The 144179-nt window shown below is 38.0% G+C and overlaps 5 protein-coding genes, 2 long non-coding RNA genes and 3 pseudogenes across 8 annotated transcripts; 8 read left to right on the forward strand and 2 right to left on the reverse strand.

Annotated features, from left to right (window-relative positions):
- Nucleotides 1–1844: 1844 nt before the first annotated feature.
- On the forward strand, nt 1845–2804 carry LOC144302837 (olfactory receptor 4K2-like). The gene has a single exon (XM_077880407.1). It carries the CDS (start codon nt 1845–1847, stop codon nt 2802–2804), a length of 960 nt encoding a protein of 319 aa, XP_077736533.1.
- A 3207-nt stretch (nt 2805–6011) lies between these two features.
- LOC144302838 (large ribosomal subunit protein eL43 pseudogene) lies at nt 6012–6317 on the reverse strand (annotated as a pseudogene).
- A 14565-nt stretch (nt 6318–20882) lies between these two features.
- On the forward strand, nt 20883–21833 carry LOC144303609 (olfactory receptor 4K2). Its single transcript, XM_077882066.1, has one exon. The coding sequence runs from the start codon at nt 20883–20885 to the stop codon at nt 21831–21833; it is 951 nt and encodes a 316-aa protein (XP_077738192.1).
- Nucleotides 21834–24193: 2360 nt separating this feature from the next.
- On the reverse strand, nt 24194–43998 carry LOC144302879 (uncharacterized). The gene is made up of 3 exons (XR_013369881.1): nt 43887–43998; nt 43575–43705; nt 24194–24328 (listed from the first exon to the last, which is right to left on the reverse strand). It is a non-coding gene; the product is annotated as an uncharacterized LOC144302879 (long non-coding RNA).
- A 7233-nt stretch (nt 43999–51231) lies between these two features.
- LOC144303610 (olfactory receptor 4K5) lies at nt 51232–52378 on the forward strand. Its single transcript, XM_077882067.1, has one exon. It carries the CDS (start codon nt 51234–51236, stop codon nt 52203–52205), a length of 972 nt encoding a protein of 323 aa, XP_077738193.1. The 5' UTR covers nt 51232–51233; the 3' UTR covers nt 52206–52378.
- Nucleotides 52379–62503: 10125 nt separating this feature from the next.
- LOC144303614 (uncharacterized) lies at nt 62504–65070 on the forward strand. Of its 2 annotated transcripts, none has more exons than XR_013370627.1 (3): nt 62504–62820; nt 63875–64034; nt 64746–65070. It is a non-coding gene; the product is annotated as an uncharacterized LOC144303614 (long non-coding RNA). The 2 variants fall into 2 exon arrangements; XR_013370629.1 differs by having other exon boundaries at nt 62504–62736.
- A 2463-nt stretch (nt 65071–67533) lies between these two features.
- On the forward strand, nt 67534–68468 carry LOC144303612 (olfactory receptor 4K1-like). The gene is given in 2 exon segments (XM_077882068.1): nt 67534–68104; nt 68107–68468. Coding segments are annotated over 2 exon segments (933 nt in total).
- A 3034-nt stretch (nt 68469–71502) lies between these two features.
- LOC144303613 (RNA-binding protein EWS-like) lies at nt 71503–73442 on the forward strand (annotated as a pseudogene).
- Nucleotides 73443–104075: 30633 nt separating this feature from the next.
- Nucleotides 104076–105129, forward strand: LOC144303615 (olfactory receptor 4K15). The gene has a single exon (XM_077882069.1). The coding sequence runs from the start codon at nt 104091–104093 to the stop codon at nt 105063–105065; it is 975 nt and encodes a 324-aa protein (XP_077738195.1). The 5' UTR covers nt 104076–104090; the 3' UTR covers nt 105066–105129.
- Nucleotides 105130–117479: 12350 nt separating this feature from the next.
- On the forward strand, nt 117480–118411 carry LOC144303616 (olfactory receptor 4F15-like; annotated as a pseudogene).
- Nucleotides 118412–144179: the final 25768 nt, after the last annotated feature.

A 144179-nucleotide genomic window follows, 5' to 3' on the forward strand; every position in this document is an offset into this window, starting at 1 on the left:
AAAAAATGTATATATAAAGATGTAAATATATATATATATATAAAGATATAAAGATGGATGGTTTTATTAAATAGATATTAGAGATGCCCTTCTGGACATCAAAGGAGAGAAACCTGACAACTGTTTATTCACTTACAATGAATACACAATATATTAATCATATATATATATATATATATATGCATATATATAAATTAAGTATAATACTTTGAGTTCTCATTTCTAACCACATTCTTAAGTTAGGAAAATAGAAGAGATATTCAAATAAACAAGGCTGAGAATTTTCACTGAAGGTAATATATCAAGATACTCATAATTTTCATTTGAAAAGATTTTAACTTCAAAAAGATGATATGGTTTTGTAAGCACATATCTTTTTCTAAAACCCTGAATTAAAACTAGGTTTGAATATTTTTACTATAATTATTATTATCGTTAATGAAATAAAACAAGCTGATTATGTATGAGCAGTATTCTTAAATTTGGATTTTGAAAGCTAGAGAATTCTTGAATGTGGCCCAAGAACTCTAAGTGCTTTATGCAGCTATCTGATTTAATTCTCACAGGTAAAGTCAACAAATCTTACAGAGCCTACTCAGGTACATTCGAGGTGACACAGGTTAAGGACACCATAATCCTTTTAATTACTTTGCCACAGTTCAGTTGTCAGATTGTTGGAATATTGTTCTCTGATAAATTTTACAAATATTTATCAATATTGAGAGAACAATTTGAGTATGTGCAAATAAATGAGGATGAAGCCAAATTTTTCTCTATGGGAAAGCAAGAGATTACCTAAGTGAAAAACATAATAGAAGGCATTTTAGTACTGGCAATGTGCTGAAAATAAAAAACTCAATTTTCCAAAATGAGTGTGAGTCCTTAAAGTGTCTTTTTCTTTTCCCAGTGGCTCCCATATCACTTTGAAATACTTCCACGTAAGTGGGTTTTTTGTTTGCATTGTTTTGCTTTGAGCATCTTATATTTTGGTGTTCCAAGATGCCCAACACTCATATTGTATATTTCTTGGCCCGGTCCTAGAATCTATTTTTGTTTTCCAATCTAAAAAAATAACTGTTGGAGTAGCATGAGATGTAAAAGAGGGATAGTCTCTCTTTTTAAAATGTTTCATTGAGATCATAAAATAAAATTGAGAATAACTCATATGTTACAAGTATATCTTTTAGTTAATAGTTTTATGGAATTAAGAAATTGTTTATATAGAACATATTAAAAATAATAACAATTATAAACAGTGACAAAACAAGTTGAGAATCTATTTGCAAGTGAAGTGAGAATGAAACCGGATTTTTCTGTAGCTGAGAAAACAGGAGACTACTAAAAAAATCATTTATTACTGACATAGGATACTGTATTGGTCTTCTGAAATTGTTATGTTGAACTGTTAATTACATCCAGCATTCAACGATAATGGATTTGACATAATTCTATTTTTTTTGTTGTTTACCAGAAAGTTTGGAGATTATAACCCTTATTTAAACTTTTATATACCTGATTTATTAGTGTAATCTTCCTCCATATAAATTATGTAACTCCTAAGTATACAGAATGGGAATATTATTGTGAGGGTACTTGATAAGTATAACACAAGATGTACTGAGGTTGTTCAAAACCAGGAAGTTCATTTGAAGTGATATCTGATAGCAATTGTTAAGTTTGTCCCAAAAGGAAAAGTCTTTACTGAGATAGTTATTAGTTGGCTTTTAGGTAATCAATGTTCTGGTGAATTATTAATTGATATCATAACTCTCTCATATTTAATTGTAAAAGTGTTACATTTTCTAGCTCTATAATTTTGTCATTACAGAGCAGTGTGCAGATCAATGGAGGAGTTCAACCATTCTAGAGTGTCTGAATTTGTGTTACTTGGACTTACGGATTCTCCTGAGCTCCAGATTTTTTTCTTTGTGATATTTTCTGTTTTCTATTTGATAACTATGTTGGGCAACTGTCTTATTTTGCTCACAGTTCTATCCACCCCACACCTTCACTCCCCTATGTATTTCCTCCTCAGCAACCTGTCTCTCATTGACATATGCCTGTCCTCCTTTGCCACTCCAAAGATGATCATGGACTTCTTTGCTAAACATAAGACCATCTCCTTTGAGGGCTGTATTTCTCAGATCTTCTTTTTGCACCTCTTCACTGGGACTGAGATTGTACTATTGATCTCCATGTCTTTTGACAGGTACATTGCCATATGTAAACCTCTCCATTATTCAACAATTATGAACCAAAGAGTGTGTGTTGGGCTTGTGGTAACTTCTTGGACAGTGGGCTTCCTGCATACAACAAGCCAGTTAGCTTTTACCCTCTATTTACCCTTCTGTGGTCCCAATGTTGTAGACAGTTTCTTCTGTGACCTTCCTTTGGTCATCCAGCTCGCTTGTATAGATATATATGTTCTTGGAATCTTCATGATCTCAACCAGTGGTGTGATTGCTCTTGTAAGTTTTCTGCTTTTGCTCACCTCCTATATCATTGTGCTTGTCACTATTAAGGACCGCTCCTTTACAGGAACATCTAAGGCTTTTTCTACCTGCACTGCACATTTCATAGTTGTGTTAATGTTCTTTGGGCCTTGTATCTTTATTTATGTGTGGCCTTTCACCAACTTCCTGATGGACAAAGTTCTGTCCGTTTTCTATACCATTTTCACCCCCTTTCTGAATCCACTTATCTATACTTTGAGAAATCAGGAAGTGAAGATAGCTGTGAAGAAGAAACTAACTAATCAAAGCTTAAATCTTGGGAAAACTAGTCCAAATTACCCAGTGCAGTGAAACTCCTTTCTGAAATTTTCATAATCGGTTTTGTTCTTTTTTTTTTTATAAATTTTATTTTATTTTTTATTTATTTATGATAGTCATACAGAATAGAGAGAGAGAGTCAGAGACACAGGCAGAGGGAGAAGCAGGCTCCATGCACCGGGAGCCTGATGTGGGATTCGATCCCGGGTCTCCAGGATCGCGCCCTGGGCCAAAGGCAGGCGCTAAACCGCTGCGCCACCCAGGGATCCCTGGTTTTGTTCTTTTGTTTTAAGATTTTATCTATTCATTCATGAGAGATACAGAGAGAAAGAGAGAGAGGAGACAGAGACACAGGCAGAGGGAAAAGTGGGCTCCATGCAGGGGGACCGATGCGGGACTTGATCCCAGGACTCCAGGATCCACGTCGTGGCCAAAGGCAGGCACTAAACCACTGAGCCACCCAGGGATCCCCCTAGTTTTATTCTTATAGTATAGAAAATTAAACTTGGAATTTTCATTTCAAGTCCTTTAGTCTAAATTCAGAAAAATAAGAAGCTGGGGTTGAGAGATGTGAGATATCTTTCCTAAAAGTTAGTGAGATGTTTGCAAGCCTTTTGAGATTATAGATGCATTTGAAAATCTGTTGAAATATATAGGTTATTTTCATGAAAAATGCATGTATAATCAAAACATAAGTTCAGGGCTTGACATATCTCTGAATCCTATCAATATACCTCAGTTAACTTAGAGAAGACTGAGATAAAATACTGTTCTTTTGTCTTCTAACCTAGACAATTCCTACTTGCTGGCAGCCTGGTGCACTCTGATGGTATCCACTTGCAGAACTTTGATTAAGAGTTCTGGGCATAAAAAGGTTTTTTTCCATAGAATTGGGAAAATGTTTGTGAGAAAATTCATATTGTGAAGAGATCCTTCTGAAAGTTGAACAATCCTGATTTATTATGTCCAACTGTTTGAGTTCTGAGTCAACCTTTAACGAAACAGAACAATTGGAGGATCTAAAATTTAACAATATGGTTTCTTTCTTAAGAAGTGTACAGATCACTACCACACTTGCTAATTAATATAGCAAATAACTGATTAAATGGCCATTTTTGAAATTTAAACCATAGAATGTATACCACTCAAGTCTAACTTTTAAAACCTGGCTGAATATCAAGGATATGATGAATTCATATCATATCTTGAATTTAACATCAAGACTAGGCGTTTGGAAAATTAACGATTTAACATTTGTCATTTCTAAAATAAAATATTCTAAAGTATTATTAGTTTTGTATGAGTTTTGTTTTTCATTTTCAATATAATGTAGTCTATAGGAAGAAAAGATGAAACTAACTTAGAAAATATATAGCACAAAAAAGTTATTTTTTATTAAGACAGTAATGAAAGTCAGCTGGATATCAGCTGACCAAGTCACTTCCCTAATAGCTGAAGGAGTCAAGATACACAGAATTCATAAACTGACTCAAGGGGCAGTCCGGGTGGCTCAGTGGTTTAGCTCTGCCTTCTGTCCAAAGCGTGATCCTGGAGTCTCAGGATTGAGTCCCGGGATTGAGTCCCACATCAGGCTCCCTGCATGAAGCCTGCTTCTCCCTCTGTTTATGTCTCTGCCTCTCTCTCTCTGTCTGTCTCTCATGAATAAATAAATAAAATCTTTTTTAAAAAGCTGTCTCAAGATGGAATCATTATAAGAGGCAAAAATCATTTCCCTAAATACACATAGATCTCAAAATTAAATTTTGGAACTTTCATTTCCTAGTTGTCTTATCCTAGGATATTCACTTTGTCTCTCTATTCTTTTAAATTTCTATTATGAAGATAATCAAAATAGATTGTGGACTATTTTATGGAAAACAGACAGAATATACTCTACAAATGTTATTTTCCCTTCCCACCTGCACAGACTCCTACCAAGAATGCATCTTATTTGTAAGTAATATGCCTTTGAAGAATAACTGCATTCAAGTGAAACCAGTAGGTCACAAAATTTAATATTCTAGTTTTAGGATATCTCTTTGTGGCTTATTAAGAGAAAAAGAATAGTTTCAATTTTTTCCATTGCTAACATGGAGGGTAGTTGGAAAAAATTAGATTGCCAGATACTTGTGATTTTTATGAACAACAATATATTGGTTGGCTATATCTCTTTGAACTGAGTGAAGTATATGTAAATAGTTTAGGAGAAAATCTGATAAGATGGATTTAGACAGTTTGACATTAATGGTATCAATAGTTTCTTATAGTCATTCTGGACTTTTAAGGTCATAACATGCTTCAACATAATCTCCAAGCCAAATATTTAATATCTGAAGTTAAATAATATGGCAGAAGTTTATGAAGAAATCTAGTTTGGAATTAGGCATAAAACCACATTCTAGTTCACTTTTAACCAAATTATAAATTCTTCCCTCTTGACTCAAAGTCAATCAGACAAATGAGAAAGTTAAGGTAAAAATGTTCTTTTGTCTCAACTTCATTCTTCAGCAAAAATTATCATCTTTGTTTTTATTTTAGATTTTATTTAAATTCAAGTTAATTAACATACAGTGAATTATTAGTTTCAGGGGTATAAGTTAGTGATTCATTAGTTGCATATAGTTGCATACCCAGTGCTCATTACATCACATGCCCTCCTTAATGCCTCACCCAATTACCTCATCACTCCAACCACCTCCCCTCCAGCAACCCTATTTGTTCCCTATTGTTAAAAGTCTCTTATTGTTTGACTCCCTCTCTGTTTTCATCTTATTTCATTTTTCCTTTCCTTTTCCCATATTCCTCAGTTTTGTGTCCTAAATTCTACATATGAGTGAAATCATGTGGTATTTGTCTTTCTCTGACTGATTTCACTTAGCATAATACACTACCTCCAACCATATCACTGCAAATAGTAAGATTTTACTTTTTTGATGGCTGAGTAATATTCCACCTGTGTGTCTGTGTGTGTGTGTGTGTGTGTGTTTGGTGTGCACGCACACCACATCTTCTATATCCATTCATCTATCAATGGACATCTGGGCTCTTCCCATATTTTGGCTATTGTGAACATTGCTGCTATAAACATTGGAATGCATGTGCCCTTTCAAATTGCTGTGTTTGTATTCTTTGAATAAATACCTAGTAGAACAATTGCTGGGTCATCAGGTAGTTCTATTTCTAACGTTTTTAAGAACCTCTGTATCTTTTTTTAAATTACATAATTAACCCAGTTAATGGCTAACCATGTTTCAAATGGTGGAACTTCTGCTGGTCTTTCAACTTGTTCAGTCTCCTGATGGCAGACTTTACTGTGATGGCAGAAGTGGTGCTGTTGGTCCAGGCACCACTGGCTATGGTTTTCATGCAGGAGCCACAACTCCAGATGCTCACAGCTCATCTTTTAATCTTGGTTTTTCCATAGAAGGAGCAAGTGCACTTGGTGTGCTGACTTATTTCGATCTTTTTCATCATTTTCCTGAGGGAGGCACCATAATGGGTCTTGTATTTACCCACAATTCTGACCTTCTTGGTGCATTTAGCCATGTTGCTGCAAACTAGGTCCAGGCCCAGAGAGGAAGAGACTCAGTGTGCCAGGAACATCCACATCTTTGTTTTTAAATATAAACCCTTTTTCTGAAAATTCTTTAGTTCAATAACTATTGGGCACCTACACTGTTACAAGTCTTTTCTGGGTGTTTGTGATACGTTAATGTACAAGATCTTTTTCTCTGTTTTAAAAGAACATATATCTAGCAATTAGATGGGACTCTTGTAGATGGAATTCCAGTCTCACCACTTTCTTGTTGTGCAGCTTTGAGCATGTATTCTTAATGTTTCTAAGACATTTTTTTTTACCTATAGTATGTGGACTTAATATTTAACTACTAGGAATGTTGTGAAAATTAAACAGAAAGACATGTAACATAATTAGCAGTACTTGACACTGTTTAAGGAATGCTAACTAATAATATTATTGTTATTGTTGCCATTGTGTTAGACATGCATAAATGACAGGATAAATGGGATGGAAATATGTGTGCTTACTTGAACTTAAAGAACATGGTTGTAATATTAACTAATGTTAAAATATTGGATCTGTGCTAATTATTAATCTTTGGTGTATTGATGTAGTTAATGCTGTCTTTTGTATGTTTGTGTTTTTCAAAGGAAGTATTATATTTTAGAAGTTTCTTAATCATTTTAAGTAGAAATAAATATCAAGATGACATGAAAGGGGAAAATAATAAATGTTCTATAAGTCAGTGTCTTGTCACAATGTTTTTAAGTAAAATTTATATGATTAAAAAGTGATAAAATATGTTCACCTGTTTTGACTCTATCTTTTACCCATTCAAAAGATAGTAGTAAAGTGCTTTAAATTCTTATATAGCTAGATTTATTACAAATATTAGCTGGGAAATGAATGACGACACTTAACTTTACACTTTATATTTAGCACATTAATACAATTACAACTATAGGCAGAGGGTTTTTGTCCAGATTCCTGAAAATATAAGGGAATAGTTTATTTGGAGACATGGTAGAAATATCCTTTAAGAAACTATTAAAATCGGAACCATTAAATTATAGCATCAAAAAAACCAAAAAAAAATTATAGCATCAAGTCAGATATTTCATCTGGCTAAGATACCCTTGAAGCCAGAGGATAAATACTTAATCTCTACCTTGGCATTTTTGTGGTAAAGCCCATTCCTGAGAAAATCAGTTAAGCTCTAAGCTGTCAACATTGCACATTTTTACAAGTATGTTTCAGTGTAATTGGTTTTCTTTATATGCCTATGTATTTCAGTTTGTGTGTTTGCAATATCATTCTAATGAGGAGGCTTTGAGCTTCACTGAACTTCCAGAGGGGTCTGTGGTACACACATGACTAAGAACTCTTGGAGTGGGGACTGTAAGTATCACCAGTGAAGCCAGGTTGTCTGATTTGAACTCAGCTCTATACCACTTACCTGAGGCCTACTTCTGGTTTGGGGCAAGTTTGTCAACTTCTATCCTGGTTTTCTCATCATTCTTGTAGCAGAGTTTGCAAGTCAACATCCTGCATTCCCAAGATGTTTTGTCTTTCCTTAAAGGTTTGTAAACAAATCAAACTAATTTAATACAATTAGAAAATGGGAGCTTTCAAAAGAAAATACAGCTTTGTAGATCTTCTTAAAAAAAACAAATAAAGAAAACAAACCTGCCAACACTGGGCCAGAATTCTAAACTATAGATGGAGTTTTTAGATTGGGCTAATACCTGAGATCTCTGTTTTTTCTTGCACTAGGAAAGTCCATTAATGTGTATTACCCCAGCAGTTTCTGATCTTTAAATTTTTTTTTAAAATTTATTTATGATAGTCACGGGGAGAGAGAGAGAGAGAGGCAGAGACACAGGCAGAGGGAGAAGCAGGCTCCATCCACCAGGAGCCTGATGTGGGATTCGATCCCAGGTCTCCAGGATCGCGCGCTGGGCCAAAGGCAGGCGCCAAACCGCTGCGCCACCCAGGGATCCCAGTTTCTGATCTTTAATAAAGAAATTAAGATGTATAATATAAATTTCCCATCACCACATCTATAACTTTTCTTGCAGCTCTAACCCTCACCTTGATACAATTTACTCTTGTCCCCAACTTTTGATGGTTCACTCTTAACAAACAGCATTCATTGGATCTCTCTGGAACACTGATATTCATACAAATTATCCTTATGTGATGATGTAAGTCAAACTGGGATATTAATAAGTGGGTTACACTTCTTTTCTTTTTAAATGCCTTTCTTTTCATAGTCTCTTTCAACTTCACTCTTTTCTGATTCTCTTTCAACTTCACTATAGTAGAAATCTACTTTTGGTCACCTGCATTTTATTCTACATTGAAGAACTACCTTAGCTCTTCCCAATGCATTATTACTTGTAGGAGGATAGGACTGGCCTCTTCTTGGAATAGGTAAATAGTTTAGTATTAGTCACTAAAGAGGAGATGACATTATCTTAAGTAGGATTTTCTGCCTTTGTCAAACAGTGCCGCCTCAATCTCTGCCCTCAGTATAGATATCCCCAGAACACTTTTTTTGTTTTTTGTTTTTTGTTTGTTTGTTTGACGGACTATGCTTTGTCCTCTGGAAACGCAATAAAACATTATCTCTACCCTTAAAGAGATTCTATCTAATATAAAGAAAAGTAATCACAATGCAGAGTCATAATGGCCACGATGTAAATTTGAATATGGTAATATGGAACTTAGGAAAAGGCATGTCAGATGCGCCTGCAGAATCAGAGAAAGCTACTCAGAGGTAATACTGAATCTGAGACTTGAAGGCAAAGTTGAGGGGAAAGTATGACACAGGAAAGGAACAGCATGGGCAAAAGCAGAGAAAAGCACAAATGCCTAGTGAACTCAGGAGTTGGATGTGGTTTACTATTTCTAGAGAACAAGTTAAGTTAGCAGTAGTATAAAGAGGCTGTACTGAAAGAAAGTGGCCAGAACCTTGGAAAGAATGAGGAAGCACTGAATAATTGAGGGCAGATTTTAAGCAATGGGCCAGCTTTTACCCAGTTCCTGTTGTAAGGATGTATTATAGCCTGCTCAGGTGATTTGACAAAAGTTTTGTCTTATTTATTTTTTCTTTGGTGGATAACAGGGTATTATACATGTAGTCTGCACTTTAAGACTATATTGGAGATACAGAACAGATGTTCTCCTGGTTCATCTTATCTCTTTTCAATGTCTCCTATATAATCTTGAATTTGCTTACTTAGCCAGTACACTCAATCTCAGGTTATAAGGTGAGCTGACTTGGAACTTGTTTGCCCAGTAGTTTCTAGAAATAGGGCTCCCTTTTATCTCTTCTCTTTTTGTCTCATCACCTTGCATCTTAAAGCTATGTCGCAGAATCTCTTCCACTCCCATACTCTGAAGTGATCTTACTAGCTTCCTGATGTCAGTTCTGAATGGCATGTTGGTATAGTTTCATTGGGGTGATGACATGCAAGTTGGTGGAAATCCTTACATTAAGTGACAGAGAATACTGGAGGGGAGCAGGAAGGATTATAGAAATGACTTGGACATCCCCAGTGAGACATATACTGCTCAGCATTCATCCCTCCAAGGGCAAAATATTCTGATTTGATGATGATTTTAACACTGCTCATTTCACTATTGATGAATATGATTTATGTATTTATTCTCAAATATTTATTACTAAAAACTTTAAATGTGACAGACTTTATTCTATGTATCACAGAAAAAAACACTAATGCGGTTGGGGAATATACAACCATGTATTATTACAATGTATAGTAGGACATGAATCATCTGACTTCTGCTTACTTCCTTAGCCCTATTTTGCATTTCTTTCCCCCTTAAACACTAATCTTCTTCTGCCATGTGCCACTCATGCTATTTTATATGCTTAAATTGTCACAACAAAACTACAAAGTATGTGTCGTGGCATAAAAGGGTAGTTTTTGTATGCAATTAAAGTTAAGTTTTTATCACCCTAAAAGACACTATTTTAAAAAAATATTTTATTTATTTATTCATGAGAGACACAGAGAGAGAGGCAGAGACATAGAGGGAAAAGCAGGTGCCTTGCAGGAAGCCCAATGCGGGACTTGATGCTGGGACTGCTGAGCCACCCAGGCGTCCCAAGATACTGTTAAAACAAGAAGGTTTTTGCAAGTCTCATGGTAACCACAAAGAAATAAACTTGTAGAATACAAGAAAAGGTAAAGAGAAAAGAATCAAAAGATACTATTACAAAGAAGCAGCAAATCAAAAATGAAGATGATGAGAGGAAGCAGAACAAAAGAAACTACAAGACAAAAAAAAAAAAACAAAATAGCAATAAGTAGTCCTTATCTATAAATAATTACTTCCAATGTAAATAGATGAAACTCACCAAACAAAAGACATAGGGCCACTGAAGGGATATAAAGCAAGATCCAACTATGTGCTGTCTATAGGGTATCTTCTTTAGATTTAAGGACACACACACACAGGCTCAAGGTGAAGGGATAGAAAAATATATTTCATTCAAATGGTAACCAAAGGTGGGAGGGGTATCTATGCTTGTGGCAGAAAAAAATAAACTTTAAGTCAAAAACTGTCACAAGAGCAAAGAAGGTCATATGTAATGCTAAAGAGCCAATTCAAAAGAAATACATAATAATTAGAAATATATATGCACACAAAATGTGAATGCCTAAATCTATTAAGCTAACACAGACAGACCTGAAGGAAGAAATAGATAGGAAACAATAAAGTAGACCTCAATACCTCAAATGAAAATGGACAGGTGCTGCAGACTAAATATCAGTAAGGAAACAGCAGGTAAGAACAACACTACAGACCAAATGGACCTAACACATACACAGAACATTTCACCCAATAGCAGCAGAATGTATATTCTTCTCAAGTACACGTGGAACACTCCCCAAAAGAGATCACATGCTAGATCACAAAACATGTCATTACAAATTTGAGAAGATTGAAATAATCTCAAGTATCTTTTCCAACCACACTGGTATGAAACTATAAATCAATACCAAAAGGAAATGAAAAAATTCACAAATATGTGAAAATCAGCATATTTCTGAACTACCATTGTATAAAAAAAGAAAAACAGATAGTAGAACATCTCAAGACAAATGAAAATGAAAACACAACATACCAAAATTTATGGGATGCACACCTTTCTGGGTCTCCAGGATTATTTGAAGGATATAAAACCAGAGTTCCTTTTCCTTTAGATTCTAATCTTCTCCATTTCTCTTGACTTTTAGGAAGTTTTATATTTGAACTACCACAGAATAAAATGAATTGACAATCAAAGGTCCTATGCATGATGATAGTGCTTGAAAAGACTTCATAGAAGATCTAATTAGATTAAAGTTTTGTAGAGGATCCCATAATTCATGGCAGAATTTGATGGGGGGCAGAATTTGGTAGGGGAAACTACTTAGCTCTGAAATTCTCTCTACCTCAATATTTCTATAATTACTATGATACAGTCAAATAATGGTGGAATAGTAACAAAGAAAACACAAAAGGACATTTAGAAAAACATAATTACTGGGAGGCCTGCATGTCTCAGCATTTGAGCATCTGCCTTCAGCTCAGGTCCTGATTCCAGGGTCCTGGGACCGAGTCCCACATAAGGCTCCCCGCAGAGAGTCTGCTTCTTCTCCTGCGGGTGTCTCTGCCTCTCTCTCTCTCTCTCTCTCTCATGAATAAATAAATAAAATCTTTTTTTTAAAAAGTTGTACCAAATCGCTATTTCTAACTGTGCTCTAAGTCAAATGTTATGACAGACACTGAAAACAAATTAGCAGACAAATAAATAATAACAAAAAAACCAAGCAAGGGCAAAGTTTCTGTTCTCAAAATGCTTATAGATTACAAGACATACACAGGAAATGGTTAGGCAACAATATAAAGCAATGTATAAAATTAATAATGCAGGAAATATTAGCTCTGAAAAAAGTAGAGAGAAGTTAATGAAAGAATTGAAAAAGCCTCATCTGAAGAAGTGAGGCTTAAGCTAAACCTTGAAGGGGGTGTTATAGAATCATACTATATCTTGGTTCTAATACCATTGCAATTTTTTGAAATGAAATTTTTTAAAAAAAATTTTATCTATTCATGACAGACACACACCCACACAGAGAGAGAGAGAGAGAGAAAGAGGCAGAGACACAGGCAGAGGGAGAAGCAGGCTCCATGCAGGGAGCCCGACGTGGGACTCAATCCTGGGTTTCCAGGATCACACCCCAGGGCTGAAGGTGGCACTAAACCGCTGGGCCATCGGGGCTGCCCTGAAATGAAAATTGTAACATCATCTTCTAAGTAGGTTTTCTGGAAGAAAAGGGGTTGGGGGATGCATGAAGTAATAACTGACCAGAAAAAAGCGGCCCATAAATCACTTTTTGTCAAGTTATTAATAATGAAGTGTCACAAATCCCCAGCTACATCATCAAATGAAAGGCTACTTTGCTGATTATCCTTGTGGCTCCTAGAATGATCAGGGAACAGTAGTTCTTTGAGTAGGAACAATGGATTATTTTTTTCTGGAAGAAAAACACATCTAAAGGGATTTTGGTACCAGAAAGCCAGTTTGGGGCTGATGGCTCACTGCTGAAGCTCGTCCAGTCTCAGACAAATATCAATTATTATTTTGTATGAGTACATTTAATTTTTGGACAATATTAAGTATTTTGATATCCCTATCAATCCACTTTGATATCCATATCAAAATGATATTTTTATTCCTGGTTTTGCTTATTAGACTGTAATTAAAAACCAACTCACAAAACAAGCGGAAATAATTTTCTTAATTTGAGTCTTCTCTCTCTTCTTTTTAATAAAGTTGGCTAATGGTTTATCTATCTTATTAATTCTTTCAAAGAACCAACTCCTGGTTCTGTTGATCTGTTCCACAGTCCTTCTGGTCTCGATTTTGTTGAGTTCTGCTCGAATCTTTATTAACTCCCTTCTTCTCCTGGGTGTAGGATCTATTTGCTGTTTTTTCTCTAGCTCCTTTATGTGTAAGGTTAGCTTTTGTATTTGAGTTCTTTCCAGTTTTTGAATGGATGCTTGTATTGCGATGTATTTCCCCCTTAGGACTGCTTTTGCTGCATCCCAAAGATTTTGAACGGTTGTATCTTCATTCTCATTAGTTTCCATGAATATTTTAATTCTTCCTTAATTTCCTGGTTGACCCTTTCATCTTTTAGCAGGATGGTCCTTAACCTCCACGCGTTTGAGGTCCTTCCAAACTTCTTGTTGTGATTTAGTTCTAATTTCAAGGCAGTATGGTCTGAGAATATGCAGGGGACGATCCCAATCTTTTGGTATCGGTTCAGACCCGATTTGTGACCCAGTATGTGGTCTATTCTGGAGAAAGTTCCATGTGCACTTGAGAAGAATGGGTATTCAGTTGAGTTTGGATGTAAAGTTCTCTAGATATCTGTGAAATCCATCTGGTCCAGTGTATCATTTAAAGCTCTCGTTTCTTTGGAGATGTTGTGCTTAGAAGACCTATCGAGTATAGAAAGAGCTAGATTGAAGTCACCAAGTATAAGTGTATTATTATCTAAGTATTTCTTCACTTTGGTTAATAATTGATTTATATATTTGGCAGCTCCCACATTCGGGGCATATATATTGAGGATTGTTAAGTCCTCTTGTTGAATAGATCCTTTAAGTATGATATAGTGTCCCTCTTCATCTCTCACTACAGTCTTCGGGGTAAATTTTAGTTTATCTGATATAAGGATGGCTATCCCTGCTTTCTTTTGAGGACCATTTGAATGGTACATGGTTCTCTCACCATTTATTTTCAGGCTGTCAGTGTCCTTAGGTCTAAAATGACTCTTGTTGATAGCAAATAGATGGGTCTTGCTTTTTTATCCAGCCCAATACCTTGCATGTTTTGATGAGGCCATTAAGCCCATTCACATTCAGAGTTACTATTGAAAGATATGAATTTAGTGTCATCATAATATCTATTCAGTCCCTGTTTTTGTGGATTGTTTCCTTGGTTTTCCTCTTTCTTTTACAGAGTCCCCCTTAGTATTTCTTGCAGAGCTGATTTGGTGGTCACATATTCTTTCAGTTTCTATCTTGGAAGCTCTTTATGTCTCCTTCTATTCTGAATGGGAGCCTTTCTGGATACAGAATTCTTGGCTGCAGGTTCTTCTCATTTAGGACCCTGAATATATCCTGCCAGCCCTTTCTGGCCTGCCAGCTCTCCGTGGAGAGGTCTGCTGTTAACCTAATACTTCTCCCCATAAGAGTTAGGGATTTCTTGTCTCTTGCATTTTAAGGATATTCTCTTTATCTTTGGAATTTGCAAGTTTCACTATTAAATGTTGAGGTGTTGAATGGTTTTTATTGATTTTACGGGGCATCTATTGCTGGATCTGAATGCCTGTTTCCCTTTTCAAGTTAGGGAAGGTCTCTGGTATTATTTGTTTAAGTACACTCTCTGGTCCTCTGTCCCTTTCAGCCCTCTGGAACCCCAATTAAATGTAGGTTTTTCCTTTTGAGGCTGTCATTTATTTCCCTTAACCTTCCCTCATGATCTTTTAATTGTTTTTCTCTTTTTTCCTCAGTTTCCTTCCTTGCCATCAACTTGTCTTCTATGTCACTCACTTGTTCTTCTACCTTGTTAGAACTCATTGTTAGGACCTCCAGCTTGGATTGCATCTCATTTAATTGATTTTTAATTTTGGTCTGATGACATCTAAATTCTGAAGTCATGAAGTCTCTTGAATCATTTATGCTTTTTTTCTAGAACCACAGTAGCTTTATAATTGTGCTCCTGAATTGGCTTTCTGATATTGAATTTTAATCCAAATTTTGTAACTCTGTTGGAGAGAGGACTGTTTCTTATTCTTTTGTGGTGAGTTTTTCCTTCTAGTTATTTTGCTCAGTGCAGAGTGGCCCAAAAGAAGTTGTACTGGAAAAAGGAGAAAAAGAGAGAGAGAAAAAAAGGTGGGAACTGAGAACAAAATACGCGAGTATCCTCTGATTCTATATACTGTAAATCCCTCGAGTTCCCCTGTTACTTTCCAGTGCTACTTGGTCAATAACTTGTTTTTCCCCTGTCCTTCCTGCTGGTCTTCTGGGGGAGGGGCCTGCTGTGCTGATTCTTAGATGTGTATACCTGGGGGAGCCGCCCAGCCTCCTGCCAGATGCATGGCTCAGTGAGAGTTGTTTATCTTGTGAGGCCCCTGCTCCCTGGCGGCCCTGCTCAGTCCCTGGACAAGGTAACACCAGGAGGAACAACAACAGTGGTGGCAGCCAGCCCTCCAGCTCTGGAGTCAGCTCCTGCAGTAACTACCACAGTCTCCCAGTGTGCAGGGGCCTGGATGCTCCAGGGGCTGGGGGCACTGATCTGCACAGCTTGGGGATGCCCGGTGGCAGTAGTGTCCTTGCTGTGTCCTCCCGGCCTCAGCCTGTCCCGGGGGAAGTTCCAGATCTTGGGCTGTGTCCCCCAGCGCACTGGGCTCCAGGTGCGCACCACTGGAATCTACTCCCGTGCCGTGCAGCCCGCTCCACATGGAGCCACCGCTTGAGCCGCCACCCGAGCTGCTCCCGGGGCAGTGCAGCCGCGTTTGCGTGGTATTGCCGCTAGAGCCGCTGCCGGAGCTGCTCCCAGGGCCCAGCCGTGCGCTCGCTGCAACCCTTTAGGGAGATCGGCCCAGGGGGTGTGGCGTGCTCTCCCCTGGGCAGCAGTTCCTCTGTTAGTGCCCCTGGGATCCTGATGGCATCCCTGCCCCTCCTGGGATCCTGCCCGAGTCCCCTGTGAGCACCTTTCTGTCCGGGAAGTTTGGTAAATTTTCTGCTTCTCCAGGACTGGGCTTTCCTGTCCTGGGGGCACTTGTGGGGCCCCTCCCCCTCGGATGCTTTTTTTCTTTATTTTTTTCCATCTTCCTACCTTGATAGAAGCATGAACTCTTCTCACTGTAGCATTCCAGCTGTTCTCTCTTTAAATCTCATGCCAAATTCGTAGGTTTTCAGGATGATTTGAAAGTTATCTACGTAAGTTGGTGGGGACAGGTGACTTGGGGACCCTATTCTTCTGCCATCTTGCCCTGCCTCCCCCTGATAGTTTCTCTTGTATGTAACTTCTTTATGTTCTCTTGCTGCTTTTAAGATTCTTTCTTTGTCACTACTTCTTACCATTTTAATCATTATGCTCCTTGGTGTGGAGCTCCTTGGGTTGATTTTGTACCTCTTGAATCTGGATGTCTGCTTTCTTCCCCAGATTAGGAAAATTTTCAGCTATTATTTCTTCAAATAAATTTTCTATCCCCTTTTCTCGCTCTTCTCCTCCTAAAATCCCTGTAATGTGAGTCTTATTTTGCTTGGTGATATTTCTGAGTTCCCTTGACCTACTGTCATTTTTTTATTATTCTTTTACTTTTTGCTGTTCTGCTTGGTTGCTTTCCATTACTCTACCAGATAGCTGATTCATTCTTCTGCTTCCTTTTGTCTACTACTTATTCCATCTAGTGTGCTTTTTAAAAAAATATTTATACATTTGAAAGAGAGAGAGCAGATGTATGAATTGGCAGGGGTGGGGGCAGAAGGAGAGGGGGATAGCGAATTCTCCAACATTCTCCCAGCTGAGTGCAAAACCCAATGTGGGACTCAATCCCAGGACCCTGAGATCATGATCTGAGTCAAAATCAAGAGCCAGCCATTTTAACTGACTGAGCCACCTTGGTGTTCCCCTGTCATGTATTTTTAATTCCAATTATTGAGTTCTTTATTGCTGATTGTTCTTATATATTCCTTTCTCTTTGCTGAAGATTTCTCTGAGATTCTCCACTCTTTACCAAAGTCCAGTGAAAATATTTATGACCATTATTTTGAAATCTTTATCAGACATACTGCTTATCTCCATTTGATTAAGCTATTTTACTGTGATTTTGTTCTGTTCTTTCACACCCACAAACTGACACATATATTAAAATACTTTTTTCACTGAGGATGTTTTTAAGATTCATCCATGCTATAATATGTATCACTCTTCATACTTCATTTCATTTTATGGCTAAACGGTAATCCATTGCATGGCTCTATCACATTTTGTTCATTCTCTTATCAGTTGATAGATGTTTACACCTGTTAGCTATTCCGAATAGTACTGCTATGAATACTTGTGTATAAGTTTTTGATACAAGAAGAGTGAAATAGAAGTGAAAAATACTGAAATACATATAAATATAAATTAAAAATATATCATGTTCCTGCCCACCATTCTTTCTGTGAGGTAATCAATTTTTAATAGCCTAGTTTGCTTTCTTATTGTTTGATTTTATAAAATCAAGATCATATAATACATATCATCAATTCACTTTTCACTTGAGGCTACTTTGTGGACATATTTTTTGCACTTGTATATTCAAATGAAGCTTTCCCTTTTTGGACAACTGCATTTTTTTTCTTTCAACCTGCTAACTGAATATCTTGCTTCTTTTTAAAAATATGTTATTTATTTATTCATGAGAGACACTGAGAGAGAGAGAGGCAGAGACACAGGTAGAGGGAGAAGCAGGCTCCATGCCAGGAGCCCAATGCGGGACTCGATCCCGGGACTCCAGGATCACGCCCCAGGCCGAAGGCAGGCACCAAATCACTGAGCGACCCAGGGATCCCCTGAATATTTTTCTTCTGAAAATAATTTTACTGTTTTATTCCCCACATGCATTAAAAAAATTTTTTTTATTGGAGTTCAATTTGCCAACACATAGCATAACACCCAATGTTCATCCCACCAAGTGCCCCCCTCATTGCCCATCACCCAGTCACCCCAACCCCCACCCACTTCCCCTTCCACAACCTCTTGTTTGTTTCCCAAAGTTAGGTGTCTCTCATGTTTTGTCACCCTTACTGATATTTTCACTCACTTTCTCTCCTTTCCCTTTGTTCCCTTTCACTAATTTTTATATTTCCCAAATGAATGAGACCATATAATGTTTGTCCTTTTCCAATTGACTTATTTCACTCAGTGTAATACCCTCCAGGTCCCTCCATGTCAAGTCAAATAGTGGGTATTTGTCATTTCTAATGGCTGAGTAATATTCCACTGTATACATATACCACATCTTCTTTATCCATTCATCTTTCGATGGACACTGAGGCTCCTTCCACAGTTTGGCTATTGTTGACATTGCTGCTATAAACATTGGAGTGCAGGTGCCCTGGAATTTCACTGTATCTGTATCTTTAGGGTAAATCCCCAGGAGTGCAATTGCTGGGTCATAGGACAGATCTATTTTTAAGTCTTTGAGGAACCTCCACACAGTTTTCCAGAGTGGCTGCTCCAGTTCACATTCCCACCAACAGTGCAAGAGGGTTCCCCTTTCTCCACATTCTCTCCAACATTAGCTGTTTCCTGTCTCTAATTTTCCCCATTCTCACTGGTGTGAGGTGGTATCTCATTACGGTTTTGAGTTGTAATTCCCTGATGGCCAGAGTTGTGGAGCATTTTCTCATGTGCTTGTTGGCCATTTCTATGCCTCCCTCTGTGAAATTTCTGTTCATGTCTTTTGCCCATTTCATGATTGGATTGTCTGTTTCTTTGCTGTTGAGTTTAATAAGTTCTTTATAGATCTTGGATACTAGCCCTTTATCTGATGTGTCATTTGCAAATATCTTCTCCCATTCTGTAGGTTGTCTTTTAGTTTTGTTGACTGTTTCTTTTGCTGCGCAGAAGCTTCTTATCTTGATGAAGTCCCAATAATTCATTTTTTCCCACATGCATTTTTAATATATTATCAATCAATATTTGTTTTCATTATAGGCTGAGTTCATGACCTGTCTTCTGCCAGAATACTCTCTTGATTGATTAAGCACATTAGGGGATTCTGGGTGGCTCAGTGGTTGAGTGTCTGCCTTTGCCTCAGGTCGTGATCTCAGGGTCCTTGGATGGAGTCTTCCATCAAGCTCCCCATGGCAAGCCTGCTTTTCCTTCTTCCTGTGTCTCTGCCTCTCTCTGTGTACCTCTCATGAATAAATAAATAAAATATTTTTAAAAATTAAGCACATTATAATTAAAATATTCAGTTATCTAAAATTCCATTCACTCATGGCATTTGAAAATTGCGTGAACATTAGATTTATTTGGCTATTTTTCACATATTTAAAACATTTATTGGTATTTAATATCTCCAAATAAATAATAAACCACTTGAAGTAGAGGTGAATGTTTTTGGATTTTATTCTCTGTTGTCTCTAAAACAGGGTTAGAAAATCAGAAATACTTATTAAAACTCACTGATTTGATATTTCTGGCTACCTCTTAAATGATGGATTTTCAAACTTCCATTCCCTGAATCTCTCCAGTCCAGGTGAAAATAATCATTCTAAATTCCCATAAGACTCTTGACATATATTCCTGTTGTGAACCAAATAATACCATCTTTGCTACTTAATGAATCCCATTGCAAGACGTTTTCTTGCTGAATCCCCAAGTTCCTACAACATCCATTTTATCTACAGCTGCTAAACAACTAATGATTCAACTGGATCCTTTATTTATATTTAAAATTACCTCCTATATGCTAATATACTTATATACTTAATACTGAATTACCCAAAGCCCTGATTCTACTGTAGATCTGGTAAGCTTAGGTGTTTTAGAAATGATTTCTATGGAAATATTTTAAATGTCTGTTCCTTTTACTTCCATCTCCTATCTCCTATTCTGTGGAGCTAAAATCAATAAAACAGTTTACGTCTGTTGGCACATATGAAGGGAGAATTCAAATGGGGAGACACTAAAGAGCTTAATCTTTGTGTTCTTTCCCATAAAAATGATGATATACAGTCTTTAGGAGACAAAGGTAAAATTTTAAGTCATAGAATTATAAATATTTATAAGAGAAACAGACTCCTATTTTAACAAAAAAGAAATCACAAAAGTTAAATGCCTTTCTCTGGGCTGTATGACTATAATGTAATAAACTTGGTCATAAAGCAATCTTCTTATATTGGATTCTTACTAATTTTCTGTTTCTGATGAGTTCAACAAGATAACTGTGAATATGTTAAAAATCTTCTCTGGAAATTTACAAGAGTTCTGCACCTGTTTATCAAACTGTTTTTGTAATGTCACTTATATGTGATATAGTTTTATATATTTTTCAATAAAGATATTCTTAGGGATGAACTCTAAATAACTAAATGTGTGTGTGTGTGTGTGTGTGTGTGCATGTATTTAACACATTGTCATCCCAGAGCAAGTGCTTACTTGCTATTATCTGTAGGATTATACAGATAAATAGAGGACAAATATGTAGATAAGTAGATACCTTCTGGATGATATAATCTCAATTTGATTGCTATTTAGTAACAAAAAAGAAAGTGTTATTTTCAACATCTATGACTTTACTGGTATTTCACTGTGATCTCTAATATTCTATAATTATCTTTCAAACTAACATACCAATGAAAATGGAAAAAAATAGTAGAGATAGAGGAAACAGTCTATGAAAGTGGATTCTTGGAGCTTTTGCTTAAGTAGAATCACACTTTCTCTCTCTCTCTCTCTCTCTCTCTTTGATACAGGTTTTCACCTATCAATCAGGCCAATGGATGCAGCCAATAAGTCTGTTTCTGAATTTGTTTTGCTGGGACTCTCTAAATCCTGGGAACTACAGCTGTTTTTCTTCATGGTGTTTTCACTGTTTTATGTGGCAACAATCATTGGTAATAGCCTCATAGTCATCACAGTTATAGCCGACTCTCACCTACACTCTCCTATGTATTTCCTGCTTACTAACCTTTCTGTTCTTGATATGTCACTTGCTTCCTTTGCCACCCCTAAGATGGTTACAGACTACCTCACTGGACATAAAACTATCTCCTTTGATGGCTGTATCACCCAGATATTTTTTCTACACCTTTTTACTGGTACTGAGATAATTTTACTTATGGCCATGTCCTTTGATAGGTATATTGCAATATGCAAACCTCTCCGCTATGCTTCAGTCATAAGTCCCTGGGTGTGTGTTGCCCTCGTGGTGGCTTCCTGGATTGTGGGAGTCATGCATTCAATGAGCCAGGTCATATTTGCTCTCACATTACCATTCTGTGGTCCCAATGAAGTAGACAGCTTTTTCTGTGACCTTCCTGTGGTGTTCCAGCTGGCTTGTGTGGATACTTATGTTCTGGGCCTCTTTATGATCTCAACTAGTGGCATAATTGCCTTATCCTGCTTTATTATTTTATTCAATTCATATGTTATTGTCCTGGTTACTATCAAACATCATTCTTCAAAAGGATCATCTAAGGCTCTTACTACGTGCACAGCTCATTTCATTGTTGTCCTCATGTTTTTTGGGCCATGCATCCTTATCTATATGTGGCCACTAAACAGTTTTCTTATAGATAAGATTCTGTCTGTGTTTTATACCATCTTCACTCCCATTCTGAACCCAGTAATATATACCTTAAGGAATCAAGAAGTGAAGACAGCTATGAGGAAACTGAAAAATAGGCTTCTAAATCCCAACAAGACAACTCCTTTGCATTATTTTTAGTTTTAAATTCTAGTTCAAGTTTTAACTTCCTAGGCATTATATGTCACAGTTTTGGTGTACACAGGATTGTGACAAGGCTTTTATTTCTGGAGTTCTCATCAAATTGTAATTGAACCAAATTGAATCAAATTGTATTTTTTTTTCAAATTATAAATATTGAAACTACTCTCTGTCATATGTTTAAAATACATGTTAGATATCAGAAGAGCAAGTTGACATTAACAATTTCTTCCAGAAGCAAAGACTATGTAAACAATGCCTACAGTCCCTGTTTCAGATAGGAAATTAGAGATTAATAATCTATTCACTGGAAAAGATGAACAAAAAATGAGAAAAGGAGGTACAAATTAAAGGGGAACTAGAAGATAATAGCATTTATATACAATTTGTCACTGAAGGCAGGGTGCGCCTTGGTGGCTCACTTGGTTAAGCATCCCATTCTTCATTTCAGCTTAGGTCATGACTCAGGGTAGTGAGATGGAGCCCAGTTTAGGGCAATGTGCTCAGCGCAAAGTCTGCTTGGGTTTCTCTCTCCCTGCCCTGCTCTCACCCCGTTCCCTGCCCTGGCTCTCACTCTACCTCTCTAGAAAAATAAATAAAATAAAATAAAATAAAATAAAATAAAATAAAATAAAATAAAATAAAATAAAATAAAATAATAAAATAAAAAACAACTCATCATTGAGTTACTCAGAGAATCATCCCTAAAATATGCCAAATTAATAATATTTCTATAAGCCTTAGAAACTCTATACTGCTGTAGGATTTTCCTCTGACAGTGATTTCCTATGTATATCCTTGAATCGTTCTTACTTAACATTTAAAACAATTTGTAATCTCTTCTATTGAAGAAAACCTTAGACATATTTTATTACAATTGTTGATAAGGCCCAAAGCAAATGGTCTAAAAGTCTCCACCACTAACTTTTAGCAAAGAAATAAGGTCATGACAACTTCTGATAATGCATTATGAATAAAGAGGCAGAAGAATTCTGCAAATTAGAAAATATTATGAAATGAGCTTCAGAGCAGTACAGTTTGTTTTATACAGGCACTGTGTCAGCTTAATGGCTGAGAAGTTAAAACTGGAATTAAATTAAGAGACACAGTTTATGATAACAATTTATGGAGAGCCTATGGCTTTACATTGATTTAAACTACTTTTTCCAGGTGCCTGCTAGCTCAGTTGGTAGAGCATGAGACTCTTATTAAACTACTTTTTCCTTTTAATATTTGGTTGCAAAAATAATAAATCTAGCTTAGTAATCATTGTCAATGTAATAAGTATATTTCTTTATACAAATAGTGTTTTTGTTTAGTTTTAAGTAGGTTCAATATTAGCTTTAAGGTACACAAGGTATCACTAACACCTGCTAGTAGTTACTGGAATTGCTAGCACTGGAAGTCATGAGAAACACTTTTCCCGTGTGCTCTGCTTTGCAAGTCATCTTTAAATGATGGCAAAAATGAAAGAACTGATTGTTATTTGAAATTGACTAAATGATACTTATAGTGTTCAGTATATTATCCAACTTTTTTTTTTTTAATTTTTATTTATTTATGATAGTCACACAGAGAGAGAGAGAGAGGCAGAGACACAGGCAGAAGGAGAAGCAGGCTCCATGCACCGGGAGCCCGATGTGGGATTCGATCCCGGGTCTCCAGGATCGCGCCCTGGGCCAAAGGCAGGCGCCAAACCGCTGCACCACCCAGGGATCCCATTATCCAACTTTTATGACAAAAAAAATCTGTTAAAACGACAGTATTTGATAAATATCAAGTTGTTCCTCTTTGGCATTATTAAGAAAAAAACAAACAAGAATTATATATGCATTAATTATCATTGCTGAAAGAGAAGGTAAGAAAAGGAAATTCCTAACTGTTCATTTTAAGCCAAATTATAGGATAAATGTGTCTTCTTCATCAGTGTGTGTTTATTCATTAATGTATTAAATAAGGAAACACATTTACAGTTAATAATGTATGATTTTGTCTTAAAAATGTAGGAATGGTTGAAAATGTTGGGTAAAAATGTCTACAGTATTAACATTAGTCTGAAATGGGTATAACCCCAGAATAATAGCAATAATTCTATTTGAAATAGGGATAAAATGGGTGAATTGAGGGTGTCTGTGTGAGTGAACTCTCAGCTACATGTGCAAATATGTTCAGGATTAAGGAATTAATTTATAAAAATTTTCTGGCCAGTGTTTTATAAATTCCATAAATAATTCTTTCAAATAATATATTTCTTTGAACAGGGAATATATGTATATATTTTAAGAACTGCTTTTTGCAAGATAAAACTGTCAAGCCTTTTCTTTTCTTTTTTTTTTAATTTATTTTTTATTGGTGTTCAATTTACTAACATACAGAATAACCCCCCGTGCCCGTCATGTCAAGCCTTTTCATAGGAATGTTGTCATACTTCAGTACTTGTGTGGAGAACTTTAAAGCTCAGGACATTTGCCAAAAGTCTCAAAGGTGAAACTCATCTGTAAGGCAAGTCAATAATGAGACTGATTAGTTGGAATTATAGTAAGACTCTGCAGCTGAGAATGAAAAGGACTACAGATGGTCTCTGGAACTACTTACTACTTATCCTGGTGGCCCAGCATGAAAAGTAAGGTACAGGCTATCTCTATGTATTGCATAAAACTTAAATTTTAATTAGGAGCTCCTGGTGGGTTATATTATCACCATGACTCCTCATTGCACTGCTGACATTCTTTTATACAAAGGTAAGTACAATGAAATTCACAGGCTCCCTACACCTTATGATGGTGCCATTTGCTACTAGGGCATCCAAAGCCAAAAATAATGTTTTCAAAGTATTCTAGATGATATTTATTAATCAGCTAATATAAAACAGATAATATAAACATACCAGGTCAAGAATGGCTTTAACTGGTCTAAATTTCCAATAACACAATTGAAAGAGTATTGTGATTAGGATAATCTATAAGAAGACTTTGTTAACAAACAATTCCCTCTTTAGGTATTTGGGAAGACTGGAAATGACAAATTGATGCTTTCAAAATTTTAAAAAACTATCTTGTAAAATTAAGTGGAATAGTAAAATGTAGGTGAAAATGTTAAAAATCAGGTCTAGTTGAAATGATAAAATGTAAATTATAATATGTGAAGGAACTGGATATCTGTAATAGCAATAAAAACTGCACATGATATATACTTCCAAAAATATTTGAGGAAAATTTCAGAATACGATATAGTGTAATGGTGGTGGATTTATATAGCGAATCCTGTTTTAGACCTCCTTTGCCTGTGTTTCCTCCAAGGTCCTAGAATGGACCCTAACAACCACCTACTCACAATTTTGTCCTTATTAATGCCTTCCACCCAATTAATTGCCCCATCCCCCCAACCACCTCCCTTCCAACAACCCTCAGGTTATTTTGTAAGTTAAGAGGCTTTTATGGTTTGTCTCCCTCTCTGATTTCATCTTATTTTATTTTCCCCTCCCTTCCCTTATGGTCTTGTTTTGTTTCTTAAATTCCACATATGAGTGAAACTGTATGATAACTGTTTTTCTCTTCAAATGGGCTTTTGGACAAAACATTTAAAGTTGGCATTTCTATACACTAACAATGAGACTGAAGAAAGAGAAATTAAGGAGTCAATCCCATTTACAATTGCACCCAAAAGCATAAGATACCTAGGAATAAACCTAACCAAAGATGTAAAGGATCTATACCCTCAAAACTATAGAACACTTCTGAAAGAAATTGAGGAAGACACAAGAGATGGAAAAATATTCCATGCTCATGGATTGGCAGAATAAATATTGTGAAGATGTCAATGTTACCCAGGGCAATATACACGTTTAATGCAATCCCTATCAAAATACCATGGAATTTCTTCAGAGAGTTAGAACAAATTATTTTAAGATTTGTGTGGAATCAGAAAAGACCCCGAATAGCCAGGGGAATTTTAAAAAAGAAAACCATATCTGGGGGCATCACAATGCCAGATTTCAGGTTGTACTACAAAGCTGTGGTCATCAAGACAGTGTGGTACTGGCACAAAAACAGACACATAGATCAGTGGAACAGAATAGAGAACCCAGAAGGGGACCCTGAACTTTATGGTCAACTAATATTCAATAAAGGAGGAAAGACTATCCATTGGAAGAAAGACAGTCTCTTCAATAAATGGTGCTGGGAAAATTGGACATCCACATGCAGAAGAATGAAACTAGACCACTCTCTTTCACCATACACAAAGATAAACTCAAAATGGATGAAAGATCTAAATGTGAGACAAGATTCTATCAAAATCCTAGAGAAGAACACAGGCAACACCCTTTTTGAACTCAGCCACAGTAACTTCTTGCAAGATACATCCACGAAGGCAAAAGAAACAAAAGCAAAAATGAACTATTGGGACTTCATCAAGATAAGAAGCTTTTGCACAGCAAAGGATACAGTCAACAAAACTCAAAGACAACCTACAGAATGGGAGAAGATATTTGCAAATGACGTATCAGATAAAGGGCTAGTTTCCAAGATCTATAAAGAACTTATTAAACTCAACACCAAAGAAACAAACAATCCAATCATGAAATGGGCAAAAGACATGAACAGAAATCTCACAGAGGAAGACATAGACATGGCCAACATGCATATGAGAAAATGCTCTGCATCACTTTCCATCAGGGAAATACAAATCCAAACCACAATGAGATACCACCTCACACCGGTGAGAATGGGGCAAATTAACAAGGCAGGAAACCACAAATATTGGAGGGGATGCGGAGAAAAGGGAACCCTCTTACACTGTTGGTGGGAATGTGAACTGGTGCAGCCACTCTGGAAAACTGTGTGGAGGTTCCTCAAAGAGTTAAAAATAGACCTGCCCTACGACCCAGCAATTGCACTATTGGGGACTTACCCCAAAGATACAGATGCAGTGAAACGCCGGGACACCTGCACCCCGATGTTTATAGCAGCGATGGCCACGATAGCCAAACTGTGGAAGGAGCCTCGGTGTCCAACGAAAGATGAATGGATAAAGAAGATGTGGTTTATGTATACAATGGAATATTACTCAGCTATTAGAAATGACAAATACCCACCATTTGCTTCAACGTGGATGGAACTGGAGGGTATTATGCTGAGTGAAGTAAGTCAGTCGGAGAAGGACAAACATTATATGTTCTCATTCATTTGGGGAATATAAATAATAGTGAAAGGGAATATAAGGGAAGGGAGAAGAAATGTGTGGGAAATATCAGAAAGGGAGACAGAACGTAAAGACTGCTAACTCTGGGAAACGAACTAGGGGTGGTAGAAGGGGAGGAGGGCGGGGGGTGGGAGTGAATGGGTGACGGGCACTGGGGGTTATTCTGTATGTTAGTAAATTGAACACCAATAAAAAATTAAAAAAAAAAGTTGACAAGAGAACTGAATAAACTCTTCTCTTCCTGTTCATTCTCTATTACTATTTTTGAATGGTGAATTTTGGTTGTGTGTATCCAGACTTAAAACTAGGCAAAACAAGCAAGCAAACGAACAAACAAAAAAACAAAAAAAAATAAAACAAACAAAAAACCACCATGGAAACCTAAATCATGTGAACTTTTTGCATGTACTCTTAGAGTCCAGTGAAATACATTGAGCAATTTGATAGTCTTTCAGTTTATATGCTTCTGATAGGATGATTAATTTTTTAAAGATCAGAGTAGTTTTTGTTTTGAATTATTTTTAGTGGTATTAGTTATACCTAAGAGGTAAATATGTCTGGAGGGCTAACAACCAAATGAGGCTGGAACTGTAACTGGGATCATGGGTTGATGTATTCTGTCTATATGGCTGTTGGTATAACTTGACTTTTTATCTTTTTCTTTCTGATTTTTTGTTAAATACATGCATACATCCCAACATCTATCATGTACCAAAATATCATGTTTGCACTTTTATTTATTACTATGATAATTTACACTGCCAACATAAGAAGATGTATACCTACTTATATTTTATTGTCTCTTTAAAATTTACTTTTTAAAAAAGATTTTATTTATTCATGAGAGACACACAGAGAGAGAGAGAGGCAGAGACACAGGCAGAGGGAGAAGCAGGCTCCATGCCAGGAGCTCAATGTGGGACTTGATCCCAGAATTCTGGGATCACACCCTGAACCAAAGGCAGATGCCCAACCACAGAGCTACCCAGGCATCCCTAAAATTTACTTTATTGAGGAAAATGTTCAGGCCTGGAGGTTTCATGTGTTTTCCATAGTAGCCATTTTATGATTACTAAATGCTAGCTTACTGTTGATTTTGCCTTGTAACTTTGCTAGAACTCTAAGGCCACCAATAAAAGCTCATTATCCCAGTTCCCTCACCTACCAGGGCAAATTTAAAGGAGAAAATGTATTTTAGACTGAAATGCTAGTGCTAGAATTGACACTTAAGCTAGAAATTTTATTTTACATAATTATGTATCTACCTCAATCATTCTCTTTGTCAGAGTATAATTATATGGGTTGACCCTCAGTGATGAAAACAGAACACACTGTGTATATTAAGATTTAATAGAGTGCTTTGGATGCTCATAAAATCATCCAAAGAGCTGGAGAAGTGGGACTCAGGGGGCCACTACTAGACTTTCTGGAATCCAGAATAGACCCCAATAGTGCGATCTTAAAGTCAAAGGGTCTTGATGCTATTGCCACTGCCTCACCATCCTCAACACCCTTGTTGCTCTGTACAGTCAGTGGAATACAGGAGGGCTGCCACAATTGCTTCTCCCTTACATCTCATCATCTTGCTCACCAGCAGTGATTATATCAGTACATGTCTTCTGCTTTAACCCAAATTCTAAAGCTAATATTGTTACATCTAATTGGTGGAACATAATTTGCAAAGAAAACCTTGGCTAAAAAATCAATTCACAGATTCCAAGTGTTTTATGTAACAGAAAACATACTAAAGGAGAGTAGAGTCTGAGTCATCAATGATATCTATTATATTAACATTCATTTTTATTATAGCCTTTTTACTGTAGAGTAAAACCAAGGTAAATAAAAATACATAGAGCTTATAGTTTAATGAACTAGAAGGCAAATACCATTATAACCACATCTCAAGTTACAAAATAGAACTCTGACAGTCACCTGGAAATTGTTACATTTGTCCATTTCAAGTACAATTTTTTCTCTCTCCCCATCCAAAATTAACCACTGTACTTTGACATTAAAAATTATTTGCATTTCTTTATAGTTTTATGTATTCATGTATACCCAAATATGCATCCTGAGACACTTGAATTTCATCTTGTCCGTGTTTTTTTCCTTTACTTTTAATGTACAACTCTCCCTCCCACCATCTCTTACATTTCTGTATAATTTATCTTTTGAGGAATCACAGCTATTCACTAGGCAGTGTCTCCCCCATCTGGAATGCATGATTGCATGCATATAGTAGAGCTCAACATATACATCTGTCCTCTTTATATTTGTGGCAATTTACAAATCCAGAAACTTTATCATATTTGGTTTGATATCCTTTACAAGACAGACTAGGGATGGTATTACGTTCTTTCATTTGGAGGACACTAATATCTTCCTCTCGTTTTGGAATCAGAGCAGCTATTATTATTCAATGCCACAGCTTGTACTCAATGTCTTTAGTCATTTTTCTTGTCAAAAGTGTATTTTCTATAATATTCCTCAGAACAGCTTCTTGAGAACCATATTCCTTAAATTCTGGCATATTGATAACAGTTTCTCTGGCTCTTTAAACTTGAAAGTCACTTTTGCTGTAAATTCTTGCCATCCCTTTATTTTCTTGAGTACCTTAAATTTAAATTATGACTCCTTTTTTAAGTACTCAGGAGCCTGAAAAACATGTGTTTTTCTATATTACCTGAAAACATTACAAGTTAGGAATTTGGGACTAATCTTATAATTTTTGAAGGGAAGCACTCAAATCCCATCCTGGTAGTTATTAGTGGCCTCTCTAAACCAATCAAATAGGATTCCATTGCATTTGAGAGAATTTTAGGACACCTAAATACCTAAATTTATAAATTTTCTTTAAAAATCTTAAATAAATCTGAATTAAAATGTTCAAGAATAACATATAATTGGGTTATTATCAGTATATCTATTTAAGTTTTCTAATTTTCTTTCAAGGAATGTATAGCTTTATAGGTACCCTGATTTCTTATAAAATAGAATTCCTATAAATATCCTATAGGCTTTTTGCATCTGCTATCCCCATTTCTCATTTCACACAGGCTTTAACATACGAAGAGAGAATGAAACTTGCTGAAACCATTAAAATAATTATGATGCAGAGATTACATGACTATTACTTTAATATATTGTGAACTAGCTCCAAAGGGACAGACGCTGCCCTTTATGTCTGTTTTACCTATATCTCATTAGTAAGGCACATAATCAAAGAGAAAAAAAAATGAGGACAGGTTAAGGGATCTCTTAGAAAACATAAAGCATAACAAAACAAAACAAAACAAAAACATTCACAATAGAGGGGTCCCAGAAGAAGAGAGGGAAAATGATGAAACTTATTTAAAGAAATAATAGCTGTAAACTTCCCAAACTTAGAGAACAAAAGAGACATTCAGGTTCAAGAAGTACAGAAAGTTCCGAACAAGACAAACCCAAGGAGGTACAGAGATTAACACATAATAATTAAAATGTCAAATGTTAAAGATAGAATTTTACAAGTGATTAAGAGAGGCAATAAGTTATGTATAAGGGAAACCCTATAAGGGTATTGGCTGATTTTTCAGCAGTAACTTTGTAGGCTGGCAGGGAGTGTCATGATATATTCAAAGAGCTGAAAGGAAAAAATCTACATCAAAAATATTCTACATTAAGCAAGCTTATCATTCAGAATTGAAGAGGAAATAAAAGGGTTCCCAGGCAAAAGTTAAAGGAGTTTATCACCACTAAACTGGCCTAGTAAGAAATGTTAAAGGGACTTCTTTAAGTGCAAAAGAAATGGTCACAATTAAATGTGAGAGAATTTAGATAAAAATATGTAAAATATGACTGTCTTCCCATAAAATGTAGAGGAGGGAGTAAAATAAATTTTTTAGGAATGTGTTTAAACTTAAATGATTTTAAACTTATATATATGGCTATATATTTAGGATACTATAAATGAACATCATAGTAACCACAAATCCAAACTGTAATAGATACACAAAAAAAGGAACACATAACACTATGGCAACTAATCAAATACAAAGAAAGAGACCAAGGGAAGAAAGGAACAGTAAAGAACCACAAAACAACTAGAAAAAAAGTACAAAACAGTATTAAGTACATAACCCATCAATAATTACTTTGAATTTAAATGAACCAAATGCTCTGATTGAAAGACATACATACAATGATAGAATGAATAAAAAACACAAGACCCATCTATATGCTTCCTGCAAGAGACTCACCTCAGACCTAAAGACACAGAGAAACTGAAAATGAAAGGTTGGAAAAACATGAGCCATGCAAATGCAAGTGAAAAAAAAATAAGTCCAAGGCAGCAATACTTATACTAGACAAAATAGTCTTGAAAATAAACACTGTAACAAAAGATAAAGAAAGGCATTTTATAATGATAAAGGGATCAATCCAACAAGAGGACATAATAATTATAAATATTTATGTACCCAACATTAGAGCACCTAAATATATAAAACAAATATTAGTGGGCAAAATGAGAGAAACTGATGGTAATATATTAATAATAATAGGGGAATTTAGCACCCCACTGACATCAATAGATAGATCATCCAGATAATCAATAACGAAACAGTGTATTTGAATGACACATTAGGCCAGATGGATGTAACAGATATAAACAGAACATTCCATTCCAAAACAACAGAATATACATTCTTTTCAAGGCTGAATGGAACATTTTACAGAATGAATCCTTGTTAGCCCACAAAAAGAAAAAATCTCAAAAAATTTAAAATACTGATGTATCTTTTCCAAATACAACAGTATGAAACTGGAAATGAATCACAAGTAAACAACTGGAAAAAACCAGAAACACATGGTTGCTAAACAATATGCTACTAAAGAATAAAGGGACTAATGAAGAAATTTAAAAAATACATGGAGAAAAATGAAAATGAAACACAACAGTCCAAAAATCTTTGGAGCACAGCAAAAGCTGTTCTAAGAGGGAAATATATAACAATATAGGTCGACTTCAAGAAAAAAGGAAAATCCCAAACAACCTAACATTACACCTAATGGACTAGAAAAAGAAAGCAAAGCCCAAGGTAAGTAGAAAGCAGGGACGATAAAGATCAGAGCAGAAATAAATGACAGATTAAAAGAAAAAAAATGAAATCAAAAGCAGGTTCTTTGACAATATAAACAAAACTGATAAGCTCTTAGCCAGACAAATCAAGAAAAGAGAAAGGACCCCCAAAACAGAATCAGAAATGAAAAACCAGAACTAATGGCTCATACTATTGAAATACAAAACATTGTAAGACAATACAACAAAATCTATATGCTAACAAATTGGACAACCTAGAAGAAATGGATAGATGCCTCATAACATGAAATCTCCTAAAACTGAATCAAGAATGAAAACCTGACTATACTAATTTCTGTTAGCAAATTAAATCAATAAAATAAAAAACTACGCAAAGCAAAGGTCTGGGACCAGATGCAAAGGTAAATTCTACCAAACATTAAAAAAAGTTAATGCCCATTTTCCTGAAACCATTCCAAAAAATAGAAAGAAAGGAAAGCTTTGAAATATATTGTATGGGCTGGCATTACCCTGATACTTAAACCAGACACAGACACCACAAAGAAAGAAACTATAGGCTAATATTCCTAATGGACAGATATGCAAAAGTATTAGCAAAGCATACCCAACAATACATTAAAAGGATCATTCAGGAGGGGCAAGGTGGCGGAAGAGTAGGGTCTCCAAATCACCTGTCTCCACCAAACTACCTAGAAAACCTTCAAATTATCCTGAAAATCTATGAATTCGGCCTGAGATTTAAAGAGAGACCAGCTGGAATGCAACAGTGAGAAGAGTTCGCGCTTCTATCAAGGTAGGAAGACGGGGAAAAAGAAATAAAGACACAAAAGGACTCCAAGGGGGAGGGGCCCGCGAGGAGCCGGGCTGAGGCCGGGGCGAGTGTCCCCAGGACAGGAGAGCCCCGTCCCGGAGACGCAGGAGCTGCACCGACCTTCCCGGGCGGAAAGGGGCTCGCAGGGAGGTGGAGCAGGACCCAGGAGGGCGGGGATGCCCTCGGGCTCCCGGGGACACTAACAGACACCTGCGCCCCGGGAGAGTGCGCCGAGCTCCCTAAGGGCTGCAGCGCGCACGGGGGGACCCGGAGCAGCTCGGGGGGCTCGGGCGGCGGCTCCGCGGAGGGGGCTGCGGGGCGGGAGCAGCTCGGGGGGCTCGGGGGCGGCTCCGCGGAGGGGGCTGCACGGAGCCGGGAGCAGCTCGGCCGGGCTCGGGCAGAGGAAGAGGCTCCGTGCAGAGGGGCCTGCGCGGTTCCAGGAGCAGCTCGGAGGGGCTCGGGCGGCTGCTCCGCGGAGGGGGCTGCGCGGCCCGGGAGCGCGAATCCACCAGCGCAGGCTCCGGAGCACAGGGCGCCGGGACACAGCCCAGGATCCCGCCTCCCCCGGGACAGGCAGAGGCCGGGAGGGCCCAGGACAGCAAGGACGCTCCTGCCCCAGCTGAGCAGATCAGCGGCCCCGCCCGGAGCCTCCAGGCCCTGCAGACGGAGTTCCTGCCGGAGCTGAATCCAGGTTTCCAGAGCTGCCCCGCCACTGGGGCTGTTCCTCCTGCGGCCTCACGGGGTAAACAACCCCCACTGGGCCCTGCACCAGGCAGGGGCACAGCAGCTCCCCCAACTGCTAACACCTGAAAATCAGCACAACAGGCCCCTCCCCCAGAACACCAGCTAGACGGACAACTTCCAGGAGAAGCCAAGGGACATAAAGAACACAGAATCAGAAGATACTCCCCTGTGGTTCTTTTTTTTTTTTTTTTTTTTTTTTTTTTGTTGTTGTTGTTTTTTTGTTGTTTTTTTTTTGTTTTGTTTTGTTTTGCTTTTTGATTTGTTTCCTCCCCCACCCCCCTTTTTTTCTCCTTTCTTTTTCTTTCTCTTTTTCTTCTTTTTTTTTCTTTCGTTTTTTTTTCTCTTCCCTTTTTTTTCTCTTTCACTTTTCTTTCCTTCTTTCTCTCCTCTCTTTTTCTCTTTTTCCCAATACAACTTGCTTTTGGCCACTCTGCACTGAGCAAAATGACTAGAAGGAAAACCTCACCTCAAAAGAAAGAATCAGAAACAGTCCTCTCTCCCACAGAGTTACAAAATCTGGATTACAATTCAATGTCAGAAAGCCAATTCAGAAGCACTATTATACAGCTACTGGTGGCTCTAGAAAAAAGTATAAAGGACTCAAGAGACTTCATGACTGCAGAATTTAGAGCTAATCAGGCAGAAATTAAAAATCAATTGAATGAGATGCAATCCAAACTAGAAGTCCTAACGACGAGGGTTAACGAGGTGGAAGAACGAGTGAGTGACCTAGAAGACAAGTTGATAGCAAAGAGGGAAACTGAGGAAAAAAGAGACAAACAATTAAAAGACCATGAAGATAGATTAAGGGAAATAAACGACAGCCTGAGGAAGAAAAACCTACTTTTAATTGGGGTTCCCGAGGGCGCCGAAAGGGACAGAGGGCCAGAATATGTATTTGAACAAATTCTAGCTGAAAACTTTCCTAATCTGGGAAGGGAAACACGCATTCAGATCCAGGAAATAGAGAGATCCCCCCCTAAAATCAATAAAAACCGTTCAACACCTCGACATTTAATTGTGAAGCTTGCAAATTCCAAAGATAAGGAGAAGATCCTTAAAGCAGCAAGAGACAAGAAATCCCTGACTTTTATGGGGAGGAGTATTAGGGTAACAGCAGACCTCTCCACAGAGACCTGGCAGGCCAGAAAGGGCTGGCAGGATATATTCAGGGTCCTAAATGACAAGAACATGCAACCAAGAATACTTTATCCAGCAAGGCTCTCATTCAAAATGGAAGGAGAGATAAAGAGCTTCCAAGACAGGCAGCAACTAAAAGAATATGTGACCTCCAAACCAGCTCTGCAAGAAATTTTAAGGGGGACTCTTAAAAGTCCCCTTTAAGAAGAAGTTCAGTGGAACAGTCCACAAAAACAAAGACTGAATAGATATCATGATGACACTAAACTCATATCTCTCAATAGTAACTCTGAATGTGAACGGGCTTAATGACCCCATCAAAAGGCGCAGGGTTTCAGACTGGATAAAAAGGCAGGACCCATCTATTTGCTGTCTACAAGAGACTCATTTTAGACAGAAGGACACCTACAGCCTGAAAATAAAAGGTTGGAGAACCATTTACCATTCGAATGGTCCTCAAAAGAAAGCAGGGGTAGCCATCCTTATATCAGATAAACTAAAATTTACCCCAAAGACTGTAGTGAGAGATGAAGAAGGACACTATATCATACGTAAAGGATCTATTCAACAAGAGGACTTAACAATCCTCAATATATATGCTCCGAATGTGGGAGCTGCCAAATATATAAATCAATTATTAACCAAAGTGAAGAAATACTTAGATAATAATACACTTATACTTGGTGACTTCAATCTAGCTCTTTCTATACTCGATAGGTCTTCTAAGCACAACATCTCCAAAGAAACGAGAGCTTTAAATGATACACTGGACCAGATGGATTTCACAGATATCTACAGAACTTTACATCCAAACTCAACTGAATACACATTCTTCTCAAGCGCACATGGAACTTTCTCCAGAATAGACCACATATTGGGACACAAATCGGGTCTGAACCGATACCAAAAGATTGGGATTGTCCCCTGCATATTCTCGGACAATAATTCCTTGAAATTAGAACTAAATCACAACAAGAAGTTTGGAAGAACCTCAAACACGTGGAGGTTAAGGACCATCCTGCTAAAAGATAAAAGGGTCAACCAGGAAATTAAGGAAGAATTAAAAAGATCCATGGAAACTAATGAGAATGAAGATACAACCGTTCAAAATCTTTGGGATGCAGCAAAAGCAGTCCTAAGGGGGAAATACATCGCAATACAAGCATCCATTCAAAAACTGGAAAGAACTCAAATACAAAAGCTAACCTTACACATAAAGGAGCTAGAGAAAAAACAGCAAATAGATCCTACACCCAAGAGAAGAAGGGAGTTAATAAAGATTCGAGCAGAACTCAACGAAATCGAGACCAGAAGAACTGTGGAACAGATCAACAGAACCAGGAGTTGGTTCTTTGAAAGAATTAATAAGATAGATAAACCATTAGCCAGCCTTATTAAAAAGAAGAGAGAGAAGACTCAAATTAATAAAATCATGAATGAGAAAGGAGAGATCACTACCAACACCAAGGAAATACAAACGATTTTAAAAACATATTATGAACAGCTATACGCCAATAAATTAGGCAATCTAGAAGAAATGGACGCATTCCTGGAAAGCCACAAACTACCAAAACTGGAACAGGAAGAAATAGAAAACCTGAACAGGCCAATAACCAGGGAGGAAATTGAAGCAGTCATCAAAAACCTCCCAAGACACAAGAGTCCAGGGCCAGATGGCTTCCCAGGGGAATTTTGTCAAACGTTTAAAGAAGAAATCATACCTATTCTCCTAAAGCTGTTTGGAAAGATAGAAAGAGATGGAGTACTTCCAAATTCGTTCTATGAAGCCAGCATCACCTTAATTCCAAAGCCAGACAAAGACTCCACCAAAAAGGAGAATTACAGACCAATATCCCTGATGAACATGGATGCAAAAATTCTCAACAAGATACTGGCCAGTAGGATCCAACAGTACATTAAGAAAATTATTCACCATGACCAAGTAGGATTTATCCCTGGGACACAAGGCTGGTTCAACACCCGTAAAACAATCAATGTGATTCATCATATCAGCAAGAGAAAAACCAAGAACCATATGATCCTCTCATTGGATGTAGAGAAAGCATTTGACAAAATACAGCATCCATTTCTGATCAAAACTCTTCAGAGTGTAGGGATAGAGGGAACATTCCTCGACATCTTAAAAGCCATCTATGAAAAGCCCACAGCAAATATCATTCTCAATGGGGAAGCACTAGGAGCCTTTCCCCTAAGATCAGGAACAAGACAGGGATGTCCACTCTCACCACTGCTGTTCAACATAGTACTGGAAGTCCTAGCCTCAGCAATCAGACAACAAAAAGACATTAAAGGCATTCAAATTGGCAAAGAAGAAGTCAAACTCTCCCTCTTCGCCGATGACATGATACTCTACATAGAAAACCCAAAAGTCTCCACCCCAAGATTGCTAGAACTCATACAGCAATTCGGTAGCGTGGCAGGATACAAAATCAATGCCCAGAAGTCAGTGGCATTTCTATACACTAACAATGAGACTGAAGAAAGAGAAATTAAGGAGTCAATCCCATTTACAATTGCACCCAAAAGCATAAGATACCTAGGAATAAACCTAACCAAAGATGTAAAGGATCTATACCCTCAAAACTATAGAACACTTCTGAAAGAAATTGAGGAAGACACAAGAGATGGAAAAATATTCCATGCTCATGGATTGGCAGAATAAATATTGTGAAGATGTCAATGTTACCCAGGGCAATATACACGTTTAATGCAATCCCTATCAAAATACCATGGAATTTCTTCAGAGAGTTAGAACAAATTATTTTAAGATTTGTGTGGAATCAGAAAAGACCCCGAATAGCCAGGGGAATTTTAAAAAAGAAAACCATATCTGGGGGCATCACAATGCCAGATTTCAGGTTGTACTACAAAGCTGTGGTCATCAAGACAGTGTGGTACTGGCACAAAAACAGACACATAGATCAGTGGAACAGAATAGAGAACCCAGAAGGGGACCCTGAACTTTATGGTCAACTAATATTCAATAAAGGAGGAAAGACTATCCATTGGAAGAAAGACAGTCTCTTCAATAAATGGTGCTGGGAAAATTGGACATCCACATGCAGAAGAATGAAACTAGACCACTCTCTTTCACCATACACAAAGATAAACTCAAAATGGATGAAAGATCTAAATGTGAGACAAGATTCTATCAAAATCCTATAGAAGAACACAGGCAACACCCTTTTTGAACTCAGCCACAGTAACTTCTTGCAAGATACATCCACGAAGGCAAAAGAAACAAAAGCAAAAATGAACTATTGGGACTTCATCAAGATAAGAAGCTTTTGCACAGCAAAGGATACAGTCAACAAAACTCAAAGACAACCTACAGAATGGGAGAAGATATTTGCAAATGACGTATCAGATAAAGGGCTAGTTTCCAAGATCTATAAAGAACTTATTAAACTCAACACCAAAGAAACAAACAATCCAATCATGAAATGGGCAAAAGACATGAACAGAAATCTCACAGAGGAAGACATAGACATGGCCAACATGCATATGAGAAAATGCTCTGCATCACTTTCCATCAGGGAAATACAAATCCAAACCACAATGAGATACCACCTCACACCGGTGAGAATGGGGCAAATTAACAAGGCAGGAAACCACAAATATTGGAGGGGATGCGGAGAAAAGGGAACCCTCTTACACTGTTGGTGGGAATGTGAACTGGTGCAGCCACTCTGGAAAACTGTGTGGAGGTTCCTCAAAGAGTTAAAAATAGACCTGCCCTACGACCCAGCAATTGCACTATTGGGGACTTACCCCAAAGATACAGATGCAGTGAAACGCCGGGACACCTGCACCCCGATGTTTATAGCAGCGATGGCCACGATAGCCAAACTGTGGAAGGAGCCTCGGTGTCCAACGAAAGATGAATGGATAAAGAAGATGTGGTTTATGTATACAATGGAATATTACTCAGCTATTAGAAATGACAAATACCCACCATTTGCTTCAACGTGGATGGAACTGGAGGGTATTATGCTGAGTGAAGTAAGTCAATCAGAGAAGGACAAACATTATATGTTCTCATTCATTTGGGGAATATAAATAATAGTGAAAGGGAATATAAGGGAAGGGAGAAGAAATGTGTGGGAAATATCAGAAAGGGAGACAGAACGTAAAGACTGCTAACTCTGGGAAACGAACTAGGGGTGGTAGAAGGGGAGGAGGGCGGGGGGTGGGAGTGAATGGGTGACGGGCACTGGGGGTTATTCTGTATGTTAGTAAATTGAACACCAATAAAAAATAAATTAAAAAAAAAAAGGATCATTCACCATAATTATGTGGGATTTATTCTGGCTATGCAAGGATGGTTGAATATGAATGTGATAAACCATATCAACAAAAGGAAAGGTAGAAGTCATATAATTGCAGTAGAAACAGAAAAAGTACTAGCCCAAATTCAACATCTGTTCATAAAAACTCTCAATAATGTGGGTTTAGAGGGGAAATACTTCAATATAGTGGACCATATAAAAGAACCATATAAAAAAACTACAGTTAACAACATATGCAAAGGGAGAAAGCTGAGAACTTATTCTTAAGATCAGGAACAAGATGAAAATGTCTACTATCACCAATTTTTTTAGTAATAAATTTATTTTTTATTGGTGTTCAATTTGCCAACATACAGAATAACACCCAGTGCTCATCCTTCAAGTGCCCCCCTCAGTGCCCGTCACCCATTCACCCGCACCGCCCACCCTCCTCCCCTTCCACCACCCCTACTTCATTTCCCAGAGTTAGGAGTCTTTATGTTCTGTCTCCCTTTCTGATATCTCATACCCATTTCTTCCCCCTTCCCTTCGATTCCCTTTCACTATTATTTATATTCCCCAAATGAATGAGAAGATATAATGTTTGTCCTTCTCTGATTGACTCATTTCACTGCCTCTGTATCTGTGGGGTAAATCCTCAACAGTGCAATTGCTGGGTCGTAGGGCAGATCTATTTTTAACTCTTTGGGGAACCTCCACACAGTTTTCCAAAGTGGCTGCACCAGCTCACATTCCCACAAACAGTGCAAGAGGGTTCCCCTTTCTCCCCATCCTTTCCAACATTTGTGGTTTCCTGCCTTGTTAATTTTCCCCATTCTCACTGGTGTGAGGTGGTATCTCATTGTGGTTTTGTTTGTATTTCCCTGATGGCAAATGATGCAGAGCATTTTCTCATGTGCTTGTTGGCCATGTCTATGTCTTCCTCTGTGAGATTTCTGTTCATGTCTTTTGCCCATTTCATGATTGGATTGTTTGTTTCTTTGCTGTTGAGTTTAACAAGTTCTTTATAGATCTTGGAAACTAGCCCTTTATCTGATAGGTCATTTGGAAATATCTTCTCCCATTCTGTAGGTTGTCTTTTAGTTTTGTTGACTGTATCCTTTGCTGTGCAAAAGCTTCTTATCTTGATGAAGTCCCAATAGTTCATTTTTGCTTTTGTTTCTTTTGCCTTCGTGGATGTATCTTGCAAGAAGTTACTGTGGCCGAGTTCAAAAAGGGTGTTGCCTGTGTTCTCCTCTAGGATTTTGATGGGATCTTGTCTCACATTTAGATCTTTCATCCATTTTGAGTTTATCTTTGTGTATGGTGAAAGAGAGTGGTCTAGTTTCATTCTTCTGCATGTGGATGTCCAATTTTCCCAGCACCATTTATTGAAGAGACTGCCTTTCTTCCAATGGATAGTCTTTCCTCCTTTGTCGAATATTAGTTGACCATAATGTTCAGGGTCCACTTCTGGGTTCTCTATTCTGTTCCATTGATCTATGTGTCTGTTTTTGTGCCTGTACCACACTGTCTTGATGACCACAGCTTTGTAGTACAACCTGAAATCTGGCATTGTGATGCCCCCAGATATGGTTTTCTTTTTTAAAATTCCGCTGGCTATTCGGGGCCTTTTCTGATTCCACACAAATCTTAAAATAATTTGTTCTAACTCTCTGAAAAAAGTCCATGGTGTTTTGATAGGGATTGCATTAAACGTGTCAATTGCCCTGGTTAACATTGACATTTTCACAATATTAATTCTTCCATTCCATGAGCATGGAATATTTTTCCATATCTTCGTGTCTTCCTCAATTTATTTCAGAAGTGTCCTGTAGTTTTTAGGGTATATCCTTTCCTTATTTGGTTAGTTTTATTCCTAGGTATCTTATGCTTTTGGGTGCAATTGTAAATGGGACTGACTCCTTAATTTGTCTTTCTTCAGTTTCATTGTTAGTGTATAGAAATGCCACTGATTTCTGGGCATTGATTATGTATCCTGTCACACTGCCAAATTGCTGTATGAGTTCTAGCAATCTTGGGGGTGGAGTCTTTTGTGTTTTCTATGTACAGCATCATGTCATCAGTGAAGAGAGAGAGTTTGATTTTTTCTTTGCCAGTTTGAATGCCTTTAATTTCTTTTTGTTGTCTGATTGCTGAAGCTAGGACTTCTAGTACTCTGTTGAATAGCAGTGGTGAGAGTGGACATCCCTGTCTTGTTCCTGATCTTAGGGGAAAGGCTCCCAGTGTTTCCCCATTGAGAATGATATTTGCTGTGGGCTTTTCGTAGATGGCTTTTAAGATGTCGAGGAATGTTCCCTCTATCCCTACACTCTGAAGAGTTTTGATCAGAAATGGATGCTGTATTTTGTCAAATGCTTTCTCTGCATCTCTTGAGAGGATCATATGGTTCTTGTGTTTTCTCTTGTTAATGTGATCAATCACATTGATTGTTTTACAAGTGTTGAACCAGGCTTGAATCCAGGGGATAAATCCTACTTTGTCATGGTGAATAATCTTCTTAATGCATTGTTGTATCCTATTGGCTAGTATCTTTTTTTAAAGATTTTATTTATTTATTCATGGTAGACAAAGAGAGGCAGACACACAGGCAGAGGGAGAAGCAGGCTCCATGCAGGGAGCCTGAAGTGGGACTCCATCTCCGGAACTCCAGGATCGTGCCCTGGGCCGAAAGGCAGGCGCCAAACCGCTGAGCCACCCACCCAGGGATCCCTATTGGCTAGTATCTTGTTGAGAATTTGCATCCATGTTCATCAGGGATATTGGTCTATAATCCTCCTTTTTGGTGGGGTCTTTGTCTGGTTTTGGAATGAAGGTGATGCTGGCCTCATAGAATGAGTTTGGAAGTACTCCATCTCTTTCTATCTTTCCAAACAGTTTAGTAGAATAGGGACGGTTTCTTCTTCAAACGTTTGATAGAATTCCCTTGGGAAGCCATCTGGCCCTGGACTTTTGTGTCTTGGGAGGTTTTTGATGACTGCTTCAATTTCCTCCCTGGTTATTGGCCTGTTTAGGTTTTCTATTTCTTCCAGTTCCAGTTTTGGTAGTTTGTGGTTTTCCAGAAATGCATCCATTTCTTCTAGATTGCCCAATTTATTGGTGTATACCTGGTCATAATATGTTTTTAAAATCGTTTGTATTTCCTTGGTGTTAGTAGTGATCTCTCCTTTCTCATTAATTAATTTATTAATTTAAGTTTTCTCTCTCTTCTCTTTAATAAGGCTGGCTAATGGTTTATCTATCTTATTAATTCTTTCAAAGAACTAACTCCTGATTTTGTTGTTTTGTTCCGCAGTTCTTCTGGTCGACAAGAGCCTTCCTTAACATGCATCACCCATTTAGTCCATCTCCCATCCACTACTCTCTAACAACCCTCAGGTTAGAAGTAGACATTTTAAAGAAGTGACAAGAAAAAGGAAATGTCTCTGAGCTCCCAGGACAGCAAATTGTGGAAAGGAGAATATATGGAGGAATGAGTAAAAGATAATCCCACTAGCCTTTTAGTCAGTTTTGTTATAGAGATTCCTTTGGTTCCCTCTCTGGACTGAACATGATCTAGGGTTGTCTGTGATGATTAACTTCTGTCCTTCCCTGATAGAGAGGGACAGGGGAACACCTTTACAAATTTATGTCCTGCTTTTAGGCAAATAGGTGGAAGGTAGAGAGCTTTTTTTATATCTGTTTCTTCTCAGTTGCCTTCAGCACAAAATAATTCATATGCCAAAGTGGCATATTTTGGGGTAGTATATCCTAATACTTTTCACAATGTTTTATTCCTAATAAAAATAAAGGAAATATGGTAAAACATTAAAATTTCACAAAGTTGAACATTGTAAATAAAGATATTAAATTCATAGTTATCTTTATTTTCAGTATACTTGAAATATTTTTTTTTAAATTTTTATTTATTTATGATAGTCACACACAGAGAGAGAGGGAGAGGCAGAGACACAGGCAGAGGGAGAAGAAGGCTCCATGCACCAGAAGCCCGACATGGGATTCGATCCTGGGTCTCCAGGATCGCGCCCTGGGCCAAAGGCAGGCGCTAAACCGCTGCGCCACCCAGGGATCCCAGTATACTTGAAATATTTAAAATAATTTTATACAAGGGTAAACTGAGAATCAGAGAGTTAAGTTTGTCCCATAACTTATTCTTAGTTCTTGACAGAACTGAGAAAAAGGATCCATGTCCTCTGAGTTCCAATTAGTTACCCTTTCCTCCATACCTATCACATGTTCAGGTAACAAGGACACAGCATGTCCTTCCATTAAAGCCAAAACATTTTTCACTGAGGCAAGAATAATGTATTTTAGCACACATTTCCCCTAGAGTAGCTGGTTCAATTGTACAGAATTCACAGAAGATATTTTACTCTACACAAGGGTTGAATGACCCTGCCTTTTTCTCCTGTGGATCCTTTTTGTAACTGTCAACAATGTGGGATATTACTTACTTTTTTCCATTGGGAATATGTAGTTGAAGGTATTAATAATAATCCCCATTGGTAAATGAAAGTTGGCCATCTATTACTAGCTCTCCAAACTTCAATTGATCAATTAGATGAAACCATAGTACTACTCCAATCTGACAAAAGAAAAAGGCATCTATAAATACCAGTACTCAACAGAGACTAATCCCACAACAGAAAAACTGAAGAATTCAATTTACATCTCTGACATGCATTATATCAGGTAGGCTATATCTGAAAAAGGTAACATCAGAAATAGACTGTGTCCAGTTACATATTAAGTTTTGAAGCTTGTACCTTAGAGAAGATCTATAAATGAGAGAAAAATGTATTAGAAGTCAGAGGAAGTGAATCAAGGTGAGGATGTTCGTGCATCTCAGCATGATTAAAAGAATTTGTGAGAAATTATGTATGAAGCTGGAGTTACCTTTGGAGATTATGACAGAGTCTGTACCTAAAAAAATCCATTATGACAGTCTCACCTATCACCTAAAGCAACCAAATAAACATGTAAATCAAGGCCATATAATTCTTTGTGGACATATGCCTATGCAGTAAAGCTAACCCAAAAAATCATGGGAGGTTAAATACCAAAATCAGGTCATAGGTGTATAGTTGTATATCTTTTCATTAATGATTTATTTTACTTACTCTGCATTTGAAGTAGACCAGATAGAATCTAACTTAATAGAACTAGAGTGAAATTTTCTTCCCTTTTATGTATCTCACTTATATCACTTAGTAAAAAGTTGGTAAACAAAATGTGGTTTACTTTTAATACAACAAATAATCAATTTTCTCTAATGCTATGATTCAAAAGGTTTATTTTGTCCCCTTTGCATTTGTTGGCTTGATTATTGCACTGGTTTTAATGACTTAAGTATGAGCTTATATTACTAATGAGATAAAATATTCTTGTTCCATATAGAAATGAAGTTTATGTACATGGCCTACGGTTTGCTGAGTTCAGTCATTCACTGGGAAAGTCTCCGTTAGATTATAAGGTGAAAGCTCAAATAAATGATAGATATAAAGTGATACATATTTCAGCTAATACTAAAATACATATATGAAAAATATTCCAATCACATCTATATACCAAATCCTGTGAAAGATACAAAAGGAGCATGAGAATACAAGGAGCACCGAATATGGCAGGGGAAGAATGTCTATACAAAAACTCTTACTTTGGGAGAGCACATAATCTACATATAAGCAAAGTGATATGACATTAACAAGAAGAGAAATTTCAACTTATGCCTCAAGGAAGGCTTTCAAACCTTCAAAGGTTATCTGTGAAGGGTATCAGAAAATGAACAGAAACTGTCCCCCACCTTAGTAAATGTTGAATAGTCTGGTTTTGTCTAGAGAGTAGTAAGGGGTATAAGTAAACCCAGACCATATTATATGCTTGGCTGTCATGCTAAGGACTTTAAGTTTTACTAGCTTTTCTACTTTGAGGAGTGGTGAGATGTTACAAGTGGGAGAATGAGATCCAGGAAAAAGTAAAACTTCACAACCTGGAGAATAATAGTGACAGTTACATAGTGAAGAAAAGTTTAAAGAGGAAATAGCTGACCTGAGGAGAGAAATTGTGAGCTATGGTCTGAGACGGCTATGCAATAGTCAGAAACATGTTTAGATTACTGAGTATAGTGAGAAATGGTACTGCAAAATCAGTGGTCATCACACAGTGGTGAATAGAATGCCAAGGAAGAGAGGGAACAAAGAGACGAATAAGAACATAAAGTGGTCGTGGAGGTGGTTTTGGTGGGAATGACAACTTTGGTCCTGGAGGGAACTTCAGTGGTCGAGGTGGCTTTGGTGGCAGTCGAGGTGGTGGTGGATACGGTGGCAGTGGGGATGGCTATCACGGATTTGGTAATGATGGAAGCAACTTTGGAGGTGGCGGAAGCTATAACAATTTTGGCAATTACAACAATCAATCCTCAAATTTTGGATCCATGAAAGGAGGAAATTTTGGAGGCAGAGGCTCCTAGGGAGGCCCCTATGGTGGTGGAGGCCAAGATTTTGCAAAACCATGAAACCAAGGTGGCTATGGCGGTTCCAGCAGCAGCAGCAGCAGCAGCTATAGCAGTGGCAGAAGGTTTTAATTACTGCCGGGAAACAAAGCTTAGCAGGAGAGGAGAGCCAGAGAAGTGACAGGGAAACTACAGGCTACAACAGATTTGTGAACTCAGCCAAGCACAGTGGTGGCAGGGCCTAGCTGCTACAAAGAAGACATGTTTTAGACAATACTCATGTGTATGGGCAAAAAACTCAAGGACTGTATTTGTGACTAATTGTATAACAGGTTATTTTAGTTTCTGTTCTGTGGAAAGTATAAAGCATTCCAACAAAGGGTTTTAATGTAGATTTTTTTTGTACCCATGCTGTTGATTGCTAAATGTAATAGTCTGATCATGACACTGAATAAATGTGTCTTTAAAAAAAAAAAAAAGAAAGAAAAGAAAAGAACATAAAGTTTCGGGCAGCCCGGGTGGCTCAGCGGTTTAGCGTCGCCTTCAGCCCAGGGCGTGATCCTGGAGACCAGGCTCCCTGTATGAAGCCTGCTTCTCCCTCTGCCTTTGTCTCTGCCTCTCTCTCTCTCTCTCTCTGTGTGTCTCTCATGAATAAATAAATAAAATCTATTATAAAAAGAACATAAAGTAAAAGGGAACAAGTACAACGTATGCAGAAGGGGAAGGACTAAATCTGGAAAGCTATGCTAGGTCCTCAATGGAAATCTATTCATAAGGAGCAGTGCATGGATGAAGGAATAATAATATAAATTAAGCAAATAATAAATTAATAGTATTAATTAAAATATATAATATAAAAATTTCAAGAGGAATACCAGGAGTTGCCTCACTTAAAACAAAATTAGCTATCATAACCAGGTCTTTCAAAACATTTGATTTAAAAAATTTTCCTTTGTATACATGGAATATTACTCAGCCATTAGAAACAACAAATACCCACCATTTGCTTCAACGTGGATGGAACTGGAGGGTATTATGCTGAGTGAAACAAGTGAATCGGAGAAGGATAAACATTATATGATCTCATTCATTTGGGGAATATAAAAAATAGTGAAAGGAAATAAAGGGGAAAGGAGAAAAATGAGTGGGAAATATCAGAAAGGGAGACAGAACACGAGAGACTCCTAACTCTCAGAAACGAACTAGGGGTGGTGGAAGGGGAGGTGGGCGGGGGCTGGGGGTGACTGGTTGACGGGCACTGAGGGGAGCACTTGATGGGATGAACACTGGGTGGTTATTCTACAGGTTGGCAAATTGAACACCAATAAAAAATAAATTTATAAATAAAAAAGTTTTCCTTATTGTGGCATCAAAAGGAATAATTGAGGGTGGTAAGGTCTCAATAGTCAGAAAAGCAGCTAAAGGCAGAAGAATTAGGAAATCTTTTTTTCTTATTTCTCGGATGAGTCAGAGTTCTTTGTCAGCAAATGCAAAGATTAAAAGACAGTGGCTGAAACTAAAAATGCCAGCTAAAGATGGCTTAAGTCAGAGAGTCTCACTCAAGGTGACTCTGCCTTCCCTGATACTTTGCAATGTCTTAGATATGTCTTGATCATCACAACGGGGAGGTAAATGCCATTGGCATCTAGTGGGCAAGGCCAAGGATACTACTGAACATCTTACAGTGCACAAGACTGCTTCAGAACCAAAGAATTATCCAACCACAAATGTCAGTAGTGCCCAGGTTGAGGAACCTGGCTAAGTGAAGAACCAGTATTTTTTTTAATTTATTTATTCATGAGAGAGAGGGAGAGGCACAGACACAGGCAGAGGGAGAGGGAGAGAAACAGGCTCCACGCTGGGAGTCTGACATGGGACTCAATCCCAGTTCTCCAGGATCACATCCCAGGCCAAAGGCAATGCCAAACCGCTGGGCCACCGGGGCTGCCTGAAGAACCAGTATTTCATAGTTGGCAGAAAGATGAGAACCAAGAACATATACTGAGGAACTGTTCAATTACAGCACAGTACAAATAGTATGGGTTTCACATCATTCAGATATAAACCTGTAGAATGTAGACTCAGAGAGCTAGCCCTGAAGTCAAAGGTCTGGGTTCAATTTCTAGTTCATTGACTTTCCAGGTACAAAACTCTAGGTAAGTTATTTATCATCTCTGTTATTCTGATTTCTTACTGCAAAATGGGATTGTGTTTACCATGTAATATTATGGGAAAATTTAATTAATTTACATAAATTGCTTGGGGATTACTAAATTTATCTGATCCTTGGTTTTCTCCTCTGTAGCTCTGGAAAATAATGATTTCCCTTTAGGTCTATTGTACAGATCGCTTGATATAACAAAAACACAAACATCTAATTCAATTGATGCTGCCTAGCAGGGTTTCAACAAGTCCAAGCTTTCTTTTCCATTATTTTTCAGATTTTAAAGTTATTATTTATCACTCACTAAAAAATCTACTTCATTTGTTAATTTATATACATTACATCTATACAATAAACATTTTCATTAAGTAGGGTTCATTTTACATGACAAATCCATAAATCTGAGGAAGAACAACTTTATTTTAGAAATGAGGAAAGCTACCTGGGTAGCTCAGTGGTTGAGGGTCTGCCTTCAGCTCAGGGCATGACCCCAGGGTCCCAGGATAGAGTCCCATATCACGCTCCCTGCAGGGAGCCTGCATCTCCCTCTGCCTGTGTCTCTGCCTCTCTCTGTGTCTCTCATGAAAAAATAAAATCTAAAAAAAAATGAGGTGGGGAAAACAGAAAGAATCACACATAAGATAAAGAAATAATATAATTTACAGTATATTTCAGAATCTTCTCAATTATTGTTCTTAATGGTATTATAAATACTGATTCATTATTGTTAATGAATTCACTTAATTTTTATGAATCACCTTAATTTTTTGCTCTGACTCCAGAGTCTGCAAAAGGTGTATGTGGACTAAATGTAGTTTTCTGAACATTCTAGCAAGTACAGGAAATGATTCTGTACTTGAGGGCTTCCCTGTATGGCATGTAAATTACATTGTAGGAGTGGAAAATATTTAGTTTTCCCTTCTTCCCTTCTAAGTTCTTCAGCTGATCTAATAATTAAATTGGCATATGACAGATTAATAGGAGAAAAGCGAATTTAATTTCGTATGCCTGGAAGTCCCATAAAAAATATGAGACTCAAAAAACTGGCCAAAGTAGGAAGGTTTTATATCTTTTTTAAAAAAATATTTTATTTATTTATTCATGACAGACACAGAGACAGAGAGAGGCAGAGACACGGGAAGCCTGACATGGGACTCAATCCCAGGTCTCCAGGATCACACCACAGGGCTGAAGGCGGTGCTAAACCGCTGGGCCACTGGAGCTGCCCTGGTTTTATATCTTTTAAAAAAGAAATAGTAAGTTTGTGAAGCATTGACAATACAATGAGGTTTGGGCTTAAGATATTAAATCAGTGAAGAAGTAATAATATTTGTTTATATGGACTTCTCAGCCCTAAACTCCCTACATTGGTGATAAGGATGCCTTCTAGCCTTGTAGTATAGGGAAGGTACCTTTCACATGAGACATTTATCTCCTGCTTTCAGGGAAACAAAGGAGGGTCAAAGTTGTTCTTGCACTGGCTATTTCTCAAGTAACTTTAATTCAAAATAATCAATATGCCAAAGTGATATATTTTGGGCTTGTATATTCTGCTTCCCTCCAACATCCATCTAAATGAATGGCTATGGTGATCAAAGGATATAAAGTTTCAGATATGCAAGATGAATAAATTCTGCAGATCTAGTGTGCAGCATGGTGACTTCAGCTAATACTATATTATATACTTGAAATTTACTATGAGTGGATCTTAGGTGTTCTCACAGGAAGGAAAGAAGGAAGGAAGGAAGGAAGGAAGGAAGGAAGGAAGGAAGGAAGGAAGGAAACTATTTGAGGTAATAGATATGTTAGCTTGATTGTCATAGTCACAACACACTGTATATGTATGTCAAAATATCACATGTATGCAACTTTTGTCAACTATAATTCAATAAAGCTGGTGAAAAAAAAGACTTGAGGGTGTATCCTAGGGACTTAAGAAGACTGGTTTCATGTATGAAATAAACAGGCAGTAAAAGATATTTGTGTCCTTACATGGGACTAAGATTACATAACATTCAGGTTCCTTACTAAAACTATAGTCAAATTAATTGTCAGAATATGGTTTCCTAAGAAAGCTTCTTGAAAGTTTTTCTGGTTCAATGAAATTAGATTTATATAGCAGAGCTGCATCCTTATAGGAAAAAAAAAAGAGATGCAGGATTACTTTTTAGGATTATTAGGATTATTCTGATTCCCCCAAAAAATATTTTTAGGAGTATAAGACATTTTAACTCAATTATTTTTTATCTCTTTATGCAAAAACCCCTACAATAACTATTCTTTCATCAGTTATAAAGATGTATTAATAAGGCCATTGATAATAGTAAAACAAGGAAGCATAAATTGGCCTAAATCTAATTTCTTCACAGTTTTATTGAGAAATAACTGATACACATCACTGTATAAGTTTAAGGTATACAGCACGATGGTTTGATTTACATATATTTTGGAATAATTATTACAATAGATTTAGTTAATACCCACCATCTTATACAGACACAATAAAAATAAAAGGAAAAAATTCTCCTTACAATTAGAATTTGTAGGATCTATTCTCTTAACAATTCTCTGGCCTCAGCCTAAGTTTGATCTGCAAAGAAAATGCATAAGAAAGTTTAGGTACTGCTTCTAAATAATTGAGTAGAAATTAGTTTTAGATAATTAAGGTAAAGTTATAATATGCATTTTAAGAAATTACATGATGAGTCACTGACAAACTGAGTTGTTTAACTATAGACCTGGATAATATATACCAGTATCTCTTAGTAGGAATTGTCTCAATTCTTTATGATTCCTACAATAGCAGTAAGGTAAAAATTTGTTATTATGGGGGTATTAACATATTAAGAACATCTATTGTATTATAATTATTTTGATACAAGAAAGTCATAAACTACCATTTTTAAACTTCAAAACCTTCCATAAAGTAGGCATTTTTACCCTCCTATCTTTTTTGACATGTAGAATCAAAGCTCAAAAAAAACGGTCTACAGTCAAACAATCAGTGTGACTTTACATCACACAATAAACACTAAGCCACAAATACCTCTTGAAGAGTTAAAGATAATGTTATACTTAAGGATTTACTACAGTTAATTATGGAAGATGACCACAAAAACAATATATGCAAATTATTTTTGCCAATCTACAGAGCCCACAGAACTGGCTTTGAGTGACTCTTCCTGTCTTGTGATCATGAATAAGTTCATAGATAAGCCTGTTTACTATTGTGTGACAGATTATTAAGACTATCCAAAACTCAAGGGGTTCTAATGAGAAGACAAAAAATTTCAGTGTTATTTAAACATTGTCCTAAGCTCCTTCCTTCTCTCCAGATATATTATCATGATCTCTTGACAATTTTTTATTCAGCAAATGCATATTACATCTGGGATCTTAGAATCTTTTGCATTAAAAGTCTGTGTGATTCAGAATTCTGATCCCTTCCTATTTCTCCTCCCTTAGGATTGTTGCAGAGCCTGTTTACAGCCTGGATCCATGGATAAGGTCAATTCTTCAGTGGTGTCTGAATTTGTATTGCTGGGACTCTCCAGTTCTCAGGAGCTCCAGCTTTTCTTTTTTGTTTTTTTCTCTGTGTTATATGTCATCATTGTGCTGGGAAACCTTCTCATAATCATCACAGTAACTTCTGATAACAGTCTGCACTCCCCCATGTACTTCCTCCTAGGAAATCTCTCCTTTGTGGACATCTGTCAGGCTTCTTTTGCTACCCCTAAGATGATTGTAGATTTCCTGAGTGAACATAAGACCATTTCCTTCAATGGCTGCATAGCTCAGATATTCTTCATTCACCTTTTTACTGGAGGAGAGATGGTACTACTTGTCTCCATGGCCTATGATAGATATGTAGCCATATGCAAACCTCTACACTATGTAGTCATCATGAGTCAAAGGACGTGCACTGTCCTGGTAATAGTCTCCTGGGCTGTGGGCTTGGTGCACACATTAAGTCAGTTATCGTTTACCGTGACCCTACCTTTTTGTGGACCTAATGTAGTAGACAGCTTTTTTTGTGATCTTCCTCGAGTGACCAAACTTGCCTGCCTGGACTCTTACATCATTGAAATACTCATTGTAGTCAATAGTGGTATTCTCTCCGTAAGCACTTTCTCTCTCTTAGTTGGCTCTTACATCATTATTCTTGTCACTGTCTGGTTTAAGTCTTCCGCTGCAATGGCCAAGGCATTTTCGACACTGGCTGCCCATATCACTGTAGTAATTTTGTTCTTTGGACCTTGCATTTTCATCTATGTGTGGCCCTTTACCACTTACCCTGTGGATAAACTTCTTGCCATATTTTACACTGTGTTCACTCCCATTCTAAACCCCATTATCTATACACTAAGGAACAGGGATATGAAGGCTGCCATGAGGAATATTATGACCTATTACCTGAGGCCCAAGAAAATTTCTGAAATTCCACTAGCAGTGAGGAGTTCTCTTTATTAATACACAATCCCTTCAAATTCCTCAAATCAATACTCTGTCTATAAATATTTTCAATGTATTCTTGTGCCATATCTCAACTATGATGGAAGTGATGAAGAAGATGAAATAGAGAATATCTGATGGATATTAACTAGGCCCTTTCCAGGTATCATCTAAGCAAAAGCTAAATGTAAAAAAATACGGAAAAATGTATCATGATTACTGGTTTTGGAAATAAAATGTAGAATGACTATATGTGGATAGTATAAATGCTTTCACTGCCTTAGTTGCAGGTAAATATGGCCTTAGTTGCTGGTAAATAGGAATATGATAGGGAAAAAATGAGTACCTGATTCTTTGGTGAGCATGAATTTAAGTATTTTTCCTGGTCTTATGAGTTTCCTCATTTATATGCCTGAAGAATCTAGATAGATAAATAATACTTAGGAATGTGAAACTGAATTTACCCACCCAGAAAATAGCCATTTCACTGATTTAAGTGTGTATACCTAAGTGGAGATTCTTAGATTATGAAATCCCTCCCCCAACATTATGCCTATCCCATATTGTTTCCTAATAACTAACAATGCTTTAAAATGAATTATACATAATCAGGAGCTTGCATTTTAAATCTTTCACTTAATGATCTTTCTGTGATCAGTTTACTCTGAAAACACAGACTCTTTAGCCCGTTCTATAAGAAGCTATGCAAGTCTTTGCATTGGGACCAAACATGGAGTTCTTAGTGACAATGAATCAATGATAAACATACAACTCAACTGTAACCTGGACACTGAAATACCTCTGGAGCTCTACCCTGATTTCTAGGGATGACTAGGGGATTTATTAATATTGATCAAAGTTTTTAGGTCTTTCCCCCCCCAAACTCCTCAATTCATAAAAGGCAATTAGACAGACATAAACATTACTCTCTCCTTTATGCCAAGGATAAAAACACTAAATTTACTTTTTGTTGTTTGCCTTCTTATCTTCCCAATTCCATCTCACCTTTTCTGAACCCAAACATAATAAAGCATCATTAAGTAAAATATTGAAAAAACCTTGGGAATTTCCCCTTCTCCCACCCCTCAATCTTTACTCTCTCCATAGCATTCTGGTTCTTCTGAGACCTGATATTCTTTGCTCTTTTCTACTCTCAAAGTTTACTTTCCATTAAGCAAAGCATAACAGTAATTTATACTGATGTCTAAATTTAAATACATCAGTTACCTCTTCCAAGAATATATACACACTTCTTTCTAATTTTACGATATAATACCATCAATAGTGAGAAAGGAGACTTCGCAGACTAGATGTAAAACAGGGGCACAAATAAGAGATCTTTCCGATGTTTCCTGACTCTATACCATGCAGGCTGCCTTGTATTCTATTCAAGGAATGAGGTCCAGCCTTATGATTCCTCTTCTTGAATAAAAGACTAAGCACTGCATGATTTTCTCTTAACCATCTGGCAGTACCAAAATATTAGGGAGGTGGAATTCATTAAAAGGCTTATTAATTTCATTCTTTTTTCAATGGTAGGTGATTTGATTATCCTACTATGAAACTGAATTTCTTGTTGGGTATTTTATAAAAATGTTATGTTAAATATAATAAATAGTGAAAATGAATGTGTTAAGAAATTCAGAAAGTATGTAATCTGGTTAACTGCACCAGTTATAGCTACTCAGTTACTCATAACATTCTTTGACTATGGATTTTTTTGAAAATATGATAAATATCATAAATCTCCTTCCCAAACAACAGCATAAACTCTTAAACATAAGATTGAATATACATTATTATTTTACTTCAAAAACCTATTTCATTCATATAAATCAAGCATAAACATAATTTATAAAACTATATCCTTTATTTTTAGGTGCAATTGTAAATAGGATTGACTCCTTAATTTCTCTTTCTTTGGTCTCATTGTTAGTATATAGAAATGCCACTGAGTTCTGGGCATTGATTTTGTATCCTGCCACACTGTCAAATTGCTGTATGAGTTCTAGCAATCTTGGGGGTGGAGCTTTTGGGTTTTCTAGTAGAGTGTCATGTCATCTGCGAAGAGGGAGAGTTTGACTTCTTTTTTGCCAATTTGAATGCCTTTTATTTCTATTTGTTGTCTGATTGCTGAGGCTAGGACTTCTAGTACTATGTTGAATAGCAGTGGTGAGAGTGGACATCCCTGTCGTGTTCCTGATCTTAGTGGAAAGGCTCCCAGTGTTTCCCCATTGAGAATGATATTTGCTGTGAGCTTTTCGTAGATGGCTTTTAAGATGCTGAGGAATGTTCCCTCTATCTCTACACTCTGAAGAGATTTGATCAGGAATGGTTGCTGTATTTTGTCAAATGCTTTCTCTGCATCTATTGAGAGGATCCTATGGTCCTTGTTTTTTCTCTTGCTGATATGATGAATCACACTGATTGTTTTACGAGTGTTGAACCAGCCTTGCATCTCGGGGATAAATCCCACTTGGTCATGGTGAATAATCTTCTTAATATATTGTAGGATCTGGGATCCCTGGGTGGCGCAGCGGTTTGGCGCCTGCCTTTGGCCCAGGGCGCGATCCTGGAAACCCGGGATCGAATCCCACATCAGGCTCCCGGTGCATGGAGCCTGCTTCTCCCTCTGCCTGTGTCTCTGTCTCTCTCTCTCTCTCTCTGTGACTATCATAAATAAATAAAAAAATTAAAAAAAATATATTGTAGGATCTTATTGTCTAGTATCCATGTTCATCAGGGATATGGGTCTATAATTCTCCTTTTTGGTAGTGTCTCTGTCTGGTTTTGGAATTAAGGTGATGCTGGCCTCATAGAATGAGTTTGGAAGTATTCCATCTCTTTCTATCTTTTTGAACAGCTTTAGTAGAATAGGTACGGTTTACTAAAGGTAATATAAATACAATTCATTAAAGTAATTTTAATTTTTTTCATTTCTACATTTTAATGAGAAGGCAGCTGGTTTTCAGTTTAAAAAATGTAGATTGTCCAATTTTCCTGCGCCATTTATTGAAGAGACTGTCTTTTTCCAGTGGATAGTCTTTACTACTTTGTCGAATATTAATTGACCATAAAGTCCGCTTCTGGATTCTCTATTCTGTTCCATTGATCTATGTGTCTGTTTCTGTGCAGGTACCACACTGTCTTGATGACCACAGCTTTGTAGTTCAAGCAGAAATCTGGAATTCTGATGCCCCCAGCTATGGTTTTCTTTTTTAAAATTCCTCTGGCTATTCGGTGTCTTTTTGATTCCACACAAATCTTAAAATAATTTGTTCCAACTCTCTGAAGAAATTCCATGGTATTTTGATAGGGATTGCATTAAATGTATAAATGACCTAGGTAGCATTGACATTTTCACAATATTAATTCTTCCAGTCCATGAGCATGGAACATTTTTCCATCTCTTTGTGTCTTCCTCAATTTCTTTCAGAAGTGTTCTGTAGTTTTTAGGGTATAGATCTTTTCCGTCTTTGGTTAGGTTTATTCCTAGGTATCTTATGCTTTTGGGTGCAATTGTAAATGGGATTGATTCCTTAATTTCTCTTTCTTCAGTCTCATTTGTTAGTGTACAGAAATGCCACTGACTTCTAGGCATTGATTTTGTGTCCTGCCGCACTGCCGAATTGCTGTATGGGTTCTAGCAATCTTGGGGGTGGAGTCTTTGGTTTTCTATGTACAGTATCATGTCATATGTGAAGAGGGGGAGTTTTACTTCTTCTTTGCCAATTTAAATGCCTTTTATTTCTTTTTGTTGCCTAATTGCTGAGGCTAGGACCTTTAGTACTATGTTGAATAGCAGTAGTGAGAGTGGACATCCCTGTCGTGTTCCTGAACTTAGGGGAAAGGCTCCCAGTGTTTCCCCATTGAGAATATTTGCTGTAGGCATTTCATAGATGGTTCTTAAGATGCTGAGGAATGTTCCTTCTATCCCTACACTCTGAAGAGTTTTGATCAGGAATGGATGCTATATTTTGTCAAATGCTTTCTCTGCATCTCTTGAGAGGATCATATGGTTCTTGTTTTTTCTCTTGCTGATATGATCAATCGCTTTGATTGCTTTCCGAGTGTTGAACTAGCCTTGTATCCCAGGGATAAATCCCACTTGGTCATCGTTAATAATCTTCTTAATGTGCTGTTGGATCCTATTGACTAGTATCTTGTTGAGAATTTTTGCATCCATGTTCATCAGGGATATGGGTCTATAATTCTCCTTTTTGGTGGGGTCTTTGTCTGGTTTTGGAATTAAGGTGATGCTGGCCTCATAGAATGAGTTTGGAAGTACTCCATCTCTTTCTATTTTTCCAAACAGCTTTAGTAGAATAGGTATGGTATCTTCTTTAAACGTTTGATAGAATTCCCCTGGGAAGCCATCTGGCTCTGGACTTTGTGTCTTGGGATGTTTTTGATGACTGGGATCATTCTCTTACACCATATACAAAAATAAACTCAAAATGGATGAAAGATCTAAATGTGAGACAAGATTCCATCAAAATCCTAGAGGAGAACACAGGCAACACCCTTTTTGAACTCGGTCACAGTAACTTCTTGCAAGATACATCCATGAAGGCAAGAAAAACAAAAGCAAAAATGAAGTATGGGGACTTCATCAAGATAAGAAGCTTTTGCACAACAAAAGATACAGTCAACAAAACTAAAAGACAACCTACAGAATGGGAGAAGATATTTGCAAATGACCTATCAGATAAAGGGCTAGTGTCCAAGATCTATAAAGAACCGATTATATGGTCTCATTCATAAAAAATAGTGAAAGGGAATAAAGGGGAAAGGAGAAAAAATGAGTGGGAAATATCAGAAAGGGAGACAGAACATGAGAGACTCTTAACTCTGGGAAATGAACAAGGGGTGGTGGAAAGGGAGGTGGCGGGGGGGTGGGGGTGACTGCATGACGGGCACTGAGGGGGGCACTTGATGGGATGAGCACTGGGTGTTATGCTATATGTTGGCAAATTGAACTCCAATAAAAAAATGTATAGTGCTCTTTAATGGGGAAAATATATGCTCCCTATGATACTGAATTAGACTTTTATCTTAATGGAATCTTTGAAATTTAATAAGTATTAAGAAATAGAATCAGGAGGCCTCTGGGTAGCTCATTCGGTTAAGCATCACACTCTCGATTTTGGCTAGGTCATGATGTCAGGGTCCTGGGATCCAGTTCAGCCAGGAGTCTGCTTCCTTCCCTCTCCTGCTGTCCCTTCCCCCATTCACATATGTGTGCTCTCTCTAATAAATACATTTTAAAAAAGAACTGGAATCTGAACTCTCAAAACTAGTATTTACAGAAGAGGAAATGTTTGAGTCAAAGAACCCAAATTTTCCCAAATTCATTGAATTTTTTCCCAGGTATCACTTATGTTCCTTTTTTAAAAAATTATTTTATTTATTTATTCATGAGAAACACACAGAGAGATGCAGAGACATAGGCAGAGGGAGAAGCAGGGAGCCTGATGCGGGACTCGATCCTAGCACCCAGGTATCATGACCTGGGTCAAAGGCAAGACTCTCAACCACTGAGCTACCCAGGTGTCCCACTTATGTTCCTTACAAACAAATTACTTTTGCAAGGTCTCATTCAAGATAAAATGAAATGTTATTTATATTTCAGTGAAGTTCTTCCAAAGAATGCCTGGAAGGCCAGCAAGTTTTCATGTAATAGAGAAAAACACATTTTTTTTTCTCTTTAAATACTTTTATATTTATTTATTTATTTATTTATTTATTTATTTATTTATTTATTTTATAAATTTATTTTTTATTGGTGTTCAATTTGCCAACATATAAAATAACACCCAGTGCTCATCCCATCAAGTGCCCCCATCAGTGCCCATCACCCAGTCACCCCCACCTCCTGCCCACCTCCCCTTCCACATCACTTACCATCAGGGAAATGCAAATCAAAACCACAAAAAGATACCACCTCACACCAGTGAGAATGGGGAAAATTAACAAGGAGGGAAACCACAAATGTTGGAGAGGATGCGGAGAAAGGGAACCCTCTTGCACTGTTGGTGGGAATGTGAACTGGTGCAGCCATTTCGGAAAACTGTGTGGAGTTTCCTCAAAGAGTTAAAAATAGATCTGCCTTATGACCCAGCAATTGCACTGCTGGGGATTTACTCCAAAGATACAGATGCAATGAAAAGCCAGGACAGCTGCACCCCGATGTTTATAGCAGCAATGTCCACAATAGCCAAACTGTGGAAGGAGCCATCGAAGGATGAATGGATAAAGAAAAACACATTTTATTCTTAAATCTTGGTATAATCTCCTGACAAGCTGGATATTCCAAGTCCTACATTTTGAATGTTGATGAAATTGACTATTTTCTTAGACACAATTTCAGAGCTGTTAGAAGAATTTCTAGCTAATGCATGCCAAGAAAAAGAGCAATGGTCACAATAGTGTGTGGAGTTTCCTCTCATCAAAAGAGTAGCAAGAGCAGATAAATTGCTAAAAATGAAATATTCCATTTAATAAAAACGAATCATATTTTTCCCTCTGTGTACTTCTTGACAAAGCAGCTCTATAGATTTATTAATTTTATAATATTTGCTGTCTCTTGACATCACGTCCACCCTTCATTGGCCTGCTTTATGATACCATACCTGGACTCAAACCTTTTACCTTTGTCAGGATAGGATGCTTGATAAATGCTACAGAAAAAAGAGGCTTCTCTTCCCACTTCCAGTGTCCTTAATTTCTTTCTCCTACAGTGCAGCTGCAATGGCCCACCCAGTGGCACTCAGCCTCCAGCAAGTTTTGTTGCCAGCCTCAGCCTTAATTTCCTGCTCCTCATTCTCTCCATCTATGGACCAGCTTTGCCACAAGGCAATCTAGGGAACTTGCTATCCAGGGGCCTAGTCATATGCTCTTCCCAGAGAGTTCTGAAACCCCCTTCCAAGTGTATTCTTTGCTTGGGTTCTCTCTTTCAGCCCTAGCACATTATCTAGAGCTCTCTTTCATCTTTTTTGTAACCTCTTATTACCATTTAAATAAGTGTTTATTCAATATTCCTTGTTCAAAATACCAGTGTGGTTTCTGTCTCCTGACTGGACTCGTAGATACAGAAACATTTAAGTATTTTGAAGATACTGAAAAATCAGAAGCATCTAAAAGTGGTTCATAAAATATGACACATAATGAGGAAATTCAGGAGCTGGGTGAACCAAAAAATGTTAGCGTTTTCATCTGTTTATATACTGACGTGAAATTCATCCACAGCATATTCCAAAAGGTGCAGAATCCTGCATCTATGAAGTATGTTATATCATTTTGCAAGCTATTTAAATGTTTTTCTCTTGGTAAGACAACAAATTAAGTATTTGCTATCTTAAAAAAAATAATACAAAAATAAAATTTCAGTCTCTGCTCCAAGCCAATGTGACTCTTTCCAGTGATTCAGCACTTTTTCCCCCATTGTTTTGTTTTGCTTGTTTGTTTTTCCCCATTCATGGACTTTTTTTTAATGTGATAGGAAACCTTGTAGAGTGCTCTGTAACAAGGGAAAATGGATAATTCAAGTGTTTATGACACTGAATCCTTAAGGTTTGTGTTAAAATTGTAATCATCAGTCTGGTTTTCATAGAAATATCTTACTGAAGTACTTTCAGTTTGAAAAGATAAATCTGCTTGTTTTCTTTACCCTGTAGGCCTTAACATCATTACCAAGGCAGAAGCAACACCATTCTGCTACTGCATTTGTGTGTCATACATTCAATGATAAAAACAAACTATAAAGCCAAGAGTTATAGACTTTAATAAGTTTTTTTCATAAATATTTCAAATTACTCTAGTTCCAAGTAAACAAAGACATTCATAATACTGAAACCAATGCATTTTTAATTTACTTTTTATCAACTATTCAAGGTAACTAGCAATATATTTCAGCTGGATGTGACACTTAGTGCAGTAGAAGCTGATGTTATATTCTGTTTAAAACTAATTTTAGGGATGCCTGGGTGGCTCAGTGGTTGGTCACCAGCTTTTGGCTCCAGTCATGATACCGAGATCTGGGATGGAGTCCTGCATTGGGATTCCTGCGAGGAGCCAGCTTCTCCCTCTGCCTATGTCCCTGTCTCTCTCTCTCTCTCTCTCTCAGTCTGTGTGTCTCATGAATAAATAAATAAATCTTAAAAAAATCTTAATCTAATTTGGTATATTTTTTTCTACAGGTATTTCAAAATGATAATTTGAAATTATCTTTTCTTTCTATCTGCTTCACAGATTTCTGTAGACTTTTCCTATACCACTTGAGAAACTGGTAGAGAAATTAAACTGCATAAAAATGGGGAAATCAGAAATGTATATTTTAGAGATCTGAAAATAACTTTGGTAATGCTTGTCAAAACACTTGTCAAATCCAAGTACAGACTAAATTATTTTTATGTGATCTTGGACAAATTACTTGCTTTTGATCAGGTCACCTCCTTAAAATCTTTCAATTCTTATCCATTACTCTTGAGACAAAAGGAAAAAAAAAAGTCCTCACTAACCCAGTTAATAAGGCTCTTGGCTCTCTACTCATATACCACACTAACCTATATCCTCATTTGATTAATATAGTTCTCCCTGACAGAACTAAGCTTCATAAGAACAGGGACTTTGTCTATGGTAGGTGATAAAATTCCCAAAGTGTTTTCATAATGTGACTATTTAAAAAGTAGAAGATATAATACCAAAAACCAGGGGAGACTTGTTTGTTCCCTCCCTCAGCTCAGAATTTAAATTACTTCTGCTATGTGTATAAGCTAAGTAGATGAGTAACACTTTAGACAAGGTACAGAAATGTAATGCATAGCCGAGAGAGCTGAAGTGATGGAACAGACTCAAGATAAAAGACAATATGGCCAGAGGAAAGTGTACCTCAAGATGCTAGCTTGGGATAAAAAGTGAAGAAGGTTTAGCTCCATTAAAGTCTGAATAACTGGAAATAATCTGTTTCAAGTTAGCCACAGGGTAAAAGGAAAGCATTAGCAGAATAATTTCTAAAAATGCAGAGTAACAGAAACCTTCAGGAGAAACACATTAAGTGATGTCGAGACACTTCCCAATGGTTTTTAGAAGACTGAAAATGGGAAAGAAGAATCTAACAGCAGAGTTGAGATCTAATATTTCATGATAGGTATTTTTACTTTTTTTGACAAAAACTATATTTCATCATAAAAACTTTCCTTTGGAGAAGATCCTTGCCATATAACATGCTGTATTTTCAGTATCTTAAAATTCCAAACTATATAGGGACCCAATACATGAAGATTGCCCAAAGTAACTGAAATGTCAAAGAAGAAAACCTTCAACTCTATATTGTGCTAGAGTTTTCACAATTAAAAAAAATTCAGTCACTCCCTAGCCCTCTGAAATATTTGCAGTTGACCCATTTCCATATTGGTTCTTGTACTTTGTCACAATACAGTCCTTAGGAAACAATGGTCCAGGAATCTATATATCATCATACTAGTCCACTACGTTAAAAGCACACAGTGATTGGACCTGTGAACAGAAATTGACACAAAAGAGGGTAAGAGATCATCCCTACCATTTCAGGCATCTGCCAAATCATTCAGGTTTTAAAGGTTTGAATACTCTGGGGCATGATACGTAATTCCTTCATAGCATACAAGACATGTAATTTCTTTTGTATCCTTACCACTGAGAAAGAGACACAATGCTTACAGGCTCACAGATCTTTAGCATAATTTTAGCTTGACTCACACAGGATTTCCAGCTTACAATGAATCTTCTGTACTAAGTCCAGTCTTGAGTGCAAGCTACCCTGGTATTCAGGCTTCATAAGCCAGGAAAACCAATGAAATAAAGATATGGATGATAAATAAGAGCACTGTGTAGATTCTTTGGCAAAGTCACTTAGAAGAATGACGATGCTAACTCCTAGGATCCTGGAAAAGACACCCTGCATCCTGCAGCAGAGAACTACACACTGGCTGAAAAGCAAATCCTAGGGTGCTGCAGGTCCCTATCAGAGAATGAGTTTTCTTTTGACAGAGACCATGGGTTTTCAGGTAACTACGTGACTAACACCGCTTGTTATAAACCAAGTATAGCAAGTCACAATTTCTAGCTGTCACAGTAGTAAGCTGTCATGTATTGCAACTGGTAAATCTAGGGCCAGACTGAAGCAGGTAAAAAAGCACAGGTAATTGGCACGATTAAGTAGTCCAGAATTCTATACTATCTCCTTCTGTTGCATCAGTACCTTTACTTCAGATTAAGTTTATGGTGTCATAGAAGGATTTCTAGAAGTGGCTTGATCCTATGTCTTGATGCAAGCTGAAAAATGGACAACTGCTGCATTCTTGCCCACTCAGATGACTCTACTGGAAACTGGCAAAGGAAAATTCTATTACTGGGAAAAGCCATAAATATTTCACTCAATTATCAAATTTGGGATGGAAAATTGGTCCTAAGTAAGAATAAATACGAATTCCTAGACAGTGAAAAATAGTTTTGCTGGTTTGGTAGAGGTCTTAAAAGATCAAAATTGGAAAAATGAGGATAGCTCTAGGTGAGTAGGCACAAAGTGTGTGGATTTTTGTATCTCACATCAGTGTCCACCTGAGACCAAAGCCATGGAATCCCTTTTATTAAGGTTAGTCTCCTAAGTGCTGCTGCTGCTCCTGAACACTTGATTAGCACAAGGGACTGATCCTGATAACCTGATATAATGTCATTCCCCAGTGAGACCACATCAAGTGGTGGCAAGTCAATTATATCAGTGATTTGTCCTTACTGGGATCGAATCCTACTCCATCAGTATATTTGGCTATAGCTTAAATTTTTGCTTGTAATGTGAATGGAAACCATCCTTCACTGTATTTTGTTTGTAATTTTATAAAATTTTGCTCATTAGGGGCACCTGGTTGGCTCAGTCAGTAGAGCATGTGATTCTCAATCTTGAGGTCATGAGTTCAAGCCCAACTTTGGGCATGGACCCAGGGGGAGGGAGGGAGGGGGAGACAGAGAGAGAGAGAGAGAGAGAGAAAGAGAGAGAGAGAGAAAGTTTTGCTCATTAAATGTATTTTTCTAATTTTTTTGAAGATCACACTTTTGACAAATATTGAAGATGTAAAAGCACAAAAAGTAAAATTTTAAAACAAGTATTTCCTTAACTTCCTATTATATATAAAGTATATTTGGCCATAGCTTAAATTTTTAAAAATATTTACAGATTCACTTTAAGTCCCTTTTATCATATCTTGATATATTTCTTTATACATACCTGTTCCTTTTGTTTTATTTCAGTTTAGAATTTGTATTACTCACCAGTATATTTTAAAACTGTTTTTCATAAGTTTGTCCAGATTCTTTTTGGTTTCTAAAAATGTACATGTAATAATTTTATCAATTTCCAATTACTTTCTCTTGACATGTTTTATAATCTGATGTAAATTCATATGCAAAATTTAATATAAAAAAAAATTTTAATCTTCGAATATATCCATCAGATTAAAAATTTATATGCTACACTCTCAAATTCATAGATATGTCATTTGTCTCATATTATCTCTTTCAATCTTCATTCATTGTTAGGTACGTGAACACTTTATTAGAGTATATATATATGCACACACAAAGCATATATATATATATATATATATATATATATATATATGGAAACTTATTTTCAATTTCCTTCTGTAAAGATGACTATTTGGAACCGCCATCTAAATCACCTTTGAAGAGCTACAAAACTTATGTAAAATAGAGTTGGAAAGACTGTTGACGTACGTTTAAGAAGAAATAGATTTGTCACGGAAAAGAAATGAGAGCACCTTCAAGTATCTGCAAAACCAACATGTTGAAGTGAGAATACATTTTTTCTATTGAACTACTAATAGTAGAACCAGTTGTGCAATTTAACAATAGATGGAACTATCTTGGGAAGTAGTGAGTTCCACGTGATGGGAGGAACCACTCTGAGGCTAGGTGATCGTTTGTAAGATTGATTATTTTAACAGAAATCAGTGGTTGAAAAAGTATTTGCTGACTGGAAGTCAGTGAAAATCTAATAATATTTTGCTTTTCTATGTGCCAACTGGTTGGCAAAAAAAAAATTTTTCCTATTCTGTTCCTGGAAAGGTAATTTTGCAAAACTTAATTACTCCCACTGCAGAATGACATCAGATCTCCAGTGAGTGATTTCTCACTTCTCCAATGAACTCTATTTCCTAGAATAAGGATGGAGGCTTTATATTACCTTACCTTAGGATACTATTACTGTATAGTCAGGAGCAGAGGAGGAGCCTCGCTACCTCAGGGCACAACCTGAGGGGCTTGCTTCTGCACAGCTTAGTGCAGAGAACAAGTTAAAATGCATTGTCGAGACTATAACACAAATATTTTAGGTATGAAGACTCATAGCAAAGATGGGAAGCTTAGAAACTAACAGTGGGACACCATATTTGGAGAAAATAAGGAAGAACTAAAGGACTGGGAAAAATCATTAAAAGTATAAATATTACACATGATTTCATCACTGTGTTTGGACTAGATAATTTGTAAATTGTCTTCTAGATGCAAAATCAGCAACCAGAAGATTTCAAAGGAAAGGTCACTGTTCTCTCAGTCAAACTGGAAACTCCACCTAAAAGAGGCAAATTCTTGCTCTCCACTTCTCCATTTTCCACTATACTGGTTTATGGTAGCTCTGCATATGATAAACAAAGGGAAGTATGCTACAACAATTATCTGTCCCTTCTTTGCTTCTTTTGTGCTTTCCATTCAGAGAATATTTAGCCATTTGTTAGCAAATATTTGTTGAATTTCCCTGGAATGAAGAAGGAGTAGCTACAGAAAGTAAATCAAGAAGGATATCTTTGACTGTTTTTTTACTGCTAGGCTTATAGGTAATCAGCTTCAAAAGATAATATAATGAAAAGAAAAATTATGCCTGTTTATGGTTTTGGAGTTCTATCAAGATATTTTAGATGGGTACTGATGTAACATCAACTTCTATATATCAGACTTGGTCTTACATTAGAATGAAGAAATTCTCTTATAGTATATTTTATGATCTGAAAATATTTGTATCTCTGGAATTTTCTGGTGATAAAAACATGAATGTCTCATCAATGGAAAAGCTTCTGGGTGTTCTGTGCATAGATAGCCCAAGAAATGTTGAGTGACTTGTGTAAACTTTAGATATTTCCATAATATAACTGCCTCTGCATTTAGAATTTTAGAGATGAAAACAGCCTTAAAGAAATAATCTACTTCTATTTTCTAAGGTCAGTCACATAACTACTAAGTGGCATATATTAGGTATCTTTTCTAATGTGTACCTATCTTAATTAATAAAAAGAAAATGAGATATAATGTTGAACCTGGTCTACTTAGATTTAGAAATCATGGGAAATCAGTGTGGAAAGGATTTTCTAATTGTTTTATATATTTTGAAAAATGAAGACTAACAAACTATCATTCATTAGGTATTAGAAGGATGGAATTTGTAGAAACTTTTATTTTCAGAGTATCTTTTTTTCCAAAAATAAGGATCTTTAAAAATTCTATTAGTACCATTAATTTTATCTAACATGTTTTAATCATTATGCTTTCTCTTTCCCTTCTTCCTCCTCCTCCTTTTTGTCCCTCTTACTCTTTAATGTCATCTTACTAAGTTACCATAGTAGTTGGTATCCTTTACACAATGAATTGAACACTGAAAGAAATCCCTCATGTCAACCTCTTAGATTTGAGATTTTAATCTTATCTTTTTAAAAATGAATAACTGTAGGTTCTTTAGGATTTTAGATCTTAGAAATAGGAATCTTTTTCCTTTCAATGTTTATTTGCCTCCTTCTCTCCCCTTTGCATTATAAATATGTGATCAGAAATGCTAGCATTGGCTCAACTCTTTCAAATAGAGATAAGAATCCTATACGAGAAACTCATATGGAAGTCAGTCCATGTCTTATTGATCTGTTTATATTCTTCAGTCATTTACATTTTGGCCTTCTTCTTAAAACTACATATCATAATTCAAATGCAAAGATGGAAATTATTGAAAGGGTAAGACTTAGTGCTTCGACAACCATAATGAAAGCTTATAACAGTTTAAATATTTTTAATTGATTTATGTTTACCTGTACAATTTTGCTTTTAAAGCTTTAAATATTTATATTAGTTATATATGTCATGGACAAACACAGAATACAAAACTTGAATCAGTATAATGATAAATAAATACCTACTGTGTATTGTTAGGTACATAGGACTAAAGTCAAAAATGATTCCTGAACCCCCAGATATTATATAGAATTTTCTTCTGGGATCAAGTGGCCACATGGTGTTCAATGACAAAAAAAAAAAAAATTCAAGGGGCAATTTAAACACTAAACTTTACTCTTCTGAAAATCTATTATGTATGCAGAAGGCATCATGTATAGTTATATGGATTATTTCCAAAAGGATGAGTTATGAAAGGTGACACAGATTTTGATAAATCCAGGTGTGTCCGTTGTGTTTAGGAAGAGACAAAAGGCAGAGTCAGAAAACACTGAAAAAACACACTGGTGGTTCATTCGAAATTGATCTTTATGTGACAGAAGGTGGACTCTGATAAACTAGTGTTAAATAGATGAAAAAAACACTCTTGATTTTTAAAGAAACTTTCAAAGTATCAACATTGCCTCTTATTTTCATAATGTGGCAAACTGCTTCCACTAAGCTTCTTAAAACATTGTCAAGCACTTTATGATTTTCAATTTCAAGAATATTGCTGCAGTCCACTTAGCCATCCTTTCAAGGTGTTAATTGCAACTGTGTTTTGCTCCTGATCTATCATTTCCATCTTTGATTTGATTGGTCCTTAGCATACCTTTCTCCAGCAAGGCTATTCAATTCATGGCATCATGAAAATGACTTTCATACTTTTACCTTTGTATTTTTCTTCCTGATATTCCCTTTGCTTGAAATAGGCTTTTCCTTCAGTTTTGGCTGGCAAATTCCAGACTTTTAAGTTTGGACACCTTACTTCACCATTTAGAAGTAATTTCTTTCATCTTACTAATATTGTAATATTAATGTATCGCTTACATTTGTTTGTTTTGCATTTAATTTTTTATTTTCTAATACATGTATCTTATTTACTGAATTATGATAGTATCCATAGCATCCCCCAATTCCCATACTTCTACTTTCCACAGCAGTCCAGATGTTAGTCAATTGATTATACAATTTCATTAAATTAAATTGACCTTTAGTTGAAATCTTATCATATTTCTTTTGCATATATACTAGATATAGTACCACCATTGTGATCTTTCCTGATTTTCTTTTACTTAGGTAACAGGAGACTGGCTCCATGGCTCATACAAATGAATCAGTGGTGTCTGAGTTTGTGCTTCTGGGACTTTCTAATTCTTGGGAACTTCAGCTTTTCTTTTTTGCCATCTTCTCTTTAGTGTATGTGACATCAGTGCTGGGCAACATTATGATCATTGTTATAATTTCCTCTGATTCCCATTTGAACTCTCCTATGTATTTTCTGCTCGGTAACCTTTCTTTCATTGATATCTGCCAATCTAATTTTGCCACCCCCAAGATGCTTATGGACTTCTTTGTTGAACACAAGACTATCTCTTTTGAGGGCTGTATGGCCCAGATATTCCTTCTTCATAGATTTTTTGGGAGTGAGATGCTGCTGCTTGTTGCTATGGCATATGATAGATTTATAGCCATCTGTAAGCCCCTACACTATAGCACAATTATGAATCGGAGCCTATGTATAATTTTTGTGTTTATTTCTTGGGCTGTGGGTATTCTTCATTCTATAAGTCACTTGGCTTTTACAGTGGATCTGCCATTCTGTGGCCCCAATGAGGTAAATAGCTTCTTTTGTGACCTTCCCCTGGTGATAGAGCTGGCTTGTATGGATACTATGAAATGGAAATTATGACCCTAACTAACAGTGGCCTGATATCATTGGGCTGTTTTCTAGCTTTAGTTATTTCCTACACCATAATTTTGATTACTGTTTGTCACCGGTCCTCTAGTGGGTCATCCAAGGCACTTTCTACATTAACTGCTCACATCACAGTATTGATTCTTTTCTTTGGGCCCTGCATTTACTTCTATATATGGCCTTTTAGCAGACTTTCTGTGGATAAGTTCCTTTCTGTATTCTACACTGTCTGTACACCCTTGTTGAATCCCATCATCTACTCTCTAAGGAATGAGGATGTTAAATCAGCCATGCGAAGGCTGAGAAACCATCATGTGAACTCCTGGAAAAACTAGGGATCATCATGAATGAATATAATATTGAATGAGAATGAAGAGTCTCTACTGGATCACAACATCAAGCCAATTATTTTTGCTAGTGATATGGGTTATTGAGTTATGGAATTGGATTTTTGTCCTAAGTGCAAGGGAATTGTATAAAATCAGTCATGATTTAGGTATAATTTTAACCCATTTTTCATTGCTTATAATTCTAAGAATAAATGCTCTTGAAAATATTTAATAATACTTTTAAATATTTTATAATTTCAAGATTCTAATCTACATAAAATGCTACACATGACACTAAATTTGTGATTCTTTTCAAGTGAACATATGGCATTTCTATACCTTGCAATCAAAATGTATAAGCAAATTGAGTTTCTGATACCTTCAACTTATTAATAACATTTTCCCCATATATTGACATAGTAAAAAGAAATATGTCTTACAACATAGATTTCACCTCATTAATGTACATTTGTTAGCTTATCTTTTCTTTCTGTATCGAATATTTTAGTAATTTATAATTTGGTTGGATATACAGTCAATGCCTGAACAACATGGATTTGAACTGTATGGGTTCACTTAAGTGGATTTTTTATATAAATACAGTATAATACTGTAAATTTATTTTTATCTTCCTTATTATTTTCTTTATCTTGAGCTTACTTTATTATAAGAATACAGTATATAATATATATAACATATAAAATATGTGCTAATTGACTGTTATGTTACTAGTAAGGCTTCCAGTCAATAGTAGGCTATTAGTAGTTAAATTGGGGGGAGTCAAAAGTTATACCTGGATTTTCAACTGTGTGGTGGTTGATGTCTCTAAGACCTGCATTGTTCAAGGGTCAATTGTATTTGGTTATTTATAATCTTCCCTATATACTATTTTTGTCTTCCTTTAGATCATTTTATATGCACTTATACTCATTATAAAGCTTTTTCTACATATTTACTGCTATCAACAGTGTATGCAGACTTTCCTTGAAGTATGATGGTTCTACTTCCTTCCATTGTAAGTTGAAATATCATAAGGTGAAAATGCATTTAATACATCTAAGCTACTGGACATAAAAGCTTAGTCTAAACTACCTTAAATGTGCTTAGAACACTTACATTAGCCTACAATTGGGAAAAATCATCTACCACAAAGCCTTTTATAATAAAGTATTCACATCTCACGTAATTTATTGAGTACTATACTGAAAATAAATAACAGACTGCCTGTATGGATACAAAATGGTGGTGAACATATTGGATGTTTATCCTCATGATCATGTGGCTGACTGGGAACTGTGAGTGCCCAGCATCATGCAAGAATATTGTACCACATATCATTAGCCCAGGCATGATCAAAATTCAAAGTACAGTTTCTACTGAATCCTTATCATTTTCACCCTATCATAAAATAAAAAAATTGTAAGTCAAACCATCATAAGTTGCAGAATGTCTGTATATTTATTATCTAAGTTTACTTATTTTTAAGTAGAAATAATTTGTTACAATGATTTCTTTGTTATTCACAGAAAAAGTTTAAAAGTTCCATGTGTATCTAAAATATATCAATGCAAAAAATGACAAAAATTATTTGATGACAAAATCTGAAATCTATCCTGTCATATTTCTTGAAAAACAGAAGAAAAGTAAAATTTGTGTACACCTAATAATAAAGATGAAAAAATCTATTACTAGTATTTCATTTAACAGCCAAATTTTCCTTATATATTTCTTCCTGTGATTTACATCATGAAAAAGGCCTTGTAACAGGAAGACTAAATGTATTTTAATAATGAAGAAAAGAATTGCTTAACAGAAAACAGAAGGCTTATAACTATCATCATTCTGGATTCAGTATTTCAATTATAAGACATAAATTAGTGGCTATACACATAGAAATTAACTCTTCATACTAAATCCTAGTGCAAACTGGAGTTTCATATATGAACACATAGTCTTTTTGAACCATGACAATGCTTATCAGCTAATTTCAAGAAATTTAGAGTTTTCGGTTCATTTATACAATATCAAACGTGATAATGATCTATTAAAGTTGACTACTTTTTATATATTTTTATGCAGTGTCAAAAACTTAAAAATTCACAGTAAACATTAATGCAGTCATGACATTGTTGATAGAATTTTTTTCCTTTTAACTGACTTGCTGGTGAAAATGGAGAAGTACTGATAACACTCTTGAAAAATCAAGTCATTTTGCCATTCTGATCCTCAGTATTGTCAACTATGAGAACACTAGTTGAGTATTCTAGTTGAGGAAGAGGGAAGGACATGGGGGAAATGGAGGGGATGGGGAATGAGAACAGCACTGGAAGGAGGAGGGAAATGAGAATTTATGAGTGGCTATTTGACTTGTTCAATTCTTTGTACTGCCAAAGATACATTCTTCCACTTTAAAATTCTTCACCATTGGATCTACTTGGGTTTTCAGTTATCAGACATAAGCTATCACATTAAGTTGGACCAAAAAAATCCTAAAGTCATAAAGTTAAAAAAAAAGGACTGATATCTGACATGATTTTCCATAGTGGGTTTGTTTCGTTGTTATTTTTTTTTCGTTGTTATTTTAAAAGCATATTACAATATTAAAAATGAAACTATGTGAAAAGCAGTATTATTTGTACCAGTTATATCTCTATTTTGTAAAGAATAAAGTGTATTGGTAAGTGCCCAACAAGGCAGTAGAAAAATTAGCAAAGTATATGAATAGGGAATTCATTATTAATATAATGAAAGTGAAACTTGAACATATTAATAAATAGTAAAACTATCATATAAAAAATACAAGTGTAAGTATAACAAAATTCTTTCATTTACCTATATGACTGGCAAAGATTCAGAAGTCTGATAGTATATCAGGTTGACAAAATTGATAAAACATGAAAACTAAACCTCCCCCTACCAAAAAAGGAAATCTCAAATATTGTTATTAAATCTCTAAATTGGTAAAATACATAAAGGAAAATCTTCAATAGCTATTAAAATTTAAAACTTTGACTTTGGGAATGAGAAGAAAGAAGAGAAAATGGCATCCACGGATTACAATATCTATAGCCAAGCTGCAGCTCAGCAGAGCTACAGTGCATACACCACCAACTAACTCAAGGATATGCACAGACCACCCAGGCATATGGGCAGCAAAGTTATGGAACCTATGGACAGCTCACTGATGTCAGCTATACCCAGGCTCAGACCACTACGACCTATGGGCAGACCATCTATACAACTTCTTATGGACAGCCTCCTGCTGGTTATACTACTCCAGCTGCCCCCCAGGCATATAGTTAGCCTGTCCAGGAGTACGGCACTGGTGCTTATGATACCACCACTGCTACTGTCACTACCACCCAGGCCTCCTATGCAGCTCAGTCTGCATATGGCACTCAGCCTGCATACCCAGCCTATGGGCAGCAGCCACCGCACCTGCAACCTGCTGAGACTAGTCAACCTCAGTCTAGCACAGGGGGTTATAACCAGCCCATCCTAGGATATGGACAGAATAACTACAGTTATCCCCAGGTACCTGGGAGCTACCCCATGCAGCCAGTCACAGCACAACCATCTTATCCTCCTACCAGATACTCCTCTACACAGCCGACTAATTATGATCAGAGCAATTACTCTCAGGAGAACACCTGTGAGCAGCCGAACAGCTATGGACAGCAGAGTAGCTATGGTCAACAAAGCAGCTATAGGCAGCAGCCGCCCACTAATTATCCCCCCCAAACTGGATCCTACAGCCAGGCTCCAAGTCAATATAGCCAACAGAGCAGCCGCTACAGGCAGCAGAGTTCATTCTGACAGGACCACCCCAGTAGCATGGGTGTTTATGGGCAAGAGTCTGGAGGATTTTCCGGACCAGGAGAGAACTGGAGCATGAGTGGCCCTGATGACTAGGGCAGGGGAAGAGGAGGATTTGATCGTGGAGGCATGAGCAGAGGTGGTTGGGGAGGAGGACGCGGTGGAATGGGCAGCGCCAGAGAGTGAAGTGGCTTCAATAAGCCTGGTGGACCCATGGATGAAGGACCAGATCTTGATCTAGGCCCACCTGCAGATCCAGATGAAGACTCTGACAGCAATGCAATTTATGTGTAAGGCTTAAATGACAATGTGACTCTAGATGATCTGGCTGACTTCTTTAACCAGTGCAGAGTTGTTAAGATGAACAAGAGAACCGGACAACCCATGATCCATATCTACTTGGACAAGGAAATAGGAAAGCCCAAAGGTGATGCTACAGTGTCCTATGAAGACCCACCAACTGCCAAGGCTGCTACGGAGAGGTTTGATGGGAAAGATTTTCAAGGAAGCAAACTTAAGGTTTCTCTAGCTTGGAAGAAGCCTCTGATGAACAGCATGTGGGATGGTATGCCTCCCCTTGAGGGCAGAGGGATGCCACTGCGACTCTGTGGAGGTCCAGGGGCCTCAGGAGGTCCTGGGGGCCCCATGGGTCTCATGGGAGGCCGTGGAGGAGATAGAGGTGGCTTTCCCCCAAGAGGACCCTAGGGTTCCTGAGGGAACTCATCCGGAGGAGGAAACATCTAGCATGAGCTGGGGACTGGCAGTGACCAATCCGGGGTGTGGAAACCAGAACTTCGCCTGGATAACAGAATGTAACCAGTGTAAGGCCCCGAAGCCTGAAGGCTTCCTTCCACCACCCTTCCCACCCCTGGGGGATGACCGTGGAAGAGGTGGCCCTGGTGGCAAGCAGGGAGGAAGAGGTGGCCTCATGAACTGCAATGGTCCTGATGGGATGTTCAGAGGTGGCCACGGCAGAGACAGAGGGGGCTTCCGTGGTGGCCAGGGCATGGACTGAGGTGGAATTGGTGGAGAAAGACAAGGCGGTCCTGGTGGGCCCCCTGGACCTTTGATGGAACAGATGGGAGGAAGAAGAGGCAGGCATGGAGGACCTGGAAAAATGGATAAGGCAAGCACCTTCAGGAGTCCAGAGACTGGCCCTACTAGATGCAGAGAACCTGAGAGCTGCATTGACTAACAAATTTATTTTTTAACCGGAAAATGTTTTAAATTTATAATTCCATATTTATAATGTTGGCCACAGCATGTTGTCTGTACTTTAGTATTTTTCACCATTTGTGAAGAAATATTGAAACAAGTTAAGTGGTAATGTGCTGTTTTTTTTTTCCTTCTTTTAAAGATGGCTGTTTAACAGAAGACTAAACAATGGGAACCCCTTGTGAGCATACTCACTATCAATGTGGAGAACCAAGAGGGCCTCTAGAGGTAACAATGTTCATGGTTCTGATTTTTTTTTAAATTCAAAATGTTTATAAACAGTCAAAAAAATAAATAAAAGATAAAACTTTAGGGAATGGGACAAGATGGCAGAAGAGTAGGGTCCCCAAGTCACCTGTCCCCACCAACATACCTAGATAACTTTCAAATCATCCTGAAAACCTACAAATTTGGCCTGAGATTTAAGAAGAGAACAGCTGGAACACTACAGTGAGAAGAGTTTGCGCCTCTATCAAGTACAACTTGTTTTTAGCAACTCTGCACTGTGCAAAATGACTAGAAAGAAGAACTCACCACGAAAGAAAGAATGAGAAATAGTACTCTCTCCCGCAGAGTTGTAGAATTTGGATTACAATTCGATGTCAGAAAGGAAATTCAGAAGCACAATTATAAACCTACTGGTGGTTCTGAAAAAAAGCATAAAGGATTCAAGAGACTTCATGACTGCAGAATTTAGATCTCATCAGGCCTTCCTCTCATTTAATTGAGATGCAATCCAAATTGGAGGTCCTAATGATGAGGGTTAATGAGGTAGAAGAAAGAGTGAGTGACATAGAAGACAAGTTGATGGTAAGGAAGGAAGCTGGGGAAAAAAGGGAAAAACAATTAAAAGATCATGAGGAAAAGGTAAGGGAAATAAATGAGAGCCTCAGAAGGAAAAATCTATGTTTAATTGGGGTTCCAGAGAGCACAGAAAGGGACATAGAACCAGAAACTGTATTTGAACAAATCATAGCTGAAACCTTCTCTAACTTGAGGAGGGAAACAGGCATTCAGATCCAGGAGATAGAGAGATCCCCCCTAAAATAAATAAAAACCATTCAACACCCCGACATTTAATAGTGAAACTTGCAAATTCCAAAGATAAAGAGAAGATCCTTAAAGCAGCAAGAGACAAGAGATCCCTAACATTTATGGGAAGAAGTATTAGGTTAACAGCAGACCTCTCCACAGAGAACTGGCAGGCCAGAAAGGGTTGGCAGGATATATTCAGGGTCCTAAATGAGAAGAACATGCAGCCAAGAATACTTTATCCAGCAAGGCTCTCATTCAGAATAGAAGGAGAGATAAAGAGCTTTCAAGATAGGCAGAAACTGAAAGAGTATGTGACCACCAAACCAGCTCTGCAAGCAGTATTAATGGGGACTCTGTAAAAGAAAGAGGAACTCCAAAGAAAAAATCCACAAAAACAGACTGAATAGGTATTATGATGACACTAAATTCATATCCATCAATAATAACTCTGAACGTGAATGGGCTTAATGACCCCATAAAAAGGCGCAGGGTTCAGACTGGATAAAAAAGTAAGACCCATCTATTTTCTATCTACAAGAGACTATTTATTTTCTTATTTTATTTTATTTTATTTTATTTTATTTTATTTTATTTTATTTATTTTATTTTATTTTATTTTATTTTATATTTTATTTTATTTAGTAGTTTTCTTTTTTTTTAGATTTTGGGTTTATTTTTATTTTTTATTTATTCATAGAAACACACAGAGAGAGAGAGAGGAGGGAGAGAGAGAGAGGCAGAGACAGAAGCAGGCTCCATGCAGGAAGCCTAACGTGGGACTTGATCCTGGTTCTCCAGGATCACACCCCAGGCTGCAGGCGGCGCTAAAACGCTGTGCCACCGGGGCTGCCCAAGAGACTCATTTTAGACCTCACGACACCTTCAGCCTGAAAATGAAACGTTGGAAAACCATTTACCATTCAAATGGTCCTCAATAAAAAGCAAAGGGTCACAATCCTCATATCAGACAAATTAAAGCTTATCCTAAAGACTGTAGTAAGAAACGAAGAGGAACACTACATCATAGTTAAAGGATCTACCCAACAAGAGGACCTAACAATCATGAATATTTATGCCCCTAATATGGAAGCTGCCAAGTATGTCAATCAATTAATAACCAAAATAAAAAATACCTAGATAATAATACACTAATACTGGGAGACTTTAACACGGTGCTTTCTGTAAATGACAGATTCTCTAAGCACATTTCTTAAGAAACAAGAGTTTTAAACGATACACTGGACCAGATGGATTTCACAGATGTTTACAGAACTTTACATCCAAACACAACTGAATACACATTCTTCTCAAGTGCACATGGAACTTTTTCCAGAATAGACTACCTAGCACTACCAGCTGCCCTCCCCACCCAGCTTACACCTCAAGCTCACTGCGCACCTTGAACAGAGGGATTGGGGGACCTGAGGCTCTCCCCTCCAGCCTGAGAGACTGCAGGCCTCCTCCCCTTGTTCCTTTTATTTAATAAAAACTAAAAAAAAAAGAGACAAAAACAGGAAAATAAAAGTATGAATAGAAAAAAAGTCTTTTTTTATAATAAATTTATTTTATTGGTGTTCAATTTACCAACATACAGTATAACACCCAGTGCTCACCCCGTCAAGTGCCCCCCTCAGTGCCCGTCACCCATTCACCCCCATCCCCCGCCCTCCTACCCTTCCACCACCCCTAGTTCGTTTCCCAGAGTTAGGAGTCTTTATGTTCTGTCTCCCTTTCTGATATTTCCCACACATTTCTTCTCCCTTGTAGAAGAAATTTTAATGATATGTAAAGGTGCTCATGTTGCATTTAAGGGCAAAGCAGGTCACTAAATAAAATGGATTATAGGATTCTGTTCAGGAATACCTACATGTAAGCATCCGTGTGTCTGGGTGCACATGTGCATGAGTATGCATGTGGATGCACAAGATTGGAAAGTGCTGATATCAACAATGAACAGCGGTCATTTGTGTGTGGTGGCGGAGTTATGGCATTTCTTCTCCCATGCCTGTGCTGTCACTCATGTGTGCTTGCTGGCCCTGCCCCAGCATCTGCCCTGTCCCTCTCCTCTGGCCCCCTCCAAGCCTTCCTCAGAGGGAACCCAATCTCCTGGCTGAAGAGCCTACCTGGCACGTATATAGAATGAGGCAGCCCTACATGGGTCACAAATCAGGTCTTAATTGATACCAAAAGATTGGGATTGTCCCCTGCATATTTTCAGACCATACTTCTTTGAAACTAGAACTCAATCACAAGAAGACATTTGGAAAAAATTCAAACAAGTGGAGATTAAGGACCATCCTGCTAAAAAATGGAAGGGTAACCAGGAAATTAGAAAAGAATTAAAAAGATTCATGGAAACTAATGAGAATGAAGTTACAATGTTCAAAATCTTTGGGATTTAGCAAAAGCAGTCCTGAGGGAAATACATCACAATACAACATCCCTAAAAAAAACTGGAAATAATTCAAATACAAAAGCTAACATGCAGCTAAAAGAACTGGAGAAAGAACAGTAAATAAAACCTACATCCAGCAGAAGTAGAGAGTTGATAAAGATTCGAGCAGAAATCAATGAAATAGAGACCAAAAAAACTGTGGAACAGATCAACAAAACCAGGAGTTGGTTCTTTGAAAGAATTAATAAGATAGATAAACCATTAGCCAGCCTTATTAAAAAGAAGAGAGAAAAGACACAAATTAATAAAATCATGAATGAGAAAGGAGAGATCACCACCAATACCACTGAAATACAAACAATCTTAAAAATTTATTATGAGCAGATTTACGCCAATAAATTAGGCAATCTAGAAGAAATGGACGCATGTCTGGAAAACCACAAACTACCAAAACTTGAACAGAAAGAAATAGAAAACCTGAACAGGCCAATAACCAGGGAGGAAATTGAAGCAGTCATCAAAAACCTCCCAAGACACAAAAGTCCAGGACCAGATGGCTTCCCAGGAGAATTCTATCAAACGTTTAAGAAGAAACCGTCCCTATTCTACTAAAGCTGTTTGGAAAGATAGGAAGAGATGGAGTACTTCCAAACTCATTCTATGAGGCCAGCATCACCTTAATTCCAAAACCAGACAAAGACCCCACCAAAAAGGAGAATTACAGACCAATATCCCTGATGAACATGGATGCAAAAATTCTCAACAAGATACTAGCCAATAGGATCCAACAGCACATTAAGAAAATTATTCACCACGACCAAGTAGGATTTATCCCCGGGACACAAGGCTGGTTCAACACCCATAAAACAATCAATGTGATTCATCATATCAGCAAGAGAAAAACCAAGAACCATTGATCCTCTCATTAGATGCAGAGAAAGCATTTGACAAAATACAGCATCCATTGCTGATCAAAACTCTTCAGAGTGTAGGGATAGAGGGAGCATTCCTCAGCATCTTAAAACCCATCTATGAAAAGCCCACAGCAAATATCCTTCTCAGTGGGGAAACACTGGGAGCCTTTCCTCTAAGATCAGGAACAAGACAGGGATGTCCACTCTCACCACTGCTATTCAACATAGTACTGGAGTCCTAGCCTCAGCAATCAGACAACAAAAAGACATTAAAGGCATTCAAATTGGCAAAGAAGAAGTCGAACTCTCCCTCTTCGCCGATGACATGATACTCTACATAGAAAACCCAAAAGCCTCCACCCCAAGATTGCTAGAACTCATACAGCAATTCGGTAGCGTGGCAGGATACAAAATCAATGCCCAGAAGTCAGTGGCATTTCTATACACTAACAATGAGACTGAAGAAAGAGAAATTAAGGAGTCAGTCCTATTTACAATTGCACCCAAAAGCATAAGATACCTAGGAATAAACCTAACCAAAGAGGTAGAGGATCATTTACCTAAAAACTATAGAACACTTCTGAAAGAAATTGAGGAAGACACATAGAGATGGAAAAATATTCCATGCTCATGGATTGGAAGAATTAATATTGTGAAAATGTCAATGTTACCCAGGGAAATGTACACATTTAATGCAAACCCTATCAAACCATGGACTTTCTTCAGAGAGTTGGAACAAATCATCTTAAGATTAGTGTGGAATCAGAAAAGACCCCGAATATCCAGGGGAATATTAAAAAAAGAAAACCATAGCTGGGGGCATCACAATGCCAGATTTCAGGTTGTACTACAAAGCTGTGGTCATCAAGACAGTGTGGTACTGGCACAAAAACAGACACATAGATCAATGGAACAGAATAGAGAATCCAGAAGTGGACCCTCAACTTTATGATTAACTAATATTCGACAAAGGAGGAAAGACTATCCATTGGAAGAAAGGCAGTCTCTTCAATAATGGTCCTGGGAAAATTGGACATCCACATGCAGGACAACTAAAGTAGACCATTCTCTTACACCATACACTTAGATAAACGCAAAATGAAAGAAAGATCTAAATGTGAGACAAGATTCCTTCAAAATTCTAGAGAAGAACACAGGCAAACCCTTTTTGAACTTGGGCCACAGTTACTTCTTGCAAGATACATCCATGAAGGCAAGAGAAACAAAAGCAATAATGAATCATTGGGACTTCAACATTTTGTTCTTAGAATCAGTGCTTACAGTCCAAACTATGTACATATTTAGTTTTACATGTGTCTAACTATATGTAAGATAAAACATTAGATGTGAAATTACAAAGTCAAATTTTATTTTTTATTTTTATTTTTATCTTTTTACTTTTTTATTGTTTCATTACCTTTATTTACAGGACTGACTATTATGTCTCATAACAGCTAAAGAAATATATTCCTTTTGTTTTGAGAGGTAGTTTTGTTTTATTTTTTGTTGTTTTATTTTTTTGTTATTGAAGTTCAATTTGCCAACATATAGCACAACACCCAGTGCTCATCCCGCCAAGTGCCCCCCTCAGTGCCCGGCACCCAGTCACCCCAATCCCCTGCCCACCTCCCCCTCCAACATCCCTTGTTTGTTTCCCAGAGCTAGGAGTCTCTCATGTTCTGTCACCCTCACTGATATTTCCCACTCATTTTTCTCCTTTCTTCTTTATTCCCTTTCACTATTTTTTATATTCCCCCCAAAAATGAGACCATATAATGTTTTTCCCTCTCCGATTGACTTGCTTCACTCAGCATAATACCCTCCAGTTCCATCCACATGGAAGAAAATAGTGGGTATTTGTTGTTTCTAATAGCTGAGTAATATTCCATTGTATACATAGACCATATCTTCTTCATCCATTCATCTTTCAATGGACACCAGGGTTCCTACCACAGTTTGGCTATTGTGGACATTGCTGCTATAAACATCGGGGTGCAGGTGTTCCAGCATTTCACTGCATCTGCATCTTCGGGGCAAATCCCCAGCAGTGCAATTGCTGGGTGGTAGGGCAGATCTATTTTTAACTCTTTGAGGAACCTCCACACAGTTTTACAGAGTGGCTGCACCAGTTCACATTCCCACCAACAGTACAAGAGGGTTCCCCTTTCTCCACATCCTTTCCAACATTTGTTGTTTCCTGTCTTGTTAATTTTCACCATTCTCACTGATGTGAGGTGGTATCTCATTGTGGTTTTCTAAAAAATATTTATTTATTTTATTTATTTATGATAGACAGAGAGAGAGAGAGAGAGAGAGAGAGAGGCAGAGACACAGGAGGAGGGAGAAGCAGGCTCCATGCCAGGAGCCTGACGTGGGACTCGATCCCGGGACTCCAGGATCATGCCCTGGGCCAAAGGCAGGCGCTAAACCGCTGAGCCACTGAGGGATCCCTCATTGTGGTTTTGATTGGTATTTCCCTGATGGCAAGGGATGTGGAGCATTTTCTCATGTGCTTGTTGGCCATGTCTATGTCTTCCTTTGTGAAATTTCTGTTCATGCTTTTGCCCATTTCATGGTTGGATTGTTTGTTTCTTTGCTATTGAGTTTAATAAGTTCTTTATAGGTCTTGGATACTAGCCCTTTATCTGATATGTCATTTGCAAATGTTCTCTCATTCTGTAGGTTGTCTTTTAATTTTGTTGACTATTTCTTTTGCTGTGCAAAAGCTTATTATCTTAATGAAGGTTTTCTGTGTACAGTATCATGTCATCTGTGAAGAGGGAGAGTTTGACTTCTTCTTTGCCAATTTGAATGCTTTTTATTTCTTTTTGTTGTTTGATTGCCGAGGCTAGGACTTCTAGTACTATGTTGAATAGCAGTGGTGAGAGTGGACATCCCTGTCTTGTTCCTGATCTTAGGGGAAAGGCTCCCAGTGTTTCCGCATTGAGAATGTTATTTGCTGTGAGCTTTTCGTAGATGGCTTTTAAAATGCTGAGGGATCTTCATCAAGATAAGAAGCTTTTGCACAGCAAAAGAAACAGTCAAGAAAATTAAAAGACAACCTACAGAATGGGAGAAGATATTTGCAAATGACCTATCAGATAAAGGGCTAGTATCCAAGATCTATAAAGAACTTATTAAACTCAACACCAAAGAAACAACAATTCAATCATGAAATGGGCAAAAGACATGAACAGAAATCTCATTGAGGAAGACATAGACGTGGCCAACAAGCACATGAGGAAATTCTCCACATCACTGGCCATCAGGGAAATACAAATGAAAACCACAATGAGATACCACCTCACACCAGTGAGAATGGGGAAAATTAACAAGGCAGGAAACCACAAATGTTGGAGAGGATGTGGAGAAAGGGGAACCCTCTTGCACTGTTGGTGGCAATGTGAACTGGTGCAGCCACTTCGGAAAACTGTGTGGAGGTTCCCCAAAGAGTTAAAAATAGATCTACCCTATCACCCAGCAATTGCACTGCTGGGGATTTACCCCACAGATACAGAGGCAGTGAAACGCCGGGACACCTGCACCCCAATGTTTATGGCAGCAATGTCTACAATAGCCAAACTGTGGAAGAAGCCTCGGTGTCCATCAAAAGATGAATGGATGAAGAAGATATGGTCTATGTATACAATGGAATATTACTCAGCCATTAGAAATGACAAATACCCACCATTTGCTTTGCCGTGGATGGAACTGGAGGGTATTTTGCTGAGTGAAATAAGTCAATCAGAGAAGGACAAACATTATATGGTGTTGTTCATTTGGGGAATATAGAAAATAGTGAAAGGGAATAAAGAAGAAAGGAGAGAAAATGAGTGGGAAATATCAGAGAGGGAGACAGAACATGAGAGACTCCTAACTCTGGGAAACGAACAAGGCGTGTGGAAAGGGAGGTGGGTGGGGGTGGGGTTGACTGGGTGACGGGCACTAAGGGCAGTACTTGATGGGGTGAGCACTTGGTGTTATGTTACATGTTGGCAAATTGAACACCAATAAAAAAAGAACAAAATGTTGAAAAAATCTAAATACAAAAATCTAAATCTTCATCAATGCATATTCCTGAAATATATTATTACATCAATAAAATACAATGCTTTGCAGCTATTAAAATATAATTAGAGATTATCTGATGATTTGTTCAATTTATGAGGAAAAGGAGTGGCCCAGATAAAAGGAGGGCTAGAGAACACTTTATCATGGCCTTTTGGGAAAGGAAGGGTTATTAGAGATAATTTAACCCAGACTCTTTAGTTTTTACTAAAGAATTTCAGGCTCAGGGAAGAATAATGACCTCCAAACAATTCAATGAATTAATGCCATAGGTAAGTTTCAATTATATATCTCAACTGAAATATATCTTGCCTTCAACTAAGTTGTAGGGTTATGAAACTGTAGACTTGCATGTGGTTTAGGTTTCACGAATATAGATAATTTGATAGGAATGTTCAATTTGAGGAGGTATTACAACCTATGATTTTTCTAACCATATAGTTACAATATTTTGGAAAATAAATTCATTGTAAATTCATAACAAATTAGTCTAGTTATGGATGCTTAGATATTCGTGTAACAATTGTTTAAAGAGTTTCTTCTCTTGAACACAATAGAGTATGTTTTGGTTTTATAGTCAAGGAAAATACATTCTCATAAGTCAATAGCTCTGATCCAGGCAGTATTTCCTCAACTACTCTTGGGGATAGTATAAGAGTATGCCAACACCTGTCATGATTGGTATGTATTCAGTCACATCCTCTGTACTTATGAAAACAATGCTTTATTTTTTACAGGAAATTTAGAATGGATCTAAACTAAAGTGGCCCCTTTTTGCATGTCTAATAAGTGCCAACAACTTTCAAAGTCACATTTGACCACAGTAGCATTTTATGGCAGGTATATTTTGTTATATAGGTAAAATGTTATGTTTTATCTATATTTTATAGATGATATAACTGAGGCTAAGTGGGAGGCAATATTTGAATGCTCGTATATCTAACAGCCATTTCCTATGCATTAAAACACCACAAGTGAAAGACTTGGAAGTTGAAACCCTACCCTCCTCCCTTGATTTTCTAAAGACTTGCTCTGAGATCAATAAAATTGTAGCGGCAATTAGAAATCTACAAGCCAGAAAGGGCTTCTGAAAGCTGAAATAAATATCATAAAGTCTAAGGCTAAACCCCATATTCTTTACTAGAAGAGGATAGCTTAAATTGTCATTCTGTTACCAATTTTGAATGTTTAAATTTTTAAAGACATTTTGTAAAAAATTCAAATAAGATAAAATATTATCAAACAAAAGTGCTGCCTCCACCCACCCCCACTCTACACCATTTTCAGAAATAACTGCCAAAATGTTTACATTACCCTTCAAGAGTTTTACCATGGATTCTGTATCCACTCCTTATACACAATACATAAAATCAGTTTTAGTGTGTTTTCTTCTTATGTAAAAGGAAATGTATTTTCTTTCTGTTTGTTGCTTAACCATGTGCCTCAGAAATCTTTCCATGGTCAGTCATAAATCTGTGACGTCTGTTGAACTCCTCCACAGTATTCTATAATTTACTTACCTACTCCCTGATTTACAGATATTTAGTTTTCCCTTTTTGTCATTGCAAACACTGCTGCAGTAGACACAGAGTATATGCAAAGATGTGTGCATTTTGAATCTTATTAGCCAGTATCAAATCTCCCCCTAAATGAAGTACAGCAAGCTGGGTGTACACTAACTTTTACACATAGCAATAGCATTGGAAGGCACCCAGTGACTCCCATTCCTGCCAAAATTAAATATTGCAGGGGTGGTAGTCAACCTTATGGCTTTCATGCCTTTCTTTTGTCCCTTTGACACCAAATTAGAGCTGGATTTTGTGTCTAACAGAATATGGTAAGAGTGCCCATGAGGAGGTATCTCTGAGATCTGATCCTAGAAAAATCTGCTCTCTTTAGACTGCTTGCTCTGGTCAAAGTCCCTTACTATATCATGGGGACACTCAAGCAAGTACATGGAGAGGATTGGAGGCCTCTCTCCAACCTCTAGCACCAAATGCCAGCAATAGAAGTGTGTCATTCAGTCCCAGCTCAGTCTTTCACTGTAGTATTATGAGAATGAGACACCCTAAGCGGGAACTTCCCAGTCAAACCATTACTGAATTCTAAGCACACAGAAACCATGAAAGATAACTTTTAAAAATATAAATATAGTTGACACTCAATGTTACATTAGATTCAAATGTACAATATGTTATGTTATCTTCACTAGAAGTGCAGCTACGCTCTGTAACTACACAATACTATTAAAATACCATTTGCTATATTCTCTATGCTGTGCCTTTTATCCCCATGACTTATTCATTCCATAACTGGAATCCTGTAGCACCCCTTCATTCACTATGCCCATCCCCTCACCTCACCCACCTTTGGCAAACATAAGTCTGTTCCTTGGAGTTAAGAATGTGTTTCTGCTTTTTGTTTATTCATATTGGTTTTTAGATTATACATGTAGTGAAATCATAAGGTATTTGTCTTTCTCTTATTGCACTTGGCACAATACCCTCTAAATCCATCCATGTTGTCACAAAAGGCAATAAGTAATTTTTACAGACAAAAAGGGTATCATGGCATTATGTATGTGAGAATAGGAAATATCTCCACAAAGTATTCATTTACTGAAAAGTCAGTATGTAGAGTCATGTGCAAAGCATGTTACCATTTTCTTAATGATATAAATGTATAGGATATATTACATATTTGTATTTACATATACTTAAATTCTATTTATCTATCTATCATCTATCACCTATCTATCATCTATCTATAAATTATCCTTGGAAGTATCAAAGAATCGCACAAAGTATGTATGCTGCTTTTCAGGAGAGAAAGTGGATGCCCACAATGGGAGACAAGGGTTGGACAGACAGAATTGAAGGGATTCAAAGGTATCTAAAGTAAGTCCTATTGATTGGCTGCATCTGAAGGTAAGGGACAGTAAGCATTGTCTCTCAGATTTCTTGCTTAGGGAACTAGTAAAAAGACGCATACTCCAAGAGGAGTTCATTCATTAATTTCTTAAAACATTCATTATGTGTCAAATATGGGGAAGATGATGATTAAGTATTGTACACAAAGGACTTGAAGTGGAGATACTCAGTAGGTAATTGGATATGTAATACAGAGAAAATATGCTTTAATGTTGTAACTACTTCTAGCACGATCTATTTACAAGGGAATGATATAATTCCTCCTAAAACCAGAGGCCTTTATTTAGTGAAGTATCTTGGCAGGCCACTTTTTTTGCAAGTTTTTCTAAGTTTTGGGCAGTCAGTTAAAATAAGAGATAAATAAGAATGGTTTTAATGGAATGATGAAGTCTAAAATCAGAATGTGTCAAGAAGTGTGCAAATTCAGGTCAAAAAAGGAAAGAGAAAACACACTTGGCAGAGATTTTTAAATATAATATGCAATATATAGAAGTCCTGGCAGAATTAAATGAAGTATCTAGGGTCTAGAAGCAGGAGTCTTTGCCACTCTTAGCCAGAAGGACTAAAGAAAGGAATGGAAACTAGTAAGAGCTGGAGACATAAAGGGGATTATAGGATATTGAGCAGTCAAGAATGTAAGTATTGCTAGAACTTTAGTGATATGGCAGGGAGAATTAGAAGAAAATTGTATCAAACCATCCCCAAATGTATTCAATTTAAACAACAAGAATTTAAAAAAAATAATAAAACAAGAATTTTATATTTACTCACAAACCCAGTGGGTTCTTTCTCTGGTCTGGGCCAGCATGTAGAATCTCTGCTATACAATCTAGTGAGTCTGGAAACTGGATAATCAACAGTGACCTCACTCACATATTTGGTGGTTGCAATTTGGCAGTGGGAGCCAGCTGACTATCATACCAGGCACCTCAGTTTTCTCCACAGGGCCTTTTATTTGTGGTTGTTTGAGGCAAGAAAGGGCAGCTCCAACACAAAACACCTCTGTGCTATTATCCCACTGGAGAGAACAAGACAGATCGCCACGTCCAGAGTCAGTGCAGAATAGTACTCAGGAATAAAAAGGAAGCAACTATTGATTTATGAATGAATCTTAAAGACATTATGTTGGGTAAAAAAAAGCCAGTATAAAGAAGAAACCTATAATCCCATTTATGTGACATTCTCAAAAAACAAAGCTTTATAGCATTCTTTAAAATAAATTAAAATAAATAATGGGAAATTACACACTGTAATTCAATTATTCACTGGGACAATACTATTATTTGGGACATCTACCATTTGCTAAGTTCCATGCCATATTTAATAATGATCTGAGAGACTCAGTCCTTGCATGCATGAAGCCTATACTCCTAGGGTAGAGAGGAGGAGAAACAAATACCAAAATGTACACAAATAAACATAAGTAAAAATTAAAATTGTAATGAGTGCTATGAGATGAGAAAATATTGTTGCAAGAAGAAAAAATTTAAAAATTAGGACACGGAGGGGAAGGGTAATCAGATAAGGCCACTCTGTGGAATGACCTTTCACCTGATACTTAAGAAATGGGGATATAGGTGCACCTGAGTGGCTCAGTTGGTTAAGCAACTGCTTTTAGCTCAGGTAATGATTTCAGGTCCTGGGATCCACCTCATATCAGGCTCCTTGCTCAGTAGGGAGCCTGCTTATTCCTCTCCCTCTGCAGCTCCCCCTGCTTGTGCTCTCTTCTTAGTGCTCCCTCTCTCGAATAACATCTCTCTCTCTCTCTCTAAAAAAAAAAAGAGGATATAGAATATGAAGAGACAGAGAAAAAAATTAAGATAGAGGAATGAGAAAGGAAAACTCAGTGATGTAAAAGGGATTTTCCAGGATATGAAAGCAGGAGTTTAGTGTCTGAGTAGAGTGAGAAGAGGTGAGGTGAAGGTTAACATGTGGAATATAAAATGACAAGCACTGGGCAAGACTATTGATTTTATTTCTAGAGCAATGTAATGTATTCACCATTTAAAAGTTATTTGACCAATTCTGGGGATCCCTGGATAGTTCAGCAGTTTAGCGCCTGCCTTTGGCCCAGGGTGTGATCCTGGAGTCCTGAGATCGAGTCCCACATTGGGATCCCTGCGTGGAGCCTGCTTCTCCCTCTGCCTATGTCTCTGCCTCTGTGTGTGTGTGTGTGTCTCATTAATAAAGAAATAAAATCTTTTTTAAAAAAATAAATAAATACAGTTGTTTGACCAATTCTGATTTTTATTTTTAAACATCTTTCTGGAGGAACTGATTGGAAAACAGCAATGTTACAAGGTAGAGACCGTAAAAAGGCCTTTGAGACAGTTAAGAGGGAGACATAATAAAGGTTTAAACAGGGAGTGAAAATGGAAGTAATTTGATAAATGGGGAATATTTGGAGAAGGAGGTAAAGCAGGTTTGGAAAGGAATAGAGGAAAAGGAAGGAGCTAAATTTCTGGCCAAAACCACAGGACACAGAAATGCCATTAGCTGGGATGGGTCAGAGTAAAGGATAAATAGGTTTGGAAACAGTAGAAGTGAAATGTCAATGATACAAAGAGATGTTGAGAAGGATTTGGTCTACCAGTCAAGAACTCAGAGAAGCCTGGGCTTCTATTAGACTCACCAAATTTTCTGGGCACTTACTCTGTGTTTCAACATTAACTATTTTCTCTCTGTCAGCTGTTCTCTGGAGACTTTTCAGCCCTTCTCCTTCTCTGAGATATCTTTCCATAATGCCCAAAAGCAAGCTATGTGTAAATTGTCAAAAATAATGATGATAAAGAAAACCAACCCTGGAGGTATCATGATTCCAGACTTCAAGCTGTATTAAAAAGCTGTTATCATCAAGACAGTACGGTACTGACACACAAAAAAAGACATAGATCAATGGTACAGAATGCAGAACCCAGAAATGGACCCACGACTCTATGGTCAACTAATCTTTAACAAAGCAGAAATGAATATCCAGTGGGGGGGGAAAGTCTCTTTAACAAATGGTGTTGGGAAAATTGGACAGCCACATCCAAAAGAATGAAACTGGATCAGTTTCTTACATTATACAAACAAAAACAAAAACTCAAAATGGATGAAACCCTAAATGTGAGAAGGGAAGTCATAAAAATCCTAGAGAACAAGGCAGTAAGCTCTTTGATATTGGCCATAGCAACTTCTTGCTAGACATGTCTCCAGAGGTAAGAGAAACAAAAGGAAAAAGGAATTAATGGGACTTCATCAAAATAAAATGTTTCTGCACAGTGAAGAAAACTTTCAAGAAAGCTAAAACACAACCGACAGAATGTGAGAAGATATTTGCAAATGTCATTCCTAATAAGGGGTAATATCCAAAATCTTTAATGAACGTATCAAACTCCACACCCAAGAAACAAATAATTCCATTAAGAAATAGGCAGAAAACATGGACAGATATTTTTCCAAAGAAGACATACAGATGGCTGACACTTGAAACAATGCTCGGCATTACTCATCATCACGGAAATATAAATCAAACCACAGTGAGATATCACCTCACATTAGTCAGAATGGTGAAAATTCACAACACAAGGAACAACAGGTGTTGGTGAGAATGCAGAGAAAGGCGAACCCTCTTACACTGTTGGTAGGAATGCGAATAGTGCAGCCAATGTGGAAAACAGTATGGAGATTCCTTAAAAAGTTAAAAATTAAACTACTCTAGGTGCCTGGTGGCTCACTTAAGCATCTGACTCTTGGTTTCAGCTCAGGTCATGGTCTCAGGGTCCCACACTGGGCTCTGTGCTCAGTGTGGATTCTGCTTGTCCTCCTCTCTCTGTCCCCCCATGAGGGAGCACTTCCACACATGTCTGTTCTCTGTCACTCTCATATCTAAGCAAACAAATTAATGAATGAATAATAAATAAATAACATAACGACCCTATGATCCAGCAATTGCACTACTAGGTACTTACCCAAGGAATACAAAAATTCTAATTCAAAGGAGCATATGCACCTTGATGTCTATAGCAGTATTATCAACAATAGTCAAATTATGGAAAGAGCCCAAATGTCTATTGACTGACAAATGGCCAAAGAGGATGTGAAGAAGATGTAGGGTGTGTGTGTGTGTGTGTGGGTGTGTGTGTGTACATGGAACATTCCTCAGCTATAAAAAGAATAAAATCTTCCATTTGCAATGACATAGATGGACCTAGAGAGTATAATGCTAAATGAAATAGGTCAGAGAAAGTAAAATACCATATGATTTAATTTATATGGGGAATTTAATAAATAAAACAAATGGATAAAAAAGAGATAAATGAGAAAACAGAGTCTTGAATACAGAGTACAAACTGATGATTACCTGAGATGGGTGAATGGGGGGAATGCATGAACTAGGTGAAGGGGATTATCATCATGAGCTATTAGTAATATACAGAATTTTTGAATCATATTATACACTTGATACTAATATAATGCTCACGTTAATTATTTGAAGTTTTTAAATTAATTTAAAACTCTCAAGGATACAGGAGCACCTGGGTAGCTCAATCCATTAAGCTTCTTCCTCTGACTCAGGTCATGATCTCAGGTCCTAAGATGGAGCACCATATCAGGCCCCCTGCTCAGCAGGGAGTCTGCTTCTCCTTCTTCCCTGGCTTGTGCATTCTCATTCTCTCTCTCTCATACACACGTGCCCTTTCTCGCTTTCTCAAATTAATTAATAATATCTTTTGGAAAAAAAAGATAAAAAGCCAAATTCCTTTTAAAAAAATGTTACAATATGAATCCAGGAGTTCATAAAAGCAGAAAAAAAAGGTAATGATCTAGCTAAGATTACCTAGAAATGGAAAGCTGACTTAACATTTGACCATCACTGAATATACTTCACTGTATTAAAAGTAAATAAAAGAAAATGAACATGTGATTAACTTACTACATGCAAATATGTGTTTAATAATAGTTAACTATCATTGTTAGAAAAAACTTTCAAAAACTAGGAATAGAAAAATGTCTACAGCTGAAAAACTTCAATATGTGGCACAAAGCAGAGAATAGTACTAGAAATAACAATGTTACCTTTTCTATAGATTTGAAATGCCAATCCAGAAGGGAAAACCTATATCAATAAGACCTTTAAAAATGTAAACGTGGGGTAGAGAGAAGTGGTATTCACAGCAGATCTAATGCAGAAGTATTTTAGAAGTTAACTAAGAAAATGACTAACAACAACAGCAAAACAAAATGAGTCTAAAATATTTAATAACAAATCTTGAAATAATTTACCTGATCCACTTGTAACTTCACTGATTGACTAAACAAAGACCATGTATTTTGTAGAAAGAAAGAAAAACAATCCAATACTCAGAAATGTAAATTTTAAATATCTACCATTCAAAGACAATTAGAAATATGAAGAAACACAAAAATTTGAATCACAACAACAGAATCTGAATAGAAATAGGTTCAGAAAGTACCAGATGATGGAAATGGATAAAAATAACCCTAAAAGAACTAGTATAAGTATGCTGAAGTATATAAAGAAGAATATGAACATAACAAAGAGAAATGTAATATATTTAAAATAACAAAATGGAACTCCCAGAGATTAAAAATATATTAGATGGAGTATAAGTAAAAATTATTATTGGACTATTACTGTGGGTTAGATACTACAAACAATGATCAATCAGTAAAAGCATAGCAAGAGAAATTCTCTAAACAGAAGTACAGACACAAAAACTAAGAGTCACAGTGATATGTAGGATAATATCAACTGGTATAAGGTATATGAAGTTAAAGTTCTAGTAAGAAAGGAGAAAATAAAGTTATAGAAAAATTATATTTTAAACCAAATTAGTGACCAAATTTTTCCACTTCGATTTAAAAAATTTAACATATATAATAGTAAAGAAGCCCAGCAAACCTCAAACAAAGTAACTCAAGAGAAAACCACAAGAAGATATATCATAATCCATACTGGAAATCTGTCATAGAAAAAAGTCTTACAGTAGCCATAGATAAAAGAGAGATCATGGACTGAGGAACTAGAGTAAAAATAACTGAAGATAAGAAGACAAAAGAAGAGAATGGCTAGGGACACCTGATTGGCTCAGCAGTTGAGCATTTGCCTTCAGCTCAGGGCATGATCCTGGAGTCCCGGGATCGAGTCCCACATCAGACTCCCTGCATGGAGCCTGCTTCTCCCTCTGCCTGTGTCTCTGCCTCTCTCTCTCTCTCTTTGTCCCTCATGAATAAATACATAAAATCTTTTAAAAAAGGAGGAGTATGACTAAAAGTCTAGAAGCACTAAACTGTAGATGTAGGAAACAAATCCTTCAAAAATTAAGGTTCAAGAAGGTCTGTTTAAACAAATAAAAATTGAGCAAATTTATGGTTGGTAAACTTCCACTACAAAAACAAAAAGATAAAGTCCATAATATGGAATGAAAAAAAAAAAAGAGAAATTCACTTGTATAGAAAAAGAATAAAAGTAACTGAAAAGGATAAATATGTAGAGAAATTTAAATGACATTTTCCTAATTTTTAAATTTTTAAAAAGATAATTGGACTAAAATTTCCAGACACATTGGAATAATAAGTAGTAAGATCTAATATCTTGCCTAAAACAAACAAAAAACTAAACAATATATGAAATAACACTTTTTAAAACAGATTTTATTTATTTATTTATTTATCTATTTATTTATTTATTTTGGGGGGTGCAGAGAGAGAGACAGGATCCCATGCAGACTTTGCACTGAACATGGAGCCCAAAACTGGGCTTGACCCCATGACCCTGAGATCATGACATGAGTTGAGAACAAGAGTCAAGGTTTACCAAAAAAACCACTGAAGCACTCCAAAATAACACTTTCTATATATTTCCAGGTAATGCACAAAATTGACTCCTGCAAGAGGGAAAACAAACAATCTGAGACCATGGATATCCCTAACTTACTGCCTAAAGGCTTATTTTCTAGTCTATGGGTCAAGGATGAGAAATACAGACAAAGCCCAGCAATTTCCATTAGTTTGAGACAGCAAGACAGAAGTTTGAAGACGTCAATATGGCTATTGTTTAAGTACAGAATACTGAAGAGGAGAGAACTGCACAGAGAAAGAGAACTTCAGAAAACAATATAGGATCACTTTTGAGTTTTCATGTAATTTCCAAATAGGGTCTGTGTGTGAGGAAAGTACCTAGTGTGGGGAAAATAATACCCAAGGAGAAGCAGAAGGAAAAAATCATGAGACTTCACACAAAATCAGGAAATATCTGTGATACCAGCAGCCAGAGTGGAAAACCTCATAATTTATGTGACATTGCAAAATAACTCAGATTACTATTGCAACAATAGCAAAATACATTGTAGACTACCCTGACACCACCTAACAAAGCATTTTGAGAGCTAGTCTGGAAAAATAAAATAGTTTTCAAAACTCAAGAATACGTGTAGGAATATAAGCAATAGATAATAACTAACAACTAAAATTCACAATACCTGCCTTCCAATAAAAGACTACCAGGATGCAAAGAAGCAGAAAAATTCAACCTGTAATGAGAAAAATGAAACAACAGAAATGAAAAAGATGAGATGGAATTTTTGCACATGTACATTTAAACAATTGTTAGAGATTTCATATAAATAAGAATGTACATAAAAATTAAATAGAGACATAGAAGATATTTTATTTATTTTTATTTTTTTAATTTATTTTTTATTGGTGTTCAATTTACTAACATACAGAATAACCCCCAGAGCCCGTCACCCATTCACTCCCACCCCCCGCCCTCCTCCCCTTCTACCACCCCTAGTTCGTTTCCCAGAGTTAGCAGTCTTTACGTTCTGTCTCCCTTTCTGATATTTCCCACACATTTCTTCTCCCTTCCCTTATATTCCCTTTCACTATTATTTATATTCCCCAAATGAATGAGACCATATAATGTTTGTCCTTCTCCGACTGACTTACTTCACTCAGCATAATACCCTCCAGTTCCATCCACGTTGAAGCAAATGGTGGGTATTTGTCATTTCTAATAGCTGAGTAATATTCCATTGTATACATAAACCACATCTTCTTTATCCATTCATCTTTCGTTGGACACCGAGGCTCCTTCCACAGTTTGGCTATCGTGGCCATTGCTGCTATAAACATCGGGGTGCAGGTGTCCCGGCGTTTCACTGCATCTGTATCTTTGGGGTAAATCCCCAACAGTGCAATTGCTGGGTCGTAGGGCAGGTCTATTTTTAACTCTTTGAGGAACCTCCACACAGTTTTCCAGAGTGGCTGCACCAGTTCACATTCCCACCAACAGTGTAAGAGGGTTCCCTTTTCTCCGCATCCTCTCCAACATTTGTTGTTTCCTGCCTTGTTAATTTGCCCCATTCTCACTGGTGTGAGGTGGTATCTCACTGTGGTTTTGATTTGTATTTCCCTGATGGCAAGTGATGCAGAGCATTTTCTCATATGCATGTTGGCCATGTCTATGTCTTCCTCTGTGAGATTTCTGTTCATGTCTTTTGCCCATTTCATGATTGGATTGTTTGTTTCTTTGGTGTTGAGTTTAATAAGTTCTTTATAGATCTTGGAAACTAGCCCTTTATCTGATACGTCATTTGCAAATATCTTCTCCCATTCTGTAGGTTGTCTTTTAGTTTTGTTGACTGTATCCTTTGCTGTGCAAAAGCTTCTTATCTTGATGAAGTCCCAATAGTTCATTTTTGCTTTTGTTTCTTTTGCCTTCGTGCATGTATCTTGCAAGAAGTTACTGTGGCCGAGTTCAAAAAGGGTGTTGCCTGTGTTCTCCTCTAGGATTTTGATGGAATCTTGCCTCACATTTAGATCTTTCATCCATTTTGAGTTTATCTTTGTGTATGGTGAAAGAGAGTGGTCTAGTTTCATTCTTCTGCATGTGGATGTCCAATTTTCTTTTTTATTTTTTTTTATTTTTTTTATTTTTTATTTTTATTTTTTTTATTGGTGTTCAATTTACTAACATACAGAATAACACCCAGTGCCCGTCACCCATTCACTCCCACCCCCCGCCCTCCTCCCCTTCTACCACCCCTAGTTCGTTTCCCAGAGTTAGCAGTCTTTACGTTCTGTCTCCCTTTCTGATATTTCCCACACATTTCTTCCCCCTTCCCTTCTTTTCCCTTTCACTATTATTTATATTCCCCAAATGAATGAGAACATATAATGTTTGTCCAATTTTCAAAGCGCCATTTATTGAAGAGACTGTCTTTCTTCCAGTGGATAGTCTTTCCTCCTTTATCGAATATTAGTTGACCATAAAGTTCAGGGTCCACTTCCGGATTCTCTATTCTGTTCCACTGATCTATGTGTCTGTTTTTGTGCCAGTACCACACTGTCTTGATGACCACAGCTTTGTAGTACAACCTGAAGTCTGGCATTGTGATGCCCCTAGATATGGTTTTCTTTTTTAAAATTCCCCTGGCTATTCGGGGTCTTTTCTGATTCCACACAAATCTTAAAATAATTTGTTTCTTTTATTTTTTTTATTTTTTTTATTTTTTATTGGTGTTCAATTTACTAACATACAGAATAACCCCCAGTGCCCGTCACCCATTCATTCCCACCCCCCGCACTTCTCCCCTTCCACCACCCCTAGTTCTAACTCTCTGAAGAAAGTCCATGGTATTTTGATAGGGATTGCATTAAACGTGTATATTGCCCTGGGTAACATTGACATTTTCACAATATTAATTCTGCCAATCCATGAGCATGGAATATTTTTCCATCTCTTTGTGTCTTCCTCAATTTCTTTCAGAAGTGTTCTATAGTTTTGAGGGTATAGATCCTTTACATCTTTGGTTAGGTTTATTCCTAGGTATCTTATGCTTTTGGGTGCAATTGTAAATGGGATTGACTCCTTAATTTCTCTTTCTTCAGTCTCATTGTTAGTGTATAGAAATGCCCCTGATTTCTGGGCATTGATTTTGTATCCTGCCACGCTACCGAATTGTTGTATGAGTTCTAGCAATCTTGGGGTGGAGACTTTTGGGTTTTCTATGTAGAGTATCAGAGACATAGAAGATATTTTAAAAATACCAACCTCTAGAGCTGAAAAATATCATGGCTAAGATGAAAAATATAGTAGATGGGCTTACTATCAGATTAGACACTAAACAAGAAAAAAAAAAAGAACTTAAACGTATGACCATAGCAACTAGCCAACATAAAGCACAGGAAAAGAAGGGTGTAAACCACAAACACTAGATTATTAGTGATATGTGGAGCATTTTTAAATGGCCTAGTATATTAGCAATTGGCTGAGGTAAAGAAAAAAAACTTAAGAAATAATGCCTGATTATTTTCCAAATTTTATGAACATTCTACACCAAAAGATCCAAGAATATAGAAATAAAGCACAAGGATCACGAAAAAAACCCCACATCAACATACATAATAAAATTTCTTAAGACCAATGATAAACAGAAAATCTTAAAAGCAGATGGAGGAAAACAACATATGTGTAGAAAAGCAAATTTAGAAATGGTAACTGATTTCTTGTTGGAAGTAATGCAAGCAGAAGACGGTCAAGGAGTATATTTAAAGAATTATAAACAAAAAGAATTACCCTCTTAGCATCCTATATGCATCAAAAATATTCTAAAAGCAAAATAAAGACCTTTGCAGAAATATCAAAATTGAAAAATTATATTAGACATACAGTACAAGAAATTTTAAAGGAAATCCTTGAAGGAAATAAAATGACATCATTTATAGAAGTCTGGATTTACAATATACAATAAAGAATACTGGACTAATATGAGGGCAAACATAAAACTTTATATATTTTCAACTTTTCTAAATTATAATTGAAAATTTAAAGCAGCAAGAGTAACAACGTAATGTAGAAGTTGAACATATGAAGAAGTGAAATATGCAATAATACACAAATGCTTGGAAAGGAGAAAAGTACATATAGTATTTAAGATTCATATACTATGTGTAAAGTGGTATGATGCTACTTAAAGGTAGATTTGTTGAGATAGAAACATATTATAAACTTAAAACAACTAATAAAATAAACAGTTCAATATAATAAACCAACTAAGGAGATAAATTAGAATAAAAGACATACTCAAAAATCAAAAGAAGGCAAAAAAGAAAAAGAAACAGCAAAAGAGAAGTAAAAAAAGAAAATTAATTTCAATCATCATATTAAATGTAAACAGTCTAAACACACTTATTAAAATTCAAATTGTCAGACTGAGTAAAAAAGCTTGTGTTAAAGTGAATAAATAAAGCCAACAGTGGATGTGGGGAATATGAAACTTGTACACTGTCGTTGGAATTATAAATTGGTACCACCACAATGGAAAACAGTAAGTTTCCTCAAAACATTTAATGAATAGAATGACCATGTGGTCCAGCAATCCCACTTCTGAGAATATATACAAAGGAACTGAAATCAGAATCTTGAAGAGGTATGTGCATTCCAATGTTCACAGCAGCATTATTTACAATAACACAGGGACCTATATATCCATTGAATAGATAAAGACAATGTTGTGTAACCTACAATTAAATATTCTTCAGCCTCAAAAAAACAAAAACAAAAACAAAAACAAAAACAAAAAACAAAGGAAATCCTGCTCCTTGCAGTAACATTGATGAATCTGGAGGACACTATGTCGAGTAAAACAAGCCAGACAAAGAAGGACAAGTATTATGTGATACCACTTATATGAGGAATCTAAACTAGTCAGAATCACAGAAGCAAAGAGTAGAATGGTGGTTGCTAGTTATCGGGGGTGGGGGAAAGGGAAGTGTTCGTCTAGTCAAAATTTACAAAGTTTCAGTTATAAGACGAAAAATTTCCAGAATTCAAATGTACATCATAATGACTATAGTGAACAATAATATGTTGTACCTTTAAATCTGTTTAGAGAGTAAATTTTAAATGTGTTCACCACACAGCCACAAAACTTTGTGAGGTGATAGATATGAATTAACTTTATAGTGATAATCATTTTATACATTAAAATCACCCCAAAGTACACTTAAAATTTATAAAATTATATTTCAATAAAACTGGAAAAAGTAGTGATACTTATAAATAAAAAAGCAGTTTATTAGTTTTACAAGATGAATAGGTCCTAGAGATACTGTACAGCATAATACCTACAGCTAAGAATACCATATAGGATACTTAAAATATTGCTAAGAGAGTGATCCTATGTTAAGTGTTCTTATCACAAAAAAAGTAATAATAAATAAAGTTGGTTAGGAAACAGTTTTGGAAGTAACAGATATGTTTATAGCAGACATTTTGGTGATCGCTTCATGGGTATATAATTATCGTCAGACTCATCAAGTTGCATGAATTGAGTTGCATGAAGTGCAAGTACTGTACACCAGCCATGCTTCAAAAAATTTATTTATTTATTTTTTAAAGATTAAGGCCCCATGTCTAACAAAAGTTTAAAACCTGTCAAAGTGGGCGGCCTGGGTGGCTCAGCGGTTTAACGCGGCCTTCAGCCCAGGGCCTGATCCTGAAGACCCAGGATCAAGTCCTGCGTGGGGCTCCCTGCATGGAGCCTGCTTCTCCCTCTGCCTGTGTCTGTGTCTCTGCCTCTCTCTCTCTCTCTCTCTGTGTGTGTGTGTGTCTCTCATGAATAAATAAAATCTTTTTTAAAAAAAATTCTTCCTAAAAAAAGTATTTAAAAAAATCTGTCAAAGTAAATTTGATTAAGAAAATTTATTGTAGGGGCACCTGGGTGGCTCAGTCGGTTAAGCATTTGCTTTTGGCTCAAGTCATGATCTCAAGGTCCTGGGATCAAGCTTCATGTCAGGCTCCCTGCTCAGCAGAGAGCCTGCTTCTCCTTCTCCTCTGCATCTGCCCCCACTCATGCTCTCTCTCTCTCACTCAATCTCAAATAAACAAATAAGAATCTTAGAAAAATTTTTACTGTAATTACTGTCTCAAAAATGAAATGACATTTAATAAATATTTCTCTAAAAATTTAAATACAAAAAGAATACTGTTTCTATGGTCAAATGTTATAATACAGCAAAACAAAAAATAAAGGTTATAGGGCAATTTTAAAAAACAAAATACAACCAGGACTGGAAATGAAATAAGATACTGGGGAAAAAAATTCCAACAGAGGGCAGGAAGAGTGAGAAAGGAGCAAAAATAGATAAAATAGAAAAAACAGCAAGATGGTAGCTGTAGAGCAATTTAAGTAATTGCATTACCTATAAATGATCTAAGGACTACACTAAAAGACAGTGGAAGAACTGGCCAGAGTAACTTAAGAGTGCTCTAAATTCAGGTGTCTGGGAAGAGATGAAGATTCAGCTAATCTCTAATCATAATCTCAAAATACGCCAATTTGTGGAAGATGAATTGAGGGACAACAGCAGGGGTGTTAGACAAAATATTAGAAGACATGTCCCCAAACTAGACAGCACAGCCTGAGTCAAGAAACTAATTCCTCAAGAATTTATTCATCCTATCTAATAATTTAGGATGTTGGACTAGTTGATTTCTGGGATTTATATCAGCATCAAAATTCTATGTGAGAATTAGAGGAAAACTCTTTCTTTATCCTTTTATACTGTTCTTGAATACAAAATAATCTCAGAGAAGGAGAAAATCAGAGCTTTGCCCAACACTAAGTATTTTCCTAAAAATTTCAACAACAAAAAAATTCAAAAATCTGTGAGATTACTTTAAGTTGCTTCACCAGAATTGACTCTGTAGGATAGGGTGTTTCTACTGGAAAATGGCTCTGACTGCCCTACCCTAGAAACCTTGGCCTGGAAAACAGGCATGTGGGTCTTCTATTAAATGCCAAGACATTTGCACTGCTGTGTATTGGCATTTGCACACTATGCAAAGGCACAAGGATCTTCTCATCAAAAGAAGATGGCCCTCCTGGGACCTAAATTGTTCTAAAGCTCTCCTGAAGCAGAAAGGAATAACCAACAAAATTATTCATTGCTTTTCTTTCCACTGGTTACATTTTCTCCAACAGGACAAAGCATTTCCATTAGGCCTGCTCCTTTCATATTTGTAAAATCCTCAAGGTGATGCTCTGTAACTCTTGTGCACACACAAACTCTCTCACATAATTAGCCATAAGGAAGGTGATTTCTACTATCACAACTCTCCTCTGGGTCTCTGAGTCACTGCATTCAGTGATGTCAAATTGCTAATCAGCTTCTATTTTAATGGCTTTCTTAGGTCTATGTGCTGAGGATACTTCAAAGTATAAATAGTGGAGATTAAAGTCTGGAAAGACATGGGTTCCCTAAATTTGTGCCCCACCCAGTGGATCCTGAAGAACCACTGAAGAACCCAGTTGGTGCAATATAAGGAGAGGGTCAAGAAGAGTATGGTTGTAGTGCAGCCTGCTAATTTGGTCACAACAGAGAACAGAGAGAGATAATTAGCCTTCACCCTTCCAATTAATCTTTGAATATTTTATGTCCATTTTGCCTATTAAATGTCCAAATTACTAAGTCTGAGAAGTGACTGAAGGCCATATTTCTCAGCTTAAACCAAGATGGATTTAGCATTTTAACTGAATATACTTGTATTTCAACACAAACTTTTATCATTTTATCATTGAATTAGCTTTCTGGCAGGGGTCATGCTTTCAAAAGCCAGACGATTACAGGATATTGGAATTAGGAAGGAGACATCTTCCCTCTTGTTTTTGAAGGAAAATGGAGCACCTTGAAGGTATGTAATTTGCCCAAAACTGTGACATTATTTATTGAGAAGCAGAAATTGAACAGATATTTTCTATAACTCAGGCTAATACTTCTCTTAAAATCTATAATGTCTTTGGATATCATCCACTGAGTTGGACTCAGGTTATGTTAAACCTTACAGTTTAGAATGCTCTTTGTTAGTTCATGACTAGAAAATACACATAAAATGAAAAGCAAAATATCCTGCTTGACATATGTCCTTCTTATGGGAGAAAAAAAGAGGATACCCCTTATATGATTTCTATCTTTTACAGTCTTATTAGTACTATGCTAAATTCATTATATTGCAATCACACAAAAATGTCTGGTTCAAGTATTTGATGATCATGTATAACACATATCTGAGAAGCAGGGGAAAATGTTACCTAAACTTTGAATCAAGGGGAATGGAGATGAAGGGAAGAAAAAGCCTAAGTTTTCCCTAAACATAATTTTAATAAAATGATACAATATTCTGATATATCTCTTCAGACCCCAAATCATATAACAATTACTACCATAACTGACACTTCTAAAAATATTCTTGGTGATTTTTAAAAGAAAAATTATATGAAATTGTTGTAGAATGTTGCTGAAACCTCCCCTAGTGAACATTGTTTAAATCTCTCAAGAATTTCATCCATACTTTTGGACTTGTTGGATGCAGCTAAGGTAAAAAAGGCATTTTCCTAATATATGAAGGTAAATATTCTATACTGGAAGCTGCAGTACAGACTAAGAACTAACCTTCATGTGATCCTCAGTTACATATGATTGGTATCGATTTCTAGAGGTCTCTGAAAGTTATTTGTAGTCGTCTATTAAATAGTAGTCATCTGACTGCTATTAAAAACAGAAGCAAGACAGATACAGTTAGGCTGAGTTCTCTGCAAAACTGCAAAACTGGAAATTTTGCTTTAACATTACTTCCTTTTTGTCTATTCCTCTGTCTCTTAGATTCCTGAGGTCTCCAAGTGCTCCCCCCACTACTCTACACCTGAGTTCAAATACTACATTCAGCTTTCTCTCACCTCTATGAAGACAGTCCATCCTGGCTACAGACAGCCTAGGTCTATTTCCTTCTTATTTAAAAGTAGACTTTATGATTCATCTCTTCTGAGTCAGAGCTATTCCTCTAGGAGTTGTGGAAGTAACAACAAATTCTTGCTAAGCATTAATGAGTATAAATTATAGAACATATCCAGATTTCCCATTTCATCTCAGGTAAGTGAAAGCCCTCTGTCAGCATCCTTACAAGACCCACATGCCAGCGTGTATCTCCACAGTAAGTGTTATATCCCTGATCTGGATTTAGAGAGAGAGGGTAAAGGGAGTGGCAATGCTGGAAAGCTTGTGAATGATGTCTCTTTGATCTGAGAGTGTTATCTGGCCTCTTACAAACAGTACTACTTACTTTACTTAATCCACCAGTCATAATAGTCAAGATAGAAATAGCAGGAAAGAATTTGACAGAATTTCAAAAAGGGAGGACCTGAGGGTTACCTAGTACGACCTTGCGTGCATGCATTAATTTACTTTCAAACAGTACAAGGGATGAAACTTGGTCTTTACAAGAACACATTGACTCAGTAGAAACTCATTCTTGGATGAGTCATGCTATCTTTGAGTATGTAACATCATCAGAAAATACATTCTCTGATCTGAAACAGTACAGTAATTTTAAAAAATTGTATTGTTTATTGAGAAAGAGAGACTGTACACATGAGGAGAATGGGAGAAGGAGAGGGGGAGAGAGAGAGGATTCTTAAGCAGATTCTGCACTTAGCATGGAGCCCCACACAGGGTTCAATTCCACAACCCCAAGATTATGACCAGAGCCAAAACTAAGTATCCAACAATTAACTGAGCCATCTAGATGCCCCTAACATAGTTTTTAAAATTTCAAAGCTTTATGTTTTCACTAAATTACAGCAGCCTTATTTGGTGTAAAAAGTCTATTTCTAGTAAAAAAGAATGTGCTAGCCAGTGAAGGAAAATGAGGACTCAGCAACTTCTCTAAATAAAAAAGTGTTGAGTGTTAGTAAATGATCTCTGGAGGCAAGTTACAAACCTAACCACTCTATCACAGTGCACAGCACTGTGCCCTGAGAGGTGGACATCTACATACTGACAGGGCAAATCAACTGAAAAAGAATGCAGTTCTATCAGAAGTAAAGAATTTGTCTTTAGAGTACACTTATTTAGAATTTAGCTCATTGTTGTTTTCTATATTAAGAAACCCAGCTCTTGATTGGATTAACTGGCCCAGTATTTTTTCCCATGAAAAACTGGGTCTTTTCTTTTCCTGGGTCCCCCAAGAAGCCATTGACCGGGAAGAGTAGAGCTTGTAGATTTATTGGGAGGATAATTCCTGTGGTGATTTTCTCACATGACTGGATTATGTATTTTATTCCTAAATTTCCAGAAAGTCATCTCTGCTATGCCTTTCTGTTGTATCTCTAGAAGGTCCCCCTGGGAGACTCATTTCCTGTGCTTAATTTAAGGCTTTGCTGTTTCTGACAGGACACATGTGGATGCCTATTGGTTGGTCTTGTTGGATATCATTTTCCCTCCTGCTTCCAGGCATTCAAAGTAGTATTTGTGTCAAGGAGTCTAAGAGTCAGGGTGTTTCCTAGGGAGGATAGGCCATGTGCGCACCTGGAGTTACCTTAAAATCAGGCTACCAAGAAATGATGAGGAAGAGAGAAGAAATGCACTGTGGAGAATGTGGTGGCTCCTCAAAGACAATTTATTCCATTGTTAAATTTACTTCCATCCTGCTCTGACTTCAGACTCTGCTGTTAGTCCCTTCTGAAATCCTAGAGCCATATTTTGATACATCTGGTGATGATAAGTGAATTAGTTTTTTGTGGGAATTTTCTAGAGAACTAGAGATTTGAAATATAGTAGTGAGTTCCTGAATCTGATTCCTAGGAGTTAAAATTATTCATCACAGCCCTGTCTTTATGTGTAAAGCTCCAGTGAAACTCAAGGAAACACTAGGCAATTTGCAATTAGATCTAAGAAGACATTAATATAAAAAAAACTGCAGATAGTTAGAAATCTAAATAGATAAGACACTGTCTTCCAAATACCTGATTTGGATATAGAAAGATATATTTCTCTACATTTCACCTTTTAATTTTCTTATTCACTATACAATGTTTACAAGTTATAATAGTTTATAAAAATAAAAACAACATAAAAAGGAGAAAGTGTTGATAAAATATAATGCAGAAAAATTGAGTAAAAGAGAAGGAACTTTTTATTTATGGTCTGTTTTTCTTACTATGAATACTATTGTGCAATATAATTTCTAAAATCCCCACCAAATCAAATAAAATATCAGTCATAATTCAGTAATATATCCATGTGAATTAACAATACCTGAGCTTAATGAATCTTAATATCAGGGAGTAATTAAAGAGAACAAATGCACTAGATTCCTTCATATAAGTCCAGGAAGAAAGAAGTCACAACTCCAGGAAGAGTTTCAATAAGCTCTAGAGCTTTGGGTTTTGCTGGGTTTTGTATTTTAGTGCATACATTTTGTAACTAAATAGATAAGGGAATAAGATCTAATCACTCAAGGCAATGATTCTGCCTGTGAGCTCTTACACAATATATTGGTGTCCCTTTATCTGCTGGTTAATGTTTTATTAACAATAAAATATGCACAGAAGTACACAAAGCAGAATTACACATCTTTTAAAAAAATATTTTATTTATTTATTCATGAGAGACACAGAGAGAGAGAGGCAGAGGGAGAAGCAGGCTCCATGCAGGAAGCCTGATGTGGGACTCGATCCTGGGACTCTGGGATCATGCCCTGAGCCAAGTGCTTCAAGTGCTTAACCACTGACCCACCTAGGCATCCCAGAATTACACATCTTTTTAAGTCTTAACAAAGCAAACACTTCCATGTACTTATAAACCACATCAAGAAACAGAACATTAGCAGCACTTCAGAAGCCCTTCCTGTCACCTTCCAGTGCCTATTCCCCTATGACCACCACAGGAGCTTTATGATATCATAGAATAGTGTAGCTTATTTTTGAACTTTATTCAAATAGGTTTGTACAGGATATACACTTTTGTGTCTACACTTGGGGGTCAATATTGTGAAATTATTTCCCTCTGTGTTAGCCATTCAAACTTTGTTACATCATCTATTGAAGAGAAAATGATTCAGCTTGCCTCCCTGTAATTTTGTAGTCTGGATCTCTATAGGTCAAGAAAACATTCCAAGATTTTCAATTCCATTTTTAGTGTAAATAGATTATATTCCTCAAATTCACATAACTGGATACACCAATGTCAAACATCTTCTCAACTACTCTCCCCTCCATCTCTCTTTAGTGTTGTTTTTATGCTGTCGATATAACTTCCAATGATGCATGAAAATTCAGATACATAATATAAGTAGAAATTAGAATCTCTAAGGAAGGAAGTGGAACTCGGAAGTGAAAGCCATGCTCACGGATTGATCTCTGTCTCTCTCCTACTCAGGTAACAAGATAAGTTCCTTCCAAAGTCAATGAATGAGACAAATCATTCCCGGGTGACGGCGTTTGTGTTGCTGGGACTCTCTAATTCCCGGGAACTCCAACCTTTCTTGTTCCTCCTATTTTCACTACTTTACCTAGCAATACTGCTGGGAAACTTTCTTATCATCCTTACTGTAACCTCAGATTCCCGCCTTCACACCCCCATGTACTTTCTGCTTGCGAACCTCTCTTTTATAGATATATGCGTTGCCTCTTTTGCTACTCCCAAAATGATTGCAGACTTTCTGGTTGAGCACAAGACTATTTCTTTTGATGCCTGCCTGGCTCAGATTTTCTTTGTCCATCTTTTCACTGGCAGTGAAATGGTGCTCCTTGTATCCATGGCTTATGACCGTTATGTAGCTATATGCAAACCTCTCCACTACATGACAATCATGAGCCGTCGTGTTTGTATTATTCTTGTTCTCATCTCCTGGTTTGTGGGTTTCATCCATACTACTAGTCAGTTGGCATTTACTGTTAACTTGCCTTTTTGTGGCCCCAATGAGGTAGATAGTTTTTTCTGTGACCTCCCTCTAGTGACCAAGCTGGCCTGCATAGACACTTATGTTGTCAGCCTACTTATAGTTGCAGACAGTGGCTTTCTTTCTATGAGTTCCTTTCTCCTTTTGGTTGTCTCCTACACTGTGATACTTATCACAGTTAGGAACCGCTCCTCTGCTAGCATGGCAAAGGCCCGCTCCACATTGACTGCTCACATTACTGTGGTCACACTCTTCTTTGGACCATGCATCTTCATCTATGTGTGGCCCTTCAGTAATTATTCTGTTGACAAAGTCCTTGCTGTATTTTACACCATATTTACTCCTATTTTAAACCCAGTTATCTATACTCTAAGGAACAAAGAAGTGAAGACAGCTATGAGGAAACTGAAGAGTCAGTATCTGAAGCCTGGCCAGGTTTCTACAGTCATAAGAAATGTTCTTTTCCTGGAAACAAATTAAAGTTACTCAACTGTAACTGCTGTAGCCTTATATCTAGACAACTACAAATAGAATCACTATGATGTTAAAGGAGATTATTTTGACCAATGGAAGGGTTGATTAACTCTATTGGAATAGTAATGATAATAATAAAAGCCAGAGAATGAACCTTACTGATATTTTGATTCTCTTTCATTAGTGTGTGTTTTATTTCTATTTCTTATTTTTTTTACTTTAAATTTTTAATATATAGCCTTTGAATACATTGAGAAATGGTATTTATTTATATATGATAAATAAATTGTACCTCTTCCTCTCAAACCAATACAGCTCAGATGACAATTTTGGAGTAATAGATATTTATCTCCATACAATAGAGAAAATAGATCTATTTCCGTATATATGATATATTTAGATAATATTACATTTCACACAGTCCTAGGTAATTGACAACACATAAAGACAATTCTATGATTGGTGTTAATGTTACAGTACCATGTAAAATAGCAAGGCTATCTAACAAAGCATTTATAGTCAACACTTCCACAAATCCTTCTTCAATGTTGCTGCTTAATACATATTAATCATGGAAAACAACTTGCTGAATAAATTTATTCACCAGAGCATTTTGTATTTAGTTATGTTAATTTATGATTTCTTTATTTTTAATGAATTTTTTTATTTGAGGGAGAGAGAGAGAGAGAGAATGAGTATGAGCAGGGAGAGAGGCAGATGGAGAGCTAACGGGAGAAGCAGGCTCTTCACTGAGCAGGGAGACTGATGTGGGGCTTGATCCCATGTCCCTGGGACCATGACCTGAGCTGAAGGCAGGAATCTAACCGAGTGAGCCACCTAGGAACCCATTAATTTCTGTTTAATACTGATAAAATTACCTGGGAACTTTCAGAGATGAGTTATAATTCTCTACCACTTGTTATCATGATTATGGGAGACTAATTCTTCATACAAAACACTCTGTCATCACATAAGTCTTCATAATTCCTGTCTTTTCAGACAAGGTAGTTTTTTATATTATTAGCTGGAGAAATAATCATTTTTCTATGTGGACTTTTTTAGTTAAAATTTTATTTTTAATATTGCATAATTAAGGTACAAAAAATGACAGAATCATATTTTTAAAAATATTTTATATATTTGAGATACAGTGAGAGAAAGAGAGAGAGCACATAAGTAGGCAGGAAAGGCAGAGGGAGAGGAAGAAGCAGACTCCCCAGTGAACTGGGAGCCCCACAAGGGACTCAAGGGATCATGATCTGGGCTGAGGCAGAAGCTCAACTACTGAGAAACCCACATGCCTGAGAGAACCCTCTTTCAAGAACTTTAAGGGAGCCATGAATTTACTCTTCCATGATCACTTATGAAAATAAGACTTTCTAGGAATCCTCATTATAGTTTATTGGAGGCTTTTACTCTTTCATTATATTCAAGTTTTTCCTATATTTTTCTTCTGTGTTCTAGTTTCACAATCTGTTATAATGTTACCTGTTTTGTAGACTCGGATTCTTAGAATCTCTGAAAGTAATTCTATAATTGTTCTTACTGAAAGAAAAAATAACTTCTCCCTTTTAAGCCATAAGAAACTTACTTATTGACCTAAAGGCAAAAGCAATTCTAAGAAGTTTTATAGTGATACAGGGATACATATAGAAATAAGAAAAATGTCAAATAAACAATCTAACCTTAGACCTAGAAAGAGAACAAGAGCAAACAAAGCCCAAAGTAGCAGAATAAAAGAAATAATAAAGATTAGAGTGGAAATAAATGAAATAGAGATTAAACAATAAATTAAAAGGTTCAATAAAACCAAGAGATAGTTCTTTGAAAAGATAATTAATTGAGAAATATATATCCAGAGTAATCAAGAAAGAAGAGAGGACAGAAATAAAATCAGGAATTAAAGAGCAGTTTCAAATGATACTACAGAAATAAAAAGTATTATAAGAGAATACTATGAAAAGTTATATGCCTAACAAATTGAAGGAACTAGGATAAATGGATAAATTCCCCCCCCAAAAGTATATCTAACATCCTAAAAACATCTTCTAAAGCTTAATCAGAAACAAATAGAATATCTGAATAAATCAATTATTAGTAAAAAAATTGAATCAACAACCAAAACATTACTAAGAAATGAAAGCTCAGGACTGGATGGATTCAAGGTAAATTCTAACCAATATTTAAAGAACAGTGAATACTGGGGCACCAGGGTGGCTAAGTCAGTTAAGTGTCCAACTCTTAACGTTGGCTCATGTCATGATCTCAGCGTTGTGAGATCATGCCATGCTGGGCTCATGCTGTGTGTAAAACCTGCTTAAGATTCTCTCTACCTGTCTCCCTCTGGCCCTCTCCACTTAAAAATAATATATAATAATAAAAACAATAAGGAACAATTAATATGTAATACCTCACATCAACAAGAGAAATTGCAAAAACCATATGATCATTTCAGTAGATGTAAAAAAAGTATTTGATAATGTAGATCACCAATTCATGATAAAAATCTTCAACAAAGTAGGTTTAGAGGAAAGATACTGGAGTAATAAAGGCCATATATGAAAAACCTGCAACTAACATCATATTCAATGTTAAAAAACTGAGAGCTCTTCCTCTAAAATAAGGAATAAGACAAAGATATTTTCTTTCATGACTTTCATTTATCATAGAACTGGTAATCAAGAAGTCCAACAGAAAAAAAAGGCAATCATAATGGTAAAGAGGAAGTTCAGTTATCAGTACTCACAGATGACATCATCTATATACAGAAAACCCTAAAGGCTCTACCAAAAGAAACAAAACAAATGAATAAAGAAAGAAAAGACAAACAAAAACCAGATACATATATACAGAGAACAAGCCAGTAGTTACAGAGGGCAGGTGGACGGGGGCAATGGCTGAAATAGGTAAAGAGAATTAAGAGTACTCTTACTATTATGAACACAGAGAATTGCATAGAGTGTTGAATCACTGTACTGTATACCTGCAACTAATATAACACTGTATGTTAATTATAGTGGAATAAAAAACAATAAGAATAAAATTGAGTTAAAACCTTTTCACCTCAAACTATTTCAAAAAAGAAGAAGGAAAGCCTCCAAATACATACTACAAGGCCAAAATAGATACAGATTCCACACATACACACACACACACACACACACACACACACACACAATACAGGCCAAAATCCATCATTAACATAGATGCCTAAATCCTTAGCAAAATATTAGCAAATGAAATCCAACAATAAATCAAAAAAATGATTCACCATGATCAGGTGGGATTTATTCTGGGGATGCAATGATGGTTTACTATTTGTAAATCAATTAACATAATATGCCATGTTTAAAAGGAAGCATAAGATTAATATGATCCATGTGACCAACTCAAAAAAAAATAAAAGAAAAAGTATATGATGGCAGGATGAAAAGGATGATAAAAATCCTCACTAGGGGCGCCTGGGTGGCTCATTTGGTTGGGGAGCTGACTCTTGCTTTGGGCTCAAGTTGGGATCTCAAGGTCCTGGAATCAAGCCTCAAGTCAGGCTCTGCATTCAGTAGGGAGTTTGCTTCAGGGTTCTCTCTCTCTCTCTGCCTCTCCCCTTGTTTGCTCTCTCTTTCTTTCTAAAATAGGTAAAAAAATCTTTAAAACCTCCAATAAAAGGGATTTAGGAGGAACAAAGCCGGGCAGACCCAGTGGCTCAGCAGTTTAGTGCTGCCTTCAGCCCAGGGCGTGATCCTGGAGACCTGGGATCAGTCCCATGTCAGGCTCCCTGCATGGAGCCTGCTTCTCCTTCTGCCTGTGTCTCTGCCTCTCTCTCTCTCTCTCTCTCTCTCTCTCTCTCTCTGTGTCTCATGAATAAATAAAAAAATCTTAAAAAAAGAAGAAGAAACAAATCCCAACATAATAGAGATCATAATGGAAAAATCCATAGCTAACATAATACTCAATGGTGAAAAACTGAGAGCTTTACCTCCAAGATCAGGAAAACAAAAGGATGATTGCTTTCACCACTTTTATTCTTCATAAAACTGGAAGCCCTTGCCATAGCAATCAGACAAAAACAAAACAAAACAAAACAAAAAAACCAAGCATATTGCTCAGGAAGACTTTGAACTTTCAGTATTTGCAAATAATGTGAGAAAACCCCAAAGACCACACCTAACAACTATTAGAAGTAATAAATGAATTCAGCAAAGTTGCAGGATACAAAATTTATATGCAAAATTGGTTGCATTTATATACACTAATAATGAAGCAGCAGAAAATTAAGAAAACAATTCCATTTACAATTGTACCAAAAAGAATAAAATACCTAGAAATACACTTAACCAAAGAGGGTGAAAGGGTTGAACTCAAAACCTATAAAGCACTGATGAAAGAAATTGAAGATGATACAATCAAATGGAAAGATAGTCTGTGTTCTTATGGATTGGGAGAACAGATACTGTTAAAATGTCCATACTGTTAAAAGCAATTTACAGAGTCAATGAAATCACCATTAAACATTTTTAAAAGAAAGAGTGAAATATGGAACTATAAAAGACCTAAAAAATCCAAAGCAATTTTGAAAAGGAAGAAAAAAGTTGTAGGTATCAGTTTCAGATTTATTATAATAAAATTATTTTTATTGGTGTTCAATTAGCCACATACAGAATAACACCCAGTGCTCATCCCGTCAAGTGCCCCCCTCAGTGACCATCACCCATTCACCCCCACCCCTCGCCTTCCTCCCTTCCACCACCCGAGTTCGTTTCCCAGAGTTAGGAGTCTTTATGTTCTGTCTCCCTTTCTGATATTTCCCACACATTTCTTCTCCATTCCCTTATATTCCCTTTCACTATTATTTATATTCCCCAAATGAATGACAACATATAATGTTTCTCCTTCTCCGATTGACTTACTTCACTCAGCATAATACCCTCCAGTTCCATCCACATTGAAGCAAATGGTGGGTATTGGTCCTTTCTAATGGCTGAGGAATATTCCATTGTATACATAAGCCACAGCTTCTTTATCCATTCATCTTTCGTTGGACACCGAATCTCCTTCCACAGTTTGGCTATTGTGGACATTGCTGCTATAAACATTGGGGTGCAGGTGTCCCGGCATTTCATTGCATCTGAATCTTTGGGGTAAATCCCCAACAGTGCAATTGCTGGGTCGTAGGGCAGGTCTATTTTTAACTCTTTGAGGAACCTCCACACAGTTTTCCAGAGTGGCTGCACCAGTTCACATTCCCACCAACAGTGTAAGAGGGTTCCCTTTTCTCCACATCCTCTCCAACATTTGTGGTTTCCTGTTTTGTTAATTTTCCCCATTCTCACTGGTGTGAGGTGGTCTCTCACTGTGGTTTTGATTTGTATTTCCCTGATGGCCAGTGATGCAGAGCATTTTCTCATGTGCATGTTGGCCATGTCTATGTCTTCCTCTGTGAGATTTCTCTTCATGTCTTTTGCCAATTTCATGATTAGATTGTTTCTTTGGTGTTGAGTTTCATAAGTTCTTTATAGATCTTGGAAACTAGCCCTTTATCTGATACGTCCTTTGCAAATATCTTCTCCCATTCTGTAGGTTGTCGTTTACTTTTGTTGACTGTATACTTTGCTGGGCAAAAGCTTCTTATCTTGATGAAGTCCCAATAGTTCATTTTTGCTTTTGTTTCTTTTGTCTTCGTGGATGTATCTTGCAAGAAGTGACTGTGGCTGAGTTCAAAAAGGGTGTTGCCTGTGTTCTCCTCTAGGATTTTGATGGAATCTTGTCTCACATTTAGATCTTTCATCCATTTTGAATTTATCTTTGTATCTGGTGCAAGAGAGTGGTCTAGTTTCATCCTTCTGCATGTGGATGTCCAATTTTCCCAGCACTATTTATTGAAGAGACTGCCTTTCTTCCAATGGATAGTCTTTCCTCCTTTATCGAATATTAGTTGACCATAAAGTTCAGGGTCCACTGCTGGGTTCTCTATTCTGTTCCATTGATCTATGTGTCTGTTTTTGTGCCAGTACCACACTGTCTCGATGACCACAGCTTTGTAGTACAACCTGAAATCTGGCATTGTGGTGCCCCCAGATATGGCTTTCTTTTTTAAAATTCCCCTGGCTATTCGGGGTCTTTTCTGATTCCACACAAATCTTAAAATAATTTGTTCTAACTCTCTGAAGAAACCCCATGACGTTTTGATAGGGATTGCATTAAACGTGTAAATTGCCCTGGGTAACATTGACATTTTCACAATATTAATTCTTCCAATCCATGAGCATGGAATATTTTTCCATCTCTTTGTGTCTTCCTCAATTTCTTTCAGAAGTGTTCTGTAGTTTTTAGGGTATAGATCCTTTACCTCTTTGGTTAGGTTTATTCCTAGGTATCTTATGCTTTTGGGTGCAATTGTAAATGGGACTGATTCCTTAATTTCTCTTTCTTCAGTCTCATTGTTAGTGTATAGAAATGCCATTGATTTCTGGGCATTGATTTTGTATCCTGCCACGCTGCCAAATTGCTGTATGAGTTCTAGCAATCTTGGGGTGGAGACTTTTGGGTTTTCTATGTAGAGTATCATCTCATCGGCAAAGAGGGAGAGTTTGACTTCTTCTTTGCCAATTTGAATGCCTTTAATGTCTTTTTATTGTCTGATTGCTGAGGCTAGGACTTCTAGTACTATGTTGAATAGCAGTGGTGAGAGTGGACATCCCTGTCATGTTCCTGATCTTAGGGGAAAGGCTCCCAGTGCATCCCCATTGAGAATTATATTTGCTGTGGGCTTTTCATAGATGGCTTTTAAGATGTTGAGGAATGTTCCCTCTATCCCTACACTCTGAAGAGTTTTGATCAGAAATGGATGCTGTATTTTGTCAAATGCTTTCTCTGCGTCTAATGAGAGGATCATATGGTTCTTGGTTTTTCTCTTGCTGATATGATGAATCACATTGATTGTTTTACGAGTGTTGAACCAGCTTTGTGTCCTAGGGATGAGTCCTACTTGGTCATGGTGAATAATTTTCTTAATGTATTGTTGGATCCTACACACTAGTATCTTGTTGAGAATTTTTGCATCCATGTTCATCAGGGATATTGGTCTGTAATTCTCCTTTTTGGTGGGGTCTTTGGTTTTGGAATTAAGGTGATGCTGGCCTCATAGAACGAATTTGGAAGTAATCCATCTCTTTCTATCTTTCCAAACAGCTTTAGTAGAATAGGTATGGTTTCTTCTTTAAACGTTTGATAGAATTCCCCTGGGAAGCCATCTGGCCCTGGACTTTTGTGTCTTGGGAGGTTTTTGATGACTGCTTCAATTTCCTCCCTGGTTATTGGATTGTTCAGGTTTTCTATTTCTTCCTGTTCCAGTTTTGGTAGTGTGTGGCTTTCCAGGAATGCGTCCTTTTCTTCTAGATTGCCTAATGTATTGGCGTATAGCTGTTCATAATATGTTTTAAAAATCATTTGTATTTCCTTGGTGTTGGTAGTGATCTCTCCTTTCTCATTCATGATTTTATTAATTTGAGTCTTCTCCCTCTTCTTTTTAATAAGGCTGGCTAATGGTTTATCTATCTTATTAATTCTTTCAAAGAACCAACTCCTGGTTTTGTTGATCTGTTCCAAGTTCTTCTGGTCTCGATTTCGTTGAGGTCTGCTCGAATCTTTATTAACTCTCTTCTTCTGCTGGGTGTAGGTTTTATTTGCTGTTCTTTCTCCAGTTCCTTTAGGTGGAAGGATAGCTTGTGTATTTGAGTTCTTTCCAATATTTTGAGAGATGCTTGTATTGCGATGCATTTCCCCCTTAGGACTGTTTTTGCTGCATCCCAAACATTTTGAAGGGTTGTAACTTCATTCTCATTAGTTTCCATGAATCTTTTAAATTCTTCCTTAATTTCCTGGTTGACCCTTTCATCTTTTAGCAAGATGGTCCTTAACCTCCCCGTGTTTGAAGTCTTTCCAAACTTCTTGTTGTGATTTAGTTCTAATTTCAAGGCCTTATGGTCTGAGAATATGCAGGGGACGATCCCAATCTTTTGGTATTGGTTCAGACCCGATTTGTGACCCAGTGTGTGGTCTATTCTGGAGAAAGTTCCATGTGCACTTGAGAAGAATGTGTATTCAGTTGAGTTTGGATGTAAAGTTCTGTAGATATCTGTGAAATCCATCTGGTCCAGTGTATCAGTTAAAGCTCTCGTTTCTTTGGAGATGTTGTGCTTAGAAGACCTATTGAGGGTAGAAAGAGCTAGATTGAAGTTACCAAGTATAAGTGTATTATTATCTAAGTATTTCTTCACTTTGGTTAATTGGTTTAAATATTTGGCAGCTCCCATATTCGGGGCATATATATTGAGGATTGTTAAGTCCTCTTGTTGGATAGATCCCTTAAGTATGATATAGTGTCCCTCTTCATCTCTCACTACAGTCTTCGGGGTAAATTTTAGTTTATCTGATATAGGGATGGCTACCCCTGCTTTCTTTTGAGGACCATTTGAATGGTAAATGGTTCTCCAACCTTTTATTTTCAGGTTGTAGGTGTCCCTTGTCTAAAACGAGTCTCTTGTAGACAGCAAATAGACGGGTCCTGCTTTTTATCCAGTCTGAATCCTTGCGCCTTTTGATGGAGTCATTAAGCCCCTTCACGTTCAGAGTTACTATTGAAAGATATGAGTTTAGTGTCATCATGATATCTATTCAGTCCTTGTTTTTTGTGGATTGTTCCACTGAACTTCTTCTTAAAGGGGAATTTTAAGAGTCCCCCTTAAAATTTCTTGCAGAGCTGGTTTGGAGGTCACATATTCTTTCAGTTCCTGCCTGTCTTGAAAGCTCTTTATCTGTCCTTCCATTTTGAATGAGAGCCTTGCTGGATAAAGTATTCTTGATTGCATGTTCTTCTCATTCAGGACCCTGAATATATCCTGCCAGCCCTTTCTGGCCTGCCAGGTCTCCGTGGAGAGGTCTGCTCTTACCCTAATATTCCTCCCCATAAAAGTCAGGGATTTCTTGTCTCTTGCTGCTTTAAGGATCTTCTCTTTATCTTTGGAATTTGCAAGCTTCACTATTAAATGTTGAGGTGTTGAATGGTTTTTATTGATTTTAGGGGGGGATCTCTCTATTTCCTGGATCTGAATGTCTGTTTCCCTTCCCAGATTAGGAAAGTTTTCAGCTATGATTTGTTCAAATATATATTCTGGCCTTCTATCCCTTTTGGCGCCCTCGGGAACCCCAATTAAACGTACGTTTTTCTTCCTCAGGCTGTCTTTATTTCCCTTAATATGTCTTCATGGTCTTTTAATTGTCTGTCTCTTTTTTCCTCAGTTTCCCTCTTTGCCATCAACTTGTCTTCTATGTCACTCACTCGTTCTTCCACCTCGTTAACCATTGTCGTTAGGACTTTTAGTTTGGATTGCATCTCATTCGATTGATTTTTAATTTCTGCCTAATTGGATCTAAATTCTGCAGTCATGAAGTCTCTTGAGTCCTTTATGCTTTTTTCTAGAGCCACCAGTAGCTGTATAATAGTGTTTCTGAATTGGCTTTCTGACATTGAATTTTAATCCGGATTTTGTAACTCTGTGGGAAGAGGACTGTTTCTGATTCTTTCTTTTGAGGTAAGGTTTTCCTTCTAGTCATTTTGCTCACTGCAGAGTGGCCAAAAACAAGTTGTATTGGGAAAAGGAGAAAAAGAGAAAGAAAGAAGGAAAGAAAAGAGAAAAAGAAAAAAGAAAAAAGGAAGAAAAAAAGGAAAAAAGAAGAAGAGAAAGAAAAAGAAAGAAAGGGGAAGAAAGGGTGGGGGAAGCAATCAGAAATAAAAAAAAAAAAGAAAACACGGGGGAGTATCTTCTGATTCTGTGTATTTTAAGTCCCTTGACCCCCCTGGAACTGGTCCGTCTAGCTGGTCTTCTGGGGGAGGGGCCTTTTGTGCTGATTTTCAGGTGTTAGCACTTGGGGGAGCTGCTCAGCCCCTGCCTGGTGCAGGGCTCAGTGGGGGTTGTTTACCCCGTGAGGCCCCAGGAGTAACAACCGCAGTGGCGGGGCCAGCTCTGGAGCCCTGGAGTCAGCCCCCCGCAGTCACCATGGAGCTCTAGGTCTGCAGGGCCTGGAGGCTCCGGGGCGGGGCCGCTGATCTGCTCAGCTCGGGGCAGGAGCGTCCTCGCTGTCCTGGGCCCTCCCGGCCTCTGCCTGTCCCGGGGGGAGGCCGGATCCTGGGCTGTGTCCCGGCGCCCTGTGCTCCGGGGCCTGCGCTGTTGGAATAGCGCTCCCGCCCCGCAGCCCCCTCCGCGGAGCCGCCCCCGAACCCCCCAGCTGCTCCCGCCCCGCAGCCCCCTCCGCGGAGCCGCCCCCGAGCCCCCCGAGCTGCTCCGGGTCCCACCGTGCGCGCTGCAGCCCTTAGCGAGCTCGGCGCATCTCCCGGGGCGCAGGTGTCTGTTAGTGTCCCCGGGAGCCCGAGGGCATCCCCGCCCTCCCGGGTCCTGCTCCACCTCCCCGCGAGCCCCTTTCCGCCCGGGAAGGTCGGTGCAGCTCCTGCGTCTCCGGGACGGGGCTCTCCTGTCCTGGGGACACTCGCCCCGGCCTCAGCCCGGCTCCTCGCGGGCCCCTCCCCCTGGAGGCCTTTTGTTTCTTTATTTCTTTTTCCCCGTCTTCCTACCTTGATAGAAGCGCGAACTCCTCTCACTGTAGCGTTCCAGCTGGTCTCTCTTTAAATCTCAGGCCGAATTCGTAGGTTTTCAGGATGATTTGAAGGTTATCTAGGTAATTTGGTGGGGACAGGTGACTTGGGGACCCTACTCTTCCGCCGTCTTGCCCCTCCTCCTCTGGGTATCTTTTTTGCTTCACAATTCTATGCTTATATTACTTGACATTTTAAAATATAGTCCATTTTTTACTTTTTTATACTTTTGTGTATGTGCTAAAATGTCTTAAGTGTAGTGGATATTTTAATATTTCAGTAAATCCATATTCCTGTAACAATGCATTGTGCTTAGCAGGCAACTAGTAAATGTTTAGTGATTGATTACAGATGGTTATGATAAAGAACAAAATAAATGATATCGCAAATTTACAATAATATGCTAATTGAGTCATGAATGTAGTGCAAAAGGAATTAGAGAAGACGGAAATATGAAGAGAGGGATTTCTATGGAATATAGGATTTATAACCAACTGCAGATGAGGGAAAAGATGGTGAATATGGTAGCAGTCCAATGCAGAAAATACCAACATATGGTGGACTTTACTACATTCTGAGGTGGCATTGTGTTATGAAATCATAGAAATGTTAGACTTGGAAAAATTACTTAACATCAGTCACCTCAGCCCCCTTTATTTTGTAGATGATGAAACCGAGTTCAAAAAGTGAATCAGGGGATCTCTGCATGGCTCAGCGGTTTGGCACCTGCCTTTAGCCCAGGGCATGATCCTGGAGTCCCGGGATCAAGTTCCACATCAGGCTCCCTGCATGGAGTCTGCTTCTCCTCTGCCTGCATCTCTGCCTCTCTCTCTCTCTCTCATGAATAAATAAAATCCTTAAAAAAAAAAAGAAGTGAATCAAGTTGCAGAAGGGGTGGGAGAAAGAACTTAAGTTTCCACAGACTTAGGGCTAGGATCTGATCACAGCTTTTCTGATTCCAAGTGCTATGTTCTTCTGGCCATTCCATGAACCATGAAAAGTGAACATGACACGGGCAATGATCAACAAGTACAAATCACATAGAATCTTTTTTTCTATGTCGCATTATCTCAACTGCGTTTAGATTCTGCCAGCAAAATCTCTCTTCTGGCTTGTTCTTACTTTATTATATGCTTTCGTAGCTGAAGCTCTGTGATCACTTCCACTCCTTGAGATGTGCTACAATAGCTGGATACCTTTAGAGTTTCTACATTATCTTTTCTCTTGAGGAGGAAAAGTTGACTATAATTTGATCAATTGCAAAAGCATGAGGCTAAACATAAGAGAGCATTAATAGGATTGACAGCATTGCATATAGATGGCAAACAAAGGGGTAAGGAAAATGAAGAGCATCATAAATTGCCTGAGTTTTGAGAAACTCCATGGGCAGGAGTAACAAACTGTGAGGGAGAAATCAATGAGCTCATGTCATTTCTTCTTTCTTCTCCTATGTTATTCCAGGGCATTCTGGTTTGCCTCTCAATAACCCTTCTGATTCAGCAGAAAGTTTTGCTTAATCTTCTCATATCAAAATCTAGGGAATTTTAAGGAGACTAGGGAGTTGGAAGCAGTGCTTTGTAAAAGTGAGTTACTGCCTATTTTCTGCAACTACAGTTTAAGGGATTATATTAGATGTGTTTTGACTTTGTGAAGTAAAATTAAGTAAAATTTATGATATGAAATTCACGCAGTCAGTGATTCCCCACAAAGTTGATTTTCTCTTTACTCCCCTTTTTCAGGTAAAATTAGTGTCACCTCTGCTTGCAGAGGCAATGGATGGAGCCAACGAATCTGTGGTATCTGAGTTTGTGTTCCTGGGACTCTCCAATTCATGGGAGATCCAGCTTCTTCTTTTCCTCATTTTCTCTGTGTTCTACATGGCAAGCCTAATGGGAAACCTCCTTATCATGTTCTCTGTGAGAGTTGACCTTACATTGCACTCTCCTATGTACTTCCAGCTGGCAAACCTCTCCTTTCTTGATGTGGGGATTTGCTCTATTGCAGCCCCCAAAATGGTTTATGACCTTTTCAGAAAACACAAAACCATCTCTTTTGGAGGTTGTATACCTTCTTTATTCATGCTATTGGGGGTACAGAAAAGGTGCTGCTCTTTGCCATGGCCTTTGACAGATATGTTGCCATATGTAAGCCTCTGCACTACCTGACCATCATGAGCCCATGAACGTGCATTTTGATTTTGGTGGCAGCCTTGGTTCTCGGCCTCATTCACTCCGTGGCCCAACTGGCTTTTGTTGTAGACTTGCCCTTCTGTGGTCCTAATGTATTGGACAGCTTTTATTGTGACCTTCCTCAACTCATTAAACTTGCTTGCACGGAGACCAATAGATTGGAGTTCATGGTCACAGCCAACAGTGGACTCATCTCTGTGGGTTCCTTCTTTATACTGATTATTTCTTACATCATCATTCTGACCATAGTATGGAAGCACTCTTCAGGTGGGTTATCCAAGCCCCTCTCCACTTTGTCAGCTCATGTCACTGTGGTGGTTTTATTCTTTGGGCCATTAATCTTCTTCTACACATGGCCCTTTCTCTCATCACACTTGGACAAATTTCTTGCTATCTTTGATGCAGTTCTCACCTCTTTTCTGAATCCGGTCATCTACACATTCAGGAACAAAGAGATGAAGGTGGCAATGAAAAAACTCTGTCATCAGCTTGTGAATTACAGGAAGATACTCTGAAGATACTCTAAATACTCTAAAGATAAAAAAAATCTGAGCTCTACACTCAATAATCACAGAAAAAAGAAAGTGATCAACATTTTATATCCCTATTAATTTTATGTACTAGGTTACATTTAGGCAACAACCATGTCTATGTGTATCTCTGAGTACCCTAATTAATGATAAAGGGAGCTAATGTTAGGACTTCTGTGTTTCAGAACCCTATGCTGGATGTTTTTTTTTTTTTTTTTTTTTTTTTTTTTTTTTTTTTTTTTTCTTGGAAAAAATCAATATATTTTAAGATTTATATAACACAGTAAACATAAAATATATAACAATAATAGAAAAGTGGACTATAAATGGAATTATATTTTTACAAAGTTTTAACATTATGTGGTAATGATATCATATTCCAGTTCAACTTCAGTAAGTTAAGGATGCATATTATCCTTTTCCTTATTATTCTTTTATAATCCTTAGAGCAACTGCTAAATAATACAAGGAGATAAAGCTGAAATGGTAAGGATATCAATAAAATGGAACAGTAATTAGTTGGAAAAAAAAAAAGATGAGACAGAGAGAGAGATTTTTTTTATAAACAAAGGCAGGAAACAAGAGATAAACAAAGAATAATTAGAACAGATGTAAAACAAGAAGACCAGTAATAGATATAAGCACAAACATATTAGTGATTACATTCATATTAGTGGGCTAAAACCTCAAGTAAGAAAAGGATTATCAGAATCCACTAAAACAAGTACTTCATTATATGTAGATTATGAGTCATGTCTGCAATATGATGATACAAATAAATTTAAAGACATAAAAACTGTAAATATGAACTATAAGGAAGTGTGTGAGGCTATGTTAGTATTTGACAAAATGAACTTTAAGAAATGATACAGAGGAAACTTCATAATGATAAACTTCGTAAATGATGTATCTCATGACGATATAACAATAATTATTGTTCATGGAGCTAATAATAAATTTCAAAGTGAAACGCTTCTCATAAAACTAAGACAAGTAGTAGACAAATCCAAATCACAGTTGGATTTTGTTATGAAAATGATTAGCTTTTAGTTTCTTATAAGAAACTAATACATTTTATACATATAATTGAAATTATGAGATTTTCATACAGACGATCATAGTAAGTCATTATACTCTTTATACATCATTAAAGCAGCAACTGACAATAAACATGCAAACAATAGACATGTTCTTCTAGTGCTATACATATATACTAATTATATTTTTAGAATATTCTTTATTTGTAGAAAAATTACAAAGATAATCAGTTCCCACATACCTCACACCCAGTTTCCCTTCTTAACCTCATCTTACTGTGGTATATTTGTTACACTAATGAACCAACACTGACAAATGATTATTAATTAAAGTCTATATCTTATTCAGAGTCCCTTACTTTTTATCTAATATCTATTTTTTTTTTTTTTTTTATTGGTGTTCAATTTACTAACATATAGAATAACACCCAGTGCCCGTCACCCATTCACTCCCACCCCCCGCCCTCCTCCCCTTCTACCACCCCTAGTTCGTTTCCCAGAGTTAGCAGTCTTTACGTTCTGTCTCCCTTTCTGATATTTCCCACACATTCCTTCTCCCTTCCCTTATTTTCCCTTTCACTATTATTTATATTCCCCAAATGAATGAGAACATATAATGTTTGTCCTTCTCCGACTGACTTAGTTCACTCAGCATAATACCCTCCAGTTCCATCCACGTTGAAGCAAATGGTGGGTATTTGTCATTTCTAATAGCTGAGTAATATTCCATTGTATACATAAACCACATCTTCTTTATCCATTCATCTTTCGTTGGACACCGAGGCTCCTTCCACAGTTTGGCTATCGTGGCCATTGCTGCTAGAAACATCGGGGTGCAGGTGTCCCGGCGTTTCATTGCATTTGTATCTTTGGGGTAAATCCCCAACAGTGCAATTGCTGGGTCGTAGGGCAGGTCTATTTTTAACTGTTTGAGGAACCTCCACACAGTTTTCCAGAGTGGCTGCACCAGTTCACATTCCCACCAACAGTGTAAGAGGGTTCCCTTTTCTCCGCATCCTCTCCAACATTTGTTGTTTCCTGCCTTGTTAATTTTCCCCATTCTCACTGGTGTGAGGTGGTATCTCATTGTAGTTTTGATTTGTATTTCCCTGATGGCAAGTGATGCAGAGCATTTTCTCATGTGCATGTTGGCCATGTCTATGTCTTCCTCTGTGAGATTTCTGTTCATGTCTTTTGCCCATTTCATGATTGGATTGTTTGTTTCTTTGGTGTTGAGTTTAATAAGTTCTTTATAGATCTTGGAAACTAGCCCTTTATCTGATATGTCATTTGCAAATATCTTCTCCCATTCTGTAGGTTGTCTTTGAGTTTTGTTGACTGTATCCTTTGCTGTGCAAAAGCTTCTTATCTTGATGAAGTCCCAATAGTTCATTTTTGCTTTTGTTTCTTTTGCCTTCGTGGATGTATCTTGCAAGAAGTTACTATGGCCGAGTTCAAAAAGGGTGTTGCCTGTGTTCTTCTCTAGGATTTTGATGGAATCTTGTCTCACATTTAGATCTTTCATCCATTTTGAGTTTATCTTTGTGTATGGTGAAAGAGAGTGGTCTAGTTTCATTCTTCTGCATGTGGATGTCCAATTTTCCCAGCACCATTTATTGAAGAGACTGTCTTTCTTCCAATGGATAGTCTTTCCTCCTTTATCGAATATTAGTTGCCCATAAAGTTCAGGGTCCACTTCTGGATTCTCTATTCTGTTCCATTGATCTATGTGTCTGTTTTTGTGCCAGTACCACACTGTCTTAATGACCACAGCTTTGTAGTATAACCTGAAATCTGGCATTGTGATGCCCCCAGATATGGTTTTCTTTTTTAAAATTCCCCTGGCTATTCGGGGTCTTTTCTGATTCCACACAAATCTTAAAATAATTTGTTCTAACTCTCTGAAGAAAGTCCATGGTATTTTGATAGGGATTGCATTAAACGTGTATATTGCCCTGGGTAACATTGACATTTTCACAATATTAATTCTGCCAATCCATGAGCATGGAATATTTTTCCATCTCTTTGTGTCTTCCTCAATTTCTTTCAGAAGTGTTCTATAGTTTTGAGGGTATAGATCCTTTACATCTTTGGTGAGGTTTATTCCTAGGTATCTTATGCTTTTGGGTGCAATTGTAAATGGGATTGACTCCTTAATTTCTCTTTCTTCAGTCTCATTGTTAGTGTATAGAAATGCCACTGACTTCTGGGCATTGATTTTGTATCCTGCCACGCTACCGAATTGCTGTATGAGTTCTAGCAATCTTGGGGTGGAGACTTTTGGGTTTTCTATGTAGAGTATCATGTCATCGGCGAAGAGGGAGAGTTTGACTTCTTCTTTGCCAATTTGAATGCCTTTAATGTCTTTTTGTTGTCTGATTGCTGAGGCTAGGACTTCCAGTACTATGTTGAACAGCAGTGGTGAGAGTGGACATCCCTGTCTTGTTCCTGATCTTAGGGGAAAGGCTCCCAGTGCTTCCCCATTGAGAATGATATTTGCTGTGGGCTTTTCGTAGATGGCTTTTAAGATGTCGAGGAATGTTCCCTCTATCCCTACACTCTGAAGAGTTTTGATCAGGAATGGATGCTGTATTTTGTCAAATGCTTTCTCTGCATCCAATGAGAGGATCATATGGTTCTTGGTTTTTCTCTTGCTGATATGATGAATCACATTGATTGTTTTACGGGTGTTGAACCAGCCTTGTGTCCCAGGGATAAATCCTACTTGGTCATGGTGAATAATTTTCTTAATGTACTGTTGGATCCTATTGGCCAGTATCTTGTTGAGAATTTTTGCATCCATGTTCATCAGGGATATTGGTCTGTAATTCTCCTTTTTGGCGGGGTCTTTGTCTGGCTTTGGAATTAAGGTGATGCTGGCTTCATAGAACGAATTTGGAAGTACTCCATCTCTTTCTATCTTTCCAAACAGCTTTAGGAGAATAGGTATGATTTCTTCTTTAAACGTTTGATAAAATTCTCCTGGGAAGCCATCTGGCCCTGGACTCTTGTGTCTTGGGAGGTTTTTGATGACTGCTTCAATTTCCTCCCTGGTTATTGGCCTGTTCAGGTTTTCTATTTCTTCCTGTTCCAGTTTTGGTAGTTTGTGGCTTTCCAGGAATGCGTCCATTTCTTCTAGATTGCCTAATTTATTGGCGTATAGCTGTTCATAATATGTTTTTAAAATCGTTTGTATTTCCTTGGTGTTGGTAGTGATCTCTCCTTTCTCATTCATGATTTTATTAATTTGAGTCTTCTCTCTCTTCTTTTTAATAAGGCTGGCTAATGGTTTATCTATCTTATTAATTCTTTCAAAGAACCAACTCCTGGTTCTGTTGATCTGTTCCACAGTTCTTCTGGTCTCGATTTCGTTGAGTTCTGCTCGAATCTTTATTAACTCCCTTCTTCTCTTGGGTGTAGGATCTATTTGCTGTTTTTTCTCTAGCTCCTTTATGTGTAAGGTTAGCTTTTGTATTTGAGTTCTTTCCAGTTTTTGAATGGATGCTTGTATTGCGATGTATTTCCCCCTTAGGACTGCTTTTGCTGCATCCCAAAGATTTTGAACGGTTGTATCTTCATTCTCATTAGTTTCCATGAATCTTTTTAATTCTTCCTTAATTTCCTGGTTGACCCTTTTATCTTTTAGCAGGATGGTCCTTAACCTCCATGTGTTTGAGGTCCTTCCAAACTTCTTGTTGTGATTTAGTTCTAATTTCAAGGCATTATGGTCCGAGAATATGCAGGGGACAATCCCAATCTTTTGGTATCGGTTCAGACCCGATTTGTGACCCAATATGTGGTCTATTCTGGAGAAAGTTCCATGTGCGCTTGAGAAGAATGTGTATTCAGTTGAGTTTGGATGTAAAGTTCTGTAGATATCTGTGAAATCCATCTGGTCCAGTGTATCATTTAAAGCTCTCGTTTCTTTGGAGATGTTTTGCTTAGAAGACCTATCGAGTATAGAAAGAGCTAGATTGAAGTCACCAAGTATAAGTGTATTATTATCTAAGTATTTCTTCACTTTGGTTAATAATTGATTTATATATTTGGCAGCTCCCACATTCGGAGCATATATATTGAGGATTGTTAAGTCCTCTTGTTGAATAGATCCTTTAAGTATGATATAGTGTCCCTCTTCATCTCTCACTACAGTCTTTGGGGTAAATTTTAGTTTATCTGATATAAGGATGGCTACCCCTGCTTTCTTTTGAGGACCATTCGAATGGTAAATGGTTCTCCAACCTTTTATTTTCAGGCTGTAGGTGTCCTTCTGTCTAAAATGAGTCTCTTGTAGACAGCAAATAGATGGGTCCTGCTTTTTTATCCAGTCTGAAACCCTGCGCCTTTTGATGGGGTCATTAAGCCCGTTCACATTCAGAGTTACTATTGAGAGATAGGAGTTTAGTGTCATCATGATATCTATTCAGTCTTTGTTTTTGTGGACTGTTCCACTGAACTTCTTCTTAAAGGGGAATTTTAAGAGGCCCCCTTAAAATTTCTTGCAGAGCTGGTTTGGAGGTCACATATTCTTTTAGTTGCTGCCTGTCTTGGAAGCTCTTTATCTCTCCTTCCATTTTGAATGAGAGCCTTGCTGGATAAAGTATTCTTGGTTGCATGTTCTTCTCATTTAGGACCCTGAATATATCCCGCCAGCCCTTTCTGGCCTGCCAGGTCTCTGTGGAGAGGTCTGCTGTTACCCTAATACTCCTCCCCATAAAAGTCAGGGATTTCTTGTCTCTTGCTGCTTTAAGGATCTTCTCCTTATCTTTGGAATTTGCAAGCTTCACAATTAAATGTCGAGGTGTTGAACGGTTTTTATTGATTTTAGGGGGGGATCTCTCTATTTCCTGGATCTGAATGCCTGTTTCCCTTCCCAGATTAGGAAAGTTTTCAGCTAGAATTTGTTCAAATACATATTCTGGCCCTCTGGCCCTTTCGGCGCCCTCGGGAACCCCAATTAAACGTAGGTTTTTCTTCCTCAGGCTGTCGTTTATTTCCCTTAATCTATCTTCATGGTCTTTTAATTGTTTGTCTCTTTTTTCCTCAGTTTCCCTCTTTGCTATCAACTTGTCTTCTAGGTCACTCACTCGTTCTTCCACCTCGTTAACCCTCGTCGTTAGGACTTCTAGTTTGGATTGCATCTCATTCAATTGATTTTTAATTTCTGCCTGATTAGCTCTAAATTCTGCAGTCATGAAGTCTCTTGAGTCCTTTATACTTTTTTCTAGAGCCACCAGTAGCTGTATAATAGTGCTTCTGAATTGGCTTTCTGACATTGAATTGTAATCCAGATTTTGTAACTCTGTGGGAGAGAGGACTGTTTCTGATTCTTTCTTTTGAGGTGAGGTTTTCCTTCTAGTCATTTTGCTCAGTGCAGAGTGGCCAAAAGCAAGTTGTATTTGGAAAAAGAGAAAAAGAGAGGAGAGAAAGAAGGAAAGAAAAGAGAAAGAAAAAAAAAAAGGGGAAGAAAAAGAAAAAAAAACGAAAAAAAAAAAAGAAGAAGAAAAAGAGAAAGAAAAAGAAAGGAGAAAAAAAGGGGGTGGGGGAAGGAAACAAATCAAAAAGCAAAACAAAACAAAAACAAAAACAAAAACAAACAAACAAAAAAAGAACCACCGGGGAGTATCTTCTGATTCTGTGTACTTTAAGTCCCTTGGCTTCTCCTGGAAGTTGTCAGTCTAGCTGATCTTCTGGGGGAGGGGCCTGTTGTGCTGATTTTCAGGTGTTAGCAGTTGGGGGAGCTGCTGTGCCCCTGCCTGGTGAAGGGCTCAGTGGGGGTTGTTTACCCCCTGAAGCCGCAGGAGGAACAGCCCCAGTGGCGGGGCAGCTCTGGACACCTGGATTCAGCTCCGGCAGGAACTCCGTCTGCAGGGCCTGGAGGCTCCGGGCGGGGCCGCTGATCTGCTCAGCTGGGGCAGGAGCGTCCTCGCTGTCCTGGGCCCTCCCGGCCTCTGCCTGTCCCGGGGGAGGCGGGATCCTGGGCTGTGTCCCGGCGCCCTGTGCTCCGGAGCCTGCGCTGGTGGATTCGCGCTCCCGGGCCGCGCAGCCCCCTCCGCGGAGCCGCCCCCGAGCCCCTCCGAGCTGCTCCTGGAACCGCGCAGCCCCCTCCGCACGGAGCCTCTTCCTCTGCCCGAGCCCCTCCGAGCTGCTCCCGGGGCCGCGCAGCCCCCTCCGCGGAGCCGCCGCCCGAGCCCCCCGAGCTGCTCCGGGTCCCGCCGGGTCCCGCCGTGCGCGCTGCAGCCCTTAGGGAGCTCGGCGCACTCTCCTGGGCGCGCAGTTGCTGTTACTGTCCCGGGGAACCCGAGGGCCTCCTCGCCCTCCTGGGTCCTGCTCCAACTCCCCGCGAGCCCCTTTCCCCTGGGAAGGTCGGTGCAGCTCCTGCTCCTCCGGGACGGGGCTCTCCTGTCCTGGGGACACTCGCCCCGGCCTCAGCCCGGCTCCTCGCGGGCCCCTCCCCCTTGGAGGCCTTTGTTCCTTTATTTCTTTTTCCCCCCGTCTTCCTACCTTGATAGATGCGCGAACTCTTCTCACTGTAGCATTCCAGCTGGTCTCTCTTTAAGTCTCAGGCCGAATTCATAGATTTTCAGGATGATTTGAAGGTTTTCTAGGTAGTTTGGTGGAGACAGGTGATTTGGGGACCCTACTCTTCCGCCATCTTGCTCCTCCCCCTCTCTGGATGTTTTATATAAATTATGTTATTATATATTTATGAAAACACTGTGTAGCAAGTACTTTTTTATTTTGGTTTTGGGGGATAATTAAAATTGAGAAATGCTTCCTGTTCACCCCTCTTTAATTATAGGGAAATGTCTCAAACCAAAGTTATCACCTTAATCCACCACTTCCAATTGTCTTATCCCTCAAAAGGTGCCAAACAGAGAATGTGTTCGACAATTTAGTATTGGAAATTGGCATGCTATTTCTTTTCACTGTTGTATTTTCATTGCTTTGAATTGGTTAACGGCCTTTACTCAAACTATCTACCAAACTGCCATATGTCAATTGACATATGGCAATTTGACTTTTATCCTCTAAGGATCAGTTTGATTCCTATTAACTCATTCCTTTGGTTACCTAGAGAACTGTTGATTATATAATGGAATTGTGGAATTTTGAACTGGAATTTGAGATCATTTGTCCCCACCTATTTATTTTATCAATGATAATAGTCAGGCACAGAGATGTTAAACGGTAGATTCAAGGTGAGAATCAAATTTCCACACTCGCCTTCCCCAACTTTATTGAGGAATAATTGTCAAATATAATTGTATACATTTAAAGTGTACATTGTGATAATTTGATATACACATTCACTGTGAAGTTATGACCAAGATCAAGATAATTAACACACCCAACACCTCACATAGTGAGCTCTTTTCTCTTCACTTTAGATTAAAAAAAAAAACATCTAGGCTTACTTACTAAATTGGATTCTTGAGCTTTTCATTAATAGTCTATTCCTCTGGCCTGCTATTTATGACTTGATAATAGCAGAAGTAACACAACTGAGGTCATTATTTTCTTCATTTGGTATCGGTTTCATATGATTATATGTTGTTTCCAAGTTCTTTATTTGCAGGCTAACAAGAAATTTCTGGTTATTTTACAACTGCACGATTACTTCATCACTCAAACATGGTCTCATTCAAGGCTTTTATTTATATAACTTACTAAAAAATCAACAATAAAACAGTATTTCCCTCTCTGTATTGCCTTTCAACTCTAATGAACACTCTAAAAGGTGTTCACCATAACTTATCTTGTTGCTACCAAGAATTGGCTGTTATCTTAAGTAACCTTAAAGAATCTCATATGTGAATATTACTGCATTCCTTTATCTGTTTCTGGATCATGGTTTCTAAGTCTGAACAGCTGAGGCATTTTAGAAATTTTGGGATCTAGAGATCATATAGTCTAGAAACGAAATATTTCTGTTCTTTAAACAAACTAAACTATTGATTTAGAAACTAATAACTCTGATAAAGTTGTATTAATGCCTACTTATTTTAAGATTCTTTAAAAATGCCACATATACACTCATATTCTTGTTAGCAATTTTTGGTAGATCTTTGTGATGAATCCTTTTTTAAAAAAAAAAGATTTGAGAGAGCGAGTGAGCATGAGCAGTGGAGAGGTACAGAGATAGAGGGAGAAGCAGACTCCCCACTGAGCAGGGAGCCCAATGGGGCTCGATCTCAAGACCCTGAAATCATGACCTGAACCAAAGAAGATGCTTAACTAAAAGTCATCAGGCATTCCTGAATCTACCTCTTTTTGTTGTATTTTTTTTATTGGAGTTCAATTTGCCAACATATAGCATATAGCACCCAGTGCTCATCCCGTCAAGTGACCTCTCAGTGCCCATCACCCAGTCACGGCATTCCCCTGCCCACCTCCCCTTCCACTACCCCTTGTTTGTCCTCCCAGAGTCAGGAGTCTCTCATGTTCTGTCACCTTCTCTGATATTTCCTTTTTTTAAATAATAAATTTATTTTTTATTGGTGTTCAATTTGCCAACATACAGTATAACACCCAGTGCTAATCCAGTCAAGTGCCCAACTCAGTGCCTGCCACCCAGGCACCCATACCCTCTCCCTTCTCCCCTTCCACCACCCCTAGTTTGTTTCCCAGAGTTAGGAGTCTGCCATGTTCTTTATCCCTTTATGATATTTCCCACTTATTTTTTCTCCCTTCCCCTTTATTCCTTTAACTAAAATTTATATTCCCCAAATGAATGAGACCATATAATTCTTGTCCTTCTCCGATTGACTTATTTCAATCAGCATAATACCCTCCAGTTCCATCCACGTTGAAGCAAATGGTGGGTATTTGTCATTTCTAATGGCTGAGTAATATTCCATTGTATACATAAACCACAGCTTCTTTATCCATTCATCTTTCAATGGACACTGAGGCTCCTTCCACAGTTTGGCTATTGTGGGCAATGCTGCTATAATCATCGGGGTGCAGGTGTCCTGGCGTTTCATTGCATCTGAATCTTTGGGGTAAATCCCCAACAGTGCAATTGCTGGGTCGTAGGGCAGGTCTATTTTTAACTGTTTGAGGAACCTCCACACAGTTTTCCAGAGTGGCTGCACCAGTTCACATTCCCACCAACAGTGCAAGAGGGTTCCCGGTTCTCCACATCCTCTCCAACATTTGTTGTTTCCTGCCTTGTTAATTTTCCCCATTCTCACTGGTGTGAGGTGGTCTCACTGTGGTTTTGATTTGTATTTCCCTGATGGCAAGTGATGCAGAGCATTTTATCATGTGCTTGTTGGCCATGTCTATGTCTTCCTCTGTGAGATTTCTGTTCATTTCTTTTGCCCATTTCATAATTGGATTGTTTCTTTCTTGGGTGTTGAGTTTAGTAAGTTCTTTATAGATCTTGGATACTAGCCCTTTATCTGAACGTCATTTGCAAATATCTTATCCCATTCTGTAGGCTGTCTTTTAGTATTGTTAACTGTTTCTTTTGCGGTGCAGGGGCTTCTATCTTGATTAAGTTTTGATTATGTCCCAATAGTTCATTTTTGCAGTCTGTGTTTTTTTTAATAATAAATTTATTTTTTATTGGTGTTCAATTTGTGAACATACAGAATAACACCCAGAGCTAATCCAGTAAAGTGCCCAACTCAGTGCCTGCCACCCAGGCACCCCCACACCCCACCCTCCTCCCCTTCCACCAGCCCTAATTCGTTTCCTAGAGTTAGGAGTCTTCCATGTTCTTTCTCCCTTTCTGATCTTTTGCACTTATTTTTTCTCCTTTCCCCTTTATTCCCTTTCACTATTATTTATATTCCCCAAATGAATGTGACCATATAATTTTTGTCCTTCTCTGATTGACTTCCTTCACTCAGCATAATACCTTCCAGTTCCATCCACTTCAAAGCAAATGGTGGGTATTTCTATTTCTAATGGCTGAGTAATATTCCATTGTATACACAAACCACATCTTCTTTATCCATTCATCTTTCGATGGACACCGAGGCTCTTTCCACAGCTTGGCTATTGTGGACATTGCTGCTAGAAACATGGGGGTGCAGGTGTCCCGGCATTTCATTGCATCTGTATCTTTGGGGGTAAATCCCCAACAGTGCAATTGCTGGGTCGCAGGGCAGATCTATTTTTAACTCTTTGAAGAACCTCCACACAGTTTTCCAGAGTGGCTGCTCCAGTTCACATTCCCACCCAAAGAGCAAGAGGGTTCCCCATTCTCCACATCCTCTCCAACATTTGTTGTTTCCTGCCTTGTTAATTTTCCCCATTCTCACTGGTGTGAGGTGGTCTTTGATTGTGGTTTTGATTTGTATTTCCCTGATGGCAAGTGATGCAGAGCATTTTCTCATGTGCATGTTGGCCATGTCTATGTCTTCCTCTGTGAGATTTCTGTTCATATCTTTTGCCCATTTCATGATTGGATTGTTTGTTTCTTTTCTGTTGATAATAAGTTCTTCATAGATTTTGGAAACTAGCCCTTTATCTGATACGCCATTTGCAAATATCTTCTCCCATTCTGTAGGTTGTCTTTTAGTTTTGTTGACTGTATCCTTTGCTGTGCAAAAGCTTCTTATCTTGATGAAGTCCCAATAGTTCATTTTTGCTTTCGTTTCTTTTGCCTTCCTGCATGTATCTTGCAAGAAGTTACTGTGGCCAAGTTCAAAAAGGGTGTTGCCTGTGTTCTCCTCTAGGATTTTGATGGAATCTTGTCTCACATTTAGATCTTTCATCCTTTTTGAGTTTATCTTTGTGTATGGTGCAAGAGAGTGGTCTAGTTTCATCCTTCTGCATGTGGATGATGTCCAATTTCTCAGCACCATGTATTGAAGAGGCTGTCTTTCTTCCAGTGGATAGTCTTTCCTCCTTTGTCAAATATTAGTTGACCATACAGTTGAGGGTCCACTTCTGGGTTCTCTATTCTGTTCCATTGATCTATGTGTCTGTTTTTGTGCCAGTACCACACTGTCTTGATGACCACAGCTTTGTAGTACAACCTGAAATCTGGCATTGTGATGCCCCCAGCTATGGTTTTCATTTTTAATATTCCCCTGGCTATTCAGGGTCTTTTCTGATTCCACACAAATCTTAAAATAATTTGTCTATCTCTCTGAAGAAAGTCCATAGTATTTTGATAGGGATTGCATTAAACCTGTAAATTGCCCGGGGTAACATTGACAATTTCACAATATTAATTCTTCCAATCCATGAGCATGGAATATTTTTCCATCTCTTTGTGTCTTCCTCAATTTCAGAAGTTTCTATAGGTTTTAGAGTATAGATCCTTTACTTCTTTGGTTAGGTTTATTCCTAGGTATCTTATGCTTTTGGGTGCAATTTTAAGTGGGATTGACTCCTTAATTTCTCGTTCTTCAGTCTCATTGTTAGTCTATAGAAATGATACTGACTTCTGGGCATTGATTTTGTATCCTCCTACACTTTTGAATTACTTTATGAGTTCTAGCAATCTTGGAGTGGAGTATTTTGGGTTTTCTATGTACAGCATCATGTCATCGGTGAAGAAGGAGAATTTGACTCCTTCTTTGCCAATTTGAATGCCTTTTATGTCTTTTTGTTGTCTGATTGCTGAAGCTAGGACTTCTGGTACTATGTTGAATAGCAGTGGTGAGAGTGGACATCCGTGTTTTGTTCCTGATCTTAGGGGAAAGGCTCCCATTGCTTCCCCATTGAGAATGATATTTGCTGTGGGCTTTTCGTAGATGGCTTTTAAGACGTTGAGGAATGTTCCCTCTATCCCTACACTCTGAAGAGTTTTGATCAGAAATGGATGCTGTATTTTGTCAAATGCTTTCTCTGCATCTATTGAAAGGATCACATGGTTCTTTTTTTTTCTCTTGCTGATATGATGAATCACATTGATTGTTTTACAAGTGTTGAACCAGTCTTACGCCCCGGGATAAATCCCACTTGGTCATGGTGAATAATCTTCTTAATGTACTGTTGTATCCTATTGGTAGTATCTTGTTGAGAATTTTTGCATCCATGTTCATCAGGGATACTGGTCTATAATTCTCCTTTTTGGTGGGGTCTTTGTCTGGTTTTGGAATTAAGGTGATGCTGGCCTCATAGAATGAGTTTGGAAGTACTCCATCTCTTTTCTATCTTTCCAAACAGCGTTAGTAGAATAGGTATGGTTTCTTCTTTAAACGTTTGATAGGATTCACCAGGGAAGCCATCTGGCCCTGGACTTTTGTGTCTTGGGAGGTTTTTGATGACTGCTTCAATTTCCTCCCTGGTTATTGGCTTGTTCAGGTTTTCTATTTCTTCCTGTTCCAGTTTTGGTAGTTTGTGGTTTTCCAGAAATGCGTCCATTTCTTCTAGATTGCCTAATTTATTGGCATATAGCTGTTCATAATATGTTTTTAAAATTGTATTTCCTTGGTGTTGGTAGTGATCTCTCCATTCTCATTAATGATTTTATTAATTTGAGTCTCCTCTCTCTTCTTTTTAATAAGGCTGGCTAATGTCTGTCTTTTTAATTCGTTCAAAGAACCAACTCCTGGTTTTGTTGATCTGTTCCACAGTTCCTCTGGTCTGCTCGAATTTTATTAACTTTCTTCTTCTGCTGGGTGTAGGATCTATTTGCTGTTTTTTCTCTAGCTCCTTTAGGTGTAAGGTTAGCTTTTGTATTTGAGTTCTTTCCAGTTTTTTTGGATGGATGCTTGTATTGTGAGCTTTTCCCCCCTCAGGACTGCTTTTGCTGTATCCCAAAGATTTTGAATGGTTGTATCTTCATTCCCATTAGTTTCCATGAATCTTTTTAATTCTTCTCTATTTTCCTGGTTGACTCTTTCATCTTTTAGCAAGATGGTCCTTAACCTCCCCGTGTTTGAAGTCCTTCCAAACTTCTTGTTGTGATTTAGTTCTAATTTCAAGGCAGTATGGTCTGAGAATATGCAGGGGAAGATCCCAATATTTTGGTATTGGTTCAGACCCGATTTGTGACCCAGTATTTGGTCTATTCTGGAGAAAGTTCCATGTGCACTTGAGAAGAATGTGTATTCAGTTGAGTTTGGATGTAAAGTTCTATAGATTTCTGTGAAATCCATCTGGTCCAGTGTATCATTTAAAGCTCTCGTTTCTTTGGAGATGTTGTGCTTAGACGACCTATCGAGGGTAGAAAGAGCTAGATTGAAGTTACCAAGGATAAGTGTATTATTATCTAAGTATTTCTTCATTTTGGTTATTAATTGGTTTAAATATTTGGCAGCTCCCACATTCGGGGCATATATATTGAGGATTGTTAAGTCCTCTTGTTGGATAGATCCTTTAAGTATGACATAGTATCTATCCCTCTTCATCTCTCACTACAGTCTTCGGGGTAAATTTTAGTTTATCTGATATAGGGATGGCTACCCCTGCTTTCTTTTGAGGACCATTTGAATGGTAAATGGTTCTCCAACCTTTTATTTTCAGGTTGTAGGTGTCCTTCTGTCTAAAATGAGTCTCTTGTAGACAGCAAATAGATGGGTCCTGCTTTTTTATCCAGTCTGAAAACCTGCGCCTTTTGATGGGGTTATTAAGCCCGTTCACGTTCAGAGTTACTATTGAAAGATATGAGTTTAGTGTCATCATGATACCTATTCCGTGCTTGTTTTTGTGGATTGTTCCATTGGACTTCTTAAAGGGGGCATATTAAGAGTCCTCCTTAAAATTTCTTGCAGTTCTGGTTTGGAGGTCACATATTCTTTCCGTTCCTGCCTGTCTTGGAAGCTCTTCATCTCTCCTTCTATTCTGAATGAGAGCCTTGCTGGATGAAGTATTTTTGGCTGCATGTTTTTCTCTTTTAGGACCCTGAATATATCCTGCCAGCCCTTTCTGGCCTGCCAGCTCTCTGTGGAGAAGTATGCTGTTAATCTTATATTTCTCCCCATATAAGTTATGGATCTCGTCTCTTGCTGCTTTAAGGATCTTCTCTTTACCTTTGGAATTTGCAAGCTGCACTATTAAATGTCGAGGTGTTGAGTGGTTTTTATTGATTTTAGGGGGGATCTCTCTGTTTCCTGGATGTGAATGCCTGTTTCCCTTCCCAGATTAGGAAAGTTTTCAGCTACGATTTGTTCAAATACATATTCTGGACCTCTGTCCTTTTTGGCACCCTCAGGAACCCAAATTAAATGTAGATTTTTCTTCCTGAGGCTGTCACTTATTTCTCTTAATCTATCATCATGATCTTTTGTTTGTCTCTTTTTTCCTCAGTTTCCCTCTTTGCCATCAAAGACTCACGTGTTCTTCCACATCGTTAATCCTCGTCATTAGGACCTCTATTGTGGATTGCATCTCATTCAATTGATTTTTAATTTCAGCCTGATTAGATCTAAATTCCGCAGTCATGAAGTCTCTTGAGTCCTTTATGCTTTTTTTAGAGTCACCAGTAGCTTTGTAATAGTGCTTCTGAATTGGCTTTCTGACATTGAATTGTAATCCAGATTTTGTATATCTGTGGGAGAGAGGACTGTTTCTGATTCTTTCTTTTGAGGTGAGCTTTTCCTTCTAGTCATTTTGCTCACTGCAGAGTGGCCAAAAACAAGTTTTTTTGGGAAAAGGAGAAAAAGAGAGAAGAGAAAGAAGGAAATAAAAAGAAAAGAAGAAAAAAACGATAAAAAAAGATAAAAGAAGAAAAGAAAAAAGAAAAAGGGGGGGAAGCAAACAGAAATAAAACAACAACAACAACAACAACAAAACAAGGGGGTATATCTTCTGATTCTGTATACTGTAAGTCCCTCGACTTCCTCTGGAACTTTCCAGTGCTGCTTCCTCAATAATTTGCTTTTCCCCTGTCCCTCTAGTTGGTCTTCTGGGGCAGGGGCCTGCTGTTTTGATTTTCAGGTGTTAGCACTTGGGGGAGCTACTCAGCCCCCTGCCTGGTACAGGGCTCAGTGAGTGATGTTTAAGCTGTTTATCTGGTGAGGCCACTTTGAGGCTCAGTGGGGGTTGTTTACCCCGTGAGGCCCCAGAAGGAACAACCCCAGTGGCGGGGTCAGCTCTGGAGTCCTGGAGTCAGCTCCCGCAGTAACTCCGGAGCTCTCCGTCTGCAGGGCCTGGAGGCTCCGGGGCGGGGCCGCTGATCTGCTCAGCTCGGGGCAGGAGCGTCCTCGCTGTCCTGGGCCCTCCCGGCCTCTGCCTGTCCCGGGGGAGGCCGGATCCTGGGCTGTGTCCCGGCGCCCAGTGCTCCGGGGCCTGCGCTGGTGGATTCGTGCTCCCGGGCCGCAGCCCCCTCCGCGGAGCCGCCCCCGGGCCCCCGAGCTGCTCCCGCCCTGCAGCCCCCTCCGCGGAGCCGGCCCCGAGCCCCCCCCCAAGCTGCTCCCCCCGCAGCCCCCTCCCCGGAGTCGCCCCCGAGCCCCCCCAGCTGCCCCCGCCCCGCAGCCCCCTCCCCGGAGTCGCCGCCCGAGCCCCCCCGGAGCTGCTCCCGCCCCGCAGCCGCCTCCGCGGAGCCGCCCCCGAGCCCCCCGAGCTGCTCCCGCCCCGCAGCCCCCTCTGCAGAGCCTCTTCCTCCGCCCTCCCCCCTCCGAGCTGCTCCGGGTCCCGCCGTGCGCGCTGCAGCCCTTAGGGAGCTTGGCGCATCTCCCGGGGCGCAGGTGTCTGTTAGTGTCCCCGGGAGCCCGAGGGCATCCCCGCCCTCCCGGGTCCTGCTCCACCTCCCCGCGAGCCCCTTTCCCCCGGGAAGGTCGGTGCAGCTCCTGCGTCTCCGGGACGGGGCTCTCCTGTCCTGGGGACACTCGCCCCGGCCTCAGCCCGACTCCTCGCGGGCCCCTCCCCCTTGGATGCCTTTTGATTCTTTATTTCTTTTTCCCCGTCTTCCTACCTTGATAGAAGCGCGAACTCTTCTCACTGTAGCGTTCCAGATGGTCTCTCTTTAAATCTCAGGCCGAATTCGTAGATTTTCAGGACGAGTTGAAGGTTATCTAGGTAATTTGGTGGGGACAGGTGATTTGGGGACCCTACTCTTCCGCCGTCTTGCCCTTTTCTCTGATATTTCCAACTCATTTTCCCTCCTTTCCCCTTTAATCCCTTTCACTAATTTTTATATTCCCCATATAAATGAAATCATGTAATGTTTGTCCTTCTCCGATTGACTTACTTCACTCAGCATAATACCCTCCAGTTCCATCCACGTTGAAGCAAATGGTGGGTATTTGTCATTTCTAATGGCTGAGAAATATTCCATTGTATGTATAGACCACATCTTCTTTATCCATCCATCTGTCAACCGACACCAAACTCCTTCCACAATTTGGCTATTGTGGACATTGCTGTTGTGCACATTGGGGTGCAGGTGTCTCTGTCTTTCCCTGTAACTTTGGGGTCAATCCCAAGTAGTGCAATTGCTGGGTCATAGAGCAGGTCTATTTTTAACTCTTTGAGGAACCTCCACACAGTTTTCCAGAGTGGCTGCTCCAGTTCACATTCCCACCAACAGTGCAAGAGGGTTCCCCTTTCTCCACATCTTCTCCAACATTTGTTGTTTCCTGTCTTGCTAATTTTCCCCATTCTCACTGGTGTGAGGTGGTCTTTGATTGTGGTTTTGATTTGTATTTCCCTGATGGCCAGTGACGCAGAGCATTTTCTCATGTGCTTGTTGCCCATGTGTATGTTTTCTTTGATGAAATTTCTGTCCATGTTTTTGCCCTTTTCATGATTGGATTGTTTGTTTCTTGGGTGTTGAGTTACTAGTCCTTTATCTGATATGTCATTTGCAAATATCTTCTTCCATTCTGTGGATTGTCTTTTAGTTTTGTTGACTGTTTCTTTTGCAGTACAGAGGCTTTTTATCTTGATTAAGTCCCAATAGTTCATTTCTGTTTTTGTCTCCCTCGCCATCTTAGACGTATCTTGCAAGAAGTTACTGTGGCCAAGTTAAAAAAGGGTGTTGCCTGTTTTCTCCAGTAGGATTTTGATGGATTCTTGTCTCACATTTAGACCTTTCATCATTTTGAGTTTATCTTTGTGTATGGTGAAAGAGAGTGGTCTTGTTTCATTCTTCTGCACATGGCTGTCCAACTTTCCCAGCACCATTTATTGAAGAGACAGTCCTTTTTCCAGCAGATAGTCTTTCCTGCTTTGTTGAATATTAGTTAACCATAAAGGTCCACTTCTGGATTCTAGATTCTGTTCCATTGATCTATGTGTCTGTTTTTGTGCCAGTACCACACTGTCTTGATGACCACAGCTTTGTAGTACAACCTGAAATCTGGCATTGTGATGCCCTCGGCTCTGGTTTTCTTTTTCAATATTACCCTGGCTGTTTGGGGTCTTTTCTGATCCCACACAATCTTAAGATGATTTGTTCCAACTCTCTGACGAAAGTCCATGGTATTTTGATAGGGATTGCATTAAATGTGTAAATTGCCCTGGGTAGCATTGACATTTTCACAATATTAATTCTTCCAATCCATGAGCATGGAATACTTTTCCATCTGTCTGTGTCTTCTTCCATTTCTTTCACAAGTGTTCTGTAGTTTTTAGGGTATAGATCCTTTACCTCTTTGGTTAGGTTTATTCCTAGGTATCTTACACTTTTGGGTAAAATTGTAAATGGGATTAACTCCTTAATTTCTCTTTCTTCAGTCTCATTTTTCATGTATAGAAATACCACTGATTTCTGGGCATTGATTTTGTATACTGCCACGCTGCCAAATTGCTGTATGAGTTCTAGCAATCTTGGGGTGGAGTCTTTTGGGTTTTCTACGTAGAGTATCATGTCATCTACAAAGAGGGAGGGAATAACTCCTTCTTTGCCAATTTGAATGCCTTTTTTTATTTCTTTTTGTTGCCTAATTGCTGAGGCTACAACTTCTAGTACTATGCTGAATAACAGTGGTGAAGGTGTCCTGTCTTGTTCCTGATCTTAGTGGAAACGTTCCCAGTGTTTTCCCATTGAGAAGGATATTATCCTGTGGGCTTTTTGTAGATGGCTTTTAAGATGCTGAGGAATGTTCCCTCTGTCCCTACATTCTGAAGAGCTTTGATCAGGAATGGATGCTGTATTTTGTCAAATGCTTTCTCTGCATCTCTTGAGAGGATTCTATGGTTCTTGTTTTTTCTCTTGCTGATATGATGAATCACATTGATTGTTTTACAGTGTTGAACCAGCCTTGTATGCCGGGGATAAATCCCACTTGGTCATGGTGAATAATCTTCTTAATATGCTGATGGATCCTGTTGACTCATATCTTGGTGAGAATTTTTGCATCCGAGTTCATCAGGGATATTGGTCTATATTTCTCCTTTTTCGTGGGGTTTTGTCTGGTTTTGGAATTAGGGTGATGCTGGCCTCAAAAACGAGTTTCTAAGTATTTTGTCTCTTTCTATCTTTCGGAACTGCTTTAGTAGAATAGGTATTGTTTCTTCCTTAAACGTTTGACAGCATTCTCCTGGGAAGCCATCTGGCCCTGGACTTTTGTGTCTTGGGAAGTGTTTAATGACTGCTTCAATCTCCTCCCTGGCTATTGGCCTGCTCAGGTTTTCTATTTCTTCCTGTTCTAGTTTTGGTAATTTGTGTTTTTTCCAGAAATGTGTCCATTTCTTCTAGATTGCCTAATTTATTGGTGTATAGCCACTCATGATATGTTTTTAAAATCGTTTTTATTTCTTTCGTATGGTTGTGATCTCTCCTTTTTAATTCGTGATTTTATTAATTAGAGTTTTTCTCTTTTGTTTTTAATAAGGCTCGCTTATGATTTATCTATGTTATTAATTCTTACAAAGAATCAATTTTTGGTTTTGTCGATCTGTCCTACAATTCTTCAGGTCTCTATTTCATTGAGTTCTGCTCGAATCTTTATTAACTCTATTTTTCTGCTGGGTGTAGATTTTATTTGCTGTTCTTTCTCCAGTTCCTTTTGGTGCAAGGTTAGCTTGAGTATTTGAGTTTTTTCCAATTTTTTGAGAGATGCTTTTATTGGGATGTATTTCCCTCTTAGGACTGCTTTTGCTGTATCCCAAAGATTTTGAATGGTTGTATCTTCATTCTCATTAGAGTCCATGAAACTTTTAAATTCTTCTCTAATTTCCTATTTGACCCATTCATCTTTTAGCAGGATGCTCTTTAACCTACATGTGTTTGAGTTTCTTTCAAATTTGTTCTCTGATTGAGTTCATTTTTCACAGCACTATAGTCTGAAAATATGCAGAGGGCAATATCAATCTTTTGGTATTGGTTAAGACCTGATTTGTGATCCAGTATGTGGTCTATTCTCGAGAAAGTTCCATGTGCACTTGAGGAGAATGTGTATTCAGTTGCATTTGGATGTAAACTTCTGTAAATATCTGTGATATCCATCTGGTCCAGTGTATCATTTAAAGCTCTTTTTTCTTTGGTGATGTTGTGCTTAGAAGATATGTCATTTGCAGAAAGTGCAGTGTTGAAGTCTCCTACTATTATTGTATTATTATCTAAATATGTCTTTACTTTTGTTATTAATTGATTGGTATACTTGGTAACTCCCACATTAGGGGCATAAATATTCATGATTGTTAGGTCTTCTTGTTGAATAGACCCTTTAAATATGATATAGTGTCCCTCTTCATCTCTTACTACAGTCTTTGGGATAAACATTAATTTATCTGACATGAGGATGGCTACCCCAGCTTCCTTTTGAGGACCATTTGAATGGTAAGTTGTTTTCCAACCTTTCATTTTAAGGCTGGAGGTGTCCTTAGGTCTAAAATTAGTCTTTGTAGACAGCAAATAGATGGGTCTTGCTTCATTATCCAGTCCAAAACCCTGCATCTTTTGATGGGATCATTAAGTCCATTCATGTTCAGAGTTACTGTTGAAAGATATGAATTTAGTGTCATCATAATATCTATTCAGTCCCTGTTTTAGTGGATTATTTCTTTGGCCTTCCTCTTTCTTTTTTTTTTAATTTTTTTTTATTTATGATAGTCACACACAGAGAGAGAGACAGAGAGAGGCAGAGACATAGGCAGAGGGAGAAGCAGGCTCCATGCACCGGGAGCCCGACGTGGGATTCGATCCCGGATCTCCAGGATCACACCCTGGGCCAAAGGCAGGCGCCAAACCGCTGCGCCACCCAGGGATCCCAACTTCCTCTTTCTTTTACAGAGTACCCCTTAATATTTTTTGCAGAGCTGGCTTGGTGGTCACATATTCTTTCAGTTTATGCCTATCTTGGAAGGTCTTTATCTCTCCTTCTATTCTGAATGAGAGCCTTGCTGGATATAGCATCCTTGGCTGCATGTTCTCATTTGAACCATGAATATATCCTGCCAGCCCTTTCTGGCCTGCCAGGTCTCTGTGGAGAGGTCTGTGGTTAATCTGATATTTCTCCCCATATAAGTTAGGGATGTCTTGTTTCTTGCTGCTTAACGTTTTCTCCTTAATTTTGGAATTTGCATGTTTCACTATTAAATTTCAAGGTGTTCAATGGTTTTTATTGATTTTAGGGGGGGTGGATCTCTCTATTTCCTGTATCTATCTGAATGCCTGTTTTTCTCCCCAAATTAGGGAAGTTCTCAGCTATGATTTGTTCAAATATGCTTTCTAAGCCTCTGTCTCTCTCAGCGCTCTCTGAAACCCCATTGAACGTATATTTTTCCTTCTGAGGCTCTCATTTATTTCCCATAACCTTTCCTCATGGTCTTTTAATTGTTTTTTTTCTGTTTTTTTCCTCAGCTCCCTTCCTTACCATCAACTTGTATTCTATGTCACTCTTTTTTTCTACCTCATTAACCTTCGTCGTTAGGACCTCCAGTTTGAATTGCATCTCATTTAATTGATTTTTAATTTTGGCCTGATTAGATCTAAATTCTGCAGTCATGAGGCCTCTTGAATCCTTTACGCTTTTTTCCAGAGCCCCAGTAGCTTTATAATTGTGCTTCTGAATTGGCTCTCTGACATTGAATTGTAGTCCAAATTCTGTAACTCTGTGGCAGAGAGTACTGTTTCTGATTCTTTCTTTTGTGGTGAGTTCTTTCTTTTAGTCATTTTGCTCAGTGCAGAGTGGCTGTATGAGTGGGCTGAGTCAAGAATATCAAGCACTATACAAGTAAATTTCTCCCTAGATGATTCTGGCGAGGTCAGAGACCAGAAATTGAAAACAAAGATCAGAACGAAATAAAACAAAAGGACCACTAAAATGAAAAACAAAATTTAAAACAAAGTAGTAAATAATAAAAGGCCAAGAATCCCAAAGAAGAGGAAAAAAAGGAAAAAGAAGAGAAAAAAGCAAATGTAAAGAGAAAAGAAAAAAAGAAAAAAGAAAAAAGAAGAGGAAAGGGAGGGTCCTGGGAGATGGTGGTGGTGACGAAGTTGTAGCGGAGGGAGATTGTAGTCTACCTGAGTGGCCCTAGAGGGTGATCCTCTTGGTTCTGAGTATATTAAGTTCTCTGTATGTTAGAATATGCTCAATCCCAAATTTATATAAACTAGTGATATTTGTAGATGGCCCCAACATTGACCACCAAAACATAAATGAGATAAAAGAGGGGGGCAGAATGGGAATGAAGAGAGAAAATAATCTCACAGAATGAACCAGCACGGTATTCCACTTGGTTCTGGGTGCATGCGGGTCATGTTTTAGAAGGTATTAACTTCTGCCATTGTAGAACAAAATGAGGCAGAGAAACAAAAAACGTAAAGCAAAAAAACATATCTTGTATATGTCCCAAAATTTAGCTGTGTATGTTGAAGGAAATTTAGAAGTGGAAAATATATCTAAGACCTGTGATGGTAGAAATATGAAAGTCAAAGACGGAGAAACTTAAAAATGAACAGTGTTAAAATACTGTAGTTAAAGAGGGAAAAGAGAAAAATTTGGAAATTTACAGTCTGTTATTAAAAGGAGTTGTACTGGCAAAAGGAAGAAAAAAAGAAACCGGAGGGGTACTCTCTGGTTCTATATACTGTAAATCCCTTGACTTCCCCTGGAGCTTTCTAGCGCTGCTTGGGGAAGAATTTGCTCTTCCTTGTCCTTCTAGCTGGTCTTCTGGGGGAAGGGCCTGCTGTGCTAATTCCCAGGTGCGTGTACCTGGGGAGCTGCCCCGTCCCCTGCTGGGTGCTGGACTCAGTGGGAGCTGTTTACCCGATGAGGCCTCTTTCCCCTGGCGGCCCCGCCCCTCCCAGGAACCCAGCGACATCAGGAGAAACAGCAACACTGGCGGAGGCCAGTTCTCCAGCTCTGTGTCAGCTTCCCCAGTAACCACCTGCAGCTCTCAGTTTGCACTGGCCTAGATGCTCCGGGGGCGGGGGTGGGCACCCGGCGGCAGAAGAGTCCTCACCATCCTGAGCCCTCTCTGCCCCCGCCTGGGGCGGCCCGAGGCAGGAAATTCCTTGCTGTTCTGTGCCTTCCCTGCCTCCGCCCGTCCCAGGGGAGCGCAGGATCCTGGGCTGTGTCCCCCGGAGCCCTGGGATCTGGGGTCTGTGCTGCTGGAATCCTGCTCCTGGGGCCGCGGCTCCGAAGGCAGCAGGGCGCAGCCCCCTCCATCTGGAGCCCCGCCTGACCGACCGGCTTCTCCCCGAGGCCTCGCCAGGTGCAGGCTCCAGCCCTTTACTGAGCTCGCCCCACGGTGTGGCGGGCGCTCTCCCCTGGCGCACTTCCTCTGTTAGAGATTCCGGGAAACTGGAGGCTCCCCTGCCCATCCTGTGCTTCTGCCCAAATTCCCTGCTGAGCGCCTCTCTGGAAAGAATCCCATGTAGATTTTTTAAAGTTCCTGCATCTCTGGAGCAGGGCTCTCCTGTTCTGGAGTCTCTCTCTGCCCCTCTTAGCTGAGTACCACACGGGGCCCCTCCCCTCCTTGATTCTTTTTTATTTTATTTTTTTCCGCCTTCCTACCTTGTTAGAAGCGAAAATCCTTCTCTCTTCAGCGTTCTTGGCCTTTATCTCTTTAAATCTCAGGTAGAATTAATATATTTTCAGGATGATTTGACAGTTATCCTGGTAAGTTGGTGGGGCCAGGTGAGGTGAGGACCCTTGCTCCTCCTTCTTGCCGATGGCCTTAATACAAAATTCTGAGTCTCATTTCTCTGCCTTGCTTCTGAAGCAGAAATTAAATCTTTTCCTGGGTTCTCCTCCCTAAATATTTCCTCTAGAGTAATTGGCAGGAAGATTCTCCAATGAGTACAGACTGTTCTGTTGGCTATGCTGTAGCCATTCTTCTGCTTTAGGGACATGGGCCACTGTGGCACATAGTTCTCTGCTTGAGTCATTGCCTGCTTTTCCCAAATGACTGGTAGCCAGTTACCCACACATTGCTGTCTGAACCTCTGCAAGCCTGCCTTGGACTGTCCGCCTTGGCTTGCTTTAGCTGCTCCTCACAGCCTCTTCTGTGAAGGTATTCCCACAGAAGAGATCTGGGCTCTAGTATCACAGCTATTGTCTTCATATCACAACTCTATCATTTCCAGAAAGCAAGTGACATGCAAGGATCTGGGGAGACAGGGGTGGGAAAAAGGTAGAGAGTCTATGTTGGAGGGTGGTCATGTATACCCTCACTCTGTACCTGGGATTGAGAACTTGCTTGCTCAGTCTTGCCTACTTTGCTGATATCTTTTGCTTTTATGACTTTATCTCAGATGCATTAAGTTGCCCTCCTTTGGACATCTTAAACTCATCAGACAGTTCTGTATATGTTGATGGTAGAAATTTCTATATGAAAGGAACTCTAGATTACTTTCAAATTAAGCAAGTGGCTGGGTTTCTGCCTCAGTGTTCTTAAATATTCTTTGACAGAAGGCTCTTCTGTCCTGAACACAGAAGACTCAAGAAGGTCATGTGGCTTCCCCAGGCTCATATATAGTAACAGGATGTTAATTCATTAAGAAATTAAAATTAATTATTACAAATCTGTTAACTAGAAAACAAATACAGGAGTGGGAGAGAGCTGCTTAGTAAAATTTGAATTAGTAAAATTTGGAGCAACAGCAACTTAGAACTCATAGGAATTATTTCAGTTCCTAATATTAAGGCTGAGACTTAGCCAATCAACAGAACTCAAATGAGTAGTTATGGAGTCTCTAGTTAATTGAAAACATGGTTATAATATTTCACACCTTCTCTTGTTAAGAGGTGGAGTCTATTTTTCAACCTGAAATCTGGCCTGGTCTCTTGCCTTGTCTTGACCAGTGGAATGTGGTAAAGATGATATTGCCTGAATTCCAGAACTAAGACATAGTTTGCTTTGCATCTTCTGCCTTCATTATCCTACAGTGTTCTTACTACTCTGTAAAGAATTCAGCAAGACTACTGAATGATAAAAAACCCCTTGGAGGAAAAGGCCCAGACCATAGCCACCATTAAAGCCCTGGACATGTTAAAGAGGCCTTCATAAACCCTCCATCTCCAAACTGCCAATTAACTGATGCCTTATGAGAAAACCCAGGTGAGACTAGCATGAGACCTGCCCAGCTGAGCTCAGTCCTAAATGCAGACTCAGGAGCAAGTAAAATGCTGTTGCTTTAAGCTACTTTGTTATACAGCAATAGGTAACTGAAACAGAGTGCTCTATATGATTATGGTTTATCAATGGCCACATCACTGACTCTCTGCATACTTTTGATGTAAAAATATACGATGTAACTGGGGGAGATTTTCTGTTTCGTTGATGTTTCTTTTTGCATGAGATATTAAACCATTGGTGATTTGCCTCATCTCATCTCAGCTCCATCTCATCTCAGCTCCACTATCATGTGGGTTCATCCCCTTGCATTGCTGTTATAGCACCCTCTTCATCTCTCC

The sequence above is a fragment of the Canis aureus genome, chromosome 32 (assembly GCF_053574225.1).
Source record: "Canis aureus isolate CA01 chromosome 32, VMU_Caureus_v.1.0, whole genome shotgun sequence".
Lineage (NCBI taxonomy): Eukaryota > Metazoa > Chordata > Mammalia > Carnivora > Canidae > Canis > Canis aureus.

Excerpts from the sequence above, each read along its gene's own strand:
- LOC144303610 (XM_077882067.1), top strand. The coding sequence starts at position 51,234 with ATGGATAAGGTCAATTCTTCAGTGGTGTCTGAATTTGTATTGCTGGGA.
- LOC144302837 (XM_077880407.1), top strand. The coding sequence starts at position 1,845 with ATGGAGGAGTTCAACCATTCTAGAGTGTCTGAATTTGTGTTACTTGGA.
- LOC144303615 (XM_077882069.1), top strand. The coding sequence starts at position 104,091 with ATGAATGAGACAAATCATTCCCGGGTGACGGCGTTTGTGTTGCTGGGA.
- LOC144303609 (XM_077882066.1), top strand. The coding sequence starts at position 20,883 with ATGGATGCAGCCAATAAGTCTGTTTCTGAATTTGTTTTGCTGGGACTC.